This window comes from Euphorbia lathyris, chromosome 8 (genome assembly GCF_963576675.1).
Source record: "Euphorbia lathyris chromosome 8, ddEupLath1.1, whole genome shotgun sequence".
NCBI classification, from domain to species: Eukaryota; Viridiplantae; Streptophyta; class Magnoliopsida; order Malpighiales; family Euphorbiaceae; genus Euphorbia; species Euphorbia lathyris.
The window spans coordinates 5,690,115-5,834,293 of NC_088917.1; the positions used below are offsets into that span (position 1 = coordinate 5,690,115).

The 144,179-nt window shown below is 36.2% G+C and overlaps 6 protein-coding genes and 3 non-coding genes across 15 annotated transcripts; 6 read left to right on the forward strand and 3 right to left on the reverse strand.

The window, feature by feature from the left end:
• Nucleotides 1–4,696: 4,696 nt before the first annotated feature.
• Nucleotides 4,697–4,770, forward strand: TRNAV-AAC (transfer RNA valine (anticodon AAC)). Its single transcript has one exon. It is a non-coding gene; the product is annotated as a tRNA-Val (tRNA).
• A 4,645-nt stretch (nucleotides 4,771–9,415) lies between these two features.
• On the reverse strand, nucleotides 9,416–12,932 carry LOC136202125 (uncharacterized). Its single transcript, XM_065992614.1, has 3 exons — nucleotides 12,264–12,932; nucleotides 10,401–10,533; nucleotides 9,416–9,611 (listed from the first exon to the last, which is right to left on the reverse strand). The coding sequence occupies exons 1-3, from the start codon at nucleotides 12,437–12,439 to the stop codon at nucleotides 9,555–9,557; spliced, it is 366 nt and encodes a 121-aa protein (XP_065848686.1). The 5' UTR covers nucleotides 12,440–12,932; the 3' UTR covers nucleotides 9,416–9,554.
• Nucleotides 12,933–25,464: 12,532 nt separating this feature from the next.
• On the forward strand, nucleotides 25,465–29,254 carry LOC136203057 (cytochrome P450 72A397-like). The gene is made up of 3 exons (XM_065994095.1): nucleotides 25,465–25,784; nucleotides 25,874–26,118; nucleotides 28,423–29,254. The coding sequence occupies exons 1-3, from the start codon at nucleotides 25,578–25,580 to the stop codon at nucleotides 29,237–29,239; spliced, it is 1,269 nt and encodes a 422-aa protein (XP_065850167.1). The 5' UTR covers nucleotides 25,465–25,577; the 3' UTR covers nucleotides 29,240–29,254.
• Nucleotides 29,255–33,625: 4,371 nt separating this feature from the next.
• Nucleotides 33,626–33,699, forward strand: TRNAV-AAC (transfer RNA valine (anticodon AAC)). Its single transcript has one exon. It is a non-coding gene; the product is annotated as a tRNA-Val (tRNA).
• A 544-nt stretch (nucleotides 33,700–34,243) lies between these two features.
• Nucleotides 34,244–34,317, forward strand: TRNAV-AAC (transfer RNA valine (anticodon AAC)). The gene has a single exon. It is a non-coding gene; the product is annotated as a tRNA-Val (tRNA).
• Nucleotides 34,318–38,056: 3,739 nt separating this feature from the next.
• On the reverse strand, nucleotides 38,057–49,620 carry LOC136203538 (RNA-binding KH domain-containing protein PEPPER). The gene is made up of 6 exons (XM_065994715.1): nucleotides 49,175–49,620; nucleotides 42,774–43,032; nucleotides 42,525–42,673; nucleotides 42,165–42,443; nucleotides 39,820–40,014; nucleotides 38,057–38,442 (listed from the first exon to the last, which is right to left on the reverse strand). Exons 1-6 carry the CDS (start codon nucleotides 49,475–49,477, stop codon nucleotides 38,236–38,238), a joined length of 1,392 nt encoding a protein of 463 aa, XP_065850787.1. The 5' UTR covers nucleotides 49,478–49,620; the 3' UTR covers nucleotides 38,057–38,235.
• Nucleotides 49,621–55,882: 6,262 nt separating this feature from the next.
• On the reverse strand, nucleotides 55,883–61,686 carry LOC136202898 (pentatricopeptide repeat-containing protein At5g24830). Of its 4 annotated transcripts, XM_065993875.1 has the most exons (8): nucleotides 61,441–61,686; nucleotides 60,346–60,495; nucleotides 60,110–60,261; nucleotides 59,857–60,024; nucleotides 58,113–59,710; nucleotides 56,876–57,209; nucleotides 56,254–56,333; nucleotides 55,883–56,115 (listed from the first exon to the last, which is right to left on the reverse strand). In XM_065993875.1, exons 2-5 carry the CDS (start codon nucleotides 60,352–60,354, stop codon nucleotides 58,273–58,275), a joined length of 1,767 nt encoding a protein of 588 aa, XP_065849947.1. In that variant the 5' UTR covers nucleotides 60,355–60,495; nucleotides 61,441–61,686; the 3' UTR covers nucleotides 55,883–56,115; nucleotides 56,254–56,333; nucleotides 56,876–57,209; nucleotides 58,113–58,272. The 4 variants fall into 4 exon arrangements, with proteins under 4 accessions (XP_065849947.1, XP_065849945.1, XP_065849946.1 ...); XM_065993873.1 differs by having other exon boundaries at nucleotides 55,883–56,333; XM_065993874.1 differs by having other exon boundaries at nucleotides 55,883–56,333; nucleotides 60,346–60,571.
• Nucleotides 61,687–98,063: 36,377 nt separating this feature from the next.
• LOC136203681 (proteasome subunit beta type-6) lies at nucleotides 98,064–102,836 on the forward strand. Its single transcript, XM_065994882.1, has 8 exons — nucleotides 98,064–98,292; nucleotides 98,435–98,511; nucleotides 98,610–98,665; nucleotides 99,766–99,838; nucleotides 100,122–100,233; nucleotides 101,417–101,490; nucleotides 102,347–102,421; nucleotides 102,508–102,836. Exons 1-8 carry the CDS (start codon nucleotides 98,196–98,198, stop codon nucleotides 102,637–102,639), a joined length of 696 nt encoding a protein of 231 aa, XP_065850954.1. The 5' UTR covers nucleotides 98,064–98,195; the 3' UTR covers nucleotides 102,640–102,836.
• A 4,714-nt stretch (nucleotides 102,837–107,550) lies between these two features.
• On the forward strand, nucleotides 107,551–117,314 carry LOC136203375 (AIG2-like protein D). 4 transcript variants are annotated; one of them, XM_065994504.1, is made up of 6 exons: nucleotides 107,551–107,746; nucleotides 107,859–107,931; nucleotides 108,017–108,109; nucleotides 109,162–109,245; nucleotides 110,464–110,608; nucleotides 117,057–117,314. In XM_065994504.1, exons 1-5 carry the CDS (start codon nucleotides 107,604–107,606, stop codon nucleotides 110,596–110,598), a joined length of 528 nt encoding a protein of 175 aa, XP_065850576.1. In that variant the 5' UTR covers nucleotides 107,551–107,603; the 3' UTR covers nucleotides 110,599–110,608; nucleotides 117,057–117,314. The 4 variants fall into 4 exon arrangements, with proteins under 4 accessions (XP_065850576.1, XP_065850575.1, XP_065850577.1 ...); XM_065994503.1 differs by lacking the exon at nucleotides 117,057–117,314 and adding an exon at nucleotides 113,768–114,207; XM_065994505.1 differs by lacking the exon at nucleotides 117,057–117,314 and adding an exon at nucleotides 111,994–112,130.
• The last annotated feature ends 26,865 nt before the right edge of the window (nucleotides 117,315–144,179 follow it).

A 144,179-nucleotide genomic window follows, 5' to 3' on the forward strand; every position in this document is an offset into this window, starting at 1 on the left:
TCGCGTCCCAATCTTTCATGAAAAAAAAAACCAATTTTTTTTATAATTTTGTTAGTAATTAAATAAATATCTTAGACGTAATTGATATTTGGAATATCTGAAATGACAGTTAAACACCAGTCAAGCTAGTTTTTCCTAATTTTTTATAACATATGGCTAAAATTGATCTTTCTTAGAAACGTTAGGATTAAATTTGCACAATTTCATACGTTAAGGCTAATTTTGCACTCCCTTAAAACATTAGGGTTCCTCAATTTTATTTAAATCTGTTTCAATAAAGCAATTTCCATAGTAAGGTTTCGTGGTGTAGTTGGTTATCACGTTAGTTTAACACACTAAAGGTCCCCAGGCAGGGCGAAGACATTTTGTTTACATTTTTTTTTTTTTGTCATTCAACCCTGTGGTTTATTAAATTTACATTTTTTTATTTGTTATTGAACCAAGCGGTTTATTAAATTTGTATAGTTAGACTTTCATTTTTATGTAATTTACAAAGTCAGTCTTTTTAATTGCTAAATTAGAACAATTTTTGAATGAATAACTAAATTTATAAACTGTAAAAAACATAAACCCTATTTGCAAACTTTTAAACTATGTAGATTGTTTTTACGAATCTGTCAAACTACAAGGTTTAAATTTTAATTTTTGATAGTTACTCCGATCAATTTTGACAAATAAAATGATTGAAATGGTCACGTAATAACCACATTGAAAAAGACTTACTTTTACGTATGATATATCAGACATATGACAACTTAAAAAAATTAAATAATTTTTTTTAACTATTATTGACAGTTTCAATCAGATGGATTAAAAAAGTATATTTTTTTTTACTATCAATTATATGTAAAAGTCAATGCAAAATGACAAGTATTAGAGAACCATATTACACGTAAAATTCAATTCAAAATGATGAGAATGAATACATAAAAATCAGTTTCAAACGACCAGAATAAATACGTAAAAAGTGTGAAATGATCAGAATGAATTTTTGAAAATAATAAATAAGACAGAATATTTAGAATGTAAGTTTAGCGGCGATAGGATTAGGGAGACAGAGACAATCATTCTAGATGGAAGAGTTGTTTAGGCATCGGATTGCTTCCGGTATTTAGGATTTATTATCCAAACGGATGGAGAAGTAGATGGAGATGTTGCTCATAGGATTAAATCTAGGTGGACGAAGTGGAAGAATGCTACGGGTTTCCTTTGTGACCCCGGCATGCCTAATAGATTGAAGGAAAAATTCTACCGCACGGCAATCAGACCAGTATTGCTATATGGTACGGAGTGTTGGGCAGTGAAACACTGTCACATTCATAAGATGTTGGTGGCGGAGATGCGTATGTTGAGATGGATGTGTGGTCATACGAGAAAGGATCGGGTGAGTAATGAAATAATTAGGACAAAAATATGGGTTACATCTATTGAGAATAAAATGAGGGAAAACCGATTAAGGTGGTTTGGCCATGTAAGACGAAGAGCGCCTGATGCGTCGGTTAGGAAGACTGAAGAGTGGCAAAGGGATGTAGTGATGAGGGGTAGGGGAAGACCTAAGCAAACTTGGAGGAGGATGATCGAGAGGGGTATGAGTTTATTGGGGATTGAGGAAAATATGGTAGTGGATAGGACGGAGTGGAGGGAGAGAATTTGTATCGCTGACATGACTTGATTTCACGGTTTTATATGATGGTTCATGTTAGCTGACCCCGAATCATTTCGGGAGCAAGCATTTGTTGTTGTTGTGTTGTTGTTGTAATAAATAAATTTAATGACTTTATTAAAAGAAAATGAAGTTTAATGACCTTTATGTCATAAACTTTGATACAATGGACAATCCCTCTGTATTTATAGATTAAACATAGTTAGTAAGAACATGTTACCCTTAAAAACGGTTATCGAATAGGACATGTAATGAGCAAGTCCTACTTATAACCTATAAATCAAACTTATGAAACATTCAAAGATGCGTCTTGTTCTGCTTGCAGTCAATACAACTACAACCTAAATTGCACGAGATTAAATAACCGAAACTACTGGTAGTCTCGATGGGACGAAATCTTCGTACAAAATCTCCAAAACTCCAAAAGCGGTCTTAGAAAGTAGTACCATTTTTTAATACCCTAACCAACATGTAATCGACTTCAAGAATCACTTGTTTTAAAGTCTCCATCCGTAATAATTTCGTAGCAAAAATCACAAGAACATGAGCAGAATAATCCTTTTCTAAGAAGCAACCAAATAAACCTTGTAGTTTAACCAATTTGTAAAGACAGTTATCGTGGTTTAAACTTTTACAAACATGAGTCTATATATTGTGAATTTTATATTTAAAGAATATGTGCGTCAATTTTTCGGCTAAGCAATACTCGTGGTTTAGTTAATTTACAAAATTAGACTTTAGATTTTGGATAATTTAAGCAACTTTAAGGGCCGTTTTTTTTACCTACTGTTTGTTGTTGGAAAAATCTGTTTTTCTAAAAAGCAGGGATTCTCTATTTTTATAAAATGCTACTTTTCAGGTGTAAAAGGCAAAAAAGAGGTCACTAACCAAGCACCTAAAACTCTCTCTTTTCAAATGAAGAGGTAAACATGAGCATGAAACGGAGGAACCAAACACCCTCTAATTCTTTAACTTTTTAGTTTTGAAATCATTTAAGTGTTGTTTCTTTTATAAGAGAGAAACTTAAAGTTTAGAGAGAAAACTCCAAAAATAATGATTTTGAAAAATAAAAAATGTGGTTTCATAGTAAATATGATACTAAACGACTCTAATTCTTGAAAATTTTCATTTTGAGTTCATTATCGATCAAATTTGGCAAAATAAAACAAAATGAAAATTTTGCAAACCATAAAGTTCGATTTGTACAAAAAAACCACAGACCAATCTGCAAAAACGTGAAATCACAACGAATTTATTTGAAATTAACTCTTATTTTTATTATTTATTATATCAAAAATTAAGTGTTAACTTATCCAAAAAATATCTAGAGCGTAACGGTCTAAAAGTCTTAAAGAACTCAATTTTTTTATTATTATTATTATTATTATTATTATTATATAATATTTAATTAAATTATTTTTATTATATTTAGTGTGTCAATCAAGTTAAAGTATTTCGGCGTTTTATCTTATAGAAACATTGTTATTATATAAAAATACTAAATTTTTAATGTACAAAGCCTAATTTTTTCATTTAACACGGTCCTTAAAAATGTTTGAGACGGTCCTAAGATTTGAGTAATATGATAGGCAAGTCGCACGTATAACCTATAAATCAAACTTATGAAACATTTAAAGATGTGCCTTCGTTCCACTTATAGTCCATACAACCGCAACCTAACTTGCACGAGATTCAACACCCGAAACTATCGGTAGTCACAAAATCTTCCTACAAAATCTCCAAAACTCCAAACGAGGTCTTAGAAAGTAGAAAATCTCCAAAACTCAGCTTTTAAGATAATAAAATTTAGGGATAATTCTTGTGGTTCTTTTTGTTGCAAAATCAGTGCTGAGATTTCTCGTTATTAGCAAAATCAAAGATTTTTATATTGACACCATTAATTTGATTGCTAATGATAATACCACATTTACTATGGAATCATGTTTTCGATTTTTCAAAATCATCATTATCGGTGGTTTCCCTCTTTAGGAATGAACTTTCTTTTTCCTAATCAAACAATATTTCAATAACCTCAAAACAAAAAAAAAAAAAAGTTAAAGAAAAAGTTGCTTATGATGCCATTAATTCTTATAATTTTCTCTTTTGAAGTTTTCAATGGTCAAATTGATAGTACAAACCTAAAAGTCTTTGGTTTTACTAACGAGCAAAGATGCCTATCATCTTTTTGCAACATAAAACCCAAAGGCATCCATCTGTAAATTAGCAAAACCACATGGATCATTTTTGGAATTATTTTTAAAATTTATGTGTCCAAATACATGACAGATACTGGGTATTCTGAGGAGTAATCTCATACACTTCTTGTACCCGACATGGGTAATTTCTTCGATCGCGTACCCTTTTAAACAAGATTCGGGTAACCCCATTAGTGTCGAGTATCCGTAGCCTTTTTTAGATCTCATACCCTTTTAAACAAGTTTATCGATAAATTGAAGCAATTTCGTAAGTTTTTGTTGATTTTTTTTTTGTAGTTATATTAATAACACAATAAATATTTTAGACAATTTAACAAAAAAATTGTGATTAACTTATACAATTAAAGCTTCATAAATTAATATTCGATAAATTAATAATCTCTTTAAAATAATAATTTCTTCTGGTCTCGACTTTGGCCAATTAAGTAAATTAATACTCAATAAATTAATATCTCTATAAATTAATAAAATTTCATGATCCCAGCATTATTAATTTATATAGGTTTTACTGTATATAACAAATTTAGTTTTTATCAATTTAACTAATTTTTTTTAATTATATTAGTAATCTGCTAAATATCTAAAATATAATTGATATTTGGAAGACCTGAAGTAACACTTAAACACCTTTCAAATTAGTTTTTTTTTTCCTAATTTTTGACAACTTATGGCTAAAATTGATTTTTCTTGGAAACGTTGCGATTAAATTTGCATAAATTCATACGTTAAGGCTAAGTTTGTACTTCCCTAAAAACATTAGGGTTAAATTTGACCTACATTGATTAATTTAATTTCAATAAAATGATGTTTATAGTGAGGTTTCGTGGTGTAGTTGGTTATCACGTTAGTCTAACACACTAAAGGTCCCCAGTTCGAGCTTGGGCGAAGCCATAAACATTTTTCAATTTTTTTAAAAGATAAGGTGCAAAGATTCCCCTAAAGTTTACAATTTTGTTCCACCAATTGCATATCAGTTGATTTTAAAAAAGATTTCCTATTTTCTATGATTTAATAATAAAATTGTAGGTTAATATTTATTAATTCGGAAAAATATTTTGAATTTTTTTTATCTAACTCGTAAAATTGATAGTAGTATTTTTTAATTTTTTTTCCACATCTAATCATATGTTTATGATCTGATGAGTGATAAAATGGTTCACATATGAAGGGTAGATGATATGATTCATGACTGAAAAGACAGTTTGATGAATTATTTCTAAAATTGACCCAACTTGACAATATTAGAGGTAAAATTGTATTATTTTAGACATTGAGATAAAATTACCTCTATCTGTAAACGTTAGAGGTATTTTTGCACATTATTTTTTAACTATTTTGAGCATTGTGTGCGATTTATAGCTAATTGGGCTCCCTTATGTGTACTAACTTTGGGCTGCTAATTTTGGGGTTTTTGTTTACTTTTTTTGGGAAATTTAGTAGATATGGGCCTTGTTTCAAGCAACTGATTCACAATGTTAGTTGTTGAACTTCATTTTTTTTGGTTAAGTTACCCCCTAACGTTTTGGATCAAGAGTAATTTTATCTCTAACGTCTAAAATGATGCAATTTTACCTCTTAACATTTATAGCCAAGGGCAATTTTACCTGTAACGTTGATAATTGGGGTCAATTTCAGACACTATTATAAAACACATATTTTTGTTCCTTATTTTGCACCAATTGCATATCAATTCGTTCTAAAAGAAGGATTTCATTTTTCTTTTTGTAATTTAATAATAAGAATTTGAGATTAATATTTATAAATTCGGTAAATTTTTTTATTTTTTTTGTCTAATACGTACAAAAGACTATTTTTTTTACATCCCAACATATGTTTGTGATTTGTACTGATATAATGACGCACGTGTAAAGTGTAGATGATGGGATTCATGACCGAGAAGACAATTTGATGAATTATTTTTCAAATTGATCCAAATTATCAACGTTAGGGGTAAAATTGCTCTTGGCTAGAAACATTAGGGGATAAAATTGCACCATTTTAGATGTTAGAGGTAAAATTGCTCATGACCCAAAACGTTAGGGGTATTTTTACACATTAACCTTTTGTTTTTGAAATTTTTTTTATAAAAATAAACTTTATAATTAGCTGATTTGCAAAGATAGTCTTTATGATTTACAAGTTTACATATAAGAGTCTGTACTTTGTGAATTTTACAGTTAAAAAAAATATGTGAATTTTGCAGTTAAAAAGAATATGTGAATCAATTTTTTAAATCAAACAATACTCGAAGGTTTAGTCCAATTTGCACAATTGTGCAAATTGGATAGTTTCTTATAACTCTATCTTAATTCTCTCTTCAGAGAATACATTTATCAGATATTTCTGTAGGGCACAGTTATAATCTTACCGATACAAGATCGAGAAAGATTTTGAATGTTGAAACTGTATCCCGGAATCGAGTTTCAGTTCATCAGATCGGAATCTCACCTTTCTTCCATGCAAACATGTACCTCCACTCAGTGGTGGAACTAGGAGCTCGAATGACCCGGGGCTCAAACACATCAATAAAAAAAAAATTCAAAACGTTAAAAAGAAATCGGAATTAACTGTGTGGTTGACGGTAAATTTTCAAAGTGCAGCCCGTTAGGGCTGGGCAAAATTTTTTTAGCCCCCAACGCATTAAAACTGTAAAAATATTATCATTTTTTTTTACAAACTAGCATTGAACTACTAATTGAATATTAAATATGTTTATTTTTTTAATGGTAAAGATATATTAAAAATGAATTCAAAAGTGTTATGAAAATAAAAATAACGAGTTCATTTAAAAATAAAAACTTTTTAAAATAAAATGAGGTTGAAGGGAATCGAACACAGGACCTCTCAAATAAAAGCAAGGATCTTTAACCATCTCATCTACCTTTAAACATTGATATAATACTGCATAGAGTCAATATAATTCTCTCCAAAATATTACGAGACACCATTACTAAAAAAAAAAATTTCTCAATTCTCGGGCGGCCGGCCGGGGCTGGAGCCCCGGCCAACCCCCCCCTGGTTCCACCCCTGCCTCCACCTTCAAGTTGAGGCGAAACTTGGTCTATGCCAAAGTGATGAAGTGGAGCGGGCCTTAAACTATTTGGAGAAAACGGACCCGAAACTGAAATTTTGAAGATAAAACGGGTTGTTGGAATTTAGCGATTTCGGACCCTAATTTTGTTGGATTCGGCCCATTGAATCAAACCCATAGGTCTATGGACCCATGGTGGACGTGTTTTTTAGCCATCCGAGGTCGTTTAGGGCCTCAAATCGGCCTTTTTGTGTTTTAGCGCACTTTTCTTATTTTATTGTTTTCCTTTTCCTTTTAGGTTTCGGATTAGGTTTTATTTTGTCAGCCTATATAAAGGCTTGACCTCCACCTTATGTAAGGCAGTTATTGATTAATAAGAATTTCAGAGTTTATTCTCTTTCTTCCAATTTTCGTTAGTCGTGCGCGATTCAACGATAGTTGACGGTTTTAAGCTTTGTTCGTGCGCGAGCAAGTGTTTAGAACGAAAGTCTGTTTATTTCTGCTGCATCACAAAGTACCCGTGTTGGTGCCAATAGGCCAGTTTGCCTACAAGCGAACTGCCCTCCCCGTTACACTCTGCTCTTTGATCTTTAAATATCAATTGAGTTATCGATAAATTATAGTTGCATACATTGAGCTCCTAGTTAATAGCACAATTAGTTGTAACCATCAAACTCGATTTACCATTCGAAAGCAGGTTTTTATATATCTAATGTGGCTACAGAGAAACTATAAAAAAATAAATAAAAACTTACTTTTGGAATTGTAAAAAATGTAATTTTAGATACAAATGAAATAGTAATAGACTACGGATTTTTAACCGATTTTGATGTTCACATCTAAGTGTCTCGTTAACCAATGACTCACTATGTGCGATTTATGTGATCAGTGACTTAATGTGACAAATTGAAAGATCAGGATATGCTTTTTTTCCAATCTTATTTGGTTTACATTTCCAAGAGGCTTAATACGTCAAGAGCCCTCTGAATTTGACCCAAAAAATTGATTGGCACCATGAACTTATACTGTCTCGTTAGCCCTTGAACTTGTTTAAAATTACCTGTTGGGCCCTTAAACTTGCTTATAGTGTTCTGTTAGCCCCCTCAACTTGCTTGAAGTCATATACATTTAAATTTGTCAAAATCCAATCTAGTTCCATCACGTGGATCTAAGGAGTTAATCATGTCACTTTAAACAAGTTTAGGAGCTAGCAAGGGGTTAAATGCACCATTGGTCACTGAACTTACATGGTTGTCTCAAAATGGTCACTAAACTTACATGATGATGTAGGTGACATCTCAGCATAAGTCAACTTAGATCTCTGACCAAAACGACACATGACATCCACATGTCGGTTATTTTTATGAAAAAAAAATCTAAATTTTGTTTTTTTATCATAAAAATAACCGACACGTGATAGCCATATGATGCCTACGTACATGCCGTTGTTTCAGTCAGAGATTTCAGTTGACTCATGCAGACGTGCCACGTATGTCATGATTCTGATGCTTTTTAATCACTGAAATCGTCAGAGCGACCTAATTGAGACAAAATTGAAGTTGAGTGACCATTTTGAGACAACCATGTAAGTTCAGTGAGCAATGGTGCATTTAACTCGGCTAACACGACACTTTATAAGTTCAGAAGGCCAATCAACTTTTGTGGCCAAGTTCAGGAGGCTCTTAATATATTAAGCCTCGAAAAGAAGAGTTAATTACATCTATGATTCTCCAACTACCAGAAATAGAACTGAAATACAATAAATCTTAAATTCTTAACGAGAAATTTTTTGCACTTTATTTTTTATTTCACCTATGGTCTTTTAGTTTTGGAAACCAACAAACACATTCGCCGGTATAGGTCATCAAAATTTTGTTGCGAAGCTTTGATGGGAAAAAATTATTTTTCAATTTTTTCCATATGTCGAGTTTTGATGACATGTCATTCACATGGCATCTTCGGCTTTGGTGATTTTCAGGCAAAATGAACACGGGTGAGATCAAAGTTAAACGGTGATAACTTTCAAGTTAAGAATTTAAAACTTACGGAAAATCTGTTCCCTTAAAGGGACTAAAGGGAACAAAACACAAACGAAGCTCATAACTTTATTTCATAGGTACATGATGACAACCAGGGCTGTAAATGAGCCGACTCGTTCATGAGTGACTCGGTGGTCGGTTCGATAAAAGCTCGACTCGGCTCGATTTGTAAATGAGTCGCTCGTGAGGACGATTTATTGGCTCGGTTCGTAAATGAGCCGAGCTTGAGCAGGTCAAAACTCGGCTCAAAAGCTCGCGAGCAGTCTCGATTAGAACATGTGGCTGCCACATGTCATTATTTTTATGAAAAAAAACAAAATTTAGGTTTTCATAAAAATAACCAACATGTGGCTGCCACGTGTCGTTTCGGTTAGACATCTGAGTTAACTCATGCTCACGTGTCATCCATGATATCATTTCGATCCATTTTAACAATTGAAATCGCTGGAGTGACCTAATTGAGACAAAACTTAAAGTTGAGTGATTTTATTGAGACAAATTGAAGTTGAGTCACTATTTTGAGACAACCTGATAAACGGTGCATTTAACCCGATTCAAGACATACCTTAATAAATAAAAATGGTTGTATCTGAAATCTGAAGCCCTTATACAGGTTCATACAGGCCTAAAACATGACCATCAATGCATCGGATAGCTGCTACCTGATCGGAACAATTTGTATAACATATTAGAAATTGATGGAGTAAATTACATCAATGGTATCTGAATTTTACTCTAGTTCACACTTTGATACCTATATTATATTTTGTTCCAAAAATATATCTGAAGTAACGATAGCCGGACAATTTAGTATATTTTACCGGTCAATGGCTGATAATTGCGAGTTTGATGAGTAAATTACACTGATGGTACCTAAACTTTATCCTAATTCACACTTTGATACCTAGATTTCATTTTGTCTAAAAAATACACCTCAGGTAAAATGACTCAATATTTTAGTATATTTGACTGGTCAGTGATCGATGTCCAATGCGAGTTTGACCATTTTAAATTAAAAATTTATACCCATTATACACTCAATTAATATAAAATATTGTAATTTTATGTTAATTGAGTGTATAGTGAGTCCCAATGTTTAGTTCTAAATGGTCAAACTCACGTCACACGGTCACTAACCAGTCAAATGAACTAAAAATTTTAATCACCTTTACTTGAGTTATGTTTTTAGGATAAAATAAAATCCAAGTACCAAAGTGTAAATTATGATAAAGTTTAAGTACCATTGGTGTAATTAACTCATGAAACTCTTATTGACCGGTCATTAAGCAGTTAAAATATACTAAATTGTCTAGTCATCATTACTTCATGTATATTTTTAAAACAAAATGTAATCTGATACCAAAGTGTGAATAAGATAAAGTTCAGGTATGAGACTAGGATTTTTTTTCTTTTTTCTTTGAGAAATCTAGATATAATTTAAGGTTTATTACCTTTCCATGAATTTCATGTTTAATTGGACCGTCTAGCTCAGCACCTAAGGCCATAAGTTTTGTCACAGAAGTGTTAATATCAGCTACTGTAAATGATAGCATAGAAGAATACCCTTTCTGCACAACATGGTCACTATAAAAATGTGTTAGATCAAGCCGAGTTTAAGTCGTGTCATACACGACAATACAATTTACAGAGGCAACCTGACTACATGGTAATTACATACGTGGTGTACAACATTTATCTTATTTCATACTTTGGTGTATAACCTTCAATTTTGAACACAAAAGTGTACAATCTTTTGGTGACCTCCCACTAAAATGTACAACCGGTCAACACACCACGTCAGCAATTTGACCTCCATAAAAGTCAAAAGTTGACTGGTCTAAGGCAAAGTCAACGTGCAACGTTAACAATTTTGACTTTTATGGAGGTCAAATGCAATCCTAATAAAACCAATTCACAAATCAGACTCTGTTTAATAACTTAGTGGAGGTGGAGAGTTTGAATTTATGACTCCGTTTTTTACCTTGTTGTCAACTTGATAACGATGGAATGAAACTAGTTCGAGTTGATAATTTGATAAATAACAATAGAACTAGAGGAGGGTGAGTTTAGTAGTTAGTGTTGTGGAAGTTTTTGATGAACCGTGATGAAAATCCGGTTAGAAAAGATTATGTTATAATTTATATTTGCCTATTGATCCGTGATGAAAATCCGGCTCGAAATAGAGCCGATTCGATTCGTATCATCAAACATCACAATCCCCACAGAATTCAAGGGAAGCTGAATTAGAATTAGCCAAATTCACTCTTTCAAAGTTCTCCTATTACTTGAATCTCTAATAAAAGGCTAAATACATCATTTGCTCCCTGATTAACTCGCCTTTAAACTTTTAAAGTATCTCAAATAGTCCCCTTCAACTTGCACAAAATGTTCAGTTAACTCCCTGTATTTACGTAAAATGTAATCAATTGATCATTCGGTCGCAAAAAAGTAAGTTAATACATCTTAAAATGTTATTATATAATTCAAAAATATATTAAAAATGATTACTTGTTCAATTACGAAACTTGTCTTCTCTAATATTAGAACAGCATATCCCGATTTTGGTCGTTTTAGACACGTGCAATCAGTGGCGAATACATGATTGTTCGGTTAGGGGGGCGATTTTACATGTGGTATGTAAAAAAAAAAATTGTTAAATCGGTGTCTAATAGAAAAAAAATCGGATTTAGAGAGAACCTAATTTAGAAATTTAGATTTAAGAAAGGCCTAACATATTAAAAAAAAAAAAAAAACAATAGAAATTTGGATTTAACAAGACCTAATACACTAAAAAAATTAGAAATTTAAATGTATAGACGGCCTAACAGGCAAAAAAAAATTGAAATTTTATATTTAGAGATAACTTAACAGGACCGGGCCAATTTTGGGGTGCTAATATAGCATCCGATCTAAATTTCTTACAAACTGGAGAGCCAAAATCACTGCAACCTTAAATTTTGTGGAGACAGAGGGCCAAAATTACTCGTGGCCATGGTGATTCCGACGGCTGGAGGGGCCTGGGTCCCTTCATGTCTCCGCCCATGCATGCAATACATCTTCCGCATTTAACTTACTTTTTTGCAACCGAGTGATCAATTGATTACATTTTGTGCAAGTTCAGGCAGTAATCGAACATTTTATGCAAGTTGAGGAGGCTACATTTTGAAAGTTTAAGGGACCAATCAAACTTTTTATACAAGTTCGGAGGCAAACGATGTATTAAACCCTAATAAAAAATAAGTATAGTGTTCTTGTAGACATATCATCAAACAGAAAGAAGGCACTTAAAAAGAGAAGCAAAGATAGAGAATTACTTGGGAGATTGCATGAGCGTAAGCTTAAGTGGACCAGATTGAAGTTCAGCCCAGCGAAGAGTGCACACATTTACAGTCAAATCCAATCCTTCTGAGTAGAAACGAGCTGCTTTAGGCACGTCCTTATGTAGCTGTAATATCCACCTAAACGACGCCGCTGCCGCTGCCGCCGCCATCTCGTCCTATCTTTTCAACGAATGACCAGTCTCCTGCTCCTTCTCACAGAAGCCAGAATTGAAAAAACAAACAGTCGGAACTATTTGAAAAGCCGCTCAGAATTCAGAAAACCTTCACAATGACACGAATCATATTCAAATTCAAGCTCATTTTAACCTAATTCAGGCTCGATGCTCGGTTTTGAGAGTATTGATTTCTGGAGTTGAAGTTGGTTTGAAAAAATATATATCAAATCTAGGCATAAATCGATAAACCAGATTGAAAAATGGGGCAAAAACCCAAATCAGATATCAGAAATTACAATAATTTCTAGAATCGATTAAAGGAAACCCGACGAAAGGAAAGTGCAGAGATGTAGAACAACGGCCGGATCAATCTCCGAGATGGAAGAGGATCGCAAGACAAAGTGAGGAGATAGGAGAGACAGCGACGCCGGACAAGGAAATCAAGAAAACTATAGTAGAACGACGGCGTTTCTAAAAGGGGTTTGGGCACTTTTTAGATGAATTATTTCACAATTTCACAATGTTTGTCATTGAAATTTATTATTTCGAAAAAGTACAAAAAAAAATACAAACCTTGTAATTTGACAGATTTGTAAACACAGTTTTTGTGATTTAAAAGTTTACAGATAAGATAGTGTATTTTGTGAATTTTATAGTTAAAAAATATGAGTTAATTCTTCGGGCAAACAATATTTCTAGTTGTTAGCGATATTTTGTGAGTAACGCTAATTTTCAACTTTGTTACGTATGGTTAGGATGCGAGCGTGCCAGAGAAATTATTTCTCAATTAAAAATAGATGGTTAAGTTTATGGAATTGAGCGCCAAAACTTGAAAACTAAACGAGACGATTGGCGAGGGACGCAAGGATTGAAAAAGTCCTTCTTGGGTTTCTAGCGCCGTTATAAAAACTTTGCTAGATAAATTAATTTTATTTAAGCTAATGCGAGTAAATTAAAGACGGTAAAATAAAGAAATTAAATGTGCGATATTGACACGAGATTCGGTGAAAAATTGTAATTAATTTTATTCTTACATATGTTCAAAGTAAGAATAAAATTGATTACAATTGAAATATTTCTATACTAAACATAATTGGGATACGCGGAACAGTGATCCGAGCTCTCTTCGGGAGATGCTTGAGTTCCTCGAGGGTAGGGATGGCAACGGGTAGTGTACCCGCGAGTACCCGGCACTACCCGACCTTAATGGGACTACCCGTACCCTGTATAAAAGGGTATGGGACGGGTATTGGATCAAAATCATTACCCGTTAGGGTAATGGGACGGGTATGGGAATACCCCCTAGGGTACCCGGTACCCGTTATCCGTCATAAAAAAAAAATTATATTAATAAATATCATTGTTTTTTAGATGTAAGACATGAAATTTAAACCCCAATCATTTATTTTTCAACAATTGAGTGATACCACTAAGCTACTTTATTCTTATTAATTAATGTTCAATTTATTTAATTTTTAGATTGATGATTTATTAAATTTATAGTTTGTTAAATTTGTAATATTTTTATTTATTTATTGATTCTTAATGGGTAAGGGTACCCGCGGGTACCCGCGAATTAAATGGGAAGGGTATGGGATGCAAAAAGTATACCCGTTAGGGTAATGGGACGGGTACGGGTAATTAAAAAATAAAAGGGTAAGGGTTTGGGAATGGCATTACCCGCGGGTACCCTACCCGTTGCCATCCCTACTCGAGGGTCGTCTCTGTGCGGGGAGCGGTCCCTGGGAACACTCCGACGATCAAGATAGTTAGTTGCTCGAGAGTATTGATAATCTATTCAAGAGTATGTTACCCGATCCCCTTGCCTTGGTTGCCTCCTTCCTCTTTATAGTGAGTCCTCTTGGTCCTTTGAGGCCTCTCGCCCTTTAGCCTTTGGGCCCATGGGCCTATTGGGCCCTAAAAGATATTCCGAATCAGGTAGTCCCCCCCGGTCATGCATACCGACTATTGCATACGAGGTTTAGTTGGGAATCTGGGAGTCTTCTGTTCGCCTAGTGAGCGGGGGGTAAGCTTTGAGAATGCTGCTCGCTTCGTGAGAGAGAAACAGACCCTTCCAATTTTAGCATGCGCTTCTAGTTTTTAACGCAGAATTAATTGCTTGTACATTAATGCTTCTGTACGCGCCGTAAAGTATCATTGGATACCGTGTTCTGTCGGCGCCCCCGTTTGAGATATAAATATAGGAAAGAAGGCATTATTTCCTTTTGCAAATTCTCACTTGGTGTGTGTTCTTAGTCTACTTCTTTCTTTGAATTCCTTGCTTCCTTGCCGGGATTGCGGTCTGCGTTCCGTTGCTTGTCGGAATTTGCTGAGTACCGGGTTTGTCTGCGTGCGGCGGTCGTTTGAGGGAAGTTTCTCCTTGTTGTCGTGACGTCGTTTGAGGTCAGTCGTGCCTCTTTTTGATCTTTTCTCTTTCGTTGTTATTTCGTTTGTTTATCTTGGGAGGGAGAGTATGTTAGAGGGTTCTTCGCGGGGAGCCTTAAAACGACTGCCGCCAGTGACACCGGGTGACTTTACGCTTCGTGACGCTTCTCGAACGCGATCCGCGAAACGAAAAAGGCGAGTAGGGATGGAAGAGAAGAGTGGTGTCGCTATTGGAAAGAAAAAGAAAATCGTCGTAGTGCGTGCGGCGCCTAGCGTTGAGCGGCCGTTAGGAGGAGTTACCGTCGGCGTTCTTGAAGTGACTGTGGTTGTACCGGAGGGTGTGATTACCGAAGATCGACCCTTAGCCTTGATTTACGAAGAGATGCGTGAGAGAGTGTGGATGCGGTCGTCGGGTGTAACTAGTGTTGATGGTAAACGTTATGAGGGGAGACAACGTCCGAAGAGACCGGAGTCCTTTTCGGTGGATGATGCGTATAGTATCATAGTGGCCGCGGACTTAGCCGCCATCTCTGCAGTGTACCGATTAGGGCAGCCATATGAGTTGGTTGCGTTTGAAGAAGGTGATCGTGCTCATCATACGGGTGGAGCGAATGAGCTAGTGGTGTACGAGGAGCAGTTGGAGTCAGGGATGTGGCTACCTCTTCTTCCCTTTTTGTGGAGGTATTGAAGGAGTACGACTTGTGTCCTGGTCAGATCCATCCAAACGGGTGGAGGATGATGGTGGCGTTCTACTCGATATGCCGATCGGCTGGATATCGAGCTACTGGGCTGGTGTTTCGTGAGTTTTTTCGTCCGAACAAGGGACCCCGATCACAACATGTGACCTTCTCGCACCAAAAGTTCAAGGTTCCTAGCGGGTTGAAGGATAAGGTTCCCGAGTATAGGCATCGCTACTTCCTTGTGCGGAAGCTGGATGGCGATTTCCCTTTTCGGGTGTCATGGAATGGGGATCCCATGGATTCTAGTCGGTGGCTAAAACCGCGCCAGATGTTGCCATCTGAGGAGCATCTCGTGGAGTACTTAAAGGGGCTGTCGTTGGATAAAGAACGTAAGAAGGATGTGGATGAGCTCGTTGGTCATTTCCTTACCGCAGGGTATTACATCTGGAACCAGTGGCGAATGGCTCAGCTATCTGGCTGGTCGCCAGCAGATTTCGAGAAGTGGAAACGTGGGTACAACTTTTCAGCCGGAGAGCTAGCGGAGCTAGAGGCGATAACCGTGAATATCGCTGTCGTAGGTGAGGGGTCCGGGTTGTGGGTTTTATTTTGCATGTGTTTCGTGTGTTTGCTTGAAATATACTGATCGTGTTGCTCCTTATGTAGGTCCAGGTGATCCTCGCGTGAGTATGGATTTTGACCCGAATGAGGCGAAGGAAACTACGGAGGTGACAGCTGCTGAACCGGAAAAGGTCGAGAACCAGATTCAGGGGGTGCTTACTCGGAAGCGTAAGAAAGAGAAAGGCAAGTCAGTTGCTGGAATTGAAGGTGAAAAAATTTGCGTTGGGGATGATACTGTTGGGGCTAGGGATGCAACTGAGCCGAATCGAGACCGAACAGGAGCAGGCTCGGCTCGGCTCGAAAAGTGTGTAGATCGAGCTCGAAGCTCACCGAGCCTAGAATTTTAGAGCTCGGCTCGAGTTCGATATAAGTTAGGCTCGAGCTCGTCGAGCGGCTCATTTTAACTTTTTTTTTGAAAATCCTATCCAATTGAACTAGTTTGTTTCACGCACAACAAAATGGGTGGTTACCGGACAGAACTGAAAACAAATCAGGAACTAATAGTCCCCTGTTTTGAAAAAAAAAACTTACATCTGCCTGATAAATTATCAAGGCTTGCGTTGCATCCCTTGTTAGATTAATGCAATTTTTTCTGTTGATGTGGACCTTTATTTATAGCACCTATTCTTGGATTCGCTTGCCTTTACTTCCGATGTGGGACAAGTTTTTTCTCAAATTCCTATTAATACTTGGGACCTCCAAGCAAATGTTATCCGTACAAAAAAAAACTCTTTCATATACCTTTTAATCAGTTTTTTTTTATTCTTAACTTACTAATTATTATAAATTCTCAACTTGTTTCTTTTCTCTAATTATACCTTTTAAACGTTATTATATATTATAAGTTTTTAGTGTTAATATTTTGATGGCAAAAAGCATCCTGAGGCCCCTGATCTTTCATTGTTTGGTGCATTAAGCCCTCGATCTTTTATTTAGATACATTGAGCCCCTGATCTTTTACCATTTGGTGCATTAAGCCCTCGATCTTTCATTTAGACACATTGAGCCCTTGATCTTTCATATATGGGTGTATTAGGTCCTTCCATAAATCAATTAATATATAGGTTTATTAAGGGCATGTTTGGTGTGACAACAAATGATGTTCTAAAAATAACAAATTCTAAAATAAAAAATATATTATACAAATTAATAAAAATAATTTAAATAAAAAATAAAAAAATTTATTGAACACAATAAAACCTTGTTTTTCGATAATTATGTTCTAAAAATAAAAATAATGTTAGAAGCATATTTTATGGAAATAAGAAGGGTAATTTTATCAATAACAAGTAACTACAAAAAAAACTGTTCATGAAAAGAGCTTTTCGTGAAAAGCTCCAAAATGTTGCAGTGTCCAGAGAAAATGTGAAACGCTGCAGTTATATAAACCTAACCAAACATGCCCTTAATAAACCTATATATTAATTGATTTACGGAAGGGCCTATGACACCCATATATGAAAGATCAAGGGCTCAATGTGTCTAAATGAAAGATCGAGGGCTTAATGCACCAAATGGTGAAAGATCAGGGGCTTAATGTGTCTAAATAAAAGATCGAGGACTTAATGCACCAAACAATGAAAAATCAGGGGCCTCAGGATGCTTTTTGCCTATTTTGATTATATATAACTTATAAAATAATTTCAAATTAATTATATATATATCAATAGTATTTATTTATTAATTCATCCGTTCTGATTAATCTGAGTCATCCAGTCCGACTAAATGACTCTTGACCCAATCATAAATCTAATTTGATGGCTGAATCCGTTATGATAACATTGCTTAATTGTACCTAATCAATATTTTATTATTTAAAATCAGCCTTCTAATGAATGAATACCAAATTTAATCCAAAAAACAAGTATATCATACAATCTACAACAAATTTAAACAAAGTAATAAGATTAAACAAAGTTTTATATATATATATATATATATATAGGGGGTGAGATCAAGCGTGACAAGGTCTTAAGTTGTGACAATGAGCTTATTGTGTGACATAACAAAACTACGTCGTTTTGGCAATAAAATTCAAAAAAAAAAACACGCATCAATTCTCCTCTGTTCCTCACAGGAAAAACGCGCGAATCAAATATCTCAATTCTACTATGTTCCTCACAGGAAAAATGCGATTTTATTCTCACAATTATCAATCGATTTCAAATCTGTATTCAGATTAAACTCTGAGTTTCTTCTCCGATGAATTATCGTTCGATTTTCCACTCTGAACATTACTGATCGATTCTCTTCACATCAACATTATCGATCGATTTCTCAACTGCATTCATATAATTCAATCTGAATATGGAATACGAACACCAAAATATGGAATCTGAAGACAACAATCAGTGCAATATGGAAGACAACACAACATCATCTCCAGGTATTTTGCTAATATCTGACACTTTACATTTTTTTTTATAATAGATTTATATTAAATTTAGACGATATATATGGATTTCTTGATAATAATTGATCTAAACTTATTCTCAGAATTGATAATATATTTCTTATACTAATTATTAACAAAATCTGTACTGTAAATTCTAACAAATTGTAATTGTTATTCCATGTAAATATATTATTGGTTCCATAATAATATATTAGTTGTTCAAAATAGATATACTAATTGTTCCGAACTAATGTACCATTTGTTCAAAGTACATATTTGTCCTAATCTCAACTCTCTTACATGTTTTGTAGATTTGCTTTCGCCTACTTACTCTTCTACTGCAATTGTACCTTATAATTTCTTGATAATAATTGATCTAAACTTATTCTCAGATTTGATAATAGATTTCTTATACTAATTATTAACAAAAACTGTACTGTAAATTCTAACAAATTGAAATTGTTATTCCATGTGAATATATTATTGGTTCCATAATAATATATTAGTTGTTCAAAATAGATATGCTAATTGTTCCGAACTAATGTACCATTTGTTCAAAGTACATATTTGTCCTAATCTCAACTCTCTTACCTGTTTTGTAGATTTGCTTTCGCCTACTTACTCTTCTACTGCAATTGTACCTTACACACCAGAAGTAATCACAAGACTCAGCCCTAATGGAACAAAAATATGGATTCCTAATTGTTCAAATGAGTTAAAACCTGCTCTTGGAATGATATTTGAGAATTATAATGAAGCACAAGAATTCTACAAATCATATGCATGTGCTGGTGGATTTAATAGTAGGATATCAACTTCAAGAAAGAAACAAGGTGTTATAAAAGAACAATTTTTTGTTTGCAATAAAGAAGGTTACAAATATCACAAAAGAAAAGCAACATCCAGTGATATAAAAACCAGCAAAAGGACACTCAGTCGCGTAGGATGCAGTGCTAAAATGATTATCAAACTTTCCGACAATGCAAACTATGAAGTGACACGGTTTAAAGAAGAACATAATCATCTTCTATACACTCCAGGATGTGTACAATATCAAAAAGAGGGCAGGAACATGAACCTTCTACACAAAAAGATGGTAGTTAATAATGCAAAGGTAAAAAATCTTCTTCATAATACTTATGCATTATAAATAATGTATTCTGTTTATTTATAGAATTTTACTCATTTGATCTTAAAATAAATAAATTCTGATTTGGTTAAACAGATGAACGTTGGTCCTCTCAGAACTTATAGGCAAGCAAAGGAACTTTATGGAGGATATGAAAATATTGGTGCATCGAATATAGATTTTAAGAACTTCCAGAGAGACTTGAAAGCATATATTAAGGATTCAGATGCACAAATGTTTGTAGATAATTTTCAAAAAAAAGGAGTTATGGAGTGCATTATTTTTTGAATTTGAAGTAGATCAAGAAGGCAGACTATGTAGAGCTTTATGGGCAGACCCTGTATGTATCAAAAACTACGCTCTTTATGGTGATATGGTCTCATTTGACACCACATATAGCACAAACAGGTACTACATAATAATCTTTGGCATAAAATTATTGCTTTCTGCCATTCATATACTGATTATGAAACACAAAAATTCTGTCATGTTCTTCAAACAGAAAACTTATTTTTATGTTACAATGTACAGGTATAATATGATATTTGGACCATTTACTGGGGTTGACAACCACAAAAAATGTATTACATTTGCATCTTGTTTCGTGGCTAACGAAGATATTGCATCATTTGAGTGGGTTTTTAAAACATTTCTGAAAGCAATGGACAACAATGAGCCGACTTGCTTGATAACAGACCAAGATCCAGCAATGATAGTTGCAATAAAAAATGTTTTCAAAAAAACAGAACACAGATTTTGCATGTGGCACATTATGAAGAAGATGTCAGACAAAATAGGTATGAAAAATAATTCTATGCTATTTATGTTCAATTGTCCAATTCAATAAATACAATGTTCCAAAATAATACATGTGTTGTTCCATACGAATACATAAAATGTTCCACAATTTTATATGTGTTGTTCAATACGCATAAATTAATTTTATTCTACCCTGTTTTCTAACAAATACAGGAAGACAAATAATACAAGAAACAGATTTTATCACAAAGATAAATTCTTGCGTATGGAGTGTAGAGTTGGAACCAGAAGAGTTTGAACAAAAATGGATGGAAATCATTTCGGAATTCAATTTACAAGAACATGGATGGCTAAAACACATGTATGATATAAGATCAACATGGATTCCTGCTTATTTCAGAGACTCATTCCTAGTGGGCTTAATGAGAACAACATCAAGGTCAGAAAGTGAAAATCACTTCTTCACTTCTTTCACAAAAAGTCATTTAACTCTAATTGAATTCCTCCTCCGGTTTGAGGGTGCAATGGAAGCACAAAGACATGCACAAGGAAAAAATGACAATGATTCTAAACACTCAATACCTATGACTCAAACACCAATTCCTATTGAAAAACATGCATCAGAAGTATTTACAAAAACAATATTCTACGAATTTCAAAAAGAAGTTATAGATGCTTCATTTAAATGTGGCGTTGATGATATACAGAAACAGCCTGACAAATGCATAATCACTGTAAGGGAAAAAGGTAAAAAAAACAACATATCAGGTTGTTTATAATACAGAAAACAGTGACACAACATGTTTATGCAAGATGTTCAATAGAGCAGGAATTCCCTGTAGACATATGGTTCTCGTATGGAAGGATAAAATGCTGAAAAAAATTCCTGACCAGTATGTGCTAAACAGATGGAAAATATTACAAGAGATAACATTGCAAAATAATGTTATAGAAGAATGTGCCCGAACAATGGGAAAGAAAATAATGCTGAATAACTTATGGAGTGAGATTCACATGACTGTGTGTTTGGCTGAAGGGGATGAAGAGGAACTCAATAATCTCACAAGAAACATTCAATCATTGAGGACAGAGCTGGAAGCAAAGAAAAGAAAGAACATGAACAATTCAACTAAAATTCAAAACATAGAGATGTTGGTTGGAACAAGTCGGCCCTCTGAAGTTCTAATCAAAGAACCGAAAATTTCTAAAAACAAAGGAACTGGAATTCAGCTTACAAACAGTGAGAAAAGATTGAAGGGAGAAAAAGAGAAAGCAATTGAACAATCACAGAAAAAACAAAGGATGTGCAAAGGATGTCACCAATTGTGCAACCACGACATTAGAAACTGCCCTGAAAAAACAAAGAGATAAGGTAAAAATCCTATGTCTAAACTCTGTTTCCTCTAACAGTATATTTTTGTTATTACCAGACTTGTAAAGCTGTGATTTTTTTTGAAACAACTTGTTATTATAAGTCTTGATAATTACTTAGAATAATTACTGAATGCTGTAGAACAACATGTTCCATATAAATATATCATTTGTTTATAATTAATATATGATTTGTTCCATATAAAAACGTTTATGCCCCTTCAGCTTCACCATGATTCAATCAACATCTTAAAAAGTTCATCAGCAATGTCACTACCTGTATGTTAATTTAGTGTAAACTGAAATCCATTTCCTTTTCTCACTACCTGTTGATATCACTATCTCCATATCAACAATGACCTTAAAAAGTTCATCAACAATATCAACAATATATAGAACTATAAAAAACATAAAAACAAAATATATCATTAAATAAAAAAAAATACAGACATAAAAATAAAAAACATAAAAATAAAAACAAAATGTTCACAATTAAAAATAAAACATTACAAATAATGATTATCAGGGCCCATAACATCATTGTTATATTTCTTAATCTGGTTCTCCAGATTCATCTTCACTTCCTGCAGCTCCTCCTTCAACTCCTCCTTCTCCTCCACTCCTTTCTCAACAACACTAGAACTACCTTCACTCCTCGGACCATATCCAGGTATTCCTCGATCCACTAACTCTGTCCCTCATTCATTACCCTCGCATATCCCTGTGGAACCCATGGTTGGCCACACAAACTCTATTGTTAAGGATGACCATACAAATCTGGCTCCGTCAGTTGCAAATTTGTCTTTCGAAGATCAGAAGTATACGGCATTGGAACCGCGAACTGAAAACAGCGGTACTACCGCATCAGACAGTCCGGCAACTATCAGTGCGGCAACACATCATCGTGATGACGTGATGGGGGTCTCACGGACTGATCCAACCAGCACCAGCCGACACGCCTCGCCGTCTGGCGTCTCGACAGCGGAAAACTGTCATGATACGGCACAAGAGCAGTGCGCGGATCCAAGAGCAGAAAATTCTCAACTTATCGAACAAGAGAACATTGCAACTGCCCTAATGGTGCCTGTGCGAACGCCATCACCGCATGCACCGTCTGCAAACATTGAATCCGACGCTGCAAGACGCCACACAATGCAACTTCGGCAAACAACGCTGCACTCTCGCGGTAAATTCGCGGCACTACTTGCAACACATGAAAATGGAGTGATCAATCCTACGTGTTTTAGCAAAGCGAACAAATTACCTGAATGGAGACAAGCTATGTCCGAAGAAATAAAAGCCCTACTTGACAACGGAACTTGGAAATTGGTCCCACGGCCCCAAGGAAGACATATCATTACATCTCGCTGGCTCTTCCGCACAAAGAGACAGTCGGATGGATCCATTGACAGATACAAAGCGCGACTAGTGGCACGAGGATTCACTCAAAAATCTGGCATTGATTACAAAGAAACGTTCAGTCCGGTGGTAAAGGCAACCACCATACGCACAGTTTTGGCCATTGCTGCGTCCAAACGGTGGTTCATTAATCAGCTTGACGTGTCGAATGTGTTTCTCCACGGAAATCTCACTGAAACAATCTATATGGAACAACCGCAAGGGTTTCGTGATCCAGATCAAGCTGACCATGTGTGCTTACTTCAGAAGAGCTTATACGGGTTAAAACAGGCTCCGCGAGAATGGTTCACTCGACTACGAAACTTCCTTGTCTTTCTTGGATTCAAAATGTCATTGGCTGACAACTCCCTCTTTGTTCACACAAATGGACAAATTCAAACATACATCTTATGTTATGTGGATGATATCCTTATCACAGGTAATTCACCAGCTCACATTGTCCGTATAATCTCTTCCATTGAAACTGAATTTCCTATTCGCAATCTGGGACGTGCGGAATATTTCTTGGGCATTGAGATTCAGTATTCAAAAGATGGAATTCACCTGTGTCAAGCAAAATATGCGGCTGACATTCTTGATCGTGTCAACATGGCGGATGCCAAGCCAATCACGACACCCATGAGCACCACTCCCACATTATCAAAAAGCCTTGGCACTCCGCTTGCATCAGGAGATGAATATCGGAGCATTGTGGGAGCTCTTCAATACCTTCTTCTCACTCGCCCTGACATTGCATTCGCAGTCAACAAGCTTTGTCAGTTTCTTCACTGTCCCACGGATGAACACTGGAAGAGTGTAAAGCGGGTACTCCGGTATCTTCAAGGAACTCTTGAATATGGCATACTTATGTCACCCAAACATATTTCGCATATGCATTGCTACTCGGACAGTGATTGGGGAGGATGCCCGGATGACAGACGATCAACAGGAGCTTTCTGTGTCTACATTAGGAATAGCATTGTGTCGTGGCAAACAAGAAAACAACCCACCATTGCAAGATCGTCCACTGAAAGTGAGTACAAAGCAGTTGCAAATGCAGCAGCGGAATTACTCTGGCTAAAGTCATTGCTGAAAGATCTGGGATTTCACATCCCACCCCCCGTTCAACTATGGTGTGACAATGTAGGTGCCATTTACCTCACTTCAAATCCTGTATTTCATGCTCGCACAAAACACATTGAGCTGGATTATCACTTTGTTCGTGAACAAGTCACAAATGGCTTTCTCAATGTCAGATTCATTCCTACTGATGATCAAGTAGCAGACGTTTTAACCAAGCCGCTACCTAGTCTACGCTTCACACAGCTACGCTCCAGACTGTTGGTTTCTCCACGGCATCGGCTTGAAGGGGGGTGTTAGAGATAATATTAGTATTATCTCTACAGACAATTATCCGCTCACTAAATAGAATTGTAATCTATTCACAAGTCTATTGAGTGTGCAGAGATAAGATTCTAGTCTATCTAGAATTAGGTCTTAGAGTTGTATTTAAACTATACAACTAATTAGGGTTTAGCAAAACCTAATTACTATAGATTCATATGTCTGTAATATAAATACAAGAGATCAATACGAACCCTAATTAAGGGAATTAATTCATTCAATCTCTCTCTCTCTCTCATTCGACTCTCTCTCTCTCTCTCTCACTCATCAACATCGAATCCTTCTAACAACTATGACCAACTTTAACATCATGCCAAAGTGATTGAAATTGCCTCAAACTGATTGAAGTCAAGTATAACTAACTGAAAACTATTCTCTAAAATTGAATGAAATGTTTAACCAATTTTAAGTTCATCTAGAAGTAACATAAAGTGACAGAAAGTCACTAGAAGTGACTTCAAACAAGTTCAAATGCATGCATTAACATAAAATACCCTTATTTACACTGTTTTCAAATTGTATTTCATTAGTACCTTGTACAAAAAAACATATAAATACTATTCAATCAAATCTCTAAAACTAAATAACAATTTAGCATATTTATCTTTGCTCTCATATTTTTCAAATCACTTGACATACTTATAATGGTAGAATAAAGTTGTTAACTTTGTCTTATGCATATTTGAATCAATAGACTTTAGAATATCTCTCTACTCAACAAGATATTCAACAAAAACGCACGTAAGAAAATAAAAAAAAATGTTAAAGTTTGTGGAAACTTATGACCAATATATACATATTACTTTAACCAAATATTTAATTTAATTTTTATTAATTTTTATTAATTTGTGATATTGTTTTTTGAATAATTTATCTCAACAATTTATTTATTACTCTTATAAAAAAAAGAAAAAAAGTTGTAGAACTACTTTTTCTTTGGTGAAAGTATTGGATGTATATCTAAATGGAAAAAATGCAGGTAAGAATTCATTTATGTGGATTGGACCCATACCAAGGGTGAATATCATGGACCCGGAACATATAAAAGAAGTATTTATGAAGATCCATGTAATGCAAAAGGTGAAGACAAATCCATTATTTAATAAGTTGTTAGCACCGGGACTTGCAAGTTATGAAGGAGACACGTGGGCTAAACATAGAAAGATTATCAATCCAGCATTTCATCAAGACAAGTTAAAGGTATAGTCATTTCTTTATATAAATAAATTTTACATGAACTAATATATATTCTTCAGTTTTAATTTTCAAATGTTTGATTAATCTTACAGCTCATGTTACCTCAAATTTATGAAAGCTGTAATATGATGATTGAAAACTGGAACAAATTGGTGTCCGAAAAGGAGTCATGTGAGATAGATGTTTGGCCATATCTTCAGAACTTGTCATGTGATGTTATTTCTAGATCTGCATTTGGAAGCAATTATGAAGAAGGAAAACTAATATTTGATCTCCTTAAAGAGCTAGTCCAACTCCTTATGCAAATGGCACAATCCGTTTATATACCTGGTTGGAGGTAATTACTATTTCACTATTAATTAATTTTGTAGCAATTTGGCCCAAAAAACTGACTTGTCTCCTGATTTTATAAAGTGTCCTATTAGTCCCCTCTAAACTTGCTTAAATGATTTATTAGTCATCTGAATTTGTTTAAAGTGATATTTTGGTCCCGTGAACTTGCTTAAAGTAATAAACATTTTGATTTGTCCAAACCTTCCCTTGCTCTTCTACGTAAATTTAGGGGATCAATCATACCAGTTTAAGCAAGTTTAGAAAGCTAACGAGACACTATATAAATTTGGATGGCCATTCAATTTTTTGGACCTAGTTTAAGAGCTCCAAATATATTAAATCATTTTGTAACCGCTCACATACTTTCACTTTAATGCTTTCACATACTTTCACTTTATTTCACTTCAGTTTGATAGGCATCATTCTCCAATAGCCTCCTCTGAAGATGAAACACACGAGAAAAGTTTCATCTTGCCTAATAATTTAGTCATTTGAGCTCTAATTAGTGGGTTAGTCAATAATTTAGCCACTTCATCAAACTTACGGTGAAGGTCTTGCTAGTAGTTGAGAGTATACCTATGACTAAGGAGGTTATGGGTTCAAATCATATAGGTGGGGGGTTTTCTTTCTAATTTAATGTGATTTTTTTTATAAAAGAAACTAGTGACAAATCACCTTAATTCAGGCTTCATATGTCTCTGCTTAACTGAAAAATGAGAGGGCCATTGCTTTTTTCGTGCCTTTGCTCCACCTCCTTCCAAAGATCTCTCGATGAAGATGCAAATAGAAACACACCTACTAATTCTTTAGTTAAAGCATTAATTATCCAAGAAGATATGAAATCGTGTGTTTCTTTCCACATCAAGCGCTCCTCTGAACCAAATTCCTTAGGTTCTCCATCCTTAAGAATGAAATTTGCCTTATACTTTATGCTTAATGCAAGAAGAAGCGATCTCCTCCATGGAATGTAATTTCTACAATTTAACAAAGTGCTTACAAGAACTAAACTAGGATTATCATCTGTTAGCAGCATTTTGATTAGTAGGCATACCTCTTCTTCCTTGAGTGAAGTTTCGATCTTTTGAATTTCGATTTTTGCATTGTGCTCACGATTGCGATTAGAGTTGAGATTTAAACTTTGATCTTGTTCTTCCTCTTACTCACTCGATATTCTTCCTTCTCCAGCTTGTAAAACTTCAACATACAATTTCTTCCTTTCTTTCATTATCTTCTTTAACAACTTTTCATGAGAAATTTGTTTTGCAATTCATTAATGGATCTCTCCATATCTCTCCGCCACCATGATAAAAACGTTGAAGTTAAACAAACAAATGAAGTAAAACAGATTCTTCTTATTGAATTTAATAGAGGATACAATGTATATATATATATATATATATATATATATATATATATATATATATATATATATATATATATATATATAAGATGATGTTGTATTCTAACTAACTCCATAATAATTCAACAAACTTCTTCTATATGTCCTTTATCTTATACGTATCGATTACTACCAAACAAAATCCTATCTATGCTTCTTGAATACATCACTCAATGCTATGTTTCACACACTTTCACGTTCTTTCACTTTAATGCTTTCACATACTTTCACTTCAGTCTAATAGCCATCATTCTCTAACAATATTTAACTTAAAATTATTTATATAAAAATTATTTTATATACTCTACAAATATAGTTTTGTTACCGTTTTTATAAAATTTTCATAAAAAGAATTATATATATGTTGAAAAAACTTAATATCATTAAATTCAATACTTTATTTTTTGTATTTAATAATTCAACATTTACAATTATTAAACATTTTTATTTGTTTTTTTAGTACAAGATTTTCTGTTTTATAAAAGAGCACCTTATATCATTTAATAGTTTTAGCATATATAATATAACACTTAAAATTTATTACTTAATTTTTCATCACTTTATTTTCAATTTTATCAAATGTGCCTTGAATTAAATGCTCGTAACTGCAACTTCAAAGAAGTTCGCCAGATGGAAACTTTGTTGATAAATTAACCCTGCATAATTACCTATTAGGTTTAGAGCTCAATTTCTAGTGATCTTGTGTTCGAGTCCTAGTATATGTAGAATACTTTAATCGAAAAATTTATTTCTATATATATATATATATATATATATATATATATATATATATATATATATAAGTCTGATCCACTCAATTAACGGATTCACCATTAAGAAAAAATATGCATATTTCATTATGGTAAATTAATGGTCGTTGGGTTTATAATAATATTGTATTATGTGTAGGTTTTTGCCAACTAAGAGTAACAAAAGGATGAAAGAAATTGATAGAGAAATAAAAGCTTCACTTGGAAGTATCATCAAGAAACGTGAGAAGGCAATGAAAAGAGGTGAAGGCATGAAAGATGACTTATTAGGGTTACTTATGGAATCAAACTTGAAAGAAATTGAGGAAAAAGGAAGTGACAAGAATATGGGATTGAGCATTAATGATGTAATGGATGAGTGTAGACTTTTTTATTTCGCTGGACAAGAGACTACTTCTTCTTTGCTTGTTTGGACCATGATTTTGCTTAGCAAGTATCCAAATTGGCAAAAAACTGCTAGAGACGAGGTTCTACAAGCTTTTGGTAAAACAAGGCCAGACTTTGAAGGGTTGAGCCATCTTAAACATGTAAGTATGATCTTGTATGAAGTTCTAAGACTTTATCCACCAGGAAGTATGGTTAATAGAACGGTAGTTGGTAAAGAAATAAGGATTGGGAATATGGTATTACCAGAAGGGGTACAAGTATGCTTGCCAATAATTTTAATACATCAAGATGGTGAAATATGGGGAGATGATGCATGTGAATTCAAACCAGAAAGATTTTCTGGAGGAATTTCAAAGGCAGCTAAGCATCAAGGTGCATATCTTCCTTTTGCATTGGGTCCTAGAATATGTGTTGGCCAAAATTTTGCCTTAATAGAAGCAAAGATGGCTTTGGCATTAATCCTACAAAACTTCACTTTCCACCTTTCTCCATCATACTCTCATGCTCCTTACTCAATTGCAACCCTTCGCCCCCAACATGGTGCTCCTTTGATTTTACATAAGCTCTAGCTCTACTTACCCTATTTCAAATCAACAACTCTTGCTTTTTACAAAAACAATATGTGTTTGTTCTACATGGGTGTTTCATAGTTACATGTAATGTAATTAATGACGGTTTATATTTTATATTTGACTTTGAATATGAAATTAATGTCGAAAAAGAAAATTACTAGTATGACACCTTTTTACCATTTTCATAACTTTATTTTTTAAGACCTATTTTACATTAGTTACTTTTTAATTTCAACCGATTGTCCATGGTTGAATAAAATAGAGTTGTGATTCTGATCTAACTCAATGTGAAAACAACTTATTCATTCTACAACTAGAGTGACCATTTTTTAGTCCATTCTAACTCAATCTAAAATATCGTGTCTTAATCGTCGAGTTAATATCGATTTCGTATCATGTTTACGATCATGTATAATTTTATTACTTATATTAATTGTAACATTAAAAATATAGGAGGATATATTAATATTTTTAAATATTTATGTCATTTTTTTTATTAACATCTTAATACTTACCATCCAAAAGTTTGACATATATAAAATATATATATATATATATATATAACAAACCCTTAACCCACTGTGAGTACAAATTTATGGTTATGGTGATGTAAGTGGTTTTATCCGACGAATGGAGAAGCACAATCGGGATTTGCAATGCCAAAACGAAGAAGATTCTAAAAATCTCTAAATAACAGATCCAAAAGCAAACTAAAATAAATGCAAGGAGCATTTTTGTAATTTCTAAAAATTATGTAAGGAGCATTTTTGTAATTGTTTAAAAAATGTCGATACATATTGAAATGTAGAGGAACCACCACAACTTCGTACGGGAGAGGACTCCCTCTCCTGGAGGAGGTGGGGCCTCTCTAAGGAGGCATATGCCTCCTCGGTCAGGCCACTAATTGAAGCACGGGCCTAACCTAAATTTTCCTTCTGGCACTCCTATTAATAGGAGTCTCTATTTTCCATTGGGAGGGGATTGAAGAATGAAAGGAAGCGAGAGTAGGGATGTAAACGGGGCGGGACGGAGAATGCATTTCTCATCTCCATCCCCGACTAGTTGAGAATTCATCATCCCCATCCTCACGAGCTAAATGGGGACAAACTGGTCCTCATCCCCATCCCCATGGGGATTCCCATTCTTCATTTACAGATGTTCCAAAAATGTTATTCACATTCCTCATTCCCTATTCACCGCGGGGAATCACCATTTATGTTTAAAAAATCAGTAAAGGCAAAAACGTTTAAGAAACAGTGGTTAATAATACCAAATATTAACAACCATTCTCAAAATTTTCAAATTAAAAAAAACTAAAAATGGAAAACAACCAATCACCTAATTAAAATGTACTTAAAATCATCCAAAAATATCAATTATCACGGAGAATAATCGGGGAACCCCATTGGGGATTAACGGGGTGGGACGAGAATCCCCACGGGCGGGGATACCTTTCCCCATCCCCGCCCTATCCCCATCACGGGGGATAAAATTATCCCCATCCCCGTCCCATGGGGATCCTTATCAGGGATTCCTCGTCCCCGTCGGGGCGGGTCACCGATGGGGACAGGAAATCTCCGCCCCATTTGTATCCCTAAGTGAGAGAGAAGATATCATTAGTAAAATTTATTATTATTATTTATCTATAATTTATCATTATCTATAAATTAGATAAAAGTCAAGAAATTGTAGTTTATTAAAGTATACATCGTTTAATAAAAAGATAAAATTAAAGTATGCATCCATATTTGAAAATTAGGAATTGCATCTTTTTTCCCTTCAATTATTAATGGACAAAACTAGATTTATGGGATAGGCTTTATAATTAATTGTAGAGTTAAGGTGCAAAAATACCCCTAACGTTTTGGATCAGGAGCAATTTTACCCCTAGTGTCTAAAATAGTGCAATTCATGACCGAGAAAATAGTTTGATGAATTATTTCTCAAATTTACCCAATTTATCAATGTTAGAGATAAAATTGCACCATTTTAGACGTTAGGGGTAAAATTACTCTTGACCCAAAACGTTAGGGGTATTTTTTGCACCTTTACCCTTAATTGTAATAAAAAGTTAAGAATTTGTATTCATATGAAAAATTGTATTTAATTTCATAGGCTTTAAATTGTATGTAAATTTGCGTTTGTATGTAATTTGTATTTTTAATTTAAATTAGACTCATTTTTATTTATATTTTATAGGTTTTTATCGAGTCGAGATTTTATCGAGTCAAGCTTTTATTTGATATTCAATTTAGTTTTATTTTTAATAATCAATCAAACCTTTTTTTTGTACTTTTCTTTTTTTTAATAAACTAATTTAATTTAACTTTTTTAATAGTCACTCTGACCAATTCTGACAAATAAAATTATAGAAATGGTCACCTAACAACCAAATTGAAAAGAACTTATTTTTACGTACAGTCTTGATCACATGCACCTTAATGAGCAAGTAAAATTTGCTCATTCACCGTTAGATATAGGCTTATTAGAATTTTAAGATGGAGATTCAAACATATGATGACTTCAAAAAAAATAATAAAATAATAAAATTAGCTATTAGTGTAAAAAGATGAATTTAAAAAGTATATATTTTTTAATCTCTTATGAGAACCATATTCTACACAAAAGTCAACATAAAATAACTAGTATTAGACGACCATATTATACGTAAAAATCAACATAAAATAACTAGTATTAGGCCTTGTTTGATAAACCACTTAATTGCTTAAATTAAAATATTAAACACTTATTTAATTTAAGTACATTTGATAAAGGTTGTTTCTGTACCACTTAAATTAGTTAATTAAGTTAAAAACCACTTATTTTGATAAGTCAAAATATTTAACTTAACATTTTAAGTTAAATATTATGAACTAATATTTTTATAAAAATTAAATCATTCAATATTTTCAGCACTTATAATATTCAGCACTTAAAATTCAGTACTTAATTTTTCAGCACTTAATTTTCAGTTTTATCAAACAGCACCTTAGATGACCGTATTATACATGAAAGTCAATGCAAAATAATCAGAACGAATACATAAAAACAATGTGAAATGACCAAAATGAATATGTAAAAAGTGTGAAATGAGCGGAATGAATTTTTTGAAATAACAAAGAAATTTTAATTATTTTGTCAAAAGAAAAAGAAATAAAGTTTAACGACCTTTATGTCACAATCTTGATACAATTTACAATCTTCTTGTATTTATAAGTTATTCATATCTGGTAAGAACCATTTTATCCTTGAAAACGATTATCAAATAGGACATGTATAAGGCAACTCTTACGTATAACCTATAAATCAAACTTATGAAACATTCAAAATGTGCCTTCTTAGCCAATACAACCACAGCTTAACTTATACGATATTCAACAATCGAAACTACTTGTAGTCCTGAACGGATGAAATCTTCTTATGAAATCTCCGGGACTCCAAACGAGGTCTTAGAAGAAAGTAGTACTACTATTATATTTTTTTTACTATCATGTGAAAACCATATTATGGTGAATGGCCTAAGACAGATTTTATAAACCTAGATTTAATGTCGAATGGTCAAATTCATTTGGTCATTAAGGTCTATGTGAACATTGCTATAATTTTCATACATTAATCTTCTATAATTTAGAGTAGTTCGAGTAAGAGACTATTCTGGTTGTCGATTCTGTGTTGTGTTGTGGGACGGTGTCTCGTATTAAAATAAAGTGAATTACAAGTGTGTTATGTATAAAGTAAAGAAGGGATATAGAATTGAATCATGAACTTGGTTCTCCGTTATTGAAATTTATTTCATTATATTTCAAGCGATAAGGTGCAAAAATATTCCTAAAGTGTACAACCAAAAGCAGTTTTACTGATAACGTCTAAAATAGTGCAATTTTACCTCTAACAATGGTAACCAAGAGCAATTTTACTCCTAACGTTGAGAAATTGAATCAATTTGAGAAATAATTCATTAAACTATTTTCTTAGTCATGAATCTTGTCATCTGCACTTCAAATGTGCACCATTTTATCACTATTTAGTAACTGATCACAAACATATTAAGACGTGAAAATGATATATACTGTATTTTGTACGAGTTGGACAAAAAAAATCAAATAATTCGCCGGATTTAAAAATAATAATCTCTAATTTTATTATTAAATCACAAAAAATATGAATTTTTTTTTAGAACCAACTGTTATGCAATTTGTGCATAATAAGGAAAAAAAGACATTTGTGTTTCATAATGATATATGAACTTGATCCAAGTTGACGATGTTATGAAGAAAATTGCTCTTGGTTGCCAATGTTAGAGATAAAATTGTTCTTTATTGTGAACGTTGTGAATATTGTTTTGCCTCTTATTATTTATTTCAATAAAATGATATTTATATTGGTTTCGTGGTGTAGTTGGTTATCACGTTAGTCTAACACACTAAAGGTCCCCAGTTCAAGCCTAGGCGAAGCCATAAACTTTTTTCAATTATAACACATATATTTTATTTCTTATTCTCCACCAATTGCATATTCATTTAAAAAAATATTTTATGTTTTCTGTGGTTTAATGATACAATTGGAGGTTAATATTTATTAATTCGGCGAAATATTTTGAATTTTTTTATCCAACTTGTAAAATTGATAGTATTTTTTAAAAAAAAAATCACGTCTAATCATATGTTTATGATCTGATGAGTGATAAAATGACTCACATTTGAAGGGTAGATGACATGATTCATGACTGAAAAGACAGTTTGATATGAGTAAAATTGCATCATTTCATACGTTAATAAAATTGATATATGGAAGGCCTGAAGTAATAGTTAAACACCATTCAAATCAGTTTTTTTTTTTAATTTTCGATAACGTATGACTAAAGTTGATATTTTTTAGGATTAAATTTGCATCATTTCATACGTTAATGCTAAGTTTGCACTTTCCTAAAAACGTAAGGGTTAAATTTGACCTCCATTGTTGTAATTTAATTTCATTTCAATAAAATGATTTTTATAGTAAGGTTTCGTGGTGTAGTTGGTTATCATGTTAGTCTAACACACTAAAGGTCCCCAGTTCGAGCCTGGGCGAAGCCAAAACATTTTTTTAAATTTGCTTACCTTTTGGGCTTTTGTGCAATTTGACACTAATTGGGCTCATGAGTTTGTGCTTTGTGAATTTTGTGATTAAAGAATATGTGAGTGAATTTTTCAATTAAACAATACTTGTAGCTTAGATAATTTGTAAAGTTAAACTTTGAATTTTAGATAATTTGTAAAATCAATCTTTTTAATTGCTCAACGACAACAATGTTTGTAAACTACAAAAAGTACTAACTTCTATTTGCAAATTTTTAAACCATGTGGATTGTCTTTGAAAATCAGTCAAACCTTTTTTGTACTTTTCTTTTTTTCAATTAATTTTTTAATAGTCACTTTGATCAATTCTGACAAATAAAATTATCGAAATGGTCACGTAACAACCACATTGAAAAGAACTTACTTTTACCTATAACCGAAACATGTCAGACATATAATGACTTCAAAAAATAATAATAATAATAATAAAATAGCTATTAGTGACCGTTTCAAAAAGATAAAAAAAAAAAGTATATATTCTACATAAAAGTCAAAATAAAATAACTAGTATTAGACGACCATATTATGCGTAAAAAAAGCCAATGCATAAAAACAATGTGAAATGATCAAAATGAATATGTAAAAAGTGTGAAATGACCGGGATGAATTTTTTGAAATAACAAAGAAAGTTTAATGACTTTTTTATTTTTCCATTCTTTTGTATTCGGATTTTTTCTTTTTATTTTTTCTTTTAATAATATTGGTTCGGGGGTCATGGGGTTGAGATCGGAGGTGCCAGCATATCTGGGATGTCCGTCTTCGGCTCCTCCTCGATAACCAGCCTTTAATAAAAAAATTGATACAATTTACAATCTCCCTGTATTTATAGGTTATATATAGCTGGTAAAAAACATTTTATCCTTGAAAACGATTATCGAATAGGACTTGTAATGGGCAAGTCCTACGTATAATCTATAAATCAAACTTATAAAACATTCAAAGACGGGCCTTTTCAGCCAATACAACCACAACTTAACTTATACGAGATTCAACAACCGAAACTACGGGTAGTCCCGAGCGGACGAAATCTTCTTACGAAATCTCCAGGACTCCAAACGAGGTCTTAGAAAGTAGTACCACTATTATATTTTTTTACTATCACGTGAAAACGATATTACACATAAAAGTCAATATAATATAACTAGAACAAATACATAAAATGACTTTGTCTAAAGAAGATGAAGTTTAACGAATTTTATGTCACTAACCAGTCGCGAATACAATAGGGTAAAATACATGAATATCATAATTAAGTACAAAATTACAACTGAGTCAAATCATCAAACTTAATTTTTAATTAAGTACAAAATTATAATTTGACATAGTTGTAAATAGTTATTGAAATATGAATTTCTGTGTAATTTTCCCAATACAATATTAGCCCATTAGAGGACCAATTGTACACTTGCATCCATAAAAAAAAATTGCTTAGAGATGACAATTTCTGACACGAAAACACGATTACAGAGCCAATCCGGCTGACACGAACAATTGATACGAAAATCATTTTTCTAGTATTTATAACATATAAAACCATATGGAACATAAATATGAGATAACACGATTTTGACACGAAACACGAAATTGCCACCTCTAAAATTGCTAAATCAAACTTGTTCAATTTTTTATTTTTTATTTTTTTGTTTGTATATATATACATGTTATCTTTTAAGTATTCCAAAACAAATTTTTACATACCACTGTAAAACTTCTTGAAATTAAACTAGATTTGAACTACAAAAGTAAGATTGAATTGTTTTTATCGCCTATCATATATTAATCAAGTTGAATTTTGTAAATAAATACAAACTCAAAGAATTAATTAACCATCACAAATCTTAATTTGTTGGAAATAGGAGATCGAAATCATCCATAATAAGATTAGTTCTAATAGCTGGAGGGGCCGAAACCATCAATGCTAGGGATCCAGCGTCCGAGAGGTCCGGTCCCCTTATCTCCACCCCTATCACTAATATTAGTAAAGGGCCGTCCGGTGCACTACGCGTCCCCCGCTGAGCGAGGGTCCGGGGAGGGATCCCACCACAAGGGTGTACTAGGGGCAAGCCTTCCTCTGCCAATTTATTTGGCAAGAGGCCGCCCTATCACTAATATTAGTATTACCCCTATATTTATAGGTTATACATAGTTGGTATCAAGGTTGTAAAAAACGTTAGACGCTAGTCAGACGGACAGAACCTTTATTAATTAATCAGGGATTATTCGGATTTGTATTTTTTGTATTTATTTATTTTTTATTAAATAAAGTGTTATATAAATATAATTAACATATGAATTATACTATGTAAAAATAATAATAATAGAAAATATTTAGGATAGAAACCCGCACATCCCGATTTTGAACTTTTTTTTTAAAGACTCGTACAATACATCTTCAGCATTTAACTTACTTTTTTTTACAACCGAGTGATCAATTGATTACATTTTGCGCAAGTTCCGGAGGCTAACTGAACATTTTATGCAAGTTGAGAAGACTATCAGGACACTTTGAAAGTTCATGGGGTCAATCAAGCTTTTTGGATAAGTTCAGAGGGCAAATGATGTATTAAACCTATTTACATTAATGTCCTTACAAAAATAACAAATAAATTATTAAAATAACATTTATAACAAAATGTGTCAAAATAAAATAAAATTAATATTTTTAAAAATACATTTGATAGTTTAAGGGTTTTTTTTTAGTTTTTTATTATTTAATATTGAAAAAATTGACATAAAATTTAAGGACTAATTTTTCAAAATAATCGTTTGGAACCACCTAGGAGACTAAAAATTGGTCAACCGATTTATACCATCCGACTAGTAGAAATCAGAACAGTGTTCTAAAAATCTCCACCTAGACACCATCTTGACCGACTTTTGGAACACTGGTTGGTACAAACCGTTTTATCCTTAAAATGGTTATCAGATAAAACATGTAATGGGCAAATCCAACGTACAACCTATAAATCAAACTTATGAAACATCCAAAGAAAGAGATCCTAAGTCTCTGAAGGTTTATTCCTAACGGGTATTAGAAGGGTAGTACCACTTTTTAATACCCCTAACCATAGTTGTTAAATAGAAATTCGACTCGTGACTCGGAATCTCATTTTGCGAATCAAGACTCGTGAATCGAATCGTAAGATTCAGATCAAATTCAAAATGCTATAAAAAAAATAAAATATTAGTCATATTTAACTTTAAATATTAGTCCAAAAATACAATTTTAATATCTAAATAGAAATTATATCAAGTTATAAAAGAAAGTAGAAACAGACAATATAGAAAATAGAAAGAATAGAGAGTAGAACAAGATAATAACAAATAAATAAAAAAGAAGAAAAGTTTTGGAATTTGTAAAATGAAGAGTCATCTAATTGAAACTAATTGTGTTTCATAAGTTCTGCATTTTTTTTGTTTTTGTAAAGTGAATAGCCATCTTCTTTTGCTGTACGTTTTTTAGTTGTTAAAAATTGAATTTTTTTTAAGTGGTGGCCTGAATTGACCGACTCGAGGTGATTCGGTGAATCGGCCGAATCGGTGGTGACTCGGTCGATTCATTCATGAAGCTTCCGAGTCGTACCATAGATACAACTCGAATTCTTCATGAATCGAATCGTACGAGTCGACTCGCGACTCGTACGATTCTAACAACTATGTCCCTAACCAACATGGAATCAACTTTAAAAAAAAAAAAGAAAAAAAAATCACTTGTTTTAAATTTAAAACCCTATCCCAAGCTAATTTCATTACAAAAATAAAGTAGAATTATCCTTTTCTAAGAAACAATCAAATTTTGACATAATTAACTCAATTTTACCATCAAATATCAATAATGAAACAAGTGTACAAGTCCTACTGTGAGAAAAACAACATTCAAAATCTGTAACTGTTATAACCTCCTAAACCAGGGGAACCATACCCTCCTAAGCTTGAGGACCCATAGCCGCCGGCACCCCCTAGATGGGAGGCGAAAGAAGATGTAGAGTAGCTCGTTTCCGGTACTTGGGGATATGAATTATATCCAGCGTCAATCTTCCCGTACACAGCTGGTGTTGCTTCTTTCCTATTACTAATGAACTCCTGCAACCAAATAATGCAAGTTTTGGACAACAATCAGAAACTCTCCTACACACAAGCAGGGGAGTCAAAATGGATTATCGTGTCATAATTATGTTATAAGTTATCCGTATATTCCACGTGATTATAGGGACTAATAAATTATTTATCATATATTATATAAATGACACAAAAATGATAATCGTGTCAAACGGATTCTCTCTGTAAAATTGCGTTGTCGTGTCAGAAATTGACAGCCCTACACAAGTCTATTTCATTCTTCACATCATGAGAGAAAATCCATGGAAAAGGTGAACATCAAGCAGATAAGTTACATACAGGTGACTAGAAAAGCAGAAAAAATTAACTAATCGATTAGCGCAAAAAAGGCCAAGGGTATTTATTTTTTTGGTAAATAATTTATTAGTCCCTATATTTTTACCTAACACACTGTTTAATTCTCGTATTTTGATAATACACTATTTAGTGTTTAATTTTGTTCTTATTCAAGAGTGTAATTCAAATATTTGAGAGACTATATTGTTGAATAAAACAAAAGTTAAGAACTGAACAGTTTATTGTTAAAATACGAGGACTTGTGTGTCATGTTCATAAGATGTCGGTGGCGGAGATGCGTATGTTGAGATGAATGCATGGTCATATGAGAAAGGATCGGGTGAGTAATGAAATAATTAGGACAAAAGTAGGGGCTACATCTATTGAGAATAAAATGAGGGAAAACCAACTAAGGTGGTTTGGCCATGTAAGACGAAGAGCGCTGGTTGCCGGTTAGGAGGACTGAAAAAGTGGCAAAGGGATGTAATGATGAGGGGTAGGGGAAGACCTAAGCAAACTTAGAAGAGGACGATCGAGAGCGATATGAGTTTATTGGAGATTGAGGAAAATATGGTAGTGGATAGGACGGAGTGGGGAGAGAGGCTAACACGACTTGATCTCACGGTTTTGTATGATGGTTCATGTTAGCCGACCCGAACCATTTCGGGACTAAGGTTTTGTTGTTGTTGTTGTTGTTGTATTCATTTTGAAAGCTTGTAGAAGATAGATGTAGAAAATATAGGAGTTTACTGAGCATGTGATTAGAATTGATCTAATTTGTAAACACATTACATCCTAAAAAATGAGTTTCCAAAAACTAGCAGCGAATTTACAAATTTTTTAGATTATCGAAAAGTGACACGAAACATTTCCAAGAGTTTCGGTTTCCAGAACGGATACGGAAACATGAAATGAAACGCTTTAAAATCGAAGTTTCCGTGCAACATAGATCATGAGCAAAGTCTCAGCTATATAAATATTTGTATAAGAGCTAGAAAAGGGCAGAAAGTGGCAAAGCAATGACAAAAGGAAAAAAAATCCTGAATTCTTTATAAAGAAAAATACCTGAATGAGTTGTTGAGCCATCTGAACTTGCGGAGTGGTGCCTTTAATCTCTACCGTGATCTCATCAGGTAAACCTCCACTCTCTTGTATTGTAAGGATGGCTCCACTAGTACGACGAATGTAAGCAATATTTGACCCACCAACCCCGATGATATCCTCAGCATAAGATAGAGGTACTTGCATTGTTTGTGTCATCTGTTCATAGATATCAATGTCGATGCCCGAGTCAATTGCAATGTAGCAAGGATACAACATACAAGGGTGGAATCATGCTGCCGAGTCAATTGCAATGCAGCAAGGATACAACATATAAGGGTGAAATAAAATCATGCCTCAGGAAGTGTGATAAAATGTGCAATAATTGTCAAATCGAGATTCAACTTGTGAATCAAAATCCTCATTGTGACTCGAGAATCGAATCGAATCAAATTCGTAAGATTCAGTTCAAATTCATAATATTACAAAAATAAAATATTTATCATGAACTTAAAATATTATCAAATATTACTCTAGAAATGCAGTAGTGCACAGGGCCGCCCCTTTTATTACTCTAGAAGTGCAATTTTAAAGTCAAAAAAGAAATATCAACCAAGTACTTAAAATTCAAATCTGATGTAAATGCAATCCTAATAAAACTAATTCACAAGATGGAGAGTTTGAGTTTCTGACTGTTTTTTTTTTCCTTGTCAACTTGATAATGATGGAATGAAACTAGTTTGAGTTGATAACTTGATAAATAACAATCGGACTAGACAACTACTTGCATTGTTTGTGCCATCTGTCCATAGATATTAATAACGATGCTCTGAGTCAATTGCAATGCAGCAAGGATACAACATACAAAGGTGTGAAATAAAATCATGTCTCCGGAAGTGTGATAAAATGTGATACATTCAAAAACACAAGTGGAAGTTTATCCATGAACTAGACACATATTGGGTTAAATGCGCCGTTGGTCACTGAACTTTCATGGTTGTCTTAAAATGGTCACTCAACTTCAATTTGTCTCAATTAAATTATTCAACTTTGAATTTTTTCTCAATAAACTCACTCCGGTACAGAAATCAGACCAGCATTGTTATATGGTACAGAGTGTTGGGCAGTGTGAAACACTGTCACATTCATAAGATGTCGGTGGCGGAGATGCGTATGTTGAGATGGATGTGTGGTCATACGAGAAAGGATCGGGTGAGTAATGAAATAATTAGGACAAAAGAAGGGGTTACATCTATTGAGAATAAAATGATGGAAAACCGACTAAGGTGGTTTGGCCATGTAAGACGAAGAGCGCTTGATGCGCCGGTTAGGAGGATTGAAGAGTGGCAAAGGGATGTAGTGGTGAGGGGTAGGGGAAGACCTAAACAAACTTGGAAGAGGATGATCGAGAGTCATACGAGTTTATTGGGGAGAGAATTTGGGTCGCTGACACGACTTGATTTCACGGTTTTATATGATGGTTCATGTTAGCCGACCCTGAATCATTTCGGGACTAAGGCTTTGTTGTTGTAAAACTCACTCCGGTGACTTCAACGGGAAAAAGACACTAAAAAAGTGACATGGCTGCCAGACTCTATAGGCAGAATAGAAACAGATCAAGAATCGGATGTGAATTGGCCGAATCCATCGAGTCGTCCAATTCCACCGATTCATCAATTGTGAGAAAAAAAGCTGCAGCAACTAAGAGTTTTAACTATTTTGGAATCTGTAGAGTTATATTAAAGGAAAGGAGAGGACTTTTTGCCGCAAAACAACCAACAAGATTAAATTAAAGGAATAAAAAATTAAAAAATCAATAATCAAAATTCAAATTCGAAGAATCAAGACAGGTTACAATTTATTTACAATAAAACTTGTGACTTTCCAATTTACAATTACAACGACTCTTTTGAGTATCAATCAACAGATATATAATTTCATTCCATTTCTTCTTTCCATCGTGGTGGTGAATGTGTAAATTTGTTTAAAATTTCAAAACCCAAAATAGTTATTCAAGGTTTTTAATCATCGGAAAGAGACAACAAGACTCGGAAACTCAAACTCTCCACTCTACTAAGTTCTAAACTCAGAAAATTTTACTTTTTTTATAATATTAAGAATTTTGAACCGAATCTTACAATTCCATTCACGATTCACAAAATGAAGATTTCGATTCACGAGTCGAATCTCGAGTTGACAACTCTGCATGGGATGCAGAATCATTTCAACTGCTTAAAAGGAAACATATTGGAAATTTTTTTGTAATAGCATAAATATATAACAAAGCAATACAACTAATTAGCTATTTTGGATCCTGAAGACGCAACAAAATTCACGCTTAATAACAATGGCTAAGTGATTAAACAAACCTGAGTAACTAGAGGAGCAGCTGCACGACCAAGTCCTGTTGTTGGTCCTGTCGAGCGTATTCCACTAAGTGCAGAATTTTGTCCATAAAGTGACAGTGCAGATTGTGGATTGTTTGGATCAAGAAGTGTTTCACGGTCATATATTGAAGGATCCCGCTTCAAGGACAAGGTATAATCAGAACCAATCACAATCTGAGGAGCAGGAGCTGAATGGAATGAGGGCTGAGTTTTATCAGCTCGGGCATCAGTAGTACGTTCCTGTGAAATTGTTGCATTGTACTGCAACGAACTATGAAATAAGTTTTTCTGATTACTACAATCTAAAACCAAGAAATTTCCAAAATTTAAACTTAGACTTACAGTTCTCTCAAATATAGGAATGACGCTATGATCAACCAAGAACTTCCTCAGATGGCCTATTACTGCTTCTAATGCCTTTAAAACCTTCAGAGCTTCACCATGAATCTCTATAATTCTCTCATCAGAAGTAGCATAAGAAGGCACCTCCTCTACAAGAAAAAATGTAGTAAGGCACAAGACAGAAAAGAAAATTATTTAAATTGTCGAACTCAATTATTGAACCAAGAATTGGAGTTGCTTGAAGCGCACCTTCACCAAGAACCCGTACAGTAGCACCAGTGTTTTCCTGTATCGATTTTATTACAGAACCTTGCTTTCCAATTAAGTTAATAGCTTGTGAAGATGCAACCAGTAACCGTATGGAACAAAATGCAGCACCAGCAATAGCAAGGGATGTACTATCACCTTCACCACCTGATAGACCACTAATACGTTTGTACACTCTCACCACAGCATCCATTGCAGGAGATAGTATTGAGTCTGGTTCCTCTTTTCCAGATATCAAAACCTAAAATAAAATATGCAAGAATCATCAATACAGGTATTAAAATAAACAGAAACAAATTGATCTTATACTGAAAAAATCACAATGCATGAACTTGTTGCAATATAGTTGTGAAGATCCGATAAACTTTGAGAGAAATCTTAATCTCTTGTAGTCCAGGATGTACAGATATTTATACAAGGATAATAAGCTAAATTGGGAAAGAGATTTAAGGCTAATTACTATTGACGACTATTGTTATATTGACTATTGACCATTGTCTATAACATTCCCCCTCAAGCTGGAGCATAGACAAATTCTGAAATGTGACATCAGAAGAAACAAGGCACTTATTAAGATCTAGGGAGAAACAGCAATACCCTTTCTGAAGACAAGTAACCAAGGAAGACACATTTGAGAGCTTTAGGATCAAGTTTGGTGACTTGTAGTCGAACATCTCAGACAAAGCAAGTACACCAAAAATGTGTGGGGACACAGGAAATAATGGTTTGTCTGGAAAGAGGGCCCAGTAAGGAGTCTCATCTTGTAAGACTGAGGAGGGTATGCGATTTATCAAAAAATCAACTGTCAAGATATCACCAGCCCAAAAATGTTTAAGAACATGTGTCTGGAGCAAAAGAGCTCTAGCCGTTTCAAGGAGATGACGATTCTTTCGTTCCACTACACCGTTTTTTGAGATGGTGTATCAACACACAAAGATCATTGTGGAGCATAAAAGTTTGAAAAGGTCCAAAAAAAGTATCCTTCAAAAATATCAGAAACCAAATTCAGACATAATAGGACATGGACCCCAAACATCCGAATGAACTAATTCAAATGGAAAAGTAGACCTTTTATTGATTCGTGGAGAGGATGACAAGTGATGATGTTTTGCAAACTAACAAGACTCACATTCTAAACTGGACAAATTCTGAAACAGAGGACATAACTTCTTTAACAGAGGTAGGCAGCAATGCTCATCAAAAGGTGTAGATACCCTAGAGCATGCAATAGGTCTTCTAACAGTACTATTCAACCTTCAAATTCTCGTCAACTATCAATAATCTGCCTCATCACAAGATCCTAAAACAATGGTCAAGGAAAAAAGAGATGGAACAGTTAAGAGAACGAGTAAGCTTACCGACAAAAATCAGATTGAAAGAAAAAGACGACGAAGGTGTTTGGTTAATAGTGTCAGAACAGAAGAATGTGTCCCATCAGCTACAGTAACATAGGAAGGAAAAGTACTAGAGTAAGAAGAGAATAGTTTAAAATTACCTATCACATCATATGTGGCACCAGAATCTATGACCCATTTTGAAGATTGTAATAATGTAAGCATGGTATGGGTCTGTCTAGGTTTGGATTGTAGCTGTCTAGGTAGCATCCTTAATGTGTATATATATATGTGTATTCTCCTTAAAAGAAATGTATTCATATAGTTTTAGTCTATATGGTATCCCATGTTTTTCCAAGTGTATTCACATGGTTTTGTGAGCAAACTGTTTTGACCTAGTGTTCCAAGTCTTACCGCGCCTCCCACGAGCTTCCTATACTGCCGACCGCCCTACCAGCAAATTTTGGTGACCAATCTCCCAACGCGTGGCAGCACCATTTACAGTGACTTTTGGTGCTCCAGCATTGCCTTATCATTTCGGACCTTCTTGTATGGTCTCTACAACTTGGATTTTTTGTGTGGGTTGGCAGTGATTATTGTGTTCTTGGCGTCTCCTTTGTTATCTGTTTAATCTGTTTTTGAGTTGTATTGTCTTAAACATGTTATTTGTATTTGTAGCACGCTGGGCATGATTAAAATTCATGCTCCAGCTTGAGGGGGAGTATAATAATGTAAGCATGGTATGGGCCTTGTAGGTATGGATTTGCTAGGTATAGGTCTCCTCTCCTTCTATGTATATATGTGTATTTGTAACAAGTTAAAATATATCAATGTAGGCTCTTACTCTACATGAGTGTAGAGTTGGAACAAATGAGGAGGATGTAGCATCAATAGTGGCGGCAACATAAGCAAATCGATTTCTTTGCGACTTGTTTTGTGGTTTCTGACAAGTGTGCTTGGTATGACCATGACCAGGCTCATGACAATAATAACACACAACAGTTCGGTATGAGCTTTTAGTGTAAGTAATACCCTTAGTCTAGGAGGGTATGACCCATTTTTGTGACCGACAAGAGCACTAGAGGCAGGAACAAAAGGAGCTGAAATAACAAACTCACTTCGCAGACAAGAGTAAGAACTTCATGAGGATCAGGAATTTCAGCACGAGAGAATTTGAGAGTGAACACCCTCAAATTTTGAGCCAAGTCTGCATAAAAAGTTGAGAACGAACATTTGTTCATGTTGAGTTTGCTGCACTTTGATATCAAAACCCAAAGGTAGCAACACATTCATCTATTCAAAACTTGACTAAGGTGCATATAGTAGCCCTCTGCACAGGTTGACCCTGTCGCTTAGTGGTGTAGAAAGACTTAAAGACATCGTATATTCGTGACACATCACCCTTACCAAAGTATAAAAGTTGCAAGTAATCGAAGAGTTCTTTAACATACTCATAGTGTTGAACAATACCAACACTAGTCGTGTCAATCGAATTCTTGATCTGAATGAACAAATGAGCATCGTCCTCCATCCAATCTTCATCATCCTTAATATGAATGAACAAAACGAGCATCGCCCTCCATCCAATCTTCATCATCCGTTTTCGAATCATAAGTCAAGTGACGGCTCTTCCTTGTACTACGAAGATAAATCTTGACAATTTTGGACCAATCCACATAATTCAAGCCAGTCAATCTTTTGGGACAACGGAATAATATTAGTAACCACAGCGTTACTAGTTTTCACTTTCTTTCCATCAATCATATTGGTAAATAATAACCACAAACACAACAAGGAAACAATAACTGAAGTGTTGACGTCCAAGAAATCAGAAGAAATTACGGTACTAAATCACATAAGAAAAAGGTACAAAAACCCAAAACTAACCGAATAGGGAGTCCGAAAATGGTCAGACGAAGCCAGAGGACTCAACCATAGGCGGAAAGGTGGCCGAACGTGCCATCACTCACCAGGGCGTTGAAGAGGAACAAAATCTTCAGGCAGCGCGTGAGGATCACGTGCGGTAGGAATGGTCGGCGGACTTCTTCTGGGAAAACGTCGATTGACACAGTAGCACTTCCTCCTGGTGATGGCGGTGAGACAAGGTGAAGTCTCAAACTTTAGATGCTCTAACGTTTGCTCTTTAGGACAGACTTGAGGCTAATCAGAAAAAATATATATATAAGCGAACCCAATACTACTCAATGGAGCAGCTCTGATACCATGTGAAGATCATAGAAACTTTGAGAGAAATCTTAATCTCATGTAGTCCATAATGTACAAGTATTTATACAAAGATAATAAGCTAAACTAGCAAAGAGATGTTCCACTGAGGGGGAGATGAACTAAAGTAACTTGAATATGATATAACCAGCCAAAGGTGTCCCTACCAAGCATGCATAAGCCAACCAGTTACCAAGAACAGCCTTGCGTTAGACTGTTAGTCAGATTCAAATAGATAGTATCTGAACTCGGATGGTCATTTATGCCAGACAACCCATGTATTATCGTCCCCCCAACAAGCATATGATATGACCAGCCAAAGTTGTCCCTGTCAAGCATGCATAAGCCAGCCAGTCACCAAGCACATCCCTGGCGTTAGTCAGATTCAAATAGATAGTATCTGAACCCAGATGGTCATTTATGCCAGAATACCCATGTATTACCCATCCCCCCAACAAGCAGACACCTAAAACCAAGGATGATAGGGCAGAATAAAACATTGATGGAAAATATGATATGGCATTAAAGAGAGGTCAAGGGTCCTAAGCTGGAATTAGTTACACATATGGATTGGTGGTTTGGCCATGTGAGACGTAGAGCGCTTGATGCGCCGGTTAGGAGAACCGAAGAGTGGCAAAGGGATGTAGTGGTGAGGGGTAGGGGAAGACCTAAGCAAACTTGGAGGAGGGTGATCGAGAGTGATATGAGTTTACTGGGAATTGAGGAAAATATGGTAGTGGATAGGACGGAGTGGAGGGAGCGAATTTGTGTCGCTGACACGACTTGATTTGACGGTTTTATATGATGGTTCATGTTAGCCGACCCCGAATCATTTCGGGACTAAGGCTTTGTTGTTGTTGTTGTTGTATATGGATTGGTAAGAGATTTTGACAAGTGGCATTAGTTTTGCACAGGGATATGTGAATGAGAACACAATGGGTTGCTATAAAGAATGAGGGAGAGAAGACAGGGCAGTTTTTTATATTTAGAGTTAAAAATCGGCCTCTAGCAAAAGGGGATGTATCACTGTGGGAACAAATGTTTCTGTTTTCTGTTCATCTTTCTCTTTCTGTGTTTATATTTTCTGTTTTCTATCAATTGGTTCAACCTGCTGGATATGCCCAGAACTGACAGAACCATGGAAAATTCATTTACATGCAAGATTTATTTCTAATGAGAACAGGATTGATGTCATTTACGTTCAAGTTTAAGAGCTGATTCAGTCCATGACCAGTATGCAGCATCAAGTGATACAAAGCCGAGAAGGCATAGGAAGACTTTAGAGTGGTCATGATGAACTAAGCAGGCTATGGTGTAAGACAGATCTATTTCTCAAACTTTAACACGTAGAAGGAAGAGCATCGAGGAAGACTGAATCCTATAGGTCATCAATGTCAGGATAGCACTTCTAATCCAAAGCAGCAACATGAAATGGAGAATATTTCCTTCTAGAATGCACTCTTGCACCAGGGAAGATTTCCAACTCACCTTTTGATAATGGACTCTTACAGGGCAAGAATCAAAAAATCTTACCTGATTTTACAACCAAACATCCTTCTAGAATGGTACCGCAGAAATCACGCATTAGGATATCACATAGAGATAGCAAAACATAGAGCTCTTGCTACAGACAAAAAAAAAGGATGGACAGAAAATTTACAAAGATCCTTCTTCATCAATTAGTATCAGTGGGGACAGCCAAAAAGTATGCCTATTTAGTAAAAAGGACTAATGAGAGATAGAACAGTTATGCATCAAAACATTTCATTCCCAACTATGCAATATAGTCAGAAACAAACTATGACTCAGTTTCACATATGCAGTTTTTTAAAACATGTTACATTACATAGATGGTTGTGAACCTATGGCAAAGTGTCCATAGTGCCCATGACTATCACAATGTGGGGGGAAAAAATTCAAAGTACAAGTTGCTGAGATAAAATGAAAACTTAACCATCAAATGGATTCTAATTGACCTTGCATAATAAGTGAATTATGGAAGAGTAATTTGATCTAAGTGGACCGTAAATTGTGACAAGAGTCATACAATATCTAATTCAAGCAGAGAGTCTAAAGGGACATAGAGAAAACATAAAAATGAAAACCACGTAGAGCCATAATTTGATTCTGACTAAATCATAAGAATACTTGCTAATGGTTCTTGGCTAATACTGATAGTGATGCTAAAATAGATATCAGAAATCAAATGCATAAACCTTAACAACAATTAATAACTGCATTAACTGTTAGTAAATGGCAACTCAACTATGAAAAACAAGTGTAAAAAGCAGTTAAATTAGGCTTAGCTTAGATACAAGACTTGTGACGGCCTGATGGGCATTGTTTTGGAACCAATCAGGCTTTCTAATGAACTCATAATGGTTATACAATAAGTAATCCAAGCTATCGAAGCCAATCTAAACTTCAATAAATGACTTCTGATCGAAGCTGAGAGCTTTACAAGTAGTTTGAGCTCAAAATTGGGGACAACTGCGTACAAACTTGAACAGCCTATAGTTTTACAAGTTATTTAAAGTGAAGGCGGATATTAAAGTTCCCAATTTTGGGAAAATCAACAAGAAGCCACAATTTAGGGTTTTTGTTTTAACACGTATTATTCAAAACTGAAGCATAAATATGTAATCAAACACAAATCTCAGCTTTATCAAACATAGATTACGCTAAAATAAGCAATAAATAACAAAAAGAAAATCAAATTAGGCAAAATTCCTTCAATTCGGCGCTGACATCCACAAAAACACAAACAGAAAAAGGGAAAACCAGAGTTGATAAACAAAGATGAGGAGAAGAAACGGAAATACTAACAATGCGATCGGGGATGCCGAGAGGACCTTCAAGGATACGAATACGAGCGTGAGTTTCATCACACATCTTCTTAATAAGCTCTCCTTTCCGTCCAATAATGCTACCTACTTTAACCACCGGCACTATTAACCTAAACACATTATCTCCAGGCCATCCCGGCCACCTCGGTTGCGTTTGTGCTTGAATTTCCTGTACTGCTTCTTCTGATTGCGGTTCCTCCGCTGCAACGACGTCGTTTTCCTCCACGGCGTCATGTTCCGGCGGCACTGAGTTGACGGCGGAGAGAGGAGTAGAGGAGGACATTGTGGAAGTGAAGGAAATAGCAAGAACCAAGGGTTTTGAAGCAAGGAGAGACTGAAAATGGGAGTGGGCTTTATTGCAGGGAACGGAGAAGAGAGGAGTAGGAGTTGTTTTTTTCTCTTGCTGTGGATTGTGATGACACGACTTGCTTTTGCTTGCTTTATAGCTTATATATCTACGGGTAGAATCATCCCTACTCCAATATGCTATGATAGTTAAAAACGGGCGAAAGTTGACAAACTAAGACACTGTTTGATAAAACTGAAAATTAAGTGCTGAAAAAATAAGTACTAAAATTTAAATGTTGAATATTATAAATGTTTGAAGGATTAAAAGGTGTAACTTTTATAAAAATATTAGTTAATAATGTATAACTTAAAATGTTAAGTTAAATATTTTGAGTTATCAAAATAAGTGATTTTTAACTTAATTAACTAATTTAAGTGGTTGAGAAACCGTCGTTATCAAACGCACTTAATTTAAATAAGTGCTTAATATTTTAATTTAAATCATTAAGTTAGTTATCAAACAAGGTCTCAGAGCTTTAAAGTCAATTAAAACACTGAACTATTAAAATCATCAATTAAGTCTGTAAATTAGGGTTAAGATGTAAACATATCTCTAATATTTTGGACCATGAGCAATTTTATCCCTAATGTCTAAAATAGTGCAATTTTACCACTAACGTTGATAATTTGGGTCAATTTCAGACACTATTATAAAAGGGTTAAATGCATCATTAGTCACTGAACTTATATGGTTATCTCAAAATGGTCACTCAACTTCAATTTGTCTTAATAAAATTACTCAATTTTGAGTTTTATCTCAATTAGGTCACTATGACGATTTCATTGATTAAAAAACATCGGAATGATGATATAAGTGATACGTAACTCATATTTTTAACTGAAATGACACATGACATCCACATATGCATCACCTGCTATCACGTGTTGATTATTTTTATGAAAAAACTAAAATTTATTTTTTTCATAAAAATACCCGACATGTGGCTGTCACATTTCGTTTCGGTCAGAGATTTGAGTTAACTCATGTTAACGTGTCAACCATGTCATTATTTCGATACGTTTTAACCACTAAAATCAACGGAGTGGCCTAATTGAGACAAAACTCAAAGTTGAATAATTTTATTAAGACAAATTGAAGTTGAATGACTATTTTGAGACAACCATATAAATTCAGTGACCAATGATACATTTAACCCTTATTATAAAACGCATATATTGTTATAAAATTTATTTTGCACCAATTGCATATCAATTCGTTCTAAAAAAAAGGATTTCATGTTTTTTGTAATTTAATAATATAATTGAAGATTAATATTTATAAATTCGGTGAATTTTTTGAATTTTTTGGTTTAATTCATAAAAAATAGTATATGTTTTTTTATTATTTTAACATCTCAACGTATATTTGTGATTTGTTACTGATAAAATAACGCACGTGCGAATATATGACAATATTTATGGCCGAGAAGGCAGTTTGATTATTATTTCTCAAATTGACCTAATTTATCAACGTTAAGAGTAAAATTGCTCTTGGCTTCCAACGTTATGGGTAAAATTGCACCATTTTAGACGATATGGGTAAAATTGCTCCTGACCCAAAACGTTTGGGGTATTTGTGCACCTTAACCCTCTGGATTAAGCAAAAATCATCAATTGAGTCTCTATCATATCCTAAAATCAGAAACTGTGATATTTGATATAGATTTTAATAATCGCTGTGTTGGTTCAAAATGGATTTAGGAAAGAAAATCTGAAACTTTTCAACCAATGATTTTTCGATAAGGCCTCAATTGATGATTTTTTGTTAGTTCAGCGACCTGATTGATTGTTTTTATAGTTTAAGGTCCTAATTGACTTTGAAACTTTAGTTCAGTGAGCCAATTGGATATTATATCTTAAAAGCGGATAGATATCCAACTTGGACTAACAATAATTTTTAAAAGACTTGATAGTTTGGAAACTATTTGAATTTGGTTCGGTCAAAACTCAATATAAAAGAGTTTGATTCTAGCTCAAGATTGATTTGAAACATTAATGAATCAAGCCTTATATTTTAAATATAACATTAAAAGACTTGATAGTTTGGAAACTATTTGAATTTGGTTCGATCAAAACTCAATTCAAAGAGTTTGATTCTAGCTCAAGAACATTAATGAATCAAACCTTATATTAATATTAAAAGACTTGATAGCTTAGAAACTATTTGAATTTGGTTCGGTCAAAACTCGATTTAAATGAGTTTGATTCTAGCTCGAAATTGATTTGAAACATTAATGAATCAAATCAGAATTTCTTTAAACTTATATAAAAATTCGTAATGTTCAATTATTTTTAATTATTATATATTTTATTGATTTTTAATTCAAACTAAATTTGTTGTAAAAAAATTTAAAGTTAAAAATTGGTGTTTCTTTCATGGTTGAAATTAAATTATAAAATATCAAACTATATTTTTATAAGCAGAACTCTCTGAATCTTTGAATATGTTGGCACAACAGCAATCGATGACGTGTCAAACCACAGATTTTTCAATATTTTTTTTCCACTCTCCATTTAATAAAAGTTGAATGAATGAATCTCATTAATGGAACTAATGTTCGTTATTAATTCTGTAAAATGCTTTAGTAATTACATTGATTTTAATTATCATTAACCTAAATTAATTCAGTAAAATTAATTTTTCATTAAGTGAATTAATTGAGAAAAAAAAATATTTCAACAATCTACCTATAAAAGTGATTTTTTTGCTCATTCGAAACATATAGATAGTTCATCTCGAGACGTGTGGCCGGCTTGTTTCGAGGGGTGAAAGAACAATGGGTTCCAAAAATATTTCGCCGGAAGGAGCTTGACCAAGGAGGAGATGGTTGACCTGCAGGTGATCGAGGTTACCATGGCAAAGGCTCCGCCATTAGAAAATAGGCCCATATGGAATGTCTTGTGAGGTTGGAAGGGCGATGTTTATATGTGCCTGTGTTTGTCTAACTTGTCTTCTTTTATGGGAAAAGGCGAGGCATGCATCCGTCTCTTTCTAATGAAAATGGGATGGTCCCTTACATCATGCCCTTTTGCACCCGTGGAATATTATTTTCCATAAATACTTCTTCAGAGGTCTAATTGGTACCATTTCATCGGATTTGTGTTATCCTGTAATTCACTAGGGGCGAACTTATTTGTACTGATAGGGATGAAAAACTCATATCTTTTAGTACGCTTTTAGGGGTGTTTTTATGTTAATTCTAATAAGTTAACATCAGTTTTGTATATTTTATTTCACTTTTGTAAACTGTTGATTTCTTAATTCCCTGTTAGCACTTTTATCACTATTATGTATTATTTATGTCATTTTGAATAAAATAATGCCAAGTTAAGTGCTCACCTAAATTTTTCTTAATTCTTTTCGGCTAATTGATTCACCAAATATCAATATAAATTTATTTGGTACTTAAAGATTTAGTTTGATGAATCAATTTAACCTTAGGACTAATGATTTTAGAGTTTTAGTGTGATTTTTATAGGTCAATACGGAAGGGGCAAGACCCATTTGAAGAAGAAAATTCGCATTCGGGACCTCCTGCGAGCCAGCTCGGCGAGGTGGCTCAGGACAAGGCTGACAAAGCCTTCTTAGGTTCTAGCTCGGCGAGCTAGATCCCCAGCTCGACGAGCTGGACCTGCGAATCAGTCGTTATTGACTGATTTGAGTCCCTTATTCAGTGGGATTGAGTCTGTGTAATTCTATTTGAACCCTGTAACATTAACTTAGGCATTTTAGGTTTATTTTGGCCTATAAAAAGGCTTGTATTTCAATTTGTAAAGTATCTGTTGTCAATTGTGTAAGCTCTATAACCCTTGAAAATTCATCCTCCCTACCTCCATCTACCATAAAGCACTAGAAAGCTTCCTCCATCTCTGTTTCAAGGATTTTCAAGTCTCCTCCTTTAATCTTAGGACTTCTTGAGTCGACAAGTTCCAAAAGGAAATTTTACCCTCGTAGTCTCTGTCTACTTTTTAGATCCTTCTATGAATTTTGAGTTGGTTGTATTTGTAAAAATTGTTTTTCATCTTTAATATAAATTCAGTATTAATTTCCAATTGAGTTTTTGACCCTTCTGTTTATGCTTAGTTACGGCTGGTAACAAATGAATTGCGTGCTAGGGATCATAGAAGGATAAGTCAGTTTAATTGTCTTAAATTTATGCAATTTAGATTAGGTTTCTGATTAAATTGCTTAATTAGATTGAATTTTATATTATTGTATCATTCCATATTACTCTAGGAGTTTATGCTTTGCTTTGAATCAATCAATAGAATAACTTAGAATAATACCCTCAAATCTACTTTTTATCACCTAAATAACATTTGAAACCTAGTAGTTCGGTACTTTTCTTTGAATCAATCTAGGAGTATATTTTTCTCTAAAAGAAATTAGAAATTTGTACTTTAAGCAATCTGTATTTCGTCGAAAAATATTATGATCAAATTTAACACTTAGTCCGATTAAAAAGTACATATAACCACACCCAATCTAGTGAAATTCATTATACATTCTCTTTCTGTTCCTCACGTCAACGAAACCTAACAATGATAAACTAGATATTATTATTATTTTTTAATCCACAAGCAAAATTCTAACTCACGCCCACGTGTCTTTTTTATGGGTGTTATTGCCGAAATCCATACAAATAAGAGAAATCAAATGCAAAATTGAATAATTTTAAGAGATAAGTTTAAATAAAATTTTTGGAACAAAAATAACCTCGTGGTTGGCACCATTAGCAATTTCGGTCACTTTTAAGTTGACTTTGCCAAATTTGACCGTTCACGATCTCAAAATTAAAATTATCAAGAATTTAATGATATTTTAAGTAATTTTAATTCTTCAACTTTTTAGTTTCTAGATCATTTAGGTGGTGTTTACTAAGAATGGAGAAAGTTAATGTTTAAAAAGAGAAAAATAAAAAATTAACAATTTTGAAAAATAAAAAATATGATTCTATAGTAAATATGATAAGTAAATAACTTTATATTTTGATAAAATCAACCTAAAAGTGATCAAAATTGCTAATCACAACGTTATTTTTACTCTAAAAAATATCACACGTACCATATCGTCAAAACGTAAAACCACGGAGTTATTTTTGAACTTACCATAATTTTAATGTTCAAAAATTAAATTTCATAAAATTACTCATACTTGAAGGACCACAAGTGTAATTAACCCATTCAATTATATTTTAACCAATATCAAAAATGTTTTATATAAAAAAGAAGTTAAATTTTTAAAATTTTATTTGGTATTATCTATTTTTGTGTAAATCTTATGTGCCATTTTTCAAATTGATTTTTAATGTGGCATTTTATGTTTTTTTTTTTTTTTTGAGAATTGGCATTTTATGTAACTTTAAATTAAATTCATTTGCATTAGTTTGGCGCTTTGAAAATTTTCAGATTTTAAATCATATTAAGATGATAGAAGCCACACAAAAAATTGTGAGCACTTTTATGAGAAGAATAACGGTTAAATATTCAAAAATAATGTGAATATCACTGTGTAAATAAAAACTCTCGGTGCTTTTAATTACTTTTCGCATCCATGCAGCAATCCCAAATCGATAAAACGCTCGCCCGAACAATAAAATTTAGGATTTATTTCACAAAGATTATTAAACTTAATTCTCTTTTAATAAAACTGAACTTCACAATTGATTTTAATGAACTCATTCCAACTAAATTGGGTAAAAAAAAACTAATTTGAACATCAATATGACACATAGAGATGCAAACGAACTGCCTAGTTTCTAAACTGTTCGAGTTCGGCTTAGACAAAGCTCGGTCAAAAATCGGACCAATTGGGCTCGAATCGAGTTCAAGATCGGCTCGAACATTAATGAACCCGAAGCTGAACTTCCTTGAGTTCAGCTCAAAAACTCGTGAATAGGCTCAAAAGTTTTTTTATTAATATTATTTATATATACATATATATTATTGATTTTTATTTTTTAGTTTAAATACATTTTAACTTTGTAATTTTTTGTTAGTTTTTTTAATTAGTAACTTCGAATCACACATTATATGTTATATTTGTTTTTTGGAATTTAAATTTGATATTTCTTCATTAGAAGACTGATTTTAGATAATAAAATATTAATCAGGTATAATTAAATATATTCAAAACTGTTTTCGTTTAAGACACTCGACAAGCTTCGAGGTCGAGCCCAGTCTCCACACTTCTCGAGCCGAGCCTGATCCCTCTTTTCGGTCTCGGTTCAGCTCGTTTGGACCCCAAGTGGCACATAGTTGACAAGTTAAATGTTTTGTGTCACATTAACATTTAGGTGAATATTTTCTACACAAATAGACCGAAATGACTTTATTGAAATTGCAAGTAAACTTCAATGATTTTATTGGAATAAAAATAAAATCCGGTGACCTTTGTGAAAACAGATCGAACTTCAGCGACTGTCGATCCATTTCAATCATTTCACATGTAGTCTTTCATTGACAAATACACTATGATGAAGTAAACCTCCCAGTAAATGGAATATTCTTAGTTAAAAATTTACAGCTCGGAAGAAAATTTCCAAGTTCCTAATTAATTAACTACATTGTAACCTGCAGTAGAGGTAAAAGTTGGTTTTAACTGTTGTGATAACCACGGTAAATTCAACCGAAGCAAATGACTCTTATCATTTAATTGACTATGGTAATAAGCAATCGGAAAATAGCATAATTCATGCTTAAGGTTCTCACCGTTGTTGCTTCAGCTCAAGTTGCTCGAACATGAATAAAGAGCGTAAATCTTTGTTGCTTCAACACATTCTGGTGCAAGCCTGCAGAAGTACAAAATGTTTCAAATTATCAATGAAGTGGCGTCGCCTATATAAATTCTAGCAAGTTTTTGCAACGGATTACTTGTATTTTAGGTAATTCCGTAACGGAAACTGATAAAAAAAAAACTTACATACAAGTCACAAAATCGAGGGAAAAAAGAAATTTTGAAAGCTTGTAGAAGATGATCTAGAAAATATTAGGTTTCAACATATGAAAACAGGCGTTACATTCCAGGAAATGTGAAGTCGCCTATATAAATTCAAGCAAGTTTTTGGAACAGATTACCCTGTATTTTTAGGTAATTCCGAAACGGAGGCTGCTATAAAAAATTACATACAAGTCACAAAATTGAGGGGGAAAAAGAAATTTTGAAAGCTGGTAGAAGATGATCTAGAAAATATCAGGTTTCAACATATGAAAACACCCCTTAATCCCAGGAAACATTAACGACTTTTCAATTTTCTTAAATTACGGAAACGTGACCCAAAACTTTGCGTACAAGTTTCCCAAAATCATAGTTACCATGCAAAATAGGTCATACCTCTTCAATAGTACCGAGGAGAGGAGCTTCAAGATACTATCTGAGTAGACTTGGTTCTTTTTGCGCATTTGTAAAATGGAAATGGTTCAATAAATAAAACCCTTTCTTGATATTGTGATTTGAAATCCACAACCAGTGACAAACCAATAAGAATCCACGAAGCTTGACAGTATAACTCCAGTCCGCTTCTTAGAGCATGTAAATATGCAACGGCTTGTAACATGAAAAGTCCTTTTCCTTGTTTCGGCTCTCAGCCAAGCAAATCAGTGACCTTCAACCGATACAGTTAACTCAAAGCTAAATCCTTGCCAATCCTGACAATGAGTTGAATGTGCTGCACAACATCACAGAGTTCAACATGAGATTTAGTTCAAAACATAATTAAAGACCTCCTAACAAAGGCCAGAAAAGACAAAAGACTAAGAGGCTTGAGTCGCATTTTTGACACATCGTTTCCGGGTAAAATCGACCAATGGCCCATACACTTTTGAATTAGCGTCAAAATTGAAGAACTTCAATTTAAGTGAGAAGAACTCCGAAACTTGTATCTTATACACTATAATAACCGATTTGGTTGGAACAGACACCGAAGTGCACATGGCATGACATTCCACCTCCCTGTGGGCACTTCGTTTTCTAATTCCAACCAAAGTGGTCTAAATTAATGTCTATCAAATTAAAGTTTTCAGGTTTTACTCACTCAAATTGAAGTTTTATTGCCTATTCTAATTTGAAAGTTTAGGATCTATAATCGAATTTTACCTTGTACCAGTGGTGTTTACATGGACCGTGGATGACCAAACACTGTTAGATCTAGACTTATTAAATTTAAGCCTCAGGATAATTTCAATCTGCACTTTAGGATTTTAATAAGTCTAGATGACCAAATTCATTTGGTCATTCAAAGTCCATGTGAACACTATTGTCCAATCAACAGTCTAGATAGCCGATTGAATCATGATGGTAAAATTGACAAGTAGGGTAGGCTATGTGTGGTGTGCTTGTGATGCAAAAAGAGAGAGAGAGAGCTCTAAGCAAGCATTTGAATCCACAATCTATTATTGAGACAAGAAATCACACAATTCATCGTAGCAGACTAAATCAAAGATCATATGAAGTTATATATAATATGCCGACAACTGAACAAAGGATACCAGTCTAAGATAAAAAGAATAGAAAAACTTGGAAAATGGCAACACAAAAAATCTTTTCGTAAAACACAAAAAGAGATGCATACCTCCAGAACTATCATATGCAAGATCCCGAATTCCCAACAATGAAAAGCAGTGATCACCAATAACTTTCCAGAAATCAGATGCATAGATTGTGGTTTCATGATATAGTCTGTCTTGGCACTGAAACCATTTAACTCTGCCTTGCTCCAGCAAACCAGTGGCTTAATCTGAAACTCTTCTTTCCCTTGACAACCACTTTTGATAGATTTCAAATGCCCTATCAGTATCCCCTATGCTGCAGTATTTCTTGAAAAGTATCTGAAATGGAACATGATCAATAGTAAGATCAGAACTCTGCAATTTGGCAAAAATTTCTTCTGCCCCTGCCACGTTACCGCTCTTACAATGAACTCTAATAAGCTCAGTGTAAGTTATCGTGTCAGGTTCATACCCCATTCTCAGCATTTCATTGTACAAGTAAATTGCAGTACGAATTTGCACCTCATTACAAGCTGCGCCAATCAAAAGATTATAACTGATTATATCAGGAATAACACCATGAGAAAGCATATTCTTTTTGAGAGAATATGCATCAACCATGTTTCCTGCTTTTACTTGAGCATGGATTAATGCATTATAGGTGAACACATTTGGTAAAACACCACAAGACAGCATCTTATCTCTAACGGAAAATGCATTATCAAGATCCCCACATCTCCCATAACCGTTAATTATAAGGTTCCACACAATAGGCTCTGGTACCATTGACTTCTCTATCATAATATGAAGATACTTGGTAGCCATAGATAAATCACCCTGATCACCCTGAATACATAGACCCTGAATCAAAACTTTATATGAAACACGATCAGGAGAAATTCCCATTCTCAACATCACATCATGGATGTAACAAGCTTCTTGCAACTTTCCTGCTTTGCAAAGACCAGATAAAAGTGTGTTATATGTAAAGACATCAGGAAGGAATCCTCTCTTCAGCATGTCACAAGAGTAACCATATGCAAGTGTTATCTCTTGAGCTAAGCAGAATCCATGGATAAGGACATTATACGTGATAGCATCCACCTGGGTGTTTCGAGAAATGGAATCCCAAATTCCAAGTGCCTGCACCATATCTCCATTCTTGATACAACCATCCATAAGTATAGTGGAGGTAACTAAATCTGATCTTTCTTTTTCATCATCATCCAATATATCTACAAGAAGTTTTTTGGCAACTTCTATAAGGCCTCTCTTGCAAACTGCGTGAACGAGGATGTTCAAAGTAACTCTATTTGGACGGATACCACTATTTGTCATAGTAGACACAATTAAAAGAGCTTTATCAAGGTTATTCATAAGACAGTAGCCATTTATGAATGTGTTATAAGTGGCACAGTTGGGAGAGGGCCCTATTTCCAACATCTCCCTAACAAGCGAATCAGCCTTCTCCAAATTTCCAGTTTTGCAAAGTTCATTCACCATATAATTGTGTGTGATAACATCAGGAATGAAACCTTTCTCAACCATCTTTCTTCTCAACCGTATTGCTGCTCCCATTTTGCCTCCCAAACACAAATCCCTAATTATATCTACCTGCTGTGCGTAGTTGACATCCATAACATATCCTGCAAGACCTTCCTTCATGGATGATATCCCTTCCCTGCAAAACTTAGAGCCACAAAACAACAGAATGTCATAGTTTATTGAATCTGTATCAACGATAACCATATAAAAAACATTTAAAGCACTAACAATGTAAAACCCATACAAACTGTATAATTATTGAAAATTTGTAAAAAGGCTGACCTCATTGATTTCAAGCGCTCCAAACTATCCTTCAAAATTGCATCTAAAACGTTATAAGCCACCTGGTCATCATCACCTTTGTCGTTAAATTCCTTGTTATTCGAAAACAAATCCTGACTTCTTGACTGGCAACAATGACTAGGGGCTGTTATAAGATTAGCGCTGCCGCTGCAAACAAAAGCTCGCCAAATTGGAGAAACGGTAGAAAGAAACAGAATCCATTAATGAGGTCAAGTGAGGTCAGACTGAGTACCTCGTATTTGGATCCGCGGTAAGTTCGCGACAATAGAAACCAGCGAATATCTGAGCAGCATTGTACTTAATGGTTTCAATAGTACGGTCCAGAAATCGAAGAATAACAAGATGAGAAGATGATGCAGAAAATTCTCCACTTGAGAATACCAACTAAAATCACAATAAGAAGCAATCAATCAGGTGAAAAAATCATATGAAATGGATAAAAATTGATAAATACAGTCGTTTACTGACAGCAGCCATCTGTGACTCTCAGTCTATCTCAGTGCGGGAGTATGCGATAGGATGGCCAAAGCAGAAAAAACATGTATTTTGCGCAATTTTTGAGCTGATAAAGGAGCTGCTTCTACTGCGGCGGACTGGATTGGGTTGGTTAAAAGTTTTCTGTCCAGGGATCAGCTCAAAATTATGAATCATAATTATAAATGTAAAGTCCAAGTAGTCATTGTGCAGAAACAGCCTTCAGAATAGCCCAAATACAAACAAAAAACTATCAGTTAACTCATGACTCAATTCCAGATCCAATACAATATGACATTGTGAAATTGAAGAGGTTTATTTGATATATATCTATATTGTAAAAGTATTATTTATAATATTCTTTCAATTAGTAATCTAACAGCAGATTGAAGATAAATTCAAAAGACAGACACTTTAAAATGAAGATAAACTCAACATACTGTTATTGGCCTTGGAGCTGTTGGTTTAGGGGTATAATTAAATACCTCACAGATGCACATAATCAATAACACAGGAAATACGAACAATTGAAACCAGTCATATGAAAATCTTGAAGTTTAGCACAGCATTAGATTCAGTGAGCTTGTTTATCACATTAGCATAAGCACGCAGATGATCACTAGCAAGTAGCAGGATATCAGATAATCAACGTATTAAACCTTGTCATACCAGGCAAACACCCATGTACATTACAGCTGCTTAAATAACTCAGATTTAAATTGATACTAAAATCAAATTTTCATTAAGAAGAGATAATATTTCTTCACATCTCAATTTGATTGTTGTCAATTCATCAAAATAAGCACGCAGATGATCACTAGCAAGTAGCAGGATATCAGATAATCAACGTATTAAACCTTGTCAGGCAAACACCCATGTACATTACAGCTGCTTAAATAACTCAGATTTAAATTGATACTAAAATCAAATTTTCATTAAGAAGAGATAATATTTCTTCACATCTCAATTTGATTGTTGTCAATTCATCAAAATAAAAAAGCAACAGTATCGAAAGACCACAGCGGCGGATTAAATGAAACTGCACAACTTTCAAACAGGGAATTATAGTTCATGGAGTCAGAAATTTACCTTTTGTTTCAGTAGTCAGAAATGAGAAAACCATTGGTGAAGGAATCGCGAAATCTCACGCTGGCAGAGACATATGAAATCGAAGGATGCTTCTAGGGTTTTCTGCAATCGCGATGAGAATAGAGGGGAAAATGTGAGGGTTTGCGAAAAAAGAAATATGTCGAGCAGATGAGATTAGATGGAGAGATGGTTAGGGTTCATGTAGAAGAAAGGGGTGCAGATGAAAATGCAAAGTCGAAGAAAGGAAGGAGGATGGGGAAGATGCCATGTCACGTGCGAAGCATGTGCATTATTTGGGTAAATTTCACTCATAGCCATTGATTTTGACCCTAGAGTTTCAGGTTCCCAAACTAAGACTTCAAAGTCAATTAGGACCATAAACTATCAAAATCATCAATTGGATCCTTGAATTGAGAAAAATCATAAATTGAGTCCTCATTCAAAACAAAAATAATCAATTGAGACTTTATCGAAAATCATTCGATTGAACAGTTTCACACCATATTCTTCAAACCTATTTTGAACCAACACTAAAATTATTACAGTGTATATCAAATAGTCACAGTTGCTGATTTTAGGATAGAATAAAGACTCAATTGATGAATTTTTTCTTAGTTCAGGAACCTGATTGGTGATTTTTGATAGCTTATAGTACTATTTGATTTTGAAACTTTAGTTCAGAGAGTAAAATAGATGTAATGCCAAATTTCAAAATATAGATTAAAGGCTTAATACATCAACAGCCTCTTGAACTTGTCCAAAAAACTTGATTCGCTCTCTAAACTAACAGGTTGTCTCGTTAGCCCCTTAAACTTGCTTAAAATAACATATTGGCCACCTAAATTTGTTTAAAGTGACATATTCATTTCCTGAACTTTCTTGCAATGATTCATTTGTCTCCCGAACTTATTTAAAGTGGTATTGCAATTTGTTTAGATCTGCAAAAAAAAAAGTCAAACCTTAAAAAACAAAGATCTAATTCGTGATTCTATGTGGATTGGGTTCGGCTTTTGAGCTAAATCCCAAACCCAAACCCATTTTATATACGAGTTTGGATAAGACCGAATCAAACATAAAATATACATGTCTGAGCCCAACCCATAAATGGCGGGGTTTGACGGGTTGGGCGGTCCAACGGGCTTTTGAACATATCTAATTATGACTCCTAAACTTTAATTAACACCTTAAAATGACGGTTTACGCATTCAAAATGGAAAAATCCAAGAATTAAAGTTGCTTAAAACAACATTAATATAAGGAGTGATGACTTGTTGTGTTTCAATAATAGATTAGAAGTAGTTAGTATATACCAAGACTAACTTTATTCTTCGCTCAGATTACAAAGTAAAACTGATTCGTTGGATATTTATAGTATAAAATCTATGGATTCAATACTTGGACTTTAGCCCATATTATTACTTGATAACAACATCGTACACTTCTTTTTAGTCAGTCTTAGAGTGTTTACGCAAAACGCACCAATACTGATAACTTGGGAAAAATCCTTGATCGGAGCACTTCCCTGTGAGGCGCCGTTGGGATCGGCCGGGGACACTCCGATGCCAAAGTCAGTAATATTTCTGAGAATAAACTGTAAACACAAAAGTAGAGAATCAGTAAGTGTATCTTTGATCATAGGAAGTTGGGGTGTTTATATAGGTTTCTGTAACCTTCAGCATTAATGGGGAAGCAGGTGAAGAGTCGTGCCATTACTCATCTTTGGTTGCTATCAATTCTCCATTAACCCCAGCATTTATCATTGAAACCCTCAGAGTTAAGGTATTCGAACAGTCAAGCCTTTATTCCCCTTTAATGGCTATTAATTGCCATTTAATTGTATTTATTCCCATTCATGAATGGTCATAGAGGCGCCTTTTGGTATTCTTAGATCCGTCAAGGCGTATGTACGCTTTCCTTGAGAGCTATTGCGGGTATCCACTACTCGCTCTCATCGGGCGTATCTCGCTATGGCGTATCTCGCCATGGTCCACGTGGTATGGCATAATGCTAGAAACTCCTTCCTTTTCTCCATTATTTGCATATCCACCCCTGCATTAATCCTGCAATAATTGTCATTAATTCCATATTAATCATGCATAAATATCTCTTTTAGAAGGAATAATGGTTTGCCATTATTTCTATTAATTTTCCCTTATTCCTTATTCAAGAATAATTTGGGTTGTTATCAGAAGCTCCCCTAACGGTATAAAAAGCTCTCCAGGGCTGTCTAAAGGGTGTTTTATTTTTCTATCTTGGAGGAAAGTGGATCCGCCCTAGATGGGATCATATATGGATATGATGCGCTTTTATGGGTTTTTTCTTCTTCGTGGATAGGTGGTCAGCTATATCCATTGTTAGCCTCTAGGGGCTTCTTGAGAGTTATATTTCCTTTAGAAAGGAATAACCCGCCCTTTATGGGACCATTTGTTCCTACCGCATAGGATTATGATTCGCCTTTAGGGACTACTTTTCTTCAGTTCTGCCATATTGAGGAGAATGACCCGCCCTTAGGGATCAGTAAGAATGATCAGCCATTTAGGGACTTTTGCGTATTTTGTGGGGGTTTTTGACACTCTAGGCACTTGCCTTTTTAGCCTTTACTCATTTTCCAAAGTGTTTTTACTTTGAATTTGTGAAGGCGGAAGAAGACGAGGCTTCATTGCTTGGATGAAGACGAGGCTTCATTGTTTTGATGAAGACGAGGCTTCATTAATTGGATGAAGACGAGGCTTCATTGTTTTGATAAAGACGAGGCTTCATTGCTTTGATGAAGACGAGGCTTCATTAATTGGATGAAGACGAGGCTTCATTGTTTGGATAGAGACGAGGCTTCATTGTTTTGATAAAGACGAGGCTTCATTGTTTTGATGAAGACGAGGCTTCGTTAATTGGATGAAGACGAGGCTTCATTGCTTGGATGAAGACGAGGCTTCATTGATTTGGATGAAGACGAGGCTTCATTGTTTTGATGAAGACGAGGCTTCATTAATTGGATGAAGACGAGGCTTCATTGTTTGGATGAACCCTTTTCTTTCCAGAACTATTTTTACTTATGCATTATATCTTTTAGCAAGTAATTTTCTAGAATCTGGTTTAGGATTTGTTTTGTTTGTTCAAGGTAGGTGGCCAGCCATACCTCGGAGTATGAGCCTTTGTGAAGGCTAGAAGCTTTTATTCCTGGTGAGGAAGTTAAACTGCCCCAGGTGATCGATTGTTTCCTATCTTTGAGGTAAATCGATCCGCCAGCGGGTCTTAATACTCTCCTTTTGAGAAGAATACTTGAGGGTGTAAAGATCTCACGTCTGAGAAATTTTTAACCCGTCCCTGACGGTGATCAATCGTTTCCTATCTTTGAGGTAGATCGATCCGCCGCTGAGATTATTGTTCTCCTATCTTTGAGGAGAAAGTTTAGGGTGCAATTTTCTCATGTTTGAGATAATTTTAACCCGCTTTTGATGTTGACCAATATTTTTCCTGTCTTTGAGGAGAGAGTTGAGCTCATTTGAAAGCTCTTGAGGGTTTGTGTTTCTTATCTTTATGGAAAGGGGACCTGCCCTTGGTGGGGATCAATTGTCCTATCTTTGAGGTAATTGATCCGCCTATGGCACTTTTCATTCGCCAGCCATTGGGCGTATATCACCTCTTTGATTACATCTGCCTGTTCAGCTTTGCTATTTCTTCTTCTATAGAATTTGGAAAGATATAGAACAAAACTAGGCAAATGTATATAAGAAATATGGCGAGAAAGAATAAATTATAAAATATAGGATACTATAATAGTTTAATGCACATATAAGAATACGTAAAAAATACTGATTTTTAGGCCCATGGTTCTGTCTTTTCTGAGCAACTGGAACCGCATACTCAATGATGTTTAACTTATGAGTAATCACATCTGGGCTTACTCCTGTGAGGATCTCATTCTCCCATGCAAACACGCTTTCAGACTCAATAAGAACTTTCGTAACATCCTCCTTGATCTCAGGTTTTAATCCTTTGGTGATCCGCACCCGCTTTCCATCAGCAATAAGGAACATTTCCGTGTCGCCCAAAGCTGTAGTGACAAGGTCATCTTCCTCACCTTCGTCATCTTTGAATTGTGGGCGGATCGATAGCGATGTCGAGTAGGTCTCTTGAACCACCTTTTGGTTCCCGCTAATCATTATTCCTCCTTTGGTGGTGGGAATGTACATTGCCAAACGGTGGATGGAAATTAGGGCTGCAACCTCTGAGATGAACGGCCGCCCAAGAATGATGTTATAAGCTAATTGTCCATTCATAATAGAGAACTCCAGATCACCAATCCACGCTTGATCATCATCCGCCAGCTTACGTTCCAAAGTTACCTGGCCCTTGGTTTGGATAGTGTGACCTGTCACTCCCATGATGTCAATAATGGTTGTTTCTATTTGGATCGGATCAACCTTTAGTTTGGCAAATGCACCTCTGGTGATGACATTGCAAGAACTGCACGTATCCACCATTACTCGCTTCATTTCCCAGCCTTCCACCACCATAGTAATAACTAGAGCATCTGCATGTAGAGGGATTACTGGACCTGTTTCTGCAAAAGGGGCAATTGAGGGATGTTTTATCCAGGGCAGATATTTTTGCTTTTTTCACGAGTGGCTGATACACTGGTCCATCTGCTATGACATTAATGACACTTTTGAATTTCTTTCTGGGCTCCGTCTTCTACTTGTCGTCTTGTTATTTGTTATTTTGGATGAATCTATCTAGTTTACTAGCTCCCAGCAAGCTTTAGTGTGGTGGCCATTTCTTCTATGGAACCTGTAGTACGCTTTGGCGTTTCTTCCAACGGTTGCATGCTCCCCTCCTTTGGGTTTGGGATATGTAATGTCCCGTTTATATTGACTCTTCTCCTTTATATTGTGGAAAGTTAGAAGCTTTAAACATTCTGTCTGTCTCGTACCTCAAGATCCGTGCTGTGAATGGCGAATTCCTGTTAACTGGATGGCGTATCTTTCTGCATTATTCTCTTGTCTATCTAGAGTGGCATGCACTTGCCTTTCAATCTCATCATCCGTGTGTTCAATGTTGAATCGTGGTGGTGAAGCTGGCTCTTGATCTTGATCTTGATCATGTTGAAGTTATGCTTGGAACTACAGTTTGACGCGGATGGATGTTGTCACAACCGTTGGAGCCATTTTATCTAGCTTCGAATATCTTGTCTCCACATCCTTCAACATTTTTCTAACATAATAGATGGGGAACCGTTGACCTTCTTCTTCTTGAATAACCACGGTGCACATAGCTTTATCTATGACAGATAGATACAAATGCAGGTCTCCCTTTCAAATTGGTCTGCTCATCAAGGGTGGTTCTGCTAGGAATTGTTTTGTACCTTGAAATTCTTGTTGACAATCTTCCTAGTACGATGATCCTCCTGTTCAACCTCTGGATCTTTCTCACCCATTGTGGGGCTTTCATTTAGGCGCTCTTTTCACCTTTCTCCTCGTTGGGCTTTTATTTAGGCGCTCTTTTCGCCATTTGCCTCGTAGGCCTTTTACTTTATCTGGATTTGCTCTAACTCCTCTTTGGCTAATGACGTAGTCAATGAATTTTTCTGAAGTGGCTCTGAATGTACACTTCTTTGGATTGAGCCTTATTTTTCATGTCAGTGTTAGGCGCTGGTTGCAGTATTAGCGATTCCCTTGTACTTGTGGGTTAGTACTGAAAGAACTCAAGAAGTGGGGCATACCCTGTCCATTATTAAAAGATTGTGGTAAGGCATAAGAGTTATATTCACTTACCTTGGGGATCAATGGCTTGATCCAAGGAACAGACTTCATAGCGAAAGACTGTTTGCATTGGCCTTTGTTGGCAAATATCATGTACGATGCAATGTCTCTTTATGGAATTTTTAGTTCATCTCGGAATCAACTTAATAATTCCTTCACGTTGGTCCCTGACTCTAGAATGAACTTAGTCAAAGGATAAAACCGAGTAAATATTATATGTCAAACAAATTCATAATAGAAGTTTATTCATGCTTGTGTTAATAATACCACATATAACGGTCATAACCATAAAGATTACTACTGCACATAAATATCATAATGAATTCTTAATAAATAACCATAATGAGAATGGTTTAAGAACAATGTCCTTTTGTATTTCAATGCACATTAATATCCAAGATAGCATATTTATTTTAAACATCATAAAAGTTATGACATTCTATATTGGGTAAGATATCTTACATAGTTGCTATTTACTTGCAATTAATATTGTGCATCCATGCATTAATGACATTCAGAGATCATTAAGGCCTCATTTGAATGAGGTGTAATTAAAGTAAGGTAAGTGATGATTTAATAATGTAGTTATATATAAAATTACTCTTATATCATTTCATTTGTATAAATAAAATAAAATACAAAGTGTAATTTTGGAAGAAAAATACGTGTACCATGATTCTCCTCCAATTCGGGTGTAAGGAAAATTACTCAAAATTCACCCTCACCTACTTTCATATACAATTATCCAAACAATATTTAAGGAATTCTCATGTATATCCTAAGAACTTTGCATAAATTAATGTTCTTATTCAAAACTGACACTTACACTCTTTTGTAGTTAGCTTAGGACATGAAAATTTTGTTTATCCAATTTGGTAATTCATCATCCCAGCATGGCCTTAATAGTTAGGGACAATTACATGATAATCACAAATAGATTCAATATGTTCAAGTCTCTTACGTTGGTAAAAGAAATTCTAACAATGTCAAATAAACAGTTTTTATTATGAATAAACACATCCTTGTAAAAAAATGGATGAAATAACTGTTTGACAAAACAATATTCAAAAATAAGAATTTCTGATATTAAAAGTACTATATATGAGAAAAGTCATACATAGATGGTGAATTGTACAAGAAAAACCAAATATGATTTTTTGTAATTTCTTCTAATAGTTATATGCATGTTCATCCAAAAGACTGATCAGACCTAAATCATCTGTAATTACACGAGCTTTTTATGAAATCTTAATATTAAGTGATAAAATCACCTTGAATGGATGAATTTTTTTATAAAATTCCAATATTACGGATCTTATACATGCATCTTATACTAATTCAATGTTAATGACATATTATACTTGTCATGCATAAAAATATGAGGGCATAGTAAGCATGCAAGATTTAAATGAAAGATTTGTGTCTATGACTTTATCTTTCGCAATTTATTAGATTTATCATAATAACATATATGATATTCATAGCACTTTATAAGGGTGGAGAATCTCAAATTTCTTTAATTAAAATGGAACAAGAAAGGAGAAGAAACTTATCTTATTTATCATAAAATTCTAGATTTCATGTAGAAAACTCTTCCCACCAATCTGTAGAGAAGCCTATCTTTGGATAGATTTGTTTGTACTGATTGAGCCAAGGTTTGAGATTGAGATTTCTATTCCGTTGACTCCATTGTTTTGTTCTTTGTGAAACTCTATACAATCAAGATTTTGTGATCTCCTGTTTATTAGAGATCCACTATCACCGCACCAATTGATAACTTGGAAAAAATCCTTGATCGGAGCACTTCCCTGTGAGGCGCCGTTGGGATCGGCCGGGGACACTCCGATGCCAAAGTCAGTAATATTTCTGAGAATAAACTGTAAGCACAAAAGTAGAGAATCAGTAAGTGTACCTTTGATCATAGGAAGCTGGGGTATTTATATAGGTTTCTGTAACCTTCAGCATTAATGGGGAAGCAGGTGAAGAGTCGTGTCATTACTCATCTTTGGTTGCTATCAATTCTCCATTAACCCCAGCATTTATCATTGAAACCCTCAGAGTTGAGGTATTCGAACAGTCAAGCCTTTATTCCCCTTTAATGGCTATTAATTGCCATTTAATTGTATTTATTCCCATTCATGAATGGTAATAGAGGCGCCTTTTGGTATTCTTAGATCCTTCAAGGCGTATGTACGCTTTCCTTGAGAGCTATTGCGGGTCTCCACTACTCGCTCTCATCGGGCGTATCTCGCCATGGTCCACGTGGTATGGCATAATGCTAGAAACTCCTTCCTTTTCTCCATTATTTGCATATCCACCCCTGCATTAATCCTGCAATAATTGTCATTAATTCCATATTAATCATGCATAAATATCTCTTTTAGAAGGAATAATGGTTTGCCATTATTTCTATTAATTTTCCCTTATTCCTTATTCAAGAATAATTTGGGTTGTTATCAAATACTTAGATGTATCAAAAGGATGTCATAGTGAGATCAAAACAATGAAGGACGAGTGACATTTGAATCACGAGATATTCTTTTCTTAGAGAACTAGTTTCCTAAGTTATGAGAAATTGACCAAGATTTCACTTTATATGAGGAATTAGATTCGAACAAATATCTTCATTAAAGTGAGAGAAATATTGAGAAACAAGAATATGATTTATCACCTCAAAATATTACAAATGATCTATCCTATCTTAAGTGAGAGTGTGATTCTCGAATTATATAAGAATAGGGAATTTGGTCCGAGTGGGAGCATTCCAAACCCGATCCGAGTGGGAGTATTCCAAACTATGACGAATATGAATTATATGGAACTTGATGTATGACTTATTGACTCGATGGCCACTTTTCATATGACCTCACAAAGGAAATGGTTCTAAGATTATGAACCTGTCTTTGAAGGATTTGTATATAGTTGTAATGATCATGTCTTAAAGATTGTCGGTATTGGAACCATTAAATTAAAATTACATTATGGTACCATTCGCACCATTTGAGATGTGCGATATGTGGAATGCTTGAAAAAGAACTTATTTTCATTAGGCCAGTTAGATGACCTTGATTATAAAGTTATTATGGAAAAATGGATCATGAAACTTAGTCAATGTGCACTTATACTTATGAAGGGAGAGAAGCTAGCTGCCAGATTTTACGAATTGAAGGGAGAGACTATGCAAGAAGGAGAAGCATATTTTATTTCCATAAATTCAAATGAAAAATCATCAATGTTGCGGCATAAAAAGCTTAGACATATGTCTGAGCAAGGAATGAAAATTCTTGTAGAGCAAAATCAACTTCTAGGTATCACAAAGGTATCCTTACCTTTTGTGAAAATTATGTTACAAGTAAGAAGCATAGGTCGAAGTTTAATACATAGAATTTTAGAAGTAAAGAAGTTCTATAATTGATTTACTTTGATGTATGGCAAGCACCTGCAATGTCTCTAGGAGGAGCGAAGTACTTTGTGTCCTTCATAGATGATTATTCTAAAAGATGGTGGGTGTATTCCATCAAGAGGAAAAAAGAGGTATTTGAAGTTTTCAAAGTGCGTTTAGAACTTGAATGTGGAAAGAAAATCAAGTGTTTAAGGACAGATAATGGAGGAGAATATACTAGCAATGAATTTGCTGAATTTTATAAAAGGGAAGGCATCAAAAGACAATTCATAACAGCATACACTCCTCATCAAAATGGAGTTGCAGAGTGGATGAATAAAATCTTGTTAGATAGAACAAGAGCAATGTTGGGAGCCACAAACTTAGAAAAACGTTTATGGACAGAAGCAGTAAATACCGCATATTATGTGATAAATCGGCCACCATCAATAACAATTGCATTGAAGCCACTAATTGAGATGTGGAATGGGAAGAAAGCTAATTATTCAAACCTTCATATACTTGGAAGTCTTGTGTACATGATGTACAATGCCCAAGAAACTACAAAGCTAGATCCAAAATCTAGAATAAGCCTATTTTTGGGGTATGCTGATGGAGTAAAGGGGTATCAATTGTGGGATCCCATTACCCACAAGGTTATCATTAGCAGAGATGTTATTTTTGCAGAAGATAAACTATAAAAGGAAAATGGCAATGATAACATGGTAAAAAGGAATACAGAGACTACAATAGTACATATGGGAAATGAATCTCAACATCAAAATTCTTTTGAAGAAGAACTAGTGCATGAGGAACAAGAACCAGTTGAGACTAAGATACCATAAATTCTTCAGTCAAGTTGTTTCACAAGACAATCAGGTTGGCACTCAGAATATGTTATAGATAGTAATGATATATACTATCTTCTAACTAAGGATGGAGAGTTATCAACTTTCCAAGAAGTAATGAAGAATTCAAATCCATCATTATGGATGGTAGCAATGCAAGAAGAAATAGAAGCTCTCCATAATAATAAAACTTGGGAGCATGTACCATTACCATAAGGATGAAAGCCCATTGGTAATAAATGGGTGTAAAAATCAAGCGCAATAGCGATGATCAAGTGGAGTGTTATCGTGCAAGATTAGTGGTGAAAGAATATGCTCAAAAGGAAAACATTGATTTTAAGGAAATGTTTTCCCCGAATGTTAGACTTACAACAGCCAGGGTAGTCTTGTCAATGTGTGCTACATTTGATTTACATATAGAGCAATAAGATGTTAAAAGTGCTTTTCTTCATGGAGATCTTGAAGAATAAATTTATATGCTCCAACTATAAGGTTTTGAAGAAGTTGAAAGAAGAACTTGTTTTGCAGGTTGAACAAATATCTATACGGTCTCAACCAGGCGCCAAGATATTGGTATAAGAGATTTGATTCCCCTTCATTATGAGCCTTGGATACAAAAGACTAAATTCTGACCCTTGTGCATATTTCAAGATGTTTGGTAAACATGATTATATCATATTATTGTTGTATGTAGATGACATATTGGTAGCAAGCCCCAACAAAGATCGTATTAAATAACTTAAGGCACAATTAGCTAGGGAATTTAAAATGAAGGATTTGGGACCAACAAATAAGATTCTGGAGATGTAAATTCACCGAATAAAGATAATAAGAATATTTGGCTTTCTCAAAAGAATTACTTGAGCAAGATTTTACGTTGTTTTAATATACAAGATTGCAAGCCAATTTATACCTTAATTCCTGTTAATTTCAAGTTAAGTCCCTAAATGAGTCCTAGCAATGAAGAGGAGAGGATGGAAATGTATCGAGTGTCGTATGCATTAGAAGTAGGAAGTTTAAGTTTCACTATGATATGCACAAGACCAAACATTGCACAAGCAATGGGAGTCGTTAGTAGATACATGGCAAGTCCTGATCAAGAGCATTAGAATGCAATAAAAAGGGTCCTTATATACATTAAATGGACCACATATGTTGCATTGGGTTTATGGAGGACCATACTTTATTGTCAGAGATTATGCAGATGATCGAGATAAAAGCAAATCCACCATATGATATGTGTTCACTCTTACTGGTGGAGCTGTAAGTTGGGTTTGAAAACTACAATAAGTTGAGGCTTTATCAATAATAGAAGAAAAATATATGACATCTACATAAGCTAGTAAAAAGCAATATGGTTAAAGATGGTATTGGAGGAACCCGGGCATGAACATGAGAATATTCTTTTGTTTAGTGACAATCAGAGTGCCTTGCATCTAGCAAGGAATCCAACCTTTCAGTCCAACACAAAACATATTCGAGTTTAGTACCATTTCGTTCATGATAAAGTGGAAGAAGGAACAATGGATATGAAAAAGATTCACACTAAAAAGAACCTAACAAATTTTATGACAAAGGCGGTGAACACTAACAAGTTTATTAAGTGTCGATCTTATAATGGCTTAACACAAATATAAGTAACGGAAATAGCAAGGAAGAAAGAATGGTGTGAAGATTGATTGATCCTCAATTGAATCTTCAAATTGAAGGTTGTTGTTAGATGTAAATAAAATGCATGCAAAAATTAATTACTACAAAAAAAAGACCTAAAAATAGGTGCACATGAAAAGAAAGCAAAAAATAGAAGTTTGAATATATGGTTGGCATACATGAAATCATACATAACCATTAAATTTTCTATGGCAGACATATATCATTTCTTCCTATAAAAGGAAGAAATGTTTATCAAATGTGACCGCAATAGAAATTTAGCTTCTAATAGATGATATGAAATATAATACTCACTAATGTTGAACAAGAAATAATGTAGACTTGAACAATAAACTATATGAAGGAAATATAAATGTATAAGAAGAAAAATTAGTATCTGACTAATATTAAACTAACTTTATTACACTCTTTGTTTTGGTTGTCGTCACTTCATGCAGAGTTAATATCGATTCTATTTTCGCTACGAGTTGTGTGGGCTTGTGGTTTTCATTCTATTTTGGTTGCGTTTGATTCTGTGTCTCTAATTTTACTAGGGGATCAACATTTGTCTAATTGGCTAGGTGTAATTATTGATGATATCATACAAGTTGCTCGGTGCTTTCTGTCAATTGAATCCGTACATAAGAGAAGACAAGCAAATTCAGTGACACATAATTTAGTTGCTTAGGATAACTCTCTTTCAGAAATGGAAATTCTTATTTAAGATTTTATATCTTATGTTTCTTCTTGTAGTCAAACTGATTGTTTTCTTTGATTGCATAATATAAATTTTCTAATTATAAAAAATATTATATTAATATTGGTATAACAAAAATAAAATACATATTTAAATATTCTGCAAATAAAACTAGAAGTATAAAGTTACTTTAACATCAAAATAATTATACTTACATTTTTAAAATTAGACTAATTTATAATTTTATTCACTTGATTGAAACTTTATTTACAATGTTTAATATGAAATGAAAATTTAATAAACCTATGTTTTTATAGTTTCCTTCTTGATTTCTCATATAATCACAACAATTAATTTTTTATTCTTATTGATTCATTTTATTTTGTGTGATAATTAATTGTTAGCCTTGAATATTCTAACATATTTAAAATTTTATCATTTGATTGTTGATCTATTATTTAAATTTTTCCAATTGGTGAATTTTTTATCTAATTTGAACGGAGACTTGACAATCTCGTTACTTTGATTATGGTGATATTTTAACATACGAGGGATACGCCTTAAAGTTTATTTGTCATATAGATTTTATTGGAGAATTAGCATTGATGGTCACAAAAATTTGAATAATATCTCCAAAGGGTCACATAAGTTTAATTTATCTCAATAAAATCACTTAAGTTATTTTTCTTCCAATAAAGTCACTTTGGACGTTTTCCGATCATTTTTCTGTCAAAGTTGATTTCGTGACATCTAATTACACATCTCAAACGTCGTATGATATAATAAAAGAAATTTAATCACAAATTAACACAAGTAAATAAATGTTGTCAATTAAAATTTTGACAACAAATTAACTCACATATCCTATCAATTAAAATATGTAGTTATATTTTTTTAATATGTCTGGTGGCGTGGCATCGATATGACATTGAGATGTCATGTTAGCAATTTCGGTAAAAAGATGACTAAAAACGTTCAAAGTGATTTTATTGGGACAAAAGCAAACTTAAATGATTTTATTGAGACAAACTGAACTTTTATATCCTTTGAGGATATTATCAAAATTTTAGTGACAGCCGATACTAATTACCCATATTTTCTTAGTTGAAGATAATTAATTAGATTAAGAAAAAAATAAAAATAAATCTCTAAAATAAAATTTATCAAGTCTAAGTGGCAAAATATTGTCACGTGGCAATAAAATAATAGTTTTGTTAAGTTTTTATCTAAATTGAGTGAAATTTTTCCAATTAGGATAGATCATGAGTCAAATGTGACCGAATAATAGATCATGAGTCAAGTAACAAAATTTTGAATAGATAGAAAGCCAAATAGAAATTTAAACGTTATTGGTTATACGACCCAAACTTTTTTCCCCTTATACTCCTACGCAGTCTCCATCATCTCCGCTTGTCACTTCTCCTTCTCTGCCGCCTGTGGAGTCTTTCGCCCAGAGTCCGACAGATTTAATTTCTCAATCGCTGCCGTAGTGGGTTATTTCTGGGTCTGAGGGTTTCATGGGTTTTGTGAGGGTAGTTTTTGGGTAGTTTTACTTGGATATAGTTAGATTTTATTATTATTATTTATCATTTATTATTTATGTTATTATTAAGGCGCGTTTGGTATGTTACAGGATAGAGATAAAGATAAATGTTGGGATATAGTATAAATAAAAGATTGGAATAAAAAAGGATAATTGGAAATTATTATTCAATATTTATCTTGTGGGATAGGAATAGGAATAACATAATACATTTTACTATATTACGCCTATTTTTTTTTTTTGAATAAAGAATGAATTGAATTAATAAGAATCAGCCGCCAGGGCGTTACAAGCAAAGGGAGGAGGGCTGGTTACCCAAGCTCCACGATCAGACAAAGATCCCGCCGCTCGAGCTAAAGTATGAGCGACATGGTTCGCAGACCGTCTAATAAAATGAATTGAACAATTGTCTAACGAGTGTAAAAGTGTATAACAGTCTCCTAGAACAATTTCCAAAGGTGAGTTTGTGGTTGGTATACGTTTAAGGGCGTACACTAATAGCTGTGAGTTCGATTCTACCACCACATTTCCCCACGAGTTATCCTGAATCCACATTAGTGTTTCTCGACACGCTAAGGCTTTCGCCAGGAAAGGATCCCCGACACAGCCACTGTAGCCGTTGCCTGCTGCAACAAAACCTTCAGAATTTCGAGCCACAAAGTCGTACGTTGCGCTGCCCACTTCCGAAAATAGGGCCGTGTCAAAGTTGATCTTCAGTTCGTTGTTTACAGGCTTATTCCATCGGGTAGCAGCAGCACTAATCTGCAATTTTTTGACCTGTACCTGGGCAGCAGACCAGCACTCGTTCATCGATGCTGCTGTTGTGTACAAGACCATAGGAGATCCGCAATGGTTATTCCATACCGTGTCGTTTCTATTGCTCCACAGAATCCAGCATATCGTAGCTGCGAGTCCTAGCGATTCCACCGATTTGGTGGCCAGCAAATACATCCAGAATTCAGACAAGCTACTAAAATCATTACTCAAATCTCCCACCGGCGATTTAATCCATACCTGACGTGCAAACCCGCAAGATACCAGGGCGTGGAAGTTGTCCTCCTCATCTATCTTGCAAACTGGGCAGGTCGGGGGGACCACTATGTGTCGACGTTTTAGTGCAGAGAGCGACGGAAGGCAGTCAGAAAGTGCTCGCCATAACAGCTGTTTCACTTTCGGTATTGCTGATACCCGCCATAAACTTTGCCACCCTATCGACCCGTTCGTAGTGCCCTCATTCATCGAAGAGTTGAGCCATCTGTAACCAGCTCTTACGCAATAGTCACCTTTTGCTTCCAGACACCAACCCCACCCGTCTTCAATCGATCTTCTACTAAGGGGGGTCGCCATTATTTCCTGGCAGTCACGGGTAGTAAATAAGCCGTTAATCAATTCTACTTCCCATTCGCTGCCGTCTGCAGATTTCAGATCCCTCACCATATTCACATCAGTACCCGGCAGTCGACTACTCTCAACAAATGGGTTCGACTCGTCTCTGAGCCACGGATCACGCCACACATCGATTTGCTCTCCATTTCCAACTGTCCGTCTTGCCCCTGCTGTAACTATATGTTTCGCAGCCATAATGCTTCTCCATATAAAGCTCGGGTTAGCCGAGATTTCAGCCTCAAGGAAGGAAGAATTTGGATAGTAACGAGCTTTAAATACATGGGCAACCAGAGAATCGCTCTTTAGTAGTAAACGCCATCCTTGTTTTGCTAAGAGTGCTAAGTTGAAGTAATGAAGCTTTTTGAAACCCATTCCACCATATTTCTTTGGTCTGCACAGGCTATCCCATTTGAGCCAATGGACACCTCTACCTCCCTGACCTATCGAGCCCCACCAGAAGGAATTCATCATTTTTTCCAAATCTGATCATAGTAATTGTGGAATTAGAAACAGACTCATGACATAGGACGACAAAGATTGAAGAACTGATTTGATGAGGACTTCTTTACCCGCCTTAGATAAAAATTTGGTCTGCCAGCTGTTAATTTTTGCTTTTACCATATCCTCCACATATCTGAACACATCCATCATGCTTCTCCCTACAATACTTGGCAGCCCCAAGTACTTCCCTGGCGTCACTGTCAGCAATACCCCAAGGTCGGAGCTTACCGAGTTCTTTATAACCTCTGTACAATTACGACTAAAAGATATAGAAGACTTGGTGTAGTTTACCTTCTGACCCGAGGCTTTCTCATAGCGAGCCAGGCACTCCTTCACCTCCCTAGTCTCCTCGTGCGTTGCTCTAAAGAACAAGTAGCTATCATTTGTGAAGAAAAGGTGTGTGATAGGGGGTGCACCTCTTGCTACCGTACAACCATGTATTTGACCCCCCGATTCTAGATGAGAAAGGGACGCAGAGAGTCCTTCGGCACAGATGAGGAATAAAAAGGGCGAGATCGGATCACCTTGTCTGAGACCTCTAATTGGAGTAATAGGTCCAATGATATGGTCCCCGCTTGCTATGTGATACACAGGTTTGGTGACACACTGCATAACTAGTGAAATCCATTCCGGTGCAAAGCCCATTCTAACCATCATTTGTCGGAGAAAATCCCATTCTACACGATCATATGCTTTTGCCATGTCAAGCTTCAGAGATGCAAAACCCACTTTCCCTTGTGACTTCCTGTTGAGATAGTGATTAACCTCAAAGGCAAGCATAACGTTGTCTGATAGTAATCTACCGGGGATAAAGGCACTTTGGTTCTGAGAGATGATGTGATCCATAACTTTGCGTAGCCTGGTGGCAAGGACCTTTGACAGAATTTTGTAAATTACATTACACAGCGCAATGGGTCGAAGGTCAGTAGCCTGAACTGGCACCGCTTTTTTCGGGATTAGGATTAAAGTGGTGTCATTGATTTGTCTGGGATCGTACCTGAGTTAAGCCACTTTAGACATTCCCTAGTAACTTCTGTACCCACAATGTTCCAATTATGCTGGTAAAAACCGGGGTTGAATCCATCCGGCCCCGGGCTTTTGTATGGATGCATGGCAAACACCGCCGCCCGAACCTCCTCAGCCGTGAAGGGTTCTGTCAATGCCAAGTTATGGCTATCCGAGACTCGTGACTTTACTGTATCTATCACTGATTCAGTCTCGCATCCCTCTGATGTGAACAAGTTGTTGTAGTAATCCAGAAGCAATGTCTCCAATCCAGAATCCCAGTCTACCCAAACACCTGTGCTGTTCATTAGTCACGTCAGACAGTTCTTCCTCTTCCTGTTATTAGCTGCATCGTGGAAAAATTTAGAGTTAGAATCACCCGCTTGGAGCCACATCTTTTTTGCCCTTTGTTTCCAATATAGCTCCTGACATAACAGAAGCGCATCTAATTCCTTCCGAGGTGATAGGAGCAGTGTTTGAGCCTGTCTATCCACCCTCGCACGCAGCCTGGAAATTTTCTTGCGGTAAACTGCCAACCGTCGACGGAAGCTCAACCGGATCGACTCGCCCCAAAGTCTAAGCGCTTCACCGCACTGCTGTTGTTTATGAACCAGGTCCGTCGACCTACCTGCCGACCAGGCTTCGGTGATAGCTGCGACGCTGCCCTCTTCTTCCATCCAGGCATTCTCAAAACGAAAGCGATGCTGCTGTGGCGTGGCGGGTTGAACTGGCTTAAGTACCAGCGCCGAGTGGTCGGAGCTATGTGCTTCGATGTTAATAACCCAAGCCGACGGAAAGGCATCCATCCATGCCTTATTTGCAAAGGCCCAATCCAGTCTTTCCTCTACAAACCTTTCTGACCCTCTGCTTTTCTCCCAAGTAAAGGGATAGCCCTGCAATGCTAATTCTATCAACCCACTGTCTGCAATTGCTTGGCTGAAGCCTCTCAGCAGCGACGGAGGGTGGCGTGAGCCTCCTTGCTTATTCGAATGCAGAAGCATGTCGTTAAAGTCCCCAATCATGACCCAGGCACCTTGATGGTGCGAAGCTAGTCTTCTGATAGAATTCCAGGACTCAGCCCTCCTAGCTCTCTCAGGAAGCCCATAAAAACCGGTTAATCGATACTCCGGCAAACCTTGTACAGAAACAGAGACATCAATATAGTGGTGAGAGAAGCTGAGCAGCCTGACCGAACCTTTAGCCTTCCAGAATAAAGCTAAACCACCTCCCATATTAATTGGGTCCACAAAAAATAGGCCACCAAAAGCTAAGCGCCTTTTTAAGCGCTCAATCTTCACTCTATTACACTTAACTTCCATTAAGAAAACAAAATCGGGTCTACGATTGGACACTAAGTCCAGTAACATACGAACTGTGTGCGGATTACCCATGCCGCGACAGTTCCAGCTCAACACATTCATTGTCCGGGGTGGGCCTGAGAACCAGGTCCCACCTCAACATTTCCTAACAAGTTCTGCTTCAATTCTGATACCCGGTTCACATCAGATTTTGATCCCATACCATGGCCTGAAGCCTGACCGACTGTACTATTCCCATCCTGTCTTCTTCTCTTCGGCTCTGTCACAACGAAACCGTCGTCACTTTCTCCTTTTGAGTCGTTCAGTTTCCCTTTCTTACCACGACTGTTTGCGTCAGGTTGAGTAATATTTGCATGTGGATTCAGGGAGGCACTAGGTGCTGCTCCAGGGACGCCTAAAGGTGACGAGATCAGCCACTTAGACACAGGAGGGGTTAAGGTTCTGCGGGTTGGGGCCCTGAGCCAAGTTCCATACGCCCTCTCTACTGAGTCCGGATTCTGTACTTCCAGCAAGGCCACATAATACTTGTCCGGATGCCCAATCAGACCGCAGTAAAAGCAAAACAACGGCAGCTTCTCATATTTAAAGTTGACCCACGACACTTCTCCACCAGCCTTGCTAACTTTCAACTTCCTCTTAATTGGTTTAGTGACATCCATGGATACCCTGATGCGGATAATTGGTTTACTGAAGCTGTTGAAGTTGTTGGAATCAGATTCTAGGAACTGCCCTATATAATTGCCTATCCCCTGTGCTATCTTCTCTGAACGAAATCCAGATGGGACATCCCAAAGTTGGACCAAAAAGTCCGCATGAGTCAGAATAACAGAAAAAGGATCTACACCTTCCTCAATTCTACTTAACAGTAATAATTGTTGTTCAAAGGTCCATGGCCCCCCTCTGATCACTCTCTCCCTTTCCAGTGGGTGAAAAAACGTAAAACGGTAAAGGTTGGGGCCTACCTCTTCGATGAACAAGCCTTTGGAGGGTCTCCAAAGATCAGCCATGGTGTTTTTCATAATGGCTGTTTTGCAGTTTCTATCCGTCACGAATGTCCCAATAAGGCTCCAGGTCGGGGGCTGCACTTCCGGACCGAGGTCGTCATTGGATAGGATCAGACCTAAGTTCTGCTCGGAATCGAGAGTCAGGGCCGCACCTTGTGCTTCCAGAGCTTCCATGTTGGGTATTAGGCGAGGATGAGGTATTTTGAAGTGTAGGTGAGCACTAGTGATCAACAGCAATGGCGATATAGGTGCAAGGAGGGTATGCAAGGCGGCGGCACCGGTGATTGCTCGTCAATAGCGAGAGTTTTAATTGGTTTGGGACTCGTCAATAGCGAGAGTTTTTAATGTTTCTGCTTATATTATATTACGCCTACTTAAACTATATAATTAGGGTTTCATCTTATTGAAATTGTAGATGTTTATTCCACCATTTATACCACACGTGAATTTTGGATTTTTTTTATCACTATTCCACCCCATTTATCCCACATAACAAACACTTAGAGGGCGTTTTGTATTTGATAGAACAGAGATGAAGATAAATTGTGGGATTGAGATAAAAATAAAAAAATTGAGATAAAAATAAAAATATAATAGTTGTGAATTATTATTCCATGTTTGTTTAGTGGGACAGAGATAAGGATACAATAATATATTTTATTATATTAATCTTAATTAAGTTATATAATATTGATTTGGGGGATAAGATAGACTTTTCCATCCCATTAATATTATATGAGACCTCCTTATACCACATCCGTTAGGCATAAGATACGAAGGATAAACTCTTATCCTTCCATATATATCCTCACCCAATCTCTAAAACAAACATTTGATAAATGAAATTTGGATTTTTTTTATTCTAATTCCACCTCATTTATCCCTCGTAACAAATACTCCATTATTGTAACTATATTTTAAAAAATTTGAAAAAGAAACTCTGTGATTAACTTATATGTATTTTGTTAGTTACACTCAATATTCTAGACATACTTGCTATTTTATTTAGAAGCTTATATTTGAATACCAGTAAAACCAGTTTGTTTTTTATTTTCTTTTTATTTTATAATTTTCCATAGATAATGGCTAAAATTGATAAAGTTAGATTTACACCATTTTATATAGATCTGACAATTATCATGTTCGAGTCATGTTCATATCGTGTCATTTCTGGTTCATGTCAAAAAGAGTAAATCCAAATCTAATCTAAAAATTTTCATGCTACAATCGTGGGGTAAATTACATACGTGGTGTATAACCTTTACCTATTTTCACACTTTAGTGTACAAAAAAAAAAATCACACTAAACTGTACAACTGTTAGGTGACTTCCCACTAAAATATACAACCGGTTTTTGTGACCAGTCAACGCTGGTCAAAGTTGCCACCTCAACACTTTTAAACTCCTAACAAATTAATGTGGCGCCCACCTAATGTTAAATAACTAGTTTACTCTTATATTTTCTTTTATTCTTTTCTATATAATATTTATCTTCTCGCCTAATTATTTCTTCTCTCTCCTAATTCCATCGTCTTTGTTGGTCACGTGTAATGTAATAGGATTAGTTCTAAGGGGGGTTAGGAACTAATATGACTTTTTAAGATTAATTATGCTGACTTAATTAAATGTTTAAATAACTTCACTCAGTTTTGGTCAGCAAGACTGAGTGTGATGTAAGATAGCTTTAGTCAGAGGCTAACTAGAACTGTTTCACTTGTGAGTTGGGAAATAACGCTTAAGGCCAGCTTCCAACTCAGCACTCAAATTACTCAGCGTCGGCTTATACAAATTATATACTGAGTAATTTAAGCAACACACACACACACACACACACACACATATATATATATATATATATATATATATATATATATATATATATATATATATATCAAGAGAAGGGTTAGAGATTACTCAACAGTCTTATCCTGGTTCGGCCTCACCGCCTACGTCTAGTCCCCAGAATCCTTCCGGGCTTTTTCAATCCACTACTGAGCTCTTTAAAGGTAGAGCACAAACCGTTTACAAAGCAATTGAGTATGCAAGAGTACCGTCCTCTATTCGTCTACTCAACCCTACTGAGCGCGATAACCGAATACTCAAATTTTCTCTATCGCTGAGTACTAAAACCGAGTACTCACCTTCACTCTCTCAACCTTTATAATTGATACAAGATTTGTTCTCTCAAACGAAGAACACTTTAGATGAATACAAATTCACTCTAGACTTTTACACAGAGATTGGATTTGGGTGTAAGAACTTGCTTTTTCTATTTAGACAGCTTCTATTTTGGATTTTCACTCTTGTGAAGATTTGCTTTTATGTCTGTGCTTTCTTGTAGTTCGGCCAAAGATCCAAGTGATGAGCTTGTCCTTTTATAGTAAAATCTGAAGCTTCAATCATTTGAATTCGGACATATCCATTGAATTCAAACGGTCTTCTTGCGTCATTCATTGGTGAGCATTCAGATTTACAGGCCAATCATGTCGTCTGAATTTAGCAAGCGCCAAGCTTGCCAGTTTCGTCTTCTTGCGTCAGGTTTCGTCTTCTAGCGCCAGGTTTGTCTTCTTGCAAAACGCCAGTTGATCTATGCGTCTCAAAAAGGTCTCTTGGCGTAATTCCGAGGCTTCTGAATTGGTGCAGACCTTTGTTGGGCCTTGTCTTTTAGTTAATGGATCATTGGTGCTGTCCTGACGAACACTCAGCTTGACTTAATTGACGTTGCCTTTGATCTTTATCTTTATCGGAGACTGAGTACCATTCTACTCAGCGTCTTTGGTCAGCTTCGTCTTCAAGCGTTAGTTCTGAAGAAGACTTTTCTTTTATGATGTTGAGTTGTGTTCTACTCAGCTTCTGTGGCTCATGCTGACTTCGTTCTGTTTTACTTTTTATTCCTGTTCTTATTAATTATTATACTCAACATTGAACAAACATATTAGTACAATTAAATCAAAGCACTTAAATTTAATTATCTTAATCATGGGATTAACTTAAATCATTTTGTCAAATCAAAATCATGTGGAAATGTGTTTCAACAAACTCCCCCATTTTGATGTTGGCAAAAGTATTTAATTGTGGAACTCAGCATTGAAGTTCCCCATGATTGTTTTACCTTTTATACTTCTGAAGTTACTCCCTCGTAAGGGTTGCATCTATTGACTTAAATTAACTCTAAACCTTCTAAGATTTAATCGAGTGAAATTAAGACATGCCTTTACTGACTTAGTTCAATTCTAGACCTTCCAAGATCTAATTCAGATGAGCCTAGGTCAGCTTTCAGAAGTTGGTCAATTTCTTGGAACATATATTTATTACTCAGTGTCGCATATAGGTATTAGAGTTGTGTGCTAAGTATGTTTTACTTGTATATTCCTTATGTTCACAAGATTTAATTTGTTGTTCAATGAGTAATTAAGTATGACAGATCAGCATATAAGCATAAGTAAGCATCGCATAAAAATAGTCAGTTTTGGATAAAGGATGCATATATATATATATATAGTCAGCACAACAAAATAGAACACGCCATATATAAAGTTACAAGTCATAAACTAAGACTATTTCTAATCTAATGCTTTATGTTGACTTGAACTTGGTTAGATTTGCCCTTGCCCTTGGCTGTTCTGTGTTGCTGACTTGGGTTGGTCGGGTCAGTAGAAGTTGAACCGGGCTTCTATTGAGTGCCGCTAGCTGGCTTAGATATCTCCCCCATTTTCTGCTGAGTTCCAGCAGCTTGCTTTGTTCGTTCTTTCTCCCCCGTTTTGCCAGCATGGAGAAGAAGGAGCATAGAAGATTCCCTATTGAACAGGACGAGTCAGTTTGGATGAGTACAGTTGCAGTTGACTCGTACTCTCCCGTAGACCTTGGAAGACCTGCATGCCATCGGCCATACTTGAAGCGGGGATTTTAATATTGGCACTGAGCATACTAAGTAAGTACTCTTGAGATTTCTCGATCCAAATAATCGATTCTGTCATCCGGGCATAGGATTGATGATACATCCTGAGCAGCACAGTATCATATGACTGACGCTGAGTATTTGTGTGTCGGACTTGCGCAAGTGTGGATTGCGTGCATTTCAGAATCTCATTAGTCTTGACCTGGTCAGTGTCCATTTCCTCTTTGCTCAAGTTTAGTAGTCGAATGGCTTCACCAATCTGTTCGATGGAGCATTGAGAGGAGGAGGAGATAAGGTCACGAGCTCCAGTCAGCTCAGAGGTCAGCTGGGAGAATAGATGATTGACCTCAGCAGAGGTTGCAGATGTTGAGTTCGCAGCTGATAAGGTATTGAGTTGACCTTGGATGGAGTTCATATGGTTCACCATCATCAGCTGGAGTTCAGCTAGCTTCATTATGGACTCTTGCTTGGGCTGTTGAGATACAAAGGATGTCATGACCCTCATCAAATCTTTGAGACCCTTGATTTCGGTCAGAAGTTGAGTGACAGAGGATATTTGGGTTGGCTCAGTAGGAACAGGCCCAACAGCATTGGCGTGAGTTTGATGAATATCCTGAAGTAGAGCTTGAGCTGAGTCGATGACTTTTCTTCCAGACTCAGAAGCATTCAGATAGGCATAGGAATCATCAATGTTTTGCTCAGGGGCCGGAATCGTGGCAGCATCGGATGGAGGAGGTGTTGGGTGCGGGGAAGTGGAGGTGCCAGCTTGGTCAGCAGCTGCACTTGTATCCAAGTCGGCAGCAGGGGCTGACTGATTTTCATTCTGCTTTGTAGGAGTAGGAAGAGGTGGATCAGCAGAGTTATTGACTTGTTCAGTGTCGGTATGAAGTTGAGTAGATTTTGGAGGTTGAGGCAACTCAGAACTGTCTTGAGCAGGAGTTTCCTTTGCTAGCTCGTTTGGTTGAGCAGCATAGACTTCGAGCACTTTCTCAGTGGAAGGATGAGCAGCGATGTCGGCAGAGATTTACCCTTTAGGGACTGTTGGGTCGGTTTGTTCCTCAGCTCGAGAGGTAGAGGCTTGTTTTTCTTTGATTTGATCCGGAGTTGGTTCAATGACGTTGGTGAAGAACTGGAACTGAAGTCCGGTCAGGTCTGTGATTGGATCTTTGAGTGGGGAGTCATCCAACAAATCGATAAGGTTGGCCTTTTGAGCTTTGCGTTTGAGACGCTTGTCCGTACTGTCCTTAGGAGTTTTGGTTGGTGGAGTAGGATCAGCAGGAATAGACTCAAGGGACTCAGATGAGGAGTTGAGGTCAGTATCAAGGCCTTTCACAACATTGTCCTTCACTAGTGACTCAACGGGGTTCACAGCTTGTTGAACATCAACTGGTTTACTTTGCTCAGCATGACCCATCATGTCAGCATGAGGCTGATCCTCAGTATGTCCTTGTTCTTCCTCCTGATCAGTAGGAGTCTTCTCAAGATCAATTTCTTGACTCCGTACAAAGTGTGATTCCTTGGTAATCACAAAGTCAAGTGGAGGAGCGTCAAGTGGCTTTAGCCCATAAGTTTTCTTCCTCTTGAAAGGCTAATCTGGTGTCTCCTCACTTTCTTCCTCAGGCTCAACTTGCCTTTTCTATTTCTCCGCTGACTTAGGTTCCCCTTGACCTTGCTCAGCAGCAGCTTTCTTTGCACTAGAGATTATCCGAAGTTTCCTCGGAGCTGTGTTAATGTCTTTTGCGAATTGGTTAGCTTTCCGCTTTTTTTCCTATCTAGTGCGGTCAGCGGGTTCCTTCTCAACCATTACCTTCTTCCCTTCCTTGGTCGGCACATCTTGTGCTTCTTCAACCATATTATCCCCTTCTTCATTTTCATCAACGGGATCTTCTTCAACCATAGCTCCCTTTCCTTTCTTAGGCTTAATGGGTTGGTTGTAGGCTAAGCCGAACAGTACTGTTACGGTGATTTCTGTACCCGAAATCTCAATTTCCTCTACTATGCTGACCTTGTGATCCTGAAGTATCCTGGTGATGAGAGAGCCTATCCTGAGTGACCCGGTACTTCGTTGGAACGCGCCGATGAGAAAGACGGGCATGTTGAGTGGCTTATAGTTCAGCATGTGCCAGATGAAACACTGCTCAAAGTTAGAAGCTAATGAGGAGGAGGTGACTTTGGGGAATAGGAAGTTGGTCAGGATGTAGTGAACCATTTTCTGAGGCTGAAGTGCTGGCAATTTCTCCTTTGTGGTTCTTTGGTTTACAAAACTCAACAGGGTAAGTAATGCGCAAATAATCGTTCGTGGATCTGAGTTCTGATCCTGTTGCCTTCAGCTTTAGCAGTTTAGCGAGATAGGATGGAGTGATCGTGATGTCCTTATTTTTGACCTTGGTGACTAAATGGTCAACATCATTTTCGGCAACTTTGAGGTTTGTGTAGAATTCCCTCACTAACTGTGGATAAGTGGTTCTAGGGAGAGAGAAGAGTTCCGTCCAGCCGTTTTTGGAAATCCACTCGCAAAAGGGTTTCTCAGCTTTTACGAAGCCTTCAGAGAACCAATGGGAATGGACGACTTTATAGTTCTTTACGCTTTTGTATACTAGGAGGAATACCTTCTCCTTAGGCTGCTTGTTCTTCTTCTTTCTTGACGGAATTGCTTGGTCAGCTTGGGGGTTTTTGCTAGGAGTGTTGACCTTGGATTGGTCATGCTGACCAGGGTTTTGTTCGCGAGACTCTGTGGAAGTCTCTTCATATTCCTGCTCAGCAAGAGACGGAGGATTTACATCGGAGCGATTATCATCGTATTGCTCGTCGGAATAGTTCTGAGAATCGTCAGACATGTTTTCTTGAGGATTTTTGAGAGAGTTTAGAGGATTTGGGATTTGAGAGAGAGAAATCGAATGCCAAAGATTTCAAACGTAAAGAGAATTTAGTGGGAAATCATCCACTATTTATAGTCGTTTTGAATTGATCTGATAGGTCGGAATGGCGGTTTCACCTCGAGTTGATCAATCGACCGTTATCTCTGGCATTTATGACACAGTCGGTGCATGTGTTTTCTATTTATTATGCTTACATCATCCTAGGTGGCTATTTAACGCGCATGCTAGCATTTATTGTGCAAGTGGCTTCACTCAGTATCTAGAATACTAATCGTCTTGAAGTTCTGAGTGCTTAGTTTTACGTAGAATGGATTTTAGCATGCATAGTAACTCAGCTCCTAGTAACCACACAGTATGTATGTCTACCTAGCATATCGTTCATATTTGCTCAGCATGCAATAGTTATTTTTTAAGCAATAATCACTCAGCATATAATAATCACTCAATATTCATTTAAGCGCAGAAATCTATTGAAGAGGATTAGACATACCGATAGCTTCCCTTAGTATGCAAAACTGCTCACGAGCCAACGGCTTCATAAAGATATCCGCAAGCTGTTCATGTGTTGGAACATAGGTCAGCTTGATCTCACCCTTGAGTATATGGTCTCTGATGAAGTGATGTCTTATGCTGACATGCTTCATCTTGCTGTGTTGGATTGGGTTTTTAGATAAGTCAATGGCACTCTTGTTGTCGCATTTGACTTCGATTGTTTTTGTTTGCACTCCATAATCCTCTAGATGTTGCTTTATCCATAGGACTTATGCCACACAGCTTCCAGCATCAATGTACTCAGCTTCAGTTATTGACAGGGCCACTGACGATTGCTTCTTACTGAACCAAGACATTAGACAGCTTCCAAGGAAGTGACATCCTCCTGAGGTGCTTTTACGCTCCAACTTGTCTCGTCCATAGTCAGCGTCAGTGTATCCGATGAGTGTGAAGTCATTTGTGTTTGGATACCATAAACCTGCATTAACTGAGCTTTGCAAATATCTAAAAATTCTTTTGACAGCTATATAGTGAGATTTCCTGGGGTTAGCTTGATATCTCGCACAATAACATACTGAGTACTGAATGTCTGGCCTACTAGCAGTTAGATAAAGTAGAGAGCGAATCATACCTCGATATAACTTGCTGTCTACTGACTTATCTTTCTCATCAGCACAAAGCACAGTGTCAGTACCCATTGGGGTAGATATGGGCTTACATTCTTCCATATCAAACTTCTTCAGTATTTCTTTGGTATACTTGGTCTGACTAATGAAGATGTCATTCTTCCCTTGCTTAATTTGAAGTCCAAGAAAGAAGTTGAGTTCGCCCATCATTGACATCTCGAACTCAGTCTGTATCTGTTTACTAAATTCCTTGCACATAGATTCATTAGTAGCACCAAAGATTATATCATCTACGTATATTTGTGGCAGTAGGATATCTTTCCCCTTTTTCTTAATGAATAAGGTTGTGTTAGCTTTACCTCTGACATAGTTCCTGGTCAGCAAAAAACTGGTCAACCTTTCGTACCAAGCACGTGGTGCTTGTTTCAGGCCGTACAGGGCCTTTTTGAGTTTATAAACGTGGTTTGGAAATTTTGGATCTTCAAACCCTGGAGGCTGACTAACATATAACTCTTCGTTTATAACTCCATTAAGAAATGCACTCTTGACATCCATTTGGAATAGTTTAAAGTTCATGAAGCTAGCATATGCACATAATATTCTTATAGCCTCTAACCTAGCTACGGGTGCAAAGGTCTCATCATAGTCAATGCCTTCTTGCTGACTGTAGCCCTGAGCTACGAGTTTGGCTTTGTTCCTAACTACGTTACCTTGTTCATCTATCTTATTTCGAAAGACCCATTTAGTTCCTATGGTTTTTTTATTCCTAGGTTTTGGCACTAAATCCCATACCTCATTTCTCTTGAATTGATCAAGCTCTTCTTGCATCGCATTGATCCAGAATTCGTCGTGCTCAGCTTCGGTGAAGTTCTTTGGTTCATGAACTGAGACGAATGCAACATTACTGAGATATCTCCTAAGGTGATTTCTTGTCATCAGGTTGTTCTCAGCAGCATCAAGAATGGACTTCTCCGAGTGTCCTCTTGGAATCTTGATCTCTTTGGGTAATATTGAGTTTTCAGGAGCAGGTGTTTCAACAATCTTTGCAGTTTTAGATTGGTCAGCAAAGGTAATTTCAGGTTCATTTTTACCTTTGGTCAGCTCGTGTGGTAATGACTCAGCGGCTCCATTTTGGTCAGCGGAAGCTGAGCATGGGTCATCTTCGGCAGATTGACTTGACTTTCCGGCAGGATCAATTTTATCGAACTCAACATGTACAGACTCTTCTACAACCTGAGTTCGTTTATTGAACACCCTATATGCTTTACTATTAGTTGAGTATCCTAGAAAGATCGCTTCGTCAGCTTTAGAGTCAAACTTGGCAAGGTTGTCTTTCGTATTGAGTATAAAACATTTACAACCAAAGGCACGAAAATATCCAATGTTGGGTTTTCGTCCTTTCCAAAGTTCATAGGGGTTTTTCTTAAGTATAGGTCTAACTAGAGCCCTATTGAGTATATAGCACGCTGTGTTGACAGCTTCACCCCAGAAATACTTTGGAAGCCTATTCTCACTCAGCATTGTCCTAGCTATTTTGACTAAGGTTCTGTTCTTCCTTTCAACTACCCCATTTTGTTGAGGAGTTCCAGGAGCAGAAAAATTGTGGTCAATGCCGCTGACTTCATAGAATTCATCAAACTGTTGGTTTTTGAATTCTCCGCCATTATCACTTCGGATGTGAGCTAATTTTAAGTCTTTGTCATTTTCAAGTTTTCTAATCAGTGTTGAAAACATCTCAAAGGCTTCATCCTTGCTACTCAGCAAGATGACCCAAGTATACCGAGAGAAATCATCTACAATGACCAAGGAAAATCTCTTACTGCCCAAGCTGAGTGGCTGGACAGGTTAAAAAAGATCCAAGTGTAGTAATTCCAATGGATGCTTGGTTGAGACAATATTTTTACTTTGAAAAGACTTTTTGGTTTGTTTACCTTGCTGACAAGCATTGCATAATTGATTGTTGAGCGATTTTCGCAAGTGCACGGTATACGCTTGTAGTAATAAAAGATATCGAACCCACAAGGAACGCTTTTTAACTAAAACTTATTTTAATTCAGTTTTATTCACGTCTTTAGGTTTAACTTAAGAAAATCGTTTAATTGATTGTATTGGTTTGGATTAATTAGGATTAGATGAGAATATTATATTGAACTTAGAGTACAGATCTGTCTTGAGATTTTGATTACAAGACAGACGCTTCCGTATTTGGAATAAATCAAAGGTATAAAACTTATTTTCATTAAGCAAAGAAAGCAACTATAACTTTGGTAAGATTATGAATATGAAATAACATAAGAATTTATGCAATTAAATGGCTTTGAACCGTAGAAATCTCTCTGGGTCGGAGCAGATTTCTACCTTAATCAAATTAGTATTTTATATCCGATAAGCCGTGGTCACGATCATATCTTCCGTAAAAACTAATTCTTTCAAGTGTTCAACAAAGTTTCTTTATAAATATGATTGTATAAAACGTTTTAATAAAAACACCAATTTATCATTTTGAAAATCATTTTGTCAGAACAATATCAAAATAACAACAGGAAGAATGTATTGTATAAAATAAATATATTATTAGTGAATTGTGAATCTTCACAAGTTAACAGAGAGACCGGGCAGTCCACTACCAGAATGAAAACTTGTCTCTGATCAACCTTTGAAACTAAACTAATACTACTGTGTTTATAACTAATCTAATAACAACTTGTGTACATCAAGTTTGTTTATACAGAAATGTAAACTAATCTGACTCATTTCTGAGTCAGAGTTTCTTCAACATAATAACAACTCTCTAATTTCTCTAACTATTTCCCCCTTAGCCAACAACATTGATTTCTGAAATGGATCACTTATTTATAGTTGGTGAAGGGTTGTAATTGAAGGGTCGTGTCCGCTGGTGAAGGGTCGTTTTTATCCAAACGAACAGACGCGTTTTTTGGATTTAAACATGTGAAAACTATGCAGAATTCTTCGCTGTCTCATATGAGATTCCGATAATCTCAGTCGCGACAGGGGGCATAGGAGAAAGCTGAAAACTTCGAATTTCCAGTGACTGGCATCAGCGTGTCGCGACTGAGATTCTGAAAATCTCAGTCGCGACATGGGCATTCTTCCCCGTCTCTCGGCTGCTTCTCATCTCCTTGAGTCGGTCTTCTGATTAATACGTATTTTTGGCACGTAACTTAGGTTTTTCCCTCGTTTTAGCTCCTATTTGGATTTAACCAAATAATTAAGTACCTTGCATCAAAGAAGTAAATAAAGACGTAAAAGTACTCTAAATGAATATAATTAGCACAATTTTAATGTAAATTTAATGTATTTATATATGATATTTTAGGTATATTTTGGGCTTAACATTGATCTTTCTCAAATCTAAGTTTGGGCAAACCCTCAGTTAATTGCTTTCTTGCTAATTTGGCAAGGAGGTCCATGCTTACATGACCAAGTCTCCTATGCCATAGCCAAGAATTATCTTCCTTTGACACTAAACATATATTTTTTGAAAACTTCTTTTTTAAACTCAGCATGAAGACATTGTCAACACGAGGGGCAGTTAAAATCAAATCATTTGTTTTTCCCTCGAGTATCCGACATTCAGTGGCATCAAATACAACCTTTCTACCGTTGTCACACAGCTAAGCCACGCTCAATAGATTATATTTAGGACCCCTGACTAGGGAGACTGACTCAATAGTAGGATTTCCTCCGATAGTACCTGATCCTACTATCTTACCCTTTTTATTGTCTCCAAAACTTACATTTCCACCTTGTTTATGCACAAGTGTGATGAACTGAGTTTCATCACCAGTCATATGCCTCGAGCATGCGCTGTCAATGTACCATAGCTTTGACTTCTCCGCGCACCTCAGGCTCACCTGCAATTTAAACTATTCATCTTTAGGTACCCAATTCTTTTTGGGTCCTCATTGGTTAGCATGAACAAGTGAAGCATCATATTTTATTTTGTGACGGCATACATTTATGGTGTGGCCATCTTTACCACAATAGTCATAAAAAATTACCCTTTGAGGGTATTTCCTCTTTTGTTCAGCACGATGGTGCTGAGCATACCAACACACATTTATAGTGTGTCCTCTTTTTCCACAACAGTCACACTGACTGTTCTGCTGAGTGTACTGTCTATGCTGACCAGTACCTTGATACTCAGCATTTGGATAGAACCTTTTCTTAGCCGATGTACTCAGCTGGTTCTGTATAGATGTGATGTCCTTTCTCAGCTTCTTAGAGTCTGATTGGACTTCCGAGACAAACCGATGCATGATTTTTAGATTTTCATCTTGCCTGGTATTGTCTTGGAGCAGATGTCGGAGGTCACTCAGTTTGACCTCTTCAATCTCATCACATCGCCTGCTGAGTGCTCTTATTTTCTTATTACACTTTTTCTTCAGTGTATAGAGATCACTCAGGGCATTAACCATTTCATTTCTGAGCAGAAGAATAAATGTTACCTCATTGGAGTGTTCCTCTTGGTCAGATCCATTTGAGAGGTCAGCTTGCTCAGAACAGCAGTGGTCAGCAGATTCGTCAGCCATGAAACATATGTTTGCTAACTCAGTGGCATCAGCTTCTGATGAGGTTGACTCATCACTATCGCTCCATGTTGCCACCATTGCTTTTCTGCTACCTTTCTTTTCTTTCTTCAGAGTGGGACAGCTTGATTTAATGTGCCCAGTTTGATGGCATTCAAAGCAAGTGACAGGTTTCGAGCTGTCCTTCTTGTGTCTGCTGTCGCTGGACTCAGCTTTGTATTTATCGCTTCTTCTGAATGGCCTTTTGCTGTTCTTGTCATTCTTTCTGAATAGCTTCTTCATCTTTCTAGTGAACATGGCCATCTCCTCATCATCTGATGAGTCACCTTCTGTTGAGTCAGCTTTCATGACAAGAGATTTTTGCTTCTTGTCCTCTGACTTTTCTTTAGCTTCAAAATTCTTCATGGAGATCTCGTGGGTCAGCAGAGATCCTATGAGCTCATCATATTTGTATGTGGTCAGGTCCTGAGCTTCTTCCACAGTTGTTTTCTTAGCTTGCCAGCTCTTGGGAGACTTCGTAAGATTTTCTTCACTTGTTCTTCTTCTGTGAAGTTCTTGCCGAGTCTCTTAAGCTCGTTTATGATATTGGTGAACCTTGAGTTCATCTCAGAGATGTCTTCATTCTCGTTCATCTCAAACAGCTCGTATAGTCTCATGTGTTGATTCACCTTGGACTCATTGACCTTGTTGGTTACTTCATAGGTCACCTCCAGCTTCTTCCAGATTTCCTGTGCTGACTCACAACCTGAAATTTTGTTGTACTCTGCAGCATCTAACGCACAGTGAAGCATATTGATAGCCGAAGCATTATTTTGCAATTTTTTAAGGTCATCTTCTATCCACTCAGTCTCACTTTTAACAACTTTCTCGTTGTTTACAATTTTGTAAGGAACAAACGGGCCTTGGACTATTGCAAGCCATGCACTCATGTTTGTTGCCTGAATAAAAAATTTCATCATGTTCTTCCAAAATGTATAATTTGACCCGAAGAACAAGGGAGGCCGACTAATAGATAGTCCCTCAGGGAGTATTTGTGTTGTTTGATTTCCTAGAAGGAAACGAGTGCTGTTCTCACCATTTACAGGGATCAGTTCATGATAGTTTTATCTTTGAGTAGTGAGCTATTAGGCTTTGATACAACTTGTTGGTCCCGTGTAATGTAATAGGATTAGTTCCAAGGGGGGGGGGTTAGGAACTAATATGACTTTTTAAGATTAATTATGCTGACTTAATTAAATGTTTAAATAACTTCACTCAGTTTTGGTCAGCAAGGATGAGTGTGATGTAAGATAGCTTTAGTCAGAGGCTGACTATAACTGTTTCACTTATGAGTTTGGAAATAACGCTTAAGGTCAGCTTCCAACTCAGCACTCAGATTACTCAGCGTCGACTTATACAAATTATACACTGAGTAATTTAAGCAAGCAACACATACATATATATATACTCAAGAGAAGGGTTAGAGATTACTCAACAGTCTTATCCTGGTTCGGCCTCACCGCCTACGTCCAGTCCCCAGAATCCTTCCGGGCTTTTTCAATCCACTACTGAGCTCTTTAAAGGTAGAGCATAAACCGTTTACAAAGCAATTGAGTATGCAAGAGTACCGTCCTCTATTCGTCTATTCAACCCTACTGAGCGCTATAACCGAACACTCAGATTTTCTCTACCGCTGAGTACTAAAACCGAGTACTCAGCTTCACTCTCTCAACCTTTACAATTGATACAAGATTTGTTCTCTCAAACGAAGAACACTTTAGATGAATACAAATTCACTCTAGACTTTTACACAGAGATTGGATTTGGGTGTAAGAACTTGCTTTTTCTATTTATACAGCTTCTATTTTGGATTTTCACTCTTGTGAAGATTTGCTTTTCTGTCTGTGCTTTCTTGTATTTCAGCCAAAGATCCAAGTGATGAGCTTGTCCTTTTATAGTAAAATCTGAAGCTTCAATCATTTGAATTCGGACATATCCGTTGAATTCAAGCGGTCTTCTTGCATCATTCATTGGTCAGCATTCAGATTTGTAGGCCAATCCTGTCGTCTGAATTTAGCAGGCGCCAGGCTTGCCAGTTTCATCTTCTTGCGCCAGGTTTCGTCTTCTAGCGCCATGTTTGTCTTCTTACAAAACACCAGTTGATCCATGCGTCTCGAAAAGATCTCTTGGCGTAATTTCGAGGCTTCTGAATTGGTGCAGACCTTTGTCGGGCCTTGTCTTTTAGTTAACGGATCATTGGTGCTGCCCTGACGAACACTCAGCATGACTTAATTGACGTTGCCTTTGATCTTTATCTTTATCGGAGACTGAGTACCATTCTACTCAGCGTCTTTGGTCAACTTCGTCTTCAAGCGTTAGTTCTGAAGAAGACTTTTCTTTTATGATGATGAGTTGTGTTCTACTCAGCTTCTGTGGCTCATGCTGACTTCGTTCTGTCTTACTTTTTATTCCTGTTCTTATTAATTAATATACCCAACATTGAACAAACACATTAGTGCAATTAAATCAAAGCACTTAAATTTAATTGTCTTAATCATGGGATTAACTTAAATCATTTTGTCAAATCAAAATCATGTGGAAAGGTGTTTCAACAGTCTTCACCACTACGATGTTCACGAGATTTCACCTGAATTCTAAAAAACCTTAGGTAATCTTATTATTGAATGGCAGAATCATGGGAGTGGTTTTGGTAAATATTCTTTCTTGGAACTGAGTCTCTGTGTTTTTCATAAGTTCAAAAAGATCCATCACCACCGAAGAGATCGATTTGAAAATCAGCTTTCAGATCAAATGCATGCTATTGAAATCTCATATTTTCCTCTAATCACCTCTTGAAAAGCTTTGACTGGTTTAAGGTTTGAGAGCAGAAGCGGATCTTGTGGAACGATGATGGCTAATTAGCATAGCGTTCTTTCCTTCGATTTGCAAGCTCTTATGGATATGGACCTTTTGCAAAGACGTTTCATTTTCTTCTAGATTTCGCTCGATGCCACTTGATTTTGAGTTTGCAGGAGCGTTCCGTCTTTGATAAGTCACCAGAGAAGATGATAGAGAGCAATTAAAATTAAACCTCGGTGTCTTTGAATTGCAATTATACTTGAGTAACTAAAATTATTTAATGGGTGAAAAATTCAGAGATTATTGAAACCTTTTTAGAGAGAGAAATGATAGAGGGAGGAGTGATAGAGAAGGCGTAGAGAGAAAAATGGCCAAGAGAGGGGTTGAAGGAAGAAGACGATAGCATTTTAGCAATTCTATAAGGAATAAGACTATTTTATTAATTCATGGGTCCCACCTTTTTTAATGCTACAATGAATTTTTTTGAGGTGGCAACATTGACCGATCACAAAAATCGGCTGTACACTTTAGTGTGAATTTTTTTTGATTGTTCACCTAAGTGTGAAAATAGGTAAATGTTGTACACCACGTATGTAATTTACCCCACAATCGTGTTAACCTATTCGGATTAGTGTCGATTTCGTGTTGTGTTTTCGGGTTACATGTAATTATGTTATGTATATATATTAATGATAACTTTTAAAAATATAAGAAAATAGGCTTAATACATCATTTGCCCCCTGAACTTGTCCAAAATAGTTGATTGGCCCCCTGAACTTTCAAAGTGTCTCGATAGCCCCCTGAACTTGCATAAAATGTTCAGTTAGCCCCCTGAACTTGCGTAAAATGTAATCAATTAATCATTCGATTGTAAAAAAATAAGTCAAATGCGAAAGATATGTTGCACGTGCCTTAGAATGTTATTACATACTTCACAAAATAGATTAAAATATGTTAAAAAAGATTTTCTTACTTATTCAACTATAAAACGTTGTCTTCTCTAATATTAAAATCGCATACTCCAACCTTGGTTGTTTTACTTTTTTTAAGATGCGTGCAACATATCTTCCGCATTTAACTTATTTTTTTACAACCGAGTGATTAATTGATTACATTTTATGCAAGTTCAGGGGGCTAACTGAACATTTTATGTAAGTTCAGGGGGCTATTAAGACACTTTGAAAGTTTAGGAGGCCAATCAACCATTTTGGACAAGTTCAAGGGGCAAATGATGTATTAAGCCAAGAAAATATGATACTATTTTAAATACTTTATATCATTTTTACATTAGTATGTTAACACTAACTATCAAAAAGTCTGCTAATATCATGTTAGGGGGTCCTATAATGTGTTTATAACAATTTAAGATATTGAAATTATATTTGCAAGTAATAATTATAATTTTATTATCTTTATTAATAAAGTGACATATAAAAACATGAGAGAATATAACAATAATTTTAAATATTCATATCATTTCATTTTCGGGTTAGTATATCAACCCTAACCCAATCCAAAAATTTGCATGTCAGTTTTGTGTTAATTCAAAAATGACACATTACCTGCTAATTTAACCCAAACACTAAAATTGCATGTAGATTTTGTATCGTGTATACTTTTTCCATCTCTAATTTTATTAGGGATGACAACGGGTAGGTATCCGCGGGTAGTGCCAATCCCAAACTCTTACCATTTTATTTTTTAATTACCCATACTCGTACCATTACCCTAACATGTATACTTTTTGCATCCCATACTCGTTCCATTTAATTCACGGTACCCCTTACCCGTTAAGAATCAATAAATAAAATAAAAAATATTACAAATTTAACAAAGTATAAATATAACAAATCATTCGTATAAAAATGAAACAAATTGAATCCTAATCAGTAAGAATAAAGTAGTTTAGTGGTTTCACCCAATGGTTGAAAAACAAAAGTTTAAAGTTCAAATCTCACATCTTATATTTTAAAAATAATAATATTTTTTTAATATATAAAATAGTTATGACGGATAACGGATATCCTAGGAGTATTCCTATACCCGTTCCATTACCCTAACGGGTAATAGTTTTGATCCCAAACCCTTTTATACAGAGTACGGATAGTCCCATTGGGTACCGTATCCGTTGCCAGCCATCCCTAAATTTTATACCTATGCACTTTAGATTAGATTAAAAAAAATAAAAATAGATTATGCACTTTGGAGAAAAAAAAAAAAAAAAACATAAACATAACAGGCTTGAGGAGTAAGTCAGCATCCCACGAAACAATAAAAACCTTCTGTTCTTCTTTCTTTGCACTGCTTCTTCTAATCTGCAAGTTTAATCTCTCCTTCTCACGATTTTCAGTTTTGATATCGCATTAACCAAGCCGATGGATCTCAACGCTCCTCACTCCATGGGTACTACTATCATCGGCGTCACTTATAACGGTGGCGTCGTCCTTGGTGCCGACTCTCGCACCAGCACGGGTACTTTTTCAGCTTTGATTTGCATTTTGATCGATTGATTGATTTAAATGATTCTTTCAATTCAAGCTGCAAAATAGAAAAAAGAACAGTGAATTTTGTGGATTTTTTTTTGACGGAATTCATAATCTGCGATGTGTTTTAGGGATGTATGTTGCAAATAGGGCGTCCGATAAAATTACTCAGCTTACCGACAATGTCTACATTTGCCGTTCTGGATCGGTAATATCCTCATCTCCCTCCCAAAGTTGGATTAATATGGAGATGATTGTCAGTTGCTACTGTAGTGTACTAATTTTTCTTGTTTGCTTCTTTTGCAGGCTGCAGATTCTCAAATTGTGTCCGATTATGTTCGCTACTTTCTTAATCAGCACACGTTAGTGTCTCTTTTATTTTTCTGAGTTGTTTCCAGCTTCCAAAAAGATTTTGCGCTATTTGTGTTTGTTAGTTAGGTTGTTTTCCTTGTGAGTTAATACACGACTGCCAGATAGCTTTGTAGTTATGTTCATTTTTCATTTACTCATTCTTTTGTGTGAACCATGAATTGCCATCTTATATAGAACGGAAGAAGACAATGACATGCTAAATGATTTTCAAATGTTGATGAATATTTTATAGTATATTGCTGCTTGAGCCCTGGGCTGTCGATTAGTGATAAAGTAAATAGCAAATAGTGGGTGATAGCTGAAGTTCGTTTAGGATAATTTCCATTATTAAAGAAATTATTTGATTCAAACAGTATACTTCCACAACTCAGCACGATTGGATGGTATTTTCTTGCACCGATCATTACATCATAAGAATTTAGAGCTAAAACCACTGTTGAGGAACAACAGACTGCACGAGTTAGGTGTCCGTTCAGACAATAGGCATTCAGGTAAGAGGCTGTTATTCCGCTTCAGAGACTCCTTGCATTCCCTGGCAAACTTGCTGACCTAGCTAAGAATCTATGCCCTGCCCTTTCTTTCAGTATGTGAAAAACTAAAGTACTCCTCTTTCACAGTCTCTTACTTCGCCTTCTTTGGGGGCTAAATACTATTTAACAGTTCTATTCTATCTGGCATGAGGACTCTACTACTTCGATGTTGGCCATAGCATAAAGTTTGTTGGTATTTAAGTTTATTATGGATAAGGTGTGTGGTTAATTTCATAAGCTACTATCTAGAAGCTGTCATTCATCAACCTTGTTATTTTGAACCTAAATTCACTGATGGTACAACATGCTTATATGTTAGTGTAGGTTGAAAAGTTCTATATATGCTGGCACATCACTGATCCTCAGAATATTCATGTAGTACATCTTTCTGTGTGTTTGGATTTTCTTAAGTGCTATCAGTGTTGAATCAACATGCTTATCTTTTCGTGAAGGTGGAAAAGTTCTATATCTGTTGGCATATTACTGATCCTCAAGTTAATCATTTAGTACAAATTTCTATGTTTGACTTGTTCATAATTTTGATTTAAAACTTTGTACAGGATACAGCTAGGGCAGCCTGCAACTGTCAAAGTTGCTGCAAATCTTGTCAGGCTTGTATCTTATAACAATAAGGTTTGTGTTTACTTTCCTGATTGATATGACTGAAATTTTCCAAGTATCCTTGTCCATACTGCTTGTGGTCATTGTTCTGCCCCCCCTAAATTTGCATTTGTTGCACCATTATCTGATATTATATCTAGACTTAGGAAGACCTATTTAATGAAAAATATGAGTTGTCGGGTTTGGGGATATATCTGCTGTTTAGGTTTGTTTGATGTGGATAGTACATAATGTTTCAGCCTCAGGGTTCATGCTTGGGTTTTTCTTTTCTAATAATTTATTTGGATTTTTGCAGAACATGCTAGAAACTGGCCTCATTGTTGGTGGATGGGACAAGTATGAAGGTGGAAAGATATATGGAGTTCCTCTTGGAGGAACATTAATAGAGCAACCTTTTGCCATTGGAGGTATATATTTCTCCCTCTACTCTTTGTACGAGAAATGGTACCCAATAGTTTGATGATGTAGGTCAGCTTCATTGCAAGTACCAAATAATCTCATTTCACTTTGATCACAGTTGCATGGGTTTCTATTCTTCTGTAAACATGTTAAAATCGTAGAGTTTGGTGCCGGCGTTTATGCTATAGTATTTCCTATTTGCTTGTCTATGTGTACACTGCACAATTATTTTGATGTAACATACTTTATCTAGTAAAACCGACTTTAGTAAAATTTTGAACCATTGGATTTTGGATCATAAGAATGAAATCGAGTTGTTAGTTGATAGATGATTTCTGGCTGGAGCCTTAGTCCAGATGTGGGAGCTTTTTACTTGAGCATAAGCTTCCACAGTCTTCATGTCTGCCTTATGTTATTATGTCAAGCGATTGTAAAGTCTCTATGTTAGAATTTGTAAGTTATTTTTTTTGCTTTTTCTTAAAAGACCTTAAAATGCACAATTACCTGCACAAACAGTCAGGGATGCTTTGCCAAGCTGTGTACAGACAATGAAGCACGTGACATGCCCATACCTAATGCACTACCCTTGAATAATTTAATAGTTTTGACTTATAGTCTTTGCACTTGTTAGGATATATGAGTTTGATACTTGTACATTCACTGTCTTTCCACTTTTCATTCATGAACATTCTTCTGGTAAGTTGTTTTCTGTTGATCATATGGAGTTATCCGGAAAGGAAATTCAATATGTTTCCTTGGTATGTACTAAGAATGTCGAAATGAGAGTGGAACTTCAGGGGACATTCTGATGGTACCAGGGATTGTTGAAATGGTGGAAGACTGACTTCTATATAGAATTTATGTTTAATAATTTAACTGATACGGGAGTTAGTTTTCTAAATTGCATTAATGTGGCACATTTAATTCTTTTTCATATGCTAATAACTATTGAATGATGGAAATTTTTATCAAATGACTATTATAATTCACCTGAATTCACTAAATTTTGCTGAAATGTATGATATGCTAATAACTGTTGAGAAAAATTGTACCTTTTTCCAGCATCACCTCTGGCCAATACCCGTGTTAGTGACTTTAAACACCATGATTTTCTTTTTCAATTATTTTCTGAACTCTTAAACATTTTAAAATGTGCCTGTACTTAAATTAACAAAATGATGGGTTTCACAGGATCTGGCTCAAGTTACCTGTATGGATTCTTCGACCAAATATGGAAAGATGGAATGACCAAAGAAGAAGCTGAGGTATGTAGCTTTTGATGCTTGCAAATGTAGACATTACACTTTAGTTAACTGTTAATACCACGGAACAGATTTGTAGAGAATTATCTTCGATGTTGACATGACTTGTCAGTATGGCATGTAATGTTACCTGTTGGAAACATTTTTTCCACTATCCGATTTAAGCTTTGACTGGTGAAGCACAACTTTAAAATGTTTAGCAAGTCTTTCTTCCCATATATGATCTTTGTTGCATGGACACTCCTCTTTAGTATTGTTTCGTGTCCGTGTCTGTTTCGTTTCTGTTGTTGTTTCAAGGCTATTTTATGAAGGTTATGATTTAGAAATAATGTTTCCTGTGTCCGTGTCCTTGCAACACAGTATGATTGATAAGTACGATTTTATGTTTAGAGAAGAATAAGCGCTGTAGTTTCCTAGTTTTTATGTTGCTTGATTAAGTAAAAGAAATTAAAAATATTCATGCTTAAGCTCTGAGTATAACTGAGAAGTTGGATGTTTTCTTGCAGCAATTACTAATTAGTGGTTAAGGCGGTTTGGTGAAGCTTCACTTTTAAAATGTTTAGCAAGTCTTTCTTCCCATAAATGAACTATGTTGCACGGACACTCCGCTTTAGTAGTGTTTTGTGTCTGTGTCGTTTCTGTTGTCGTTTCAATGCTATTTTATGAAGGTTATGTTTTAGAAATAATGTTTCCCATGTCCGTGCAACATAATATATGATTGATTAGTACGATTTTATGTTTAGAGAAGAATAAGCCCTATAGTTTCTTAGTTTTTACGTTGCTTGATTAAGTAAAAGAAATTTAAAAAATTCATGCTTAAGCTCTGATCAGAACTGAGAAGTTTGATGTTTTCTTGCAGCAATTAGTGGTTAAGGCAGTTTCCCTAGCCATAGCAAGAGATGGTGCTAGCGGTGGAGTCGTTCGCACTGTTGTTGTAAGATATACAGATCCATAAAGTTGTTCTCTTCTTTTTCTTAGGATGAAACTCTAATTCCAGTTAAATATTCATGTTATTTTCAGATAAACTCGGATGGAGTCACGAGGAACTTCTATGCTGGCGACTCACTTCCGTTGTGGCATGAAGAGTTGGAGCCTCATAATTCATTGTTTGAAATGCTAAGTGCCTCAAGTCCCGAACCGATGAACATATAATGAGTAGATGCAACAATGTTGCAGTGAAAAGAGACATAATTTAGTATTTTTGTTGCTACTGTTTATTATTCTCTGTTTCTTGCTCAAGTAGGATGGATTGTAATGCTTCTGCCAAAGGGAGTTTGTATTTTAGTTTAAATTGCTTAACTTGAATATTGAATGGATTTCTTCAGAGACTTTTCTTTCTTAAAGATTTACCTAATGTGTTTCTACTTCGTTATCATATTGAGTACGGCTGGCAATTCGTGTAAATGGGTATGAGTTGCGTTTGTGTCATGTTATAATTGTGTAATCGGATCCGTATCGTTCGCGTATCGTATCTGCGGATTGTATGGATTTCTTCAGACTTTTTCTTTCTGAAAGATTTACCTAATGTGTTTCTACTTTGTTATCATCTTGAGCAGGGCTGGCAATTCGTGTAAATGGGGTATGAGTTGCGTTTGTGTCATGATATAATCGTGTAATTGGATCTGTATTGTTCGTGTATTGTATCTGCGGGTTATATATAATTGTACTATCTCAGTGACATTTAAAAGTATAAGAGATATAATAGTAAATCTGAATATATATCCTTTTTGGATTAGTAAATTAATGTTAGCCATCAGAAGTTTAACTAAAAATCTAGTGAATCAATCTCTAACTTGTTAATATTACGTTGGATTGTTGGATTGTATAGTGTGTCGATAGGTGAGTTTGTTAGATCATCTGAAGTTATTTATTTTTTTTTTTTTGAAACCGATCATCTGAAGTTATTAAAGTGTATAAAATGGTGGATGTTTTTCACTTTATCAAAATCCACTCTACTCTTGTTTTACTCGATATATTAAACCAAAAATTGATATTAAGCTGCTTCGGCGTAGTTTATCTAAAGCTTGAAATTTATATAAATAAAACCAGCTAGTTTGATATATTAATTATTATATTTCTTAAAAAAATATTAATAATTATATATATTATATATTAAAACTAGGCCTAATACACAAATAACCCCCTGAACTTGTCCAAATATTGCAACTGCCCCCCTCACCTTTCAATTGTAACAACTTACCCCTTAAACTTGTCCAATTGTAAAACATAACCCCAAATTGGGAATTTTTTTACCCCGTATTTGAAGCAACCGTAAAAAAGTTTTTCCGGATGCGTATCACGCCAAAGATCTGATTATCATACTCCACGAGCGTTGCAGATTTTGTATTTCACATGTTTCTTCAATTGCAGTCCATGTCAGCAATTTGGGGTTGTGTTTTACAATTGGACAAGTTTAAGGGCTAAGTTGTTACAATTGGACAAGTTGTTACAATTGAAAGTTGAAGGGGGCAGTTGCAATATTTGGACAAGTTCAGGAGGTTATTTGTGTATTAGGCCTTAAAACTAAGATATTATTGTGTATGTTTAAAAAATAAAATAAAAAAGATAGTATAAGAATAAAAAAAATTAATATTATATAGATTATATATTAATATTAAGATACTATTGTGTATGCTTCAAAAAAAAAAAAACTATATTCATCAAAGAAAAAAAAACTATAAGAATAAAAAAGAATATAAAGAGTAAGTTTATTTGGGTTGGGTTCAAGGTTTAAATTTTGAGTAATTTATGTAGAAAATCATTTTTTATAAGCTATTTATAAGCGTAATATAAATTATTATGTTAAATTAAATACATTATTATTTTTAATATTTTTTTAGGATTTAAAATTTATGAATTAAGTCTAAATTTTTTAAATGTTGTCTTTGAATCGAATGCTAAATTAGTTGTTGGTGCGATTAATTCTGACCGACAAGATATTTCGGAGTTCGGTTTGACTGTTCAAGATTGCAGGGATATCATCAACTCGCATTCTGGTTTTGATTTGTGTTTTATTCATCGTTTAGCGAATAGGGCCGCTCATATTATGACTAGACGGGCTTATTCCAATGCTAACGATTATCTTTTCAATGTATTGTTTATATGGCTAGCATATGTTATTCGTAAGGACGCTGGTCCTACTATCTAATAAAGTTGAAATTCTAGTTAAAAAAATCTAATTTTTTTTTTTGAACCCAAAAGCGGCAATCTCATAAAACAAGAGGATTCACATCCTCAATAATAGTGTTTAACAACCATTCCGGAATTTTGGAAGATACAAAATCGCTAGCATTGGAATAGGCCTGCCTAGCTACCAGATGTGCAGCCCTATTCGCTAAACGAGGAATAAATGACAAATTAAAATCGGGATTGGATCCTAAAATAAATCGACAATCATGAATAAGAGAGCCAAACTCCGAAATATCTTTTTTGCTCGACAGAATCGCATCCACAACTGCTTTTGCATCAGACTCAAATTCAACATGTGTCTATGAACAACGCCCCATCAACATTACATTTAAATGAACCTAACGCTGGGGGCTTCCATTTCGGAGGGGGAATAGGATGAGGAAAGGAGAAACTGGATAATACCTGCGGGTGTATACGTGACGGGCCTGCTGCATCTGGCTGAACTGAATCTGACGCCTCAACCTGCTGCAGACGCCGGCATGGGTATGTTGGGACGTTGATTTGCCGGTGCCGTTGCCGCTCCACGGGGCTAACCGCCCTTGCGAAATGTTGCTGACGCTGCTGATCTACAGGTGGCTGGACAGAAGGAGTCGTGCCACTTAGCCGCTGCCGATCCGTGGTACTGACACTAACCCCTTGCTGGAACGCCCTCCAATCTCGGTACTCTTCAATTCCTAGCCGCCAACTTGTGTCCACTGGCCACCATTCCATATGCCATAAGACCCGGTTGCGATGATCCCAAATAGTCTTCAAGGCACAGCACATCCGGATGAGGTTGTCTTGATTTGATCTAGCCAGTTCACGCAGTAGCCAATTTGCAAGAGTTAGCCCTCCAATTTGAGGGATCGGTAAACCGGCTATCCTCCACAAATCACCTGCAAAGCTGCAATCAACAAATAAATGGTTAGCCGTTTCATCCTGCTCCACGCATACAGGGCACTCAATTGTGATGGGGACATGTCTTTGAGCCAGTCTAGCTCGTGTGGGTAAGCAATCTGAGCAAATTCGCCAGATAAACATTTTAAGATTAGGGGGAACCTCCAACCTCCAGAGCCTTCTCCAACCCTCACTTCCCAATGTCTCTTCCTCTCCCTTCATCCCTTCAATGTACCCTGAGCTCACAGTGTAATAACCATCCTTCGACCAGTGCCACACCCAAGTGTCCTCCCCGACATCAAAAGGTAGAATAATATCACAAATAGCATGAACCTCTGCTTCGCTAAAACACCCATACAGCCTATCCAGATCCCAGCCCTTCCCATTTTCGAGTAACAACTCAGCTACTTTCATATCCTGCATCCCAGGGACCAAAATTGAATTTATCCCGAAAGCTTCTAGATTGGGTACCCATGCGTCCTTCCAGACTCTAATAGATTTACCATCACCCACCCTCCATCTAAGCCCTTTTCTCAATAAACTCAAACCATTCCAAATACTTCTCCAAACCATACTAGGATTATTGCCTAATTTAGAGAAAAGTAAGTCCTCCCTTGGAAAATATTTTGCTTTGAAAATTCTACTTACTAGAGTATTTGGTTCATTTACCAACTTCCAACCCTGCTTCCCTAACAATGCCAAGTTAAACATGTGCAGGTCTTTAAAACCCATCCCTCCAAGATCCTTTGGCTGACATAATTTAGCCCAATCAAACCAATGGATGCTCCTTTTACCCTCTGGTTTCAAACCCCACCAGAAAGAATTCATCATCTTTTGAAGCTCATCACAAATAGACAAAGGTAAAAGGAACGTACTCATGCAAAAGGTAGGTAAAGCCTGAGCAACAGACTTAAGTAACACCTCTTTGCCAGCTTGTGAAAGGAATCTGAGACCCCAGGCTCCAAACTTTTGCCGCAGCCTATCCACCAGAAACTTGAAAATACGCCTTTTAGAGCGCCCTATGAGTGACGGGAGGCCTAAATATCTCCCCGTGTCCAAAGGGGTATGGACATGCAAGATACCTTTGATTTCATTTGCCAGTTCCGAGCTCACGTTCGAACTGAAGAAGATCCCTGACTTGGTTTGATTCACTGCTTGGCCTGATGCCCTCTCATACTCAGTCAAGATACTCAAAACCTTTCCTGCTTCCCTTGCCGAAGCTCCAAAGAACAAGAAACTGTCATCAGCGAAGAATAAGTGTGTGACCGACGGAGCTCTATGGCAGATGCGACAACCAGATATCAAACTCTCATTCTCAGCTCGTCTAATAAGTTTGGATAGAACTTCCGCACACAAGATGAAAAGGTAAGGTGAAAGTGGGTCTCCTTGCCTAAGGCCCCTGCCCGGGGTAATTTGATCAGTACATTCTCCATTTACTGCCACCCTATACCTAACTGTAGTAACACAGAGCATCATCCAATTGATCCAACACATCATTAAAGCCCATTCGAGACATTACCAGCTTCAAGAACCCCCAATCAACCCTATCATAGGCTTTGCTAATGTCAATTTTGAGAGCCACCTGCCTCTTCCTTCCTCTAGTCTGCCTTTTCATGAAATGAATGGTTTCAAAGGCCACTTGTACATTATCAATTATAGACCTTCCCGGGACAAAAGCAGATTGAGTATCCCCAATTATTCTAGGCAGGACCTCCTTCAATCGATTAGCCAAGGCCTTTGCAATTACTTTATACATCACATTACAAAAGAAATAGGGCGAAAATCTTTCAAAAAATCTAATTTTTTTAAATCATGATATTTAAAATTAATTTTGATAATGTAATTTTTATTATAATTATATATTTAATTTTAACGTAAAAAGCTTTGATTTTTAAGTTTGTATCCGAATTCAAGATCTGTATTTGGACTGAAACCCGGCCCAAACCCAAACCATAAAAAGTTATACATAGTCTTCGGCTTTCAAACATGAAAGTCATAATTATTATTTAATGAAAATATTACGCGCACAGCAAAACTAAATCTACAGTACAATGATGAATTCATCATCACCTGTGTCAGCGATTATGGAGCTGCCTCACAAAGTATTCGTCTATGGTAGCCTTTTGGCTGACGACGTCGTTCGCGCACTGCTGAACCGCGTTCCTCCATCCTCCGCCGCCATTCTCAACGACTTGTCCGTTTCTCTCTCTTTTCTTCTTCATGCTTTGTGTTATAGATGAATGAATGAATCCGATTCGATTTTAGGATTTGATCTTCGATTAAAGTGAATTTGATTGCATTTGCAGTCATAGGTTTAGCATTAGAGGCCGAGTTTATCCTGCAATTTTACCTGTTCAAAACAAGCGAGTCACCGGCAGGGTACGTACGCATTTCTTTTAATCTTTCTAGAGGTTTTCATTTCCTTCAAATGTAATTTCATTTTCTTTTATCTGTTGAATTCCAGGTCTTGTTTGGCATCACTGATTCTGAATTGGATATTTTAGATACATTTGAAGACGTCGAGTATCAGAGAACAACTGTTGATGTTTCGTTGACGGTATGATTGTTAAACTTACTCGATTACCTTGTTTTTAATTAATTATTTGTTCTTGTCTTCCTTGATTTTGGGCTTTTTGTTACTCATGAGTCATGGCTATTGAGAAGAACTTCCCTCACTCAAACTACGAGTTTTCGTGTAAAATTTTGGATCATCACACATTTAAATCAGCTTTTTAACTAAGTTCTTGATTTCGCATAGCAAATAGTCTTCTAGGAACATCTCAGTGCAAACACCTACCAATGTATATAGCAATTTGCAACTAGTAGACAAATGATTACTGAAATTTTAATTTGTCAGAAAAATTCAATTTATTCTATCACATTTTTTTATCTTTATTTCCTAACTTTATTGCTCTTATTTCCAAGTTATTTGTTATTCCTTTCAGTTTACAGCTATGTGAGCTAAAACCAAAATTGTAACAGTTAGCATTCTTTTGGACAGATGAAAATTCTTTAACTTCTCTAATGTTTGGGTTGTTTGCTCAGTTTAAGGAGATAGATACCAAACTTTATGTACTTTTGGGAATTCACCATGACATGATCTGTCATGTTTATTAGAACTTCAGATGATCCAAATCTTGATTGCATGACAAATAAACAAAGAATATCAAGCACATAAATAAATGGTGAAATCAAAATGGCAAAAGACAATCAGTAACCAAACTTTCTCATTTTGTTGATCATATTGATATGTACATAATTAATTGTATTTTTCTTTCTATTCAGACCTGAAGAATGCGAGATTTGGGGATGGAAGAGGGTAGCTATAGGGTCTTGTACATATATATAAATATATATACAGTGGCGAAGGAGGCGGAGCCAAGGAAGAGGGTCTGGGTTTTGCAATTGCAACACTCGTAGAGCCTCTTCTCAGGGGGATGACAGCCTGGAACCACCAATCCCAGGGTGGGTTCCAATGGCTGGGGTGGAACGGACTTTCCATGCACCCTGTCCCTCAGCTGCTTTCCCAGCTCTGCCACTGACTATGATAATTTAGAAACTTTGCTACATTTGGCATTACCAGAGATAATTTGTGGTGATATTTTGCAGGATGGTTCTCAGAAGTTACAAACATATACTTATGTTTGGGTCGATAAAAACGATCCCAGCTTGTTCGGGGAGTGGGATTTTGAGGTAAACTTCCTATTTATTCATTTTTTAATACACATGTGTTGCATATAGAAGTGATCTAAGTTTGATATATAGAGGTAAACTTTCCTCTAGTGATAGAATTGCACTGCTTTTCTGCATATGGAAACTACACAAGAATTGAGAGGGAAAAATAAAAATCAAGACTCTGGATCATTTGAACATGTATTGTTAGAATATAAATATAGATCCTTGCTTGTAGTATTACGTGAGAATTCAAATGAATCGTAGCTGCAATTGCTTGAAGTATTTTTCTGTCAGACAGGTAGCCATTATTCTTGTAGTATGCTGAATAAAGTCATATTTGATTGGGGATAGTGAATCATTCATTAGTTACATATTTTCTTTAGGTGAAAAATATGATATATCTCTCGGGTATATGACACCAGCGATCACTGAAATTTGGGGTTTGTTTTAAAAAGTTCGTAGAATTTCATTTTTTTCAATTACTGAACTTCATGTTTGATTTCAATAGTCATTTTTAGCCAATTTGTGTATAAAATCCCACCAGAATAATAGACGATAAACCAGTTGACTATATGCTAACTAAGGGCTATAGCGGACCATGATTTTTTTTTTTTTTGTGTGATTTTTGATGTGGCATCTGGCACACACGTGGCTGCCACATTTTCTGCCATGTTAGCCATACAAGTCAGACATGCCCGACAGTGGTGGAGGCAGCCTAGTACTTGGGGGCCGGAGCTCCCCCTACTCTGACAAATCTTGAGTAAGGTGCTGCCTCCGCCGGAATTGGCCCCCCTCTTCTCTTTGACTTTCTCTCTTTTGAAATCTGAAACCTTTTCTTTTTCTTTTCCAACCCTCCTTCCTCCGTTGACTGTGCCTCCAGCGTACGTCGAAGTCCGCCCCTCTCTTGCCACCCCACTGCAGGACTAAAATTAGCCCTTCCTAATATCAAATCCTAGCACCGCGAACATGACGTTTAGTTGGTATATAATCATCTGTTTTCAATACTCCACTGAATTTTTGTACACAAATTGGTCAGAATATTTTTGCTGAAATTTAGTGATTTTACAATAAGAAAATAAGAAAATGAAGTTTAGTGACTTTTGTTAAATAAACGCTAAACTTAAATGACCGTCTGTACATTTTACCCTATATTTCTCCCATGACATGATGTTTTCTTATGGATTAGTTTTATTTTTTTCCCTTCATTTTGTGACATTTCGATGTATTTATCAAAAGGAATGGAAAAGAACACACATGGATGATTTTCTTAAGATGACCATTGGTTTTGTGGAAGAACTAAAGCAGCCTGAATCAAAGCCTAGAGTAGCCACATATGAATCCTTCTTTCAGCAAGACGAGAAGAGTTCCTAGTCCTAACTAGGTACGTAAGCATAATCTGTAAATTCCACTATAAATTCTTATTGAAATTCGTGTTTTACTCCAGTATTGGAAATTGGTTGATCTATTCAGAAGTTATAACTTTAGCTTAAATCAAACTTTTATTTGATCTGTGTAGTATCCAAAATTTTGTTATTTACTCCATGGGGTATCATTTGATAATATTTGGTTCCTCGATTATGTGCATAGGCGGCATTTAATCCATTTTGAATGGAAAATTAACTGATTTGTTAATTTTTGCCAGTCGATATGCATGTAGCAATTGTGTTAATTTTTTTTTCATAGTCTTAATATGTGAATAAATAATAAATTAACTTTTTTCATATTTATTCACATATTAAGGTTAGGGAAAAGTATAAAAATAAACATTGTGATTTGGTTGATTTGCAAACATATATAATCCGCACGGGTTAGAAGTAGACAAACATGTAATTTGATGTTGATTTCGTTAGTATGTAGCATTTGTTTTAATTTTTTTCATAGTCTTAGTATGTGAATAAATTCTAAATTAATTTTCTTATTTATTCAAATATTAAGATTAAAGAAAGTACAAAAATAAACGTAGTGGTTTGGTTGATTTGTAAATATAATCCGCGCGGTTTAAAAGTAGACAAACATATACCTTGATGTTGATTCCGTTAGCATGTAGCAATTGTTTTAATTTTTTTTCATAGTCTTAATATGTGATTAAATTATAAATTAATTTTTTTCTTATTTATTCACATATTTAGGTTAAGGAAAGAACCCTTCCCCGAATCATTTCGGGACTAAGGCTTTGTTGTTGTTGTTGTTGTATTTAGGTTAAGGAAAGTACAAAAATAAACCTTGTGGTTTGGTTGATTTGCAAATATAATCCGCGCGATTTAAAAGTAGACAAATAGGTATATTGATGCTGATTCCGTTAGCATGTAGCAATTGTTTTAATTTTTTTTTTCATAGTCTTAATATGTGAATAAATTATAAATTAATTGTTTTCTTATTTATTCACGTATTAAGATTAAGGAAAGTATAAAAATAAACCTTGTGGTTTGGTTGATTTGCAAATATAATCCGCACGGTTTAAAAGTAGACAAACATGTACCTTGATGTTGATTCTATTAGCATGTAGCAATTGTTTTAATTTTTTTTCATAGTCTTAATATGTGAATAGATAATAGGTTAGGGAAAAGTACAAAAATAAACTTTGTGGTTTGGTTGATTTGCAAATATAATCCGTGTGGATTAAAAGTAGAGAATGAGTACTTTGAGATTGATTCTGTTAGCAAAGACACTCAAAATTACTAACACTTTGAGATTGAGATCAAAAACATTACCCTGGTACCTGCCATAACATTTTTATATATTAATAAATATCATTGTTTTTTTCAGAAGTAAGACGTGAGATTTGAACTCGACCTTTTGTTTTTCAACCATTGAGTGATATCATTAAGCTACTTTATTCTGATTAATTAAAGTTCAATCTGTTCAATTTTTAGATATATAGATGATTTATTAAATTTATACTTTGTTAAATTTGTAATATTTTTTTGTTTTATTTATTGATTCTTACCGGGTAAGGTTACTCGTGAATTAAATGGAACGGGTATGGGATGCAAAAAGTATACCCGTTAGGGTAATGAGACGGGTACAGGTAATTCAAAAATAAAAGGGTAAGGGTTTGGGATTGGCATTACCCGCTGGTACCCTACCCGTTGCCATCCCTACCCCTCACCGTTGCCACCCCTCCTCGCCTCTTTCTCTCTCATGTTACAAAAAACTTAGTTGTTTTGGATTCTTATCAGAATTTTACATGCAGAGAGCATTGCAGTTACATTTACTTTGCAAGCCACACAAGCTACCATTCAAATCCAGCAAACAACAACCCAAATAATCCTAAACATGAAATTAAGCATTCTTCGATAGAGATATCAGGTTCTAATCGTATCAATTCTGAAAATATAGACGATGCTGCTACAGCTTTAGGGGGTTTAATCCGTTACAAAATGAACCAGAGATTCTATTCTACCGCCATTGATATGATTTTCTGATATGGATTAGACCCTCCTGAAGCTGTAGGAGTAACAGTTATACTTTCAGAATTGATACGATTAGAATATGATGTCTCCATTGAAGGATGCGTAATTTCATGTTTAGGATTATTATTCTGGGTTGTTTGCTGGATTTGAATAGTAGCCTGTGCGGCTTGCAAAGCAACTGCAAAGCTCTATACATGTAACATTCCGATAGAAATCCTAAACAACTAAGGGTACGTTTGGTATGACGTAATGCAATGTAATGTAATCAAACTTGTAATGTAATGGAATGGAATAATGTATCCATTACCTTGTTTGGTTGACAAATTAATTTTATTTTATGAAATGTAATTACCATTACGATACTTATATTTGTTTAGTTAAATGTAATTATAAAATTTTATTTATACAATTAAACTCAACAAAAAACATGAAAGCGTGAAAAATGAGAAAAACAAGAAAAATATGAGTTGCAATTTCTGTTTTTTTTTTTTTGTGTTTTTCATTTTTTCATGTTTTTTTTTCCATTTTTATGTTTTTCTAGTTTTTTTGTTTTATCATTTAATAAAAATTGTCCATAATAAATATTAATAATAAAAATACAAGAGTTAGTCGTAATGAGGATTCATGCCTATTCTTTATGTAATGGTGATTCATCAATTTGTAAACAAAAATTGAATGATGTATTTGTGATTCCATTACAACAAAAATATTTGGCTAATCCAAACATGGTAATGAGCCTCCATTGTAGTGGGCATTTCATTATAGCATTCATTACGTCGTACCAAACAGGGTCTAAAATTTTTTTTTTTTTGTAACATGAGAGAGAAAGAGGTGAGGTGAGAGAGAGAGAGAGTGAGTTGAGGGAGATGACGATGTCTTAATGAATGAAGGGTGAGGTGTAGGAGAGAGGAAGAAATTAAATGAATGAAATAAATGAAAGACAAAAATACCTCTTTGAATTTTTTTATCAGATTTGCCACGTCATTGTTTTCTAACAGTGTTAGTAATTTTGAATGTCTCTACTAATGGAATAACTTCAAGGTATCTGTTTGTCAACTTTTAAACCACGCAGTTTATGTTTGCAATCTATCTAACCACAAAGTTTATTTTTGTACTGCTCCCTTAAGTTCATCTGGATGGCCAGAATAGATCCCGTCTCCTCTAGGAAGGTGGAGGGAGATGCATCATCTATATCTACTACTTGTACTATCTCTGAAGAAACTAGAGCCGTAATTATGGGCACCGTAATATCCCCAGTAGTTGGTGGCACCCCTATTGGCTCCATCGTATTGTTCATCGTGAACCTCTACTTATCAAGAGTCAACGCTCACTGCACCAATTTGATAACAACACTTCCTTTATTTGATGGTATCTTCGTCACTGGAGAGATGCCGCTGGGTTCACTGTGGCACCTCCAATGATAAAGTCAATAATGGAATTTGAGATTAATAGACATTGAAAAGTATTCAGGAGAATGTTGTTAACTTACTTGTAAAGATGTCCTGATGGGGGTATACATACTCCCTTTTGTAACGTGTTTGTCTTAATTGAGCTTAATTTTCATTAATCCTCCTATTAATTGTCATTAGTCATTCTTCTAGAAGGAATAACAGTTTGTCATTATTCCTCATTATAGAAGGAATAACTACTTAGAAGGAATACCAGTTTTGTCATTACTCCTATTAATTGTCATTATTCCTCATTCTAGAAGAAATAACGGTTAATGACATCATTTACAAATTTAAATGTTACCAACTTGCTTATTTGGAACAAATAACCCCTCAAATGCCACATGTCAGCGTGTGATTGACATCACGTGATAGTAAGGGATTACTTGTAACATTTTAAACTTCCAATCACGCGCCACCACATAGCATTTGAGAGGTTATTTGTTCCAAATAAGCAAGTTGAAGGGGTTAGTTGGAACGTGTTGAAATTTATGGGTCAATTGAAGTTTTTAGACAATTTGGAGGGTTGGGGATGTATTATGCCATTTCTTTTTAAAATAATTATCTTGTATACTGTCACGTATAAAAAAATTTCATGTTGTCAGAATTAACAAATTAATTAAATTTTTATCCAAAATGAGTTAAATGTTACAAATGAGATGGTAAATATTACCAAATAATACCTTATTGAGTAAATGTTAAGATTTTAGATACCATGAGGTTAAATATGCCTTTATTCCTTTTATAATAACTAATTATGTTATGGGGTTTATATTGTTCTTGATGTAATGCTGAACTCACATTAATACGTGAAACAACTTGGAAATCATAAATATCAATATTTTTAAAGATATAAACAAATATAAGGGATAATGGCCAAAATTAACCTAGCGTTTCAAGAAAAGTGCAGATTTAGCTCTAACGTATGAAATTATGTAAATTTAATGCTAACGTTTTTAAGAAAGATGAATTTTAGCTATGAGTATCGAAAATTTGAAAAGACCGATTTGACTGTTATTTAACTCTCATATTGGACATTCCAAATAAGTTTGTCAATAAATTGAAGCAGTTCAGTACATTTTTGGTTGAGTTTTTTTTTTTGTAACTATATTAATAACACAATAAATATTTTAGACAATTTGATAAATTTTTTTGTATTTAACTTATATGTAGTGGATTTAGTTTTTAGCGTTTTAATAGAATTTTTGTAATTTTGTTAGTAATACATTAAATATCTAAAACATAATTGATATTTGGAAGGTCTGAAGTGATAGTTAAATACTAGTCAAACCAGCTCTTTTTTAGTTTTCGGTAACGTAAGGATAAAATTGATACTACTTGGAAATGATAGGGTTAAATTTGCACAATTTCATACGTTAAGGCTAAATTTGCACTTCACTTAAGATGTTAGGATTAAATTTGACCTTTATCCTGAAAAGTACCTAACATTTTTAGGATTAAAGCGAATTTGAATATTATCAATGGATCTTTAATATTTGAGCTTGCCAATATACTCTTCTATCAGCAATTGTATTTCAAGGGACATTGATGTATTTAGGGGTCGGGAGGGGTTTTAGCATCTATTAGTTGTTGAAAAACTATAATAAACCTAAAGGTGTTTAAAAATTGAACTGGATTAAAATAATCGACCAGATCGATGAAGCTTGTTTTTTTAGTCTACGATGGAATCTGTACTTGCCATCTAGATGAGGTCTTCCATTCCCAGTGATCTTTCGAGCCCCTAACTTCTAGTTTTTTCACCGCTACTGTTGAGTTCACTAATGCAAAAAGGCTCTTTGACAATGATTTTTTTGCCTATTAGGGTCGGTTCTAAAATCATTGCCAATGACTAGCGATGCCATTTCCCGGCATTGGTTGTACATCTGGCGCCAAAGATAAGATCATTGGCAATACTTTTTATTTCAAACCGTTGCCAAAGACCACATCAGCGCTCGTACAACACGTGTTGAAGATCAATGTCATTAGTTTTTATTTTTAAACCGATGCCAAAGGTTAGATTTTTGGCAACAATTTACATTTGGAACTGATGCCAAAGATCATAGTGCGCGTCCTGAAGATCAATGCCATCAGTTTTTATTCTAAAACCGATGCCAAAAGAAAGATCTTTGATAATGGTTTACATTTAAAACTGATGTCAAAAGCCATAAAGTGTGTGCTGAAGATCTATGGCATCAATGTTTGATTTAATGTATTTTTTCCTTTTTTAGAGCCTCTTCATGAACTAACGTGTTCTTTTTCTTTTATTCCACAAGCCAAAGTGTATACTGTTGGCCTGATATGACAATATAAATGCTAGAGAGGGGTGAATAGTATTTATTACATTTTAAAACTTATATCTTTTACTTATTAAAAATTTGCTCAATAGTGTTGATTTTTACCCTTATACAAATATTTGCTGAATTAGATAAATGTATAAATCAAGTACTTTTTTTATAAAAGATATTTGTTATTATCTTTAAAACCTTTTAAGCAAATATAATAAATATTATCATAGTGAAATATTTGCAATCAAAATATAAAGACAATAAGTAAAAAGAGTAGGGATAGAAAAGTTCAGCCACGCGATTTATCGAGGTTTCGCAACTATGCCCTATGTCTTGTCCCCGAGAGAACCTCTCGAGATTTTTACTGTGATTTTTTTAATGGGCAAGAATCAAGCTTGCGGGCCTATTACAACCTAAAAGCTACCTAAGTGAATATCTCTCTGATATCCACTTCTCTCAAACTTACCGAGTGTTTGAGAAACTCTTCTCTCAATTTTTAACGAGCTAAACCGAGAAAAACTCACCCCTCAATTTTTACAGAGCTTAATTGAGAAGCTGTTACAACCTAACCCAGTTTTACTAGGAGATAGTGAGAACCTAACAAAGACTCAAGCTACATACTTGATCTTTCTCACAAATATGAAAGAATGTATCTAACACTCTCATCTCTTTTATCTCTCTAGGAAGGAAAGAAGAATGAATGGAAGACAAGTAAAGCTTTAAGCACAAGGTGGAACTTCTTCAACAATGAAGCTTTCTTTTCTTCACCAACAATTTTGAATTCTTCCCCCAACCTTATAATGAGAATTGCCTCTCTATTTATAGGCAAATGAATAATGGTGATGTAGCATTTTTTTTATCAAGGATCCAAAGTGTAATTTGTAATCAACTTTATCTGTAAATATTACCTTTGGTTCTTGCAAAAATAGACAATTACATTTCGGCCATATAAGACAAAAAGAAAAGTTGACTTTCAAGTTAGCCTTAACTTTAGTGTTACTTAAACATGTAAGTTAGTGTTCCTTAAACATGTACTTTAACACGAACATTTGCACAAATATTTCCGAATGTTGGTACGAATATTTTCCCGAACATCAGTATAAATATGTTCCCAAACATTGGTATATAATTCGGCCAATGTATTTCCGTATAAAAGTAATCAACTTACTTTGAATAAATAAATATACTTTTATGAATGAATGATTTTTAATCAAACATACTTATCTATTTTTTGGCCTTAATATGCATGTATATAATATACTTAATAATATTAAACAAATGATATACTAAATATGCCATTTAGTCTATTAATGTTTGATTTGAATATTATAAAGTGTATCATATAATAAAGCATGTCATGTATATGCGTGTGTGTATATATATATATATATAATTATTATTGAGTGTGAGATTTAATCTTCATTTAAATACTCAATAATAATTCGCTTGTACTAAGTCTTATGTTTAGATGTAATAGTGGAATATTATTATCTAAAACTTAATATGATTAATTAAAATATAATTACCTGTCTGAAAATATAATCGTCTGATTATCAAAACCGGATAATTAACACATGCATCATCCAATAAATAATATAATACACTCATACAGAAAGAAATGCAAGACAGAAATGGGTTATCAACAAACTTATACAATGAAACAACACCAAAAATAAAAGAGAGAATACACAGACAAGGAAAATAAAGATGAAATGATATGGTGCGAGCAACCAATTAAAAAGACAACTTGCTTGATTAGGTGAAATAGCTATTACCTTTCTCAATTTAGAGATAACATCCTTCATTGTTGGGTCTTTTTCTCGGATCTGGTTGTATACATTCTTAGATCACCCCGTAGACTATGTCCAGTTGATTGTCTGGGTATCATTCAAATATTCAACAGCTTGCAAGGTTCACATTTTTTATGCCTAATTAATCAATATTCCCTCTGTTATATCAAATCTCAAAACAAACCGAATGCTTTTAGATTGTAGAATTACTCATTTCTCTAAGGGCCCTTGTTCTTTCGAGTATGACAGCTTCCCTAATATGATCTCAAGCAACATAATCCCAAAACAATACATATTTGTGTCTGGATTAACCATTGGTGGCAAGATAGAATGCTTTGAGTAACTATCATCGGAGATTTTTGGCCTTGGTCGCAGTGGCGAGAAACATACCTCTCCAACCTGATTAAAGTCATTCTATTCATAATGATAGTAGGAGAAAGAAAGATGTAACACATTAAGCCAACCTATCAGAAGGGATATATGTGAATATTTACCTTAGCAGCATAATCATTTAAGATATGTTTGAGTTGAATTCAAGCTAGAATGCGTTACTAGTGGATTTAAATCACGATGCATGTATTTCAATCAATATGCGGTGCCCATGATAATCCTCATCCTCATAGACCAGTCAAAATGTTCAATTTCTTTAACTAAAAAAGAACAAGATTAGTTATTTCAGAATTCTAGATAAGAAGTTTCCATTGTTAAATAAACTAATTAAATGAATTACTATGCAAATGCTCAAATATGGTTCCAATTGGAGCATATTCAAACACCATTGTCCTATCGAAAGGTTCAGGCTCCTCGAGGTAGCCAATTAGATTGACAAAGTTTTTATGGTTGACGCAAGACAAAGTATCAACCTAAGGTACATCAACAAAATAGGAAAAAAGTACGAAAATTAAATAGAAAAAGGCAAGAGATTGAAATATCAGATTTTCTAATGTAATATATTCTGCTAAGTAATTAGAAAACCGAGCACACCTTTTTCCTATATGATATCTCAGCCTAATTAATTATCATCAAAAGGAATGTCCTTTGCTTCGGTCGAATTCGAATACCCCAACCCCAAACTAAGTATATAGATACTCTATGTTAAACATGGAGGAATAAATGGAGAAGATTCACTATTGATACCTAAATCCTAAAAAGATAAAATCAATCGAGTTTCAAGCTAAGGTTATTAATTACTTATTGAAGCTAGAAATTGTATTTACCAACAAAAAAATCAACCAAACAGAATAGAAAGCACAAGAAATAGAAAGCACAAGAAATAGAATGATAAAATCAATATACAATTGAAGTTTTGAAACATAATAGAAATTCCACAAAATATTAATTCGCAAAATGGCGAAGAACGAATCCCATCGAGCTTATAGAATGTGATTTCTAGAAATCTATAGGATCAACTAAGGCTGGGCACATATCCTAAAGATACTAGATTGGACCGAACATATGACGAAAAAGATTCAGAATTGGAATCACATTTTGACTAATTTTGACCAAATGCGACCATTTCGGTAAAAAAAAGTCAGAAATTTGGTCTGATTTTGGATTCTTTTCCTTATATATTCGATCTAATATAATATCTTTAAGTCTGCACCTAACCCTAACATCAGCTTAACAACTACAAGTTGGTTATCGACGGTTTCTCTAAAGATTAGCTCTGGCATATTACACGACAAAATCTGTTCTTGCCATCTAGTCGAGGTCTCCCATTATCGATGATCTTTTGGGCCCATGACTTGTAGTTTTGTCACCACTACCATTGGATTAATGACAACGGTGCGAAAATACTTGATAGGGGCATTTTGTCCCTATTTTTTAGCGTGATTTACAGTTTAATTTCGAGCTTAATAGATAAGTTTAATTACAAAAATAGTATGTTTTCAAATAAATTACGAAATAAAAATCAATTTTACATTTTTAGTTGATTTCTTTAGTTTTTAATTAATTTCAGAAAAATAAACATCAAGCTAACTCGGTTCTCGGAGATCGTATTTTTAGGTACAAAGAAGAAAACACTCAAGCACTAACTTTCGGATACGCGGGGTGTAAAACAAGGCACGCGGTGCGTAGAACAATGCCCCTCAATACACGGCAGTCAACTGAGCATTCCCGCATGGTCAACATCAACTACGCGGGGCGTAATCATACTACGCGGAGCATCTCCTATGTGAATTAAAGATAAAAGTTCCAGGAACTCACTTACGCGGGGCGTAACCTAGACCACGCGGAGCGTACAAGGCATATTTCGAGCAAATACGTTCCAGGAGCTCAACCACGCGGAGCGTATCCCAGTTTACGCGGGGCGTGGTTGAGTCAATAAGTCTAATTCTAGTCCACGCGGAAGAAATTATCAACGGAATGGGTTGATTTTACAGATACGCGGAGCGTACCACCTTCTACGCGGGGCGTACCTTGTGAAACCTGCAAAAATAGTGTGAATTCTTGTTTGTAACTTGTGTAATTACGATTCTACCCCCGAGCTTGATGTGTATAAATAAGAGTGATTAGCACTCATTTCCTCATTTAGATTTTTGTATAGCCAAACTCTACCACTTTGAGAGCTTGTTCACTTGTTTCGTCATTCCGTCGAAGTTCCATTCCATCCTCTTCCACCAAGCTCGAGAAGTTCCACCTCCAAGACCTAGGTGACGGCCTTGAGTCCGGTTAGCTAGTTCTAAGAGCCGATTCTACCCTTTTACTTGCTAATTAGTTTGCACTCTTCCTATGTACTAGGCTTGGTTGTACTCATATTCTTTTTATTCCATATTTATAATATATGATTTACAATACCCGTTTCTTTATACGTGTTGATATTTGCTACTTGTTTCGTAGAGGATGTCCTCGTAAAAGTGGATAAGTTCATCTTCCCCGCCGACTTTGTAGTGCTTGACATGGCGGAGGACGACTCGGTGCCCATCCTCTTGGGAAGACCATTTCTTGCAACCGGACGAACTCTCATAGACGTCTTTGAAGGCAAACTTATATTACGGTTGCAAGATGAAGAGGTAGAGTTCAATGTTTACGATTCCATGAAATTCCCTTCTAATTCCATGGAAATTGCAAATTTTTAAATTCTACGGATACTATTGATATGTTTGTTGAGGAATTTTGTGATAGGTCTTCCGTAGAAGCCTCTTCAAGTAATAGCGAGCATATGGAGGAGGAACCATTGAATAAGACGTTTGAATACTCCTCCGAAATAGAACAATGTTTGTGGGCAAGGAACCGGTATGAAGGATTGGACCGGGACAGTAAGACTAAGCCAAAGACGTCTCTCGAAGAACCGCCAGCTTTGGAACTCAAACCCTTGCCCCCTAACTTGAAATATGTTTTCTTGCAACCTCCCAATTTCTTACCCGTTGTTATCTCTTCTCTTTTGACAGTAGAAATGGAGGAAGCACTGATTGTGGTGTTGCAAAAGCACAAAGGGGCATTTGGATGGACCATCCACGATATCAAAGGAATTAGCCCCACCATTTGCACACACCGCATTTTCATGGAGGACGAAGTTAAGCCGACCGTGCAACCGCAACGACGACTCAACCCAAATATGAAAGAAGTGGTGAAAGCCGAGGTAATCAAACTCCTCGACGTAGGTATAATATTTCCTATCTCCGACAGTCAATGGGTGAGTCCGGTCCAATGTGTCCCGAAACAAGGAGGCACAACGGTAACGGAAAATGAACAAGGGGAATTAATCCCCACAAGAAAAGTAACAGGGTGGCGGGTATGCATAGATTATAGGAAACTTAACGAAGCCACCCGCAAGGATCATTTTTCCTTACCGTTCATTGACCAAATGTTGGAAAGGATGGCAGGCCACCAATTCTTTTGCACTCTAGATGGACTATCCGGATATATGCAAATCCCCGTTGATCCCTCGGATCAAGAAAAGACAACATTCACTTGTCCTTATGGGACGTTTGCATATAGACGAATGCCATTTGGACTGTGCAATTCCCCTGCCACCTTTCAACATTGCATGATGGCTATTTTTTCCGATATGATAGAAGACTTCATGGAAGTCTTTATGGATGAATTTTTGGTTTTCGGGTCGTCTTTTGAAAATTGTTTAAACAATCTCGACAGAGTCCTTCAACGATGTGAGGACACTAACCTCGCCCTTAGTTGGGAAAAGTGTCAATTTATAGTGCGAGATTGTATAGTGTTAGGACATAAAGTGTCCGGGGAGGGAATCGCGGTCGATCTGGCCAAAATTGAGGTAATTGAAAAATTGCCTCCCCAAATTAATGTAAAAGGGATCCGGAGTTTTTTGGGTCATGCGGGTTTTTATAGGAGATTCATTAAAGACTTCTCCAAAATAGCTACCCCCTTGACACAACTCCTCCTCAAGGATGCGGAGTTTAATTTTTCATCCGAATGCTCAAACACATTCAACACACTTAAGGAAAAACTAATCAACGCACCCATCATGGTGAAACCAAATTGGGGCCTCCCATTTGAACTTATGTGCGATGCCTATGAGAATGCAAAGCTATACAAGGAACGTACGAAAAGATGGCACGACAAGCACGTGCAACTCCGGGAATTCCACAAGGACGATCAAGTCCTCTTATATAACTCCCGTCTCCGATTGTTCCTCGAGAAGCTGAAAAGCCGCTGGTCGGGACCGCACACGGTCGTCAACACGTATCCATCCAGAGCCATAGATATACAAAGTCCTGACGGTACAATGCAAAAAGTAAATGGCCAGCGATTGAAAATCTACCGAGGAGGAGCTCTCTCCGCCTCACGAAAAATCTACTCGTTTACAAGCTCCCTAAGCACGCACAAGAAAGTCGAGCTACGCCGACTCTAAACGTAGCACTGTTTTGCATTTCTTGAAAACCAAATCCCCTTTTTATCCAAAGGCCCACGCGGAGCGCCCCTCTCGGCACGCCCCGTGTGGACCATTAAGTTAATAGAACAAGGCTTGAAACTCGGATTACGCGGAGCGCCCCTCTAGGCACGCCCCGCGTAACCGGCCTTCTGCCCGAAAAATGGCTTGAAACTCGAATCACGCGGGGCATAGCGTCCCTCTGGGTACGCCCCGCATATCCGAGTCTGTGCCCAAAAGTCAAACAAAATACACTTCTTACACGGAGCGTTCCCTTGGGCACGCCTTGCGTACAAACAGACCTGTACGGTCCTCATTTCTTTTAAATTCCCCTTTATTTTTCATTTTGTTTTTGTTTTCTTTTCTTTTTCGACGTCTTTGGAATACACGTCATTTTAATCACGCGGAGGGTCGTGCAACCCCGCACTTACAGTTTGTTTTGCACTAACAAAAACAAAAATAAAAATAAAATAAACAAAAATAATTGAACTAATTTATTGGCTCATAAATTTCCCGACACACTACCTTCTTCGGAAAATAATTAAAAGTTCCGTTATTTGTCGTCAAAAGTAAATACGTCGAAACAAAAAGGATCGGTTTAATTAAGAAATTTAAGTCTTGATTTCGAAGTTATGGAATTTATGCAAAGCCAAGATTCGTACTAAACAAAAGCATTGAGTCCTAACCCACAAGTTATCTCTATAATGAAATTTAAAAAGGCAATAAAAACGAGATTTTTGTAAATTTACGAGAACTTGAAAGTACACAATTTAACCCGAAACTCATGTGAGGTATTTTTGAGCCTAAAAGAGTTCGTACGAGAACTCTATTTCTTTCACAACATTTCGAGAGCTTTGACTTCACTCAACTCATAGAGTTTGCATCCAATACCGGGTTAAGTACACTTATTTTGGTAAGAAGGGCAATAGATGATAAAACGGACCCACTTAGGCTAATTCTTTTCTTAATTATTTTTCTCGTTTTCATAAACCTTTAGGAAACCCCCTCGAGCCTATTAACCGACTTCTTTGCTAACACCTTTTTGATATTTAACCCTTTTTCCTCTTGGTCAAACACCAATAAAATCAACCGCATCGGAACTACCCAAGAACGAATCATAGCCTTAGCCAGTAAGCACAATAAAACTTTGAAATCGTTTTTGTGCCGCTCTCAAATAAAAAGAAAAAGAAAAAAAAGAGCAAAAAGGCATTCTCAAGCTCCACCCGAGGAATTTCAAGTTATATTTCACAAACTTGCTAAAACCAAACAAATGAAAAGGTGATGCGATCATCAAAATGGTATTTGGACTCGAGTTTCTGAAAATTAACCACTTACCACTAAAAAGCCACCCACATTACAACCCCCTCCGGGTCCATTTTTAATATTGCCCAAACCATAATATAGGTGGAAAAACCCGGATGAAAATGCAAACTCTAGGTGACTTTGAGTAAGTGCAAAGAAGAGCGTAAAAACACCAACCCACCAAAAGTTTGAGCGTAAGAGTGAAATCCCTTGGTAAGGTACAATCAGGTTCTCAAAAGATAATCAATCCCCGTTAATATTGCCTACTAAGTTTAATTATGGAGGTTTCGAATAAGTTTTGGTCACTCATTCGCTTGCGTGAGTACTCGTCGAAAACTTTTCGTAAAACTTTAGCTTTGAAATCACTCACTTGGTAAAACCAACCGGAGGTTTGTTTCTCAATTGTCTCAATACCTTGTCTTTCGATTTCTTTTACTTGAGGACAAGTAAAACTTTAAAGTCCGAGGAGGTTGATAGGGGCATTTTGTCCCTATCTTTTAGCATGATTTACGGTTTAATTTCGAGCTTAATAGATAAGTTTAATTACAAAAATAGTATGTTTTCAAATAAATTACGAAATAAAAATCAATTTTACATTTTTAGTTGATTTCTTTAGTTTTTGATTAATTTCAGAAAAATAAACATCAAGCTAACTCGGTTCTCGGAGATCGTATTTTTCAAGTACAAAGAAGAAAACACTCAAGCACTAACTTTCGGATATGCGGGGCGTAAAACAAGGCACGCGATGTGTAGAACAATACCCCTCAATACACGGCAGTCAACTGAGCATTCCCACATGGTCAACATCAACTACGCGGGGCGTAAATCATACTACGCGGAGCGTCTCTTGTGTGAATTAAAGACAAAAGTTCTAGGAACTCACTTACGCGGGGCGTAACCCAGACCACGCGGAGTGTACAAGGCATATTTCGAGCAAATAAGTTCCAGAAGCTCAACCACGCAGAGCGTATCCCAGTTTACGCAGGGCGTGGTTGAGTCAACAAGTCTAAATCTAGTCCACGTGGAAGAAATTATCAACGAAATGGGTTGATTTTGTAGATACGCGGAGCGTACCACCTGTTGGTCCCGTGTGATTAGTTCCAGGGGGGGGGGTTAGGAACTAATGTAACTTTTTCGATTTTAATTGAGCTGACTTAATATATTTTCTTAAGTTTGTCAGCTCAGCTTTGGTCAGCACGGCCGATTATAGCATAAGATAGCTTTAGCCAGATATTGACTAGAGCTATTTTACATGTGAGTTGGGAATTGACACTTTTGTGGTCAGCTTCCAACTCAGCACTCTTATTTACTCAATATCAATTTAGACAATTTGTATGCTGAGTAAATATAACAAGCAACACATACAGATATATATATATATTGAGAGAGTTAGAGATTACTCAGCACGACTTATCCTGGTTCGGCCTCTCCGCCTACGTCCAGTCCCCAGAGTCCCTCCGGGCTTTTGAAATCCAATAATGAGCTCTTTAAAGGTAGAGCACAAACCGTTTACAAGGCAGTTGAATATGCAAGAGTACCTTCCTCTATTCGTCTACTCAACTCCTACTAAGTGCTATAACCGAACACTTAGGTTTCTCTACCACTGAGTATTTACATCCAAACACTCAGCACAACACTCTCAATTTACAATTGATACAAATTGTTCTTTTCGAATGAAGAACACTTTAGATGATTACAAGATCACTCTAGCTTTTACACAGAATAGAAAAGTTGGTGTAAGATCTCTTTTGTTTTGATGTGCTTTTTGCTTGTATTTTTCTCACTTGTATTTTCTGTAAATCGGCCATGATCCAAGAGGTTTACTTGTCTCTTTATAGTTGCATTCTGAAGATCAAATCATTTGAATTTGATTTGTCTGTTGAATCCAAAACGTCTCTTTTGGGAGACAAGGCTCTGGTCAGCTTCAGGCTTGCAGGCCAATCCTGTCGTCTGATTTCCTCAGGTGCCAGACTTGTCCTTTTCTTGCAGGTTTGTCTTCTTGTACAGGTTTCATCTTCTAGCTAACAGACGTTTGACCCATACGTCTCGAAATCATTTCTGTGCGTAATTCCGAGGTTCCTATTATTGGTTCAGATAGTTGTCGGACTTGTCTTTTAGCTAACGGATGTTTGGTGCTGTCCTGAAGATCACTCGGCATGACTTTGTTATTCGTTGCCTTCTGATTGTTGTTAATCCAGATACTGAGTTCTCTTTTACTCAGCTTCCATGGTCAGCTTCGTTCTGCAAGAACTTAGTTCGAAGACTCTTCTATTCTTGATACTGAGTTTCGCTCCACTCAGCTTCTTGATCTCTAAGCTTCTGTTCCGAAGATGACTTATCTTCTGTTATGCTGAGTTCCACTCTACTCAGCTTGTGCTGTGATCTTATGCTGGCTTTGTCCTGTCTTACTTTTTATTTATATTTATATTTATGCTCAACATTGAACAAACATATTAGTACAATTAAATCAAAGCACTTAAATTTAATTGTCCCTTAATAATGGATTAACTTAAATGATTTTGTCAAATTAAAATCGTGTGGAAAGGTGTTTCAACACCACCTTCTACGCGGGGCGTACCTTGTGAAACCTGCAAAAATAGTGTGAATTCTTGTTTGTAACTTATGTAATTACGATTCTACCCCCGAGCTTGATGTGTATAAATAAGAGTGATTAGCACTCATTTCCTCATTTAGATTTTTGTATAGCCAAACTCTACCACTTTGAGAGCTTGTTCACTTGTTTCGCCATTCCGTCGAAGTTCCATTCCATCCTCTTCCACCAAGCTCGAGAAGTTCCACCTCCAAGACCTAGGTGACGGCCTTGAGTCCGGTTAGCTAGTTCTAAGGGCCGATTCTTCCCTTTTACTTGCTAATTAGCTTGCACTCTTCCTATGTACTAGGCTTGGTTGTACTTATATTCTTTTCATTCCATATTTATAATATATGATTTTCAATTCCCGTTTCTTTATACGTGTTGATATTTGCTACTTGTTTTGATATTTTTAATTGATTATTGTGTAGGGGAGACACGATTTTCGATGACCCGTAGGGACGGGTTATCTTTAGGGATTCATATAGGTGCTGCCCTACCGGGAGTAACATTTTGGAAACCGTAGGAATTGACAAGCCACGAAACTTACGGGCTCTAGTTTCTGATCCCCAGCATTAGACACGCCTTGACTAGGAACCACGTCGTCTAAGTACTTCACGGTGCGGTCCGTCTACACATAGTCGTCTTTGCAAGAGTAAAGTATCAATCATATATGTTCGGAGTCTTTGCTTATTGTAATTATAACTTATCGTAGTCCGTAGAGTTCGGTTATATAAGTCTGTCTCACCATAGTTTAGGAGTAGTTTGTACTTGTCACCCAAACCAACCTAAAGTATTCACCGCCTAGATAACGAATAGAACCGAGTAGTTTAATACTTGTAGATATAAATCCTGTGGATTCGATACCCGGTCTTAACCAGATTATTACTTGATACGACGGGGTACACTTGCCCCTATGTAAGTAGCGTCTAGTAGAGTTTAAGCACACACACGTTACATCTTACTTATTTTACCGCTCCTACCTAGGCGCCACGCTCATCAATACTCCACATCTTTTTGCTCAGCAGAAAACTTGAAGGTTTGAGAATTCTTTTCGACAATAACCTCAGTCTCCAAACTGAAAGATATTTCCAACACCTTTGAGAATATGCTCTGAGGCCATTTCAACTTCTTGACTGAAAGAATAAAAATTATAGTATGTGATTTCTAGAAATTTGTAGCATTAACTAGGGTTGGGTGCAAATCCTAGATATTATAAATTAGACCGAATAATTGAGGAAAAAGATACAGAATTGGAATGAAATTTTGACTATTTTTGACAAAATACAATCAGTTTGGTAAAAAAAGTATGTAGCTTGTGTTAGATTGTTATTGTTTGGTCAATAAAATCCTTACTTTTAAGGGATATTTGTTGTTTTAAATAACTTTACTTGTTCCATGTGTTTAGGATTCTTTGTTCATCAGATTCCTTATTTCACGTTAGAGTCGATTTCTGTAAAAGCTATTTATTTAGCTGCTACTTTATTATTCAGAGATCAATTGAATAACAATATCAATAATTCTTCTCTGTTTATCTCTTCTTTAATTATTGTTAGAATTGAGAAATTAATGAAGGTTCATACTATGTAATATAGGATGTAATGCAGGCTAGTTTTTCCTTCTATTCTTTTCCTTTTCCTTTGCCTATATAAAGGCCATTCTATCCCCTGTAATTTCATTCGATTAATAACAATTCACTCTGAGATATTTGTTGGTCCCTTATAACGTAACATGTTAGTTCCAAGGGGGGGGGGGGGGGGATAGGAACTATTTAAAATTTTAGTACGTTAAGGCTGACTTCTTTTACTTTGAAAAGGAATTACACAACGCGCTGAGTGAAGTAAGACACTAGCTTAGTCAACTGGTGACTAAGTCAGCTTCTTTCTTTGAGTCAGGAGATAGCACTTAAGTCTATTCCTGAACTCAGATACTCAATGCACACAACTCAGCGTGACCTCTTTACTTGGTCAGTTTTGTTTAAGCAAGCAATATATATATTAAAGGAGTTTAAGGTTAGAACGATGTTACTCAGCAGATTTATCTAGGTTCGGCCTCTACGCCTACGTCCTGTCCTCGGAACACGTTCCGAGCTTTCGAATTCTCTACTGAGCTCTTTAACGGTAGAGCATCAAACCTTTTACAACAAGAAGCTGAGTATAACAAGAGTACCTTCCTCTATACCTCTACTCACTCCTATTCTATTGCTGAGTACTATAACCGAGTACTCAGCCTCTCCTTTCTAATTCTAGAAATGATAATAAGTTTGTCCTAAACAACAGTTGCTAAGACACTTAGATGATTGGATAATCACTCTAGACTTTTACACAGTAATATGGAAATTGGTGTAAGTATTTGCTTTGCTTTTTCACACAGATTCTTCGAGTAGAAATTTGGTCAGCGTAATGGCTTGTTGAAGATCTGCGTCGAATGAAGCAACTGAAAGGCCTATTTATAGTGACACTTGAGGTATCAGTTATTTCAAATTTCGAAATAACCGTTGGAGGGAAACGGCTTGATGTCGTTGTCACTCAGTACACGCTCAGTGCCGTTGGCTAATCAGATTATTGCATCTTCTGTCTTCGGTCAGTGCTGAGCAGCTTTTAGACAGACAGGCAGAATGTTTCGCCTTTTATGGCAAAGTCTTCCAGACAGCTTTCTGTGTCTTCTGAACTTTACCCAAAGTAGAAATACTTTGTCTTGAAGTTGTTCCTTGCTCAGCTGCTGTCTTGTACTCTTTGTCGTCCAACTCAGCAGCTTCGTTCCGAAGTAGATAAAGAAAATCTTGCAGATCCTTCTTCATGCTGAGCTGCGTTTTGTCCATAACGACAGCGTTTTGTTTACACGGGCCGAGTTGTCTTGGGCCTTTGACTTTCCTTTGGGCCTTTAGCCTTTTAGTCTTTATGTCTTATAAACAATTTAACTCAACATTGAACAAACACATTAGTGTAATAAATCAAAGCATTTAAACTTAGTGTGTTTAGAATATTCTTTAATCATATACTTAAATAATTTTGTCAAATCAAAATCATGTGGAAAGGTGTTTCAACAAACTCCCTCATTTTGATGTTGGCAAAACTATTCAGTGAAGAACTCAGTTTTGAGCTACTGACACAGTTTTACTCTAAACATTTTAAGGTTTAATCGAGTAAGTCCTAGGTCAGTTTTCAAATAAAGGTCAGCTCATGAAACATATTCTATTAACTCAGTTTTAAGCGAAAGATTTAACTATCAGAGAGCGCTGAGTATTTTGTTGTTCAATGAGTCTTATAAGACAATGTTTTAATCATACAAGACAGTGTTAACAGCATACAATCAGAAGACATTAAGAATGATAAACACATTTGATGTATGCAACGCATAATAGCTCAACATTACATAAGATTTTAATCAAGTTGAAAAATTTGATGCATGCATAGTATTAATAAGTAGTCAGCATTATACATAACAGGGATACTTAAGACTTAGAAACTAGCTATCCTAACTAAGCTATTTCTTCTTATATATCAGTTTTCCCTTTTCCTTAGGCTGACAACTTCCAGCAGCCTCATGCTGAGTTCTTCCTGTTTGTTCTTTCTCCCCTGTTTTGGCAGCATCGGGAGGAGGAGGAGGCCTGAAGGTGCTGTTTTGAGCAGCTTCAGATATGCGAGCTGAGAAGTCCTTCAGCTGGCTGGTGCTTTCATTTATGCCATCAAAGATAGCAACACCATCGTCGAATACTTCTTGAGGCACACCAATTTCAGCAGCGCTGAGGATGCTCAGTGCGTAGGCTTGAGATTTACCCATCCAAGTAAGTGTATCAGTCAGCGCAGCATAAGCTTGATGAAACATCTTGAGCAGAGATGAGTCATAGAACTGACGCTGAATGTTGGAATGACGGACATGGGTAAAGATTTGATGTGTATACTGGAGAATCTCATTCTGCTTCATCTGGTCAGTGTCCATCTCTGCCTTGTTTAGATTCAGAAGACGAACAGCTTCGCCGATCTGTTTTACTGAGCATTGGGAGTAAGAGGAAAGCTGATGGTTTGTCTTCTCTTGCTCAGTTTGAAGCTGGGTGAATAACTGATGAACTTCGACAGAAGTTGCATACCCTGAGTTCGCAGCTGACAAGGCTTGAAATTGTCCCTGAAGGGAGTTGATATGTTGAACCATGGTCAGCTGGAGTTCAACCAGCTTTGTTATGGACTCCTGCTTTGGTTGTTGGGCTTGGATATTGATCATTACACTCAGCAAGTCTTTTAGACCTCGAACCTCGTTGAGAAGTTGAGTGACTTGTGAAAGCTGAGTGGACTCATTATCGGAAGACCCAGCAGCAGTGTCTGAAGTTTGATGAAGGTCTTGGATCAAGGCCTGAGCCGAGTTAATTATCCTTCTACCAGACTCAATGGCAGTGAGGTAGTTGTAAGAGGCTTCATTAGTTTGACCAGCTGGTGGAGGAGTGAGATTCAGTGCATCATTTATAGTGCCAGTGGGGTCAGTGACTGGTCTTAGTGTTTCAATCTGCACTTGTTCTGTAGAATGGAGAGGTGATTGAACAGTAGCATTGGATGTAGGTTCAGAGTCAGGCTGAAGCTGACTTTCTGTTGAAGGTTGGATAGGTTCAGTGCTGACTGGAGCAGGAATTTCCTTAGCCGGTAGAGGGCTAGGTTCAGCATCTGCATTGAGAATTGGCTCGGTGTTAGTTGGGTTCTCAGAAGTATTTAAGTCGGCTTGTTCCTGTGGAAGAGAAACATAGGCTTGTTTTTCACTGTGCTCTGGCAGAGTAGTAGAAGATTTCTTGAAGAATTTTAGCTTTATAGTCGATGGATCGGTGGTTGGTCTTTTCTGTGTTAAGTCATCCATGACGTCAAGCACAGTTGTTGGGTGTGCCTTGACAAGTCTTCTTCTTTTTCCCTAGGTCCTTGGAGGAGTGGGATCAGCGTGAATTGATTGAATTGAATGAGATGGAGAATTTACTCCTTCATCAGCATCCTGCTGTTCAGTTTGCTCAGCTTCTTCTTCTGCAGTCAACTCAGTGTGAGTTGGCTCAGCATCTTCTTCACTTGCTGTCTCCTCAGTGTCATCCTGACCACTCTCTTCTCCTTCTTCTTCTTGCTCATCATCCCGATCTTCCCCATCTAATTCTTCTTCCAACTGTTTAATGAACTGATCATCCAGTTCAACTTCATCGTTCTGTTGCTCAACGGCAACACCTTGACTCTGAGTATAGTGAGAGTCGTCGAGAACAAAGAAGCCAGTAGGAATGGCATCGATTGGACTTAACTCTGAGGAATTCTTCTGCTTCTTACTCAGAGGTTCTTCATCAAGGTTTTCCCTTTCATCTGCCTCAGGCTCATCTTGCCTAGGTCTTTTCTCAGCTGACTTGGGCTCAGCGTGTGCAGTCGTTCCTTTGGACACAATCTTTATCTTCTTAGGAGCAGGAACAACGACCTTAGAGGTGCTTAGCACAGCTTTCCTCTTCCTGTCAGCAGGAGCTTTGGTTCTTCTGTTCTTTTGAACCATTATTCCCTCAGTGGTCTGATCAGCGGCACCTTTTCCTTTCTTAATTGGCTGATCAAATTTCAAGGCGAACAAAGCAGTAGCAGTTATCTCTGATCCTTTGCCTTTAGTTTCCCCCATGAGGTCTACTCGGTGGTCAAGGAGGATCTTGGTAATGAGTGAACCCAGCCTTAGAGTGCCAGTGCTTCTTTGAAAACCGGCAATCAAGAATACTGGCATGTTGATGGGTTTGTAGGTCAGCATATGCCATATGAAGCATTGCTCGAAGTTTGTTGCTGAGCTGGTGCAATTTATCTTTGGATAAATGTAATTGGTCAGCAGGTAGTGTGCCATCTTTTGGTATTGTCCCATTGAAGTGCTAGAGATTTCGCCAGCATGTCCAGTCGGTTTACAGAACGTAGTGGAGTATCCAGTAACGTCCTGATCTCCAGACTTCCTAAGAATGGCTCCTTCATTCTTGAGTTTTAGAAGGCTGGCTAGGTAGGTGGGATTGATGAAGATGGTTTTGCCCTTCACCTTGGTGGTTAAGTGGTCCTGGTTGTCATCAGCGACACACAGGTAGTGGTAGAATTCCCTTACCAAGTCAGGGTAGGTATTGTAGCTTATTGAGAACAGCTCGGTCCAGCCATTCTTTGAAATCCACTCACAGAATGGTTGCTCTTTTTCAACAAAATCTTTTGAGAACCACCTTGATTAGTCAATTTTGTATTCCCTGACGTTCTCATAGACCTTGGTGTAGGTTCGTTGCTTAGGTTTCTTTCCCTTGGAGGAGGTACCTTGCTCAGTTTGGGTTTTCTTGCTCGGTGTGGTAGCTTTGGTTTGATCATGCTGGGTAGGAGACTTAGGGTTTCCAGCAGATTGGTGACCGGCATCGGAGATGTTGACAGAATCGTTCGTCATTTTCGCAGAGAAGATATGAATGATTTGAAGTTTTTAAGAGAGAAAATATTTATGCCAGAGAATTCTGTAAGCGTAAAAAGATAAAAATGGGGATTTGCCCATTATTTATAGAGGTGAGAGGTGGATCTTATCGAATCCATGTGTCAGTTTGTCCTTGGGATTGTCAACCGACAAGGGTCCTGGCATTTATGACACATTCGGCGCATACGTCATCCTAGGTGGCTATTCGCGTGCTTTAGCATTAAGTGCAACGAGTCTTTTACTCAGTGTTAGAATTCTAATCGTTCTATATTCTGAGTGGTCAGTTTTACATAAATGGATGGTTTAAGTAATTGGTTTCTCAGTTTGAGATAACTAGTAAGTGCGCATATTTGCTCAATATGTGATATTCAATTAGCATTAAACACTCAGCAGATAATAGCATAGATCATTCAGCATGTCAATTCACTCAGCATGAATCTATATTTAGAACTGGAATTTACTTAAGAGGATTAAACATACCAATGGCTTCTCTCAGTATGCTGAACTGCTCACGAGCCAGTGGCTTTGTGAAGATATCCGCAAGCTGCTCATCCGTTGGGACATAGGTCAGCTTGATCTCACCTTTGAGTACATGGTCTCTAATGAAGTGATGTCTGATGCTGACATGCTTCATCCTGCTGTGCTGAATTGGGTTCTTTGATAGATCAATTGCACTTTTGTTGTCACATTTGATCTCAATTGTCTTTGTTTGAACACCATAGTCTTCAAGCTGTTGCTTAATCTATAGGACTTGAGCAACACAGTGTCCAGCAGCAATGTACTCAGCTTCAGTGGTAGACAAGGCTACTGATGCCTGCTTCTTGCTGAACCACGATACAAGACAGCTCCCTAGGAAGTGGCATCCTCCAGAGGTGCTTTTTCGTTCAAGCTTGTCTCGTCCATAGTCAGTGTTAGTGTATCCAACGAGTGTAAAATCATGAGTGTTGGGATACTATAAACATGCGTTCACTGAGCTTTGCAAATATCTAAGGATTCTTTTTACAGCTATGTAATGAGATTCCTTAGGGTTAGATTGATATCTAGCACAGTAGCATACTGAGAACTGAATGTCCGGTCTACTTGCTGTTAAGTAAAGTAGAGAGCCTATCATACCTCGATACAATTTGCTATCTACCGACTTACCATTCTCGTCAGCACAAAGGACAGTGTCAGTGCCCATAGGAGTAGATATTGGCTTGCAATTTTCAAGATCATATTTCTTCAATATCTCCTTGGCATATTTAGCTTGACTGATGAAGATGCCATTTTTCCCTTGTTTGATTTGAAGTCCAAGGAAGAAGTTGAGTTCTCCCATCATTGACATTTCAAACTCAGTTTGCATTTGCTTGCTAAATTCCTTGCACATTGACTCATTAGTAGCACCGAAAATAATATCATCAACATATATTTGAGCCAGCAGGGTGTCTTTACCCTTTCTCTTAATGAATAAGGTTGTATCAGCTTTGCCTCTGACATAATTTCTAGTCAGCAGGAAACTGGTCAGCCTCTCATACCAAGCACGTGGTGCTTGCTTGAGGCCTTACAGAGCCTTTTTGAGTTTATAAACGTGGTTTGGGAATTTAGGATCCTCAAACCCTGGAGGCTGATTAACATAGACTTCCTCGTTTATAACTCCATTAAGGAATGCACTCTTAACATCCATTTGAAACAGTTTAAAGTTCATATAACTTGCATAAGCGCATAAAATTCTAATAGCCTCTAGCCTTGCCACTGGGGCAAAGGTCTCACCGTAGTCAATACCTTCTTGCTGACTGTAGCCCTGAGCTACGAGTCTTGCTTTGTTCCTGACTACATTTCCTTGTTCATCCAGCTTGTTGTGGAAGACCCATCTTGTTCCAATGGTCTTCTGACTTCTTGGATGTGGTACTAACTCCCATACATCATTTCTTCTGAATTGATCAAGTTCCTCTTGCATTGCGCTCATCCAGAATTCATCATGCTCAGCATCAGCGAAGTTCTTTGGTTCCTGAACTGAGACGAAGGCTACGTTGCTGAGGTATATCCTGAGTTGATTTCTTGTCATCAGGGTATTCTCAGCGGCATCAAGAATAGCACTTTCTGAGTGTCCTCTTGGTATCCTTATCTCCTTTGGTAGATTGATGTCTTGTGCTGTCCGTGTTTCAACAATCTCTGCAGGTGTAGATTGGTCAGTGAAAACAATTTGAGGTTCACTTTTACCTTTGATCAGCCCTTGAGGGAATGACTCAGCGGCTATATGTTGATCAGTGGGTACTGAGTGTGGATCATCCTCGGTCAGTGGCTGATATCTACCTGCAGGGTTAGTTTCGTCGAATTCTACATGTACCGACTCTTCTAAAACTTGAGTTCGTTTATAGAAAACTCTATATGCTTTGCTGTTTGTTGAGTAGCCTAAAAAGATAGCTTCATCAGCTTTTGAGTCAAACTTAGCTAAGCTATCTTTGGTATTCAAAATAAAACATTTACAGCCAAAGGCACGAAAGTATCCAATATTGGGCTTTCGTCCTTTCCAAAGTTCGTAAGGAGTTTTCTTTAGTATAGGTCTAACAAGAGCCCTATTAAGAATATAGCACGCTGTGTTGACAGCTTCTCCCCAAAAGTACTTTGGAAGCCTATGCTCACTCAGCATTGTCCTGGCTATTTCAACCAAGGTTCTGTTCTTCCTTTCAACAACCCCATTTTGTTGAGGCGTTCTAGGAGCAGAGAAATTATGGTCAATGCCGTTGGTTTCACAAAATTCAACAAACTGTTGGTTCTGGAATTCTCCACCATTATCACTTCGGATGTGAGCTAACTTAAGGTCTTTATCATTTTCAAGTTTTCTTACCAAATTTGAAAATGTCTCAAAGGTTTCATCCTTGCTACTCAGCAAGATGATCCAAGTGTACCGAGAAAAGTCATCTACAATGACCAAGGAAAATCTTCTTCCACCCAAGCTCAGCGGCTGGACTGGACCGAAGAGATCCAAGTGTAGTAACTCTAATGGACGCTTAGTTGAGACAATGTTTTTTCTATGAAAAGATTGTTTGGTTTGTTTTCCAGCTTGGCAAGCGTGGCATAGTTGATCTTTTTCAAATTTAAGTTCTGGCAGTACCTCAACCAATTGCTTTCTTGCTAGTTTGGCCAGGAGGTCCATGCTTACATGACCAATTCTCCTGTGCCATAGCCAGGAATTTTCTTCCTTTGATACTAAGCATACAGTTTTCGAAAACTTTTTCTCTAAGTTCAGTATGAAGACATTATCAATGCGAGGGGCAGTTAAAATTAACTCATTAGGCTTACCCTCGAATATTTTACATCCAGTGTCATCAAATATAACTTTTCTCCCATTGTCACATAGCCGAGCTACGCTGAGTAAGTTATATTTGAGTCCGTTGACTAGGGAGACAGACTCAATAGTAGGATTACCTCCAATGGTTCCTGACCCTACTATCTTACCATTTTTGTTGTCTCCAAAACTTACGCTTCCTCCTCGTTTACGCTCAAATGTGATGAACTGAGTTTCATCACCAGTCATATGCCTCGAGCATGCGTTGTCAATATACCACATTTTTGACTTCTCAGCACACCTCAGGCTTACCTGCAATGTAACTAGTTGCTTTTAGGTACCCAATTCTTTTTGGGTCCTGGCTTGTTAGGTTCAACAGGTAAAGCATCATATTTTATTTTATGGCGACATACTTGGACAGTATGGCCATTCTTTCCACAGAAGTCACAGCTGACTTTCCGTGTAGGATATCTCACTGACTGGTCAGCACCCCAGTGCTGAGCATGCCAGCACACCTTTGTGGTGTGTCCTTTCTTCCCACAGAAGTCACACTGGACATTCCGCTGAGGATTCCATCTCAGCTGACCAGTATTTCGGTACTGAGTATTCAGAGGAATATTTCTTTTGTTTGGAACCTTTAGTTGGTTCTGAATAGATGTGACGTCCTTTCTCAGTTTCCTAGAATCTGATTGGACCTCAGAGACAAGCTTTTGCACAATTCCAATGTTACTATGCAAATCTGAGTTGTCCTGAAGAAGATATCGAAGGTCACTCAGTTTGACCTCCTCAACCTCATCACATCGCCTGCTGAGTGCTCTAACCTTTTTATTACACTTTTTGACAAGTGTGTAGAGGTCACTCAGGGCATTAACCATTTCATTTCTGAGCAAGGGTAGTGATATTACCTCAGTTGAATGTTCCTCATCGTCAGATGCAATGGAAGGGTCAGCATGCTCAGAAACACATGGCTCAGCAAGTTCATCAGCCATGAAACAAATCTTCGCTGACTCAGTGGCATCAGCTTCAGATGATGATGAATCATCACTATCACTCCAGGTTGCCACCATTGCCTTCTTGCCGTTCTTTCTTTCTTTCCTCAGTGAGGGACAGCTTGACTTGATATGGCCAGTTTGATGACATTCAAAGCAAGTTATGGGCTTTGAGCTGTCCTTCTTGTACTTGCTGTCACTGGAGTCAGCTTTGTACTTATCAAACTTCTTATAAGGCTTCTTAGAATATTTATCATTCTTTTTGAACAGCCTTTTCATCTTTCTGGTAAACATAGCCATCTCTTCATCATCTGTTGAGCTCCCATCAGTGGAGTCAACTTTCATGACAAGAGACTTTTGCTTCTTGTCTTCACATTTTTCCTTCACCTCGAAATTCTTCATCGAGATCTCATGGGTCAGCAGTGAGCCGATGAGTTCATCATACTTATAGGTGGTTAAGTCTTGAGCTTCCTTAACAGCAGTATTCTTTGCTTGCCAGCTTTTAGGAAGACTCCTAAGAATCTTCTTGACTTGTTCTTCCTCAGTGAAGATCTTCCCAAGTCTTTTGAGCTCGTTGATGATGTTTGTGAATCTTGCATTAATGTCTGAGATCCCTTCATCATCGTTCATTTCGAACAGCTCGTACAATCTCATATGCTGGTTCACCTTGGATTCTTTCACCTTGTTGGTTCCTTCGTAGGTGACCTCCAGCTTCTTCCAGATCTCCTGCGCTGACTCACAACCTGAAATCTTGTTGTATTCTGCAGCATCGAGCGCACAGTGAAGCATGTTTATAGCCGAAGCATGATTTTGTAGCTTCTTGAGATCATCCTCTGTCCATTTGGTCTCAGATTTGACAACCGTTTGGCCATCAACAGTTTCAACAGGAACAAATGGGCCTTGGACTATAGATAGCCAGGCACTCATATTTGTAGCCTGAATGAAATTTTTCATCCTATTCTTCCAGAAGGTATAGTTAGACCCGAAGAATAGGGGAGGCCGAGTTATGGACAGACCCTCAGGTAGAATCTGAGTTGTCAGATTTCCTGGGAGAAACCGAGTGCTGTTTTCAGCCATAGTGGGGATCAGCTCAAGGTAGTTAAACCTTGCACAGTGAGCTTTTAGGCTCTGATACCACTTGTTGGTCCCTTATAACGTAACAGGTTAGTTCCAAGGGGGAGGGGGATATGAACTATTTAAAATTTTAGTATGTTAAGGCTGACTTCTTTTACTTTGAAAAGGAATTACACAGCGCGCTGAGTGAAGTAAGACAATAGCTTAGTCAACTGGTGACTAAGTCAGCTTCTTTCTTTGAGTCAGGAGATAACACTTAAGTCTATTCCTGAACTCAGATACTCAATGCACACAACTCAGCGTGACCTCTTTACTTGGTCAGTTTTGTTTAAGCAAGCAATATATATATATTAAAGGAGTTTAAGGTTAGAACGATGTTACTCAGCAGATTTATCCAGGTTCGGCCTCTACGCCTACGTCCTGTCCCCGGAACACGTTCCGAGCTTTCGAATTCTCTACTGAGCTTTTTAACGGTAGAGCATCAAACCTTTTACAACAAGAAGCTAAGTATAACAAGAGTACCTTCCTCTATACCTCTACTCACTCCTATTCTATTGCTGAGTACTATAACCGAGTACTCAGCCTCTCCTTTCTAATTCTAGAAATGATAATAAGTTTGTCCTAAACAACAGTTGCTAAGACACTTTAGATGATTGGATAATCACTCTAGACTTTTACACAGTAATATGGAAATTGGTGTAAGTATTTGCTTTGCTTTTTCACACAGATTCTTCGAGTAGAAATTTGGTCAGCGTAATGGCTTGTTGAAGATCTGCGTCGAATGAAGCAACTGAAAGGCCTATTTATAGTGACACTTGAGGTATCGGTTATTTCAAATTTCGAAATAACCGTTGGAGGGAAACGGCTTGATGTCGTTGTCACTCAATACACGCTCAGTGCCGTTGGCCAATCAGATTATTGCATCTTCTGTCTTCGGTCAGTGCTGAGCAGTTTTTAGACAGACAGGCAGAATGTTTCGCCTTTTATGGCAAAGTCTTCCAGACAGCTTTCTGTGTCTTCTGAACTTTACCCAAAGTAGAAATACTTTGTCTTGAAGTTGTTCCTTGCTCAGCTGCTGTCTTGTACTCTTTGTCGTCCAACTCAGCAGCTTCGTTCCGAAGTAGATAAAGAAAGTCTTGCAGATCCTTCTTCATGCTGAGCTGCGTTTTGTCCATAACGACAGCGTTTTGTTTACACGGGCCGAGTTGTCTTGGGCCTTTGACTTTCCTTTGGGCCTTTAGCCTTTTAGTCTTTATGTCTTATAAACAATTTAACTCAACATTGAACAAACACATTAGTGTAATAAATCAAAGCATTTAAACTTAGTGTGTTTAGAATATTCTTTAATCATATACTTAAATAATTTTGTCAAATCAAAATCATGTGGAAAGGTGTTTCAACAATATTTTCTCAGTTTATCATTTTGTGAATTTAAACATGGTATCAGAGCTTCAAGGTATTTAGGGCATTTCTTTCATGGTGAAAAGATAGAAAAGCTACGCTGAAGTTGTTGATCAATCAAATAGATCTGAAGAAGAAGAAGAAGAGGAAGAAGAAGAAGACGATCAAGAGTCACCAGAAATCGAAGCTAATCCACCGGAAATTGAAGATAGTTCAGAATCTAAGATGAATCGTGATCGTAACAATTCAGAAAATGAGAATCGGAACCGAAATCAGCCTGAATCGAATCATCACACAGATAATCCAGGTTTGATTTTGGTTCATTCACCTTTAATCGGAAGCAATTATTTGTCCTGGAAATGATCTATGCTTATAGCACTGCAGTTAAAAAACGAACTAATTTCATTCTAAAGGATGATTTAGCACCTGAAAATGTTGAATCAACTGAGTATGAAACCTGGCTTCAAGGTGATAACCTTGTTTTTGCTTGGATAATTAATACTCTGGCTAAAGATTTAGCAGAAACGTTTCTCTATGCTCCTACTGCTAGGGATTTATGGAAGGAACTAGAAGCGCGCTATGGTGAGAAGGACGGACACTTGTACTTTCATGTGAGGAAGGAATTGAGCAATGTAGTTCAAAGAAACTCATCTGTTACAATGTTCTACAATAAATTAAAGAGGTTATGGGATGAGATAGATATTTTGAAGCCTACACCTAATTGTAGATGCAAGGAAGCCAGATCTCTGATTCAGAATTTATACGAAGAAGATAAGCTTATGCAATTCTTATGTGGCTTGAATGTTGAGTATGAGCATGTTCGTAATCAGGTACTTCTTATGGATCCACCACCAGATTTGAATAAGGCTTGTTCAATGTTCGTGAGAATTGAAAAGCAGAAAGAAATCGGCGTTGTTGATGTGTCTAGCAGTGATTTTGCAAATCTGTCCACAAGTTCAAAATCTGTCAGCAATAAACGCACTGGAAATTTCAATAACAAAAAGAACAAAGAGAAAGAAGATAAGAGCAAGTTGTTTTGTGATATATGCAAACGACAGAGGCATGATAGAACTACCTATTTTAAGGTCCATGGATATCCAGAATGGTGGAAGGGACCAAAGCCTACTATGACACCTGGAGGAGCTTCTACAAGCAATAATGGCAAAGCAATGCTTACTCAAGGATCTAATACTCCTTTTGATGAGTATGAAGATTCAGAAGATGATGATGATATGATGAAGCATGTTTCTCAAGGTGTACAGAAAGAAATGCAGAAAATCATGCAGATCGAAATCCATAAATACTTAAAAAGCAAGAATAAGGGAATGAAGCAGCAGAATTCATAGAACTTTCATGATTTCAGTGCTTTTGCATCTGCTTCATGTATTTCTAAACCTCATTTGGTGTTGTCTGCAAATGCAAATGATGTAGAAGACTGGATAGTGGATTCCGGAGCTACATCACATATGAGCTATTGCATTAACTTGTTTCATGATGTGAAAGAGATATGTCCTCCAAGGAAGGTCACTCTTCCAGATGGATCTTCTCAGATGGTTAATATAATGGGATCTGTGACTTTTTCACATGATTTCACAATCACAGATGTGTTGTACTTGGAGAATTTCCAATACAATTTATTATCTGTACCACAATTAATCCAAAATGATACGGTAAAGTTGATCTTTGTTGGACATAAATGTTATCTACAGGACCAGCGCATTGAAGCCGTTTTGGCTACAAGGACACTGCATCAAGGGTTATATCAACTTGATCCAATTCTCCCCTGTAAGTCTAATATTGCTTTACATAGTAGTACTACAATAAATCAGTCTAGGCCTTCTAATGTTTGGCTATGGCATCATAGATTAGGTCATGTTTCAGTGGAAAAACAAAAACATTTACGTGTTTTCAATAAAGATGATGTAATCAGAGAGTGTAATGTTTGTTATCAGTCCAAACAACACAGAATGCCTTTTGTATCTAGTACAATACAGACATCTAAGCCTTTTGAACTTATGCATGTGGACTGTTGGGGTCCGTACAAACAAAAATCTATTACTGGAGATAGATTCATGCTTACTCTTGTAGATGATTACACCAGATCCACATGGACAGTTTTTTTCAAAACTAAAGATCAAGTTCCAAACTTACTTAGAAGCTTTATACAGATGATCAAAAATCAATTTGAGCTTAATGTGAAGTGTGTTAGGACTGATAATGGGATGGAGTTTGTGGGGCAGTCATGTCAGTCTGTATTTCAGTCTTTTGGCATTAAACATCAGAAGACTTGTGTCTATACTCCTCAGCAGAATGGAGTGGCTGAAAGGAAACATAGACACTTAACAGAAGTGGCCAGAGCACTTTTGTTTCAAGCTGAAATGTCAACTTACTTTTAGGGTGAAGCCATCTTACATGCAACAACTTTGATCAATGTTATGCCAACCAAGATTTTGAATTGGGAGACACCGTGTCAGAAGTTATATGGTAAAGAACCAAACTATGACAAGTTCAAAGTATTTGGTAGTGCTTGTCACATCGCCAATGTCAATCCTCACAAGGATAAGTTTGAAGTTAGAGCTTACAGATCAGTATATGTTGGAAATTCATTGAATCAGAAGGGCTATAAGGTGTATAATCTTGATTCTAAGAAGTTATGTGTGTCTAGAGACATTATTTTTCATGAAACTCAATTTCCATTCCAAGCTACGGATTCATATAATGCTCCCAATTCTGTCTTAACTCCATCTACCTCAGCCTCTTTCTATAATGATCCGATATGGGAAGTTTTTGTTTCAATTCTCGAACCATAAAAAGAAACAAACAGCCAAAGTCCCATCCAACTTCAAAACCAAAACAGTCACAATCAAAATAATTCTTTAGACAATTCATCAGAATCTTCATCTGATGCCATAAACACACCTGATAGTGATCAGTCTGCCTCTATTCCACCAGTTCCTCCCCCAATCCGACAGTCAAATAGAGTCTATAAACAACCAGCGAAATTCAATGATTTTGTTCTTCATTCAAAAGCTCATCCTCTTAACCAAATGTCTTGTTTAGCCTATTCATCAAATCACAAATCTTTTCTAGCTAATATTACTAAAAGCCAAGAACCCAAAACTTATGCTAAGGCATGTCATGATCCCAAATGGCAGGAGGCCATGAATAAGGAGTTACAAGCACTAGAGTCTAATGAAACTTGGATTCTAACTGATTTACCAACAGGTAAGAAGCCAATCACTTCAAGATGGCTGTTTAGAATCAAATACAATCAAGATGGCATAGTTGACAGATACAAGGCCAGACTAGTGGCTAGAGGGTTTACACAGACATATGGAGAGGATTATATTGATTGTTTTTCCCCTGTTACAAAGGTAACTACAGCCAGAATTTTCATTGCTATTGCAGCAGCTAAAGGGTGGAATATACATCAGGCTGACATTAATAATGCATATTTACATGGTCATGTTGATGAAGATATTTACCTAGTACCACCAGAAGGGTATGATAAAGCAAAGCCAGGCCAATGTTGCAAACTGGTGAAATCATTGTATGGTTTGAAGCAGGCTGGGAGACAGTGGAATCTGGAATTCACTAACAAGCTGCTATCAATGGGTTTTAAAAAAGCCATTCATGACTATTGTTTGTTTACCAACCATAGTGGAGAGGAGTTTCTTGTGCTTATAGTTTATGTAGATGATATCCTGATATGAGGAACATCTGATGAACTTATTCAGGAAGTTAAAGAAGAATTGGACTGGACATTCACTATTAAAGACATGGGGTTTGCAAAGTTTTTTCTTGGGATAGAACTTACAAGGTCATCTTCTGGTATTATATTGTCTCAGCATAAAGTATATTAAAGATATGATAGCAGAAGCCGGTTTGTAGGGTGCTAAAGAAACATCAAGCCCCTTTTCTAGTAGTTTGCAATTCACTGATGCATCTCCCATTTGTTCTAAACCAGATAGGTATAGAAGATTAGTAGGCAATCTACTCTACTTGGGTTTTACACGCCCTGACATAGGCTTTGTAACTCAACAGTTAAGTCAATTCATGACTAAACCATTAGAAGTTCATATGCAGATGGCATTACATGTTCTGAAGTACCTCAAGGGGACAATGT

What these genes read in the sequence shown, in the direction of transcription:
- LOC136203057 (XM_065994095.1), top strand. Translation starts at nt 25,578, where the DNA reads ATGTGGATTGGACCCATACCAAGGGTGAATATCATGGACCCGGAACAT. An exon ending in TTCATCAAGACAAGTTAAAG is followed by an intron (nt 25,785 to 25,873) that starts GTATAGTCATTT and finishes TTAATCTTACAG; the next exon opens with CTCATGTTACCTCAAATTTA. An exon ending in GTTTATATACCTGGTTGGAG is followed by an intron (nt 26,119 to 28,422) that starts GTAATTACTATT and finishes TATTATGTGTAG; the next exon opens with GTTTTTGCCAACTAAGAGTA.
- LOC136203681 (XM_065994882.1), top strand. Translation starts at nt 98,196, where the DNA reads ATGGATCTCAACGCTCCTCACTCCATGGGTACTACTATCATCGGCGTC. An exon ending in CGACTCTCGCACCAGCACGG is followed by an intron (nt 98,293 to 98,434) that starts GTACTTTTTCAG and finishes GATGTGTTTTAG; the next exon opens with GGATGTATGTTGCAAATAGG. An exon ending in TTGTATCTTATAACAATAAG is followed by an intron (nt 99,839 to 100,121) that starts GTTTGTGTTTAC and finishes GGATTTTTGCAG; the next exon opens with AACATGCTAGAAACTGGCCT.
- LOC136202898 (XM_065993875.1), bottom strand. An exon ending in ACCGCGGATCCAAATACGAG is followed by an intron (nt 60,025 to 60,109) that starts GTACTCAGTCTG and finishes TTTTGTTTGCAG; the next exon opens with CGGCAGCGCTAATCTTATAA. An exon ending in GAGCGCTTGAAATCAATGAG is followed by an intron (nt 59,711 to 59,856) that starts GTCAGCCTTTTT and finishes TAAGTTTTGCAG; the next exon opens with GGAAGGGATATCATCCATGA.
- LOC136202125 (XM_065992614.1), bottom strand. Translation starts at nt 12,439, where the DNA reads ATGGCGGCGGCAGCGGCAGCGGCGTCGTTTAGGTGGATATTACAGCTA. An exon ending in ACGCTCATGCAATCTCCCAA is followed by an intron (nt 10,534 to 12,263) that starts GTAATTCTCTAT and finishes ACATTTTTATAG; the next exon opens with TGACCATGTTGTGCAGAAAG. An exon ending in AACATGAAATTCATGGAAAG is followed by an intron (nt 9,612 to 10,400) that starts GTAATAAACCTT and finishes TGTTCCGATCAG; the next exon opens with GTAGCAGCTATCCGATGCAT.
- LOC136203538 (XM_065994715.1), bottom strand. Translation starts at nt 49,477, where the DNA reads ATGTCCTCCTCTACTCCTCTCTCCGCCGTCAACTCAGTGCCGCCGGAA. An exon ending in TCGGCATCCCCGATCGCATT is followed by an intron (nt 43,033 to 49,174) that starts GTTAGTATTTCC and finishes ATTTTATTTTAG; the next exon opens with GTTTTGATATCTGGAAAAGA. An exon ending in CTGCTCCTCTAGTTACTCAG is followed by an intron (nt 40,015 to 42,164) that starts GTTTGTTTAATC and finishes ATCTATGAACAG; the next exon opens with ATGACACAAACAATGCAAGT.
- LOC136203375 (XM_065994504.1), top strand. Translation starts at nt 107,604, where the DNA reads ATGATGAATTCATCATCACCTGTGTCAGCGATTATGGAGCTGCCTCAC. An exon ending in GCCGCCATTCTCAACGACTT is followed by an intron (nt 107,747 to 107,858) that starts GTCCGTTTCTCT and finishes TTGCATTTGCAG; the next exon opens with TCATAGGTTTAGCATTAGAG. An exon ending in TCGGGGAGTGGGATTTTGAG is followed by an intron (nt 109,246 to 110,463) that starts GTAAACTTCCTA and finishes ATTTATCAAAAG; the next exon opens with GAATGGAAAAGAACACACAT.